Source organism: Sminthopsis crassicaudata, chromosome 1 (genome assembly GCF_048593235.1).
Source record: "Sminthopsis crassicaudata isolate SCR6 chromosome 1, ASM4859323v1, whole genome shotgun sequence".
Taxonomy (NCBI): domain Eukaryota; kingdom Metazoa; phylum Chordata; class Mammalia; order Dasyuromorphia; family Dasyuridae; genus Sminthopsis; species Sminthopsis crassicaudata.
Window position 1 is genome coordinate 352966395 of NC_133617.1, and position 144179 is coordinate 353110573.

The 144179-nt window shown below is 36.0% G+C and overlaps 2 protein-coding genes across 2 annotated transcripts in view; both read left to right on the forward strand.

The window, feature by feature from the left end:
* Positions 1 to 10140: 10140 nt before the first annotated feature.
* Positions 10141 to 118763, forward strand: MOCOS (molybdenum cofactor sulfurase). The gene is made up of 15 exons (XM_074279225.1): positions 10141 to 10443; positions 28518 to 28607; positions 33565 to 33631; positions 36744 to 37385; positions 40773 to 40849; positions 41015 to 41214; positions 44241 to 44357; positions 53226 to 53681; positions 55287 to 55449; positions 65114 to 65195; positions 71051 to 71175; positions 77401 to 77506; positions 83684 to 83822; positions 91034 to 91138; positions 113159 to 118763. The coding sequence occupies exons 1-15, from the start codon at positions 10287 to 10289 to the stop codon at positions 113279 to 113281; spliced, it is 2649 nt and encodes an 882-aa protein (XP_074135326.1). The 5' UTR covers positions 10141 to 10286; the 3' UTR covers positions 113282 to 118763.
* Positions 118764 to 141785: 23022 nt separating this feature from the next.
* FHOD3 (formin homology 2 domain containing 3) overlaps positions 141786 to 144179 on the forward strand; it is a 630786-nt gene continuing 628392 nt past the window's right edge. Inside the window, 1 exon segment of the mRNA XM_074279229.1 lies at positions 141786 to 144179. This exon segment is cut by the window's right edge and continues 167 nt beyond it. The gene's annotated coding sequence lies outside the window, so the exon portion shown is untranslated.

Sequence of the window (144179 nt, forward strand, 5' to 3'; positions counted from 1 at the left end):
ATAAGCCTAGAAAGACTAAGTGGATCCAGGTTGTCCATTTCAACTGAGCAGTAAGGTCAAAGAATTGAGTGGTTGAAGCAAGTGGTTGAGAACTGAGAGGGGAAAGGAGGTGGAGGGCAGCTAGGTGACTAAGTGGGTAGAGTGCCAGGTCTGGAGTCAGGAAGCCAAATAAGGTTCAGACACTAGCTGTGTAACTTGGGTAAGTCACTTTGCTTCAGTTTTCTCATCTGTAAAACGAGTTGAGGAAGGAAATGACAAACTACTCTGGTATCTTTGCCAAGAAAACCCCAAATGGGGCCATGAAGACTCAGTTGTTGACTGTACAACAAAGAGGATGTGGAGACAATTGTTGTAGATACCATTTTCTAGGAGCATGGCCATGAAAAATGAATATTCTCAAGACTAACCCCTCTACTTGTTCTTATATCCATCTTTTTCCAACTCTTCTGGAAGCTTGTTATTCTCTCCCTTTCCATCTCAGATCTCCCTTTCCATAGGGTTCTTCCCTGATAATAACTAACATTTAAGTAGCACCAACTATGTGCCAAGTATTATGTTTTACAATTATTATCTCCTTTAACTCTTACAACAACTTAGGGAGGTAAGTGCTATTATTATCTCCATTTTACTGGTAAGAATGAGATGAACACCTAAATAACTTGCCTAGAGTCACCCAGTTATAAAGTGCCAGAGGTCAGATTCAAACTCTTCCCCCCCCCCCCCCAGGCTGGGGTTAAATGACTTGCCCAGGGTCACACAGCTAGGCAGTGTTAAGTGTCTGAGACCAGATTTGAACTTGGGTCTTCCTGAATTCAAGGCTGGTGCTCTATCCACTGCGCCACCTAGCTGCCCCAAGATTCAAACTCAATCTAATTGTTCCTTTTACAATAGGCAAATATACCCAGGTATTCTTCATAATTAAAAACTTTCACTTGATCTTCCCTTCTCTTCAAAATATCTTCTTAGATCTCTTCTTTCTTTCACTGCCTAGTTCCTATGAAGTTTTCTATTCTCACTTCCTCTATTTTCTTCATTATCCATTCATTTTATAGCCCTTTGCAATCTGTTCTTAGACCCTTCCACCCAACTGAAATAGATATTTTTAACATCTTTTAAAAAAAAAAGTTTTGAGTTTCAAATTCTATGTGTTCCTCCATCTTTACCTTTCCCTCTCACTATGATTGTAAGCAATCAATCAAATATAGGTTATACATGTGCAAAGATGTAAAACATTTCCATATTAGAACTCTTTCTCTGGGGGCAGTTGCCTTTGGGATTGTCCTTAATCATCGTATTACTGAGAATAGTGAGTTCATTCACTAGTCTCATAAAACAATATTGCTATTATTGTGCACAAAATTCTCCTGGTTGTGTTCACTTCAGTGTGCATCTGTTCATTTAAGTTTTCCCGGGTTTCTGAAATCATCCTGCTTGTCATATTCCATTACAATCACATATCACAGTTTGTTATTTCTCAATTGATCAATATCCCTTTAATTTCCAATTCTCAACCACCACAAAAAAGAGCTACTACAAGTATTTTTGTACAAATAATTCTTTCCCCTTTTTTGATGTTTTTAGAATGACATAGATGGATCAAAGGGTATACATAGTTTTATAGCCCTTTTATAGTTCCAAATCGCTCTCCAGAATGATTAGATCAGTTCACAACTCCATTTACAGTACATTAGTGTCCCAGTTCTCTCACATCCCTTCCAATATCCATCAGTTTCCTTTTAAAATCTTATTAATCAAGCTGATAGGTGTGAGTCAGTACCTCAGAGTTGCTTTAATGTGAATTTCTCTAATCAATGGTGATTTAGAACATTTTCCATATAATTTAAATAGCTTTGATTTCTTTGAAAACTTCTGTTCATATCTTTGACCATTTATCAATTGGGGAATGACTGATTGGGTTTTTTTGTTTGTTTGTTTTGTTTTGTTTTCTATATATTTGAGAAATGAGGCCTTAATCAGAGATTCTTATAGTAAAAATTTTCCCCCTACTTTTCTGCTTCCTCATAATTTTGCTTGCATGGTTTTGTTTGTGTAAATACTTTTAAACTGTATATAATCAAAATAAACTATCTACATTTTGTTAGGCTCTCTTCCTCATTTGGTCATAATTCTTTCCTTATCCATAGATCTGACACATAAATGGAATGAGTATACGTAAACTTTATTTTGGAGATTTTTCCTAAAATTATTACAGTTTAAGGAAAATAAATCAAAAACAGATAGAGAAAAAAGCCTGCTTGTCATTTCCCAATCAAAGTCCATATAAGTGTAGAGACTACCTTTTCTTGGCTATCTTGGGTCATGAATAATATAGATAGTTGTCAAATGTACATTTCCAACTCTCATCCTTATCCTGAGCCTGTAATCTCAGATTGCTAACTTTCATTGCATATTTCTCCCTGGTTATTCCATAGACATCTCAAATTCAACATGTCCAAAACAAAACTCATTATTGTATCCTCAAAATCTTCCCCTTTCCCTAACTTTCCAATTCCCATCAATGGTATGACTATTCTTCTAGTCTTCCAGGTTTATTACCTAAGAATCCCAGTCTCTTTCACTCAACATAGCCAATCAGTTGCCAAGTATTTTTTGATTCTATACCTCCATAATATTTCTTGTATCCACCTCCTTGTCTCTTTTTCAACAGTTACCATCTTGGTTTAATGACTCTCCCTCTCACCTGTATCATTGCAATAGCCTCCTAATTGCTCTTCCCATTGACATGGCAAGTCTCTTCCATCACTAGTCCATCTTTCACATAGTTGCCAGCCTGATAGCAAGTCTCAACAAGAAGCTTTGGAATAGATCCAGAAATTTCTTCTAGGAAAATATCCTCTAAGATAAAAATACAAACATCTTTGGTTTTTAAAGTCTTTCGTAATCTGGCTTCAAAATATCTTAACTTAGACTGATTTCACATTACCTTCACCACTCCTCTGTATTGTAACCAGACTGACCCTACTTGATCTTTCCTATGCATGGGATTCTATGTCCCTGCTTGACATTAGCTTAGAATGTCCTCTCTTCCTCTCTAGCTTCTTTTAAAAGACAGCTTGGGTGGGGCTAGGAGAGAAAGACTTTTTTGATATCCCTAATTATTAGTGTTCCCCTGGAAATTACATTAAGTTTATTATGTTTCCTGTGTGCATATCTGTGTTGCTTTTTTCTCCAGCAGAATAGAAAATTTTTGAAGACTGAGTTTGTTTTGTTTTTTTTCTGGTATATCCAGTGCCTGACATCTAATGTCAGATGCTCATGAAACACATCTGATGTTAGGGCACCAGCTGATAGGACTAAGAGAGTATTGGGACCTGGTCATGTGTTTATTATAACACTAATAACATACTATATATGGTTTTAGTTTGCATTTTCCTCACAAGTGAAGGCAGCCCACATCAGGACTACACAGTAGTGTTTTCCTTTAATCAGATAGTTGTTATTTAAATCCATTATCCAAAGGCAGGGTCCAATATCTGAGGTGACCACTAGGTGGCAATGTGCTCAAGTTACTGGCCAGTCTTACCAGAGTTGCTTTGGATGTTGTTCAGTCCTGTAAGGCTTTTCTTGATCTCATGTGGGGTTTTCTTGGCAAAGATATTGAGTGGTTTGCCATTTCCTTCTACAGATTGTTTTACAGATGAGGAGACTGAGGCAAACGGTGACTCACCTAGAGTCACACAACTTAAAAAATGCCTGAGGTGAGATTTGAACTCAGGAAGATTAGCATCCCTCTGACTTCAGGCCCAACACTAATCACTGCACCACATAGCCATTCTTATGTAACATCTCCATTGACCACCACAGGACTCTTGGCCCATAAATACTCAAAACTACTCCCATCATTGCTGGATTTCTTGAGGAGACAAGAATTGAGTTTTTGATTTAAATTAGGTAATTTAAAATGAAATATTCAAAATTATTCAAATAAAAGTTTATGAATTTTCTTATTGCCCATCTCTGATTCTTATATTATGGACCAATGACCTCTATTTACTATGAGGATGTGTTCATTCAATTCATTATGGCCAAAAAATTTATTGAACATAACAAAAATGCAAAGAAGATTATTAAATAGTTCTCAGCTGGAGAGCCTCTCCTTCCAAACACATGCTCCAAACCTCCTTCTACCTTTATTTTTGCATTTAATTTTTAATTGGTTTATCTTATTTTATTTACATTTTAAAAACTTATTTATTTTTCGGAGGCAATTGGGGTTAAGTGACTTGTCCAGGGTCATGTAGTTAGGAAGGCTTAAGTTTCTATTAAATTAATAATTTTTATTTACCAGATATATGCATGGGTAATTTTACAACACTGACAATTGCCAAACCCCTTGTTCCAATTTTTCCCCTCCCTTCCCCCCCCCCACCAAGATGGCAGGTTGACAAATACATGTCAAATATGCTAGAGTATGTCTTAAGTTTCTAAGCCACATTTGAAGTCCTCTTGACTTCAGGTCTAGTATTTTATCCACTGTGCCACCTAACTGCCCCTGCATTTTATTTTGAGATTAGACTACTTCATTCTTTGAGATTGGGACAAAAGAGGAAAGGGAAAGTAAAGATGTAGAGAACTTTTGAGATGTAGAATAAGAGAGGCATATGGTCTTAATCTTAATAAGGCAGAAAGCAAGATCTTTTCCTAAGGAATTAGAGAAAGTATTGAGAGTTCCAGAGTAGAGGAAAAGTGTTGTAATTCCCACTGTTAAGAATTAGATATGAATTGCTATAACTTGTTAGTACTAGAGTTATTCCAGAAATTTGATCAAGTATGTGCTATTCTAGATAAACTAGAATGTGAGAAAGGTGTCAGTTCAGCTTTGGGTCTACTTTATATCCCCTTTGATCAGAGGAGTCTTTTGCAAACTTCAAAGGGGATGAAAGATGCTGAACTGCCCTTCTTTTCATTGATGTCCTAGCAGCATTCTTGGCTAAGCTGAGAACAGTATCTACATTGGGAACTGAGATTAGATGGGACATAAATTCATGGCTCCCCAAAGAAACTACATCTGAGAACTTCTTGAGTATCCCACAAATGGAAGAAAAAGACTTCCAGCAATTAGGAGCCATGAGTTGTCCCTATGTCACATGTGTTAGTTATGCTTGAACTCTATTTACTTTCAGGAAAGTGTGGTACCCAGCTAGTAAGCGAGCGTATGTTTTGTAAAAATCTATTCTTTACCATCTTAGTAAATACCCTTTTCTAAAACCTATTTAAGATTGTTTGACTTAATTAATTTTCAACTGACCATCTTAGGGGGAAGTATGCTGGTGGGGGGTTGAGCCAATGGCATTGAAAAATCCCCTCCAATTCCTCAGAGGGTATTTTCAGTACCTGGGCAAATAATCTAAACTTGCTCCAAGAGTTAAGGCTCATCTATGAGCATGTGAGTGGGATAAGGATCATCACTGAATATATAGATGATAAGGATAAATATGGTAAGAAGACATGAAAGGAGAGGCAACTGAATGATGGTCATAGAAAGAAAAAGTGGTAAAGAGGAGCTCAGAGTGTGCTGACTTGTCAGATTTGTTCTGAATTGTAGGATTAGAAGAACAATGGTTAGGAATTTGCTCAACAAGGGTCATGGGAATATCAAGTATGGACAAGCTTGAAGATTAAATTCTAATTAATTCTAAATTCTAATTAACATGTTAGTATAAAGGAGGACTCAGCCAATGGTGTCTTCCAAAAGGATTCATTTCTTTTAACTGATTGAAGAGATCAAAAGATTTGTGAGGGATGTAAAAGACCCTTACCCAAAATAACTACTCAGAGATCACTCAGTAGAAGGCAGAAAAGTTGTTTATTGAAAACCTCCAGAGGATAAGCCGTCCCATCATGAGATAAGAAAGAGAAAGCTCAAGGTAGGAGGGCTAATGAAGTAGTAAAGATACACAGCTTTTATACAAGAAATTACATCACAAGTAAGAGAGAATTGAGAAGGGGAGGGGGAGGCATCTAATTGGTTGTTGCTATTCAGAGAAATTGGAATGGAAGGTTTCTGTTTCCCCAAAATCTCCTGATTTCTAGGAAACAGAAAATTAGGCCTTCAGGCTTAATCAAGCAGATAGTGGTCCAGCTAGTAGACTAAATATCGATAAATGTCACATACTGATAAATATCTGCACATTTTATACAGGTCATAGGGGAAACACAGAAATGATGAAAATAAAATACAGAAAAAGGATTCACATATTCTTGTAAGTTCTTCACCTTATTTTGTTTTATTCTCCACAGATTTATCTCAGAAGGAATCTTAAAAATCATACTAGTAGAGGGTGAATGATTTGCTTGAGATTCAAAATTATGTCTTCTAATTATAGGTTTTGGGCTTTCTCCCCTACATCAATCACTAGGAAGAGGATTAGAGAGCAGAGAGACTGTGAGTAATTTAAATAGGGGAGGAGTTAACACAGGAGAGATGGACAAAGAAATACGACCTTGGGGACAAACTTCACTAACTTCACAATTTTGTCAAAGGTCAGCCCTGTTTGTATTCAATAGCCTAGACAAATAAAAGTCATGCTTAAGAGATTTTTGGTCTGGAAAGCTGAGCCACATGACAGGTATAGGTCAATTTCACTAGATGCAGGCTGTTCTTAGGAGTTATTTAAAAAATTTTTTTTTTATTATTATAGCTTTTTATTTACAAGATGGGTAATTTTTCATCATTGACCCTTGAAAAACCTTCTTTTCCAACTTTTCCTCTCCTTCCCCTTAGACTCTCCCCTAGATGGCAGGTAGATCTATACGTGTTAAATATGTTAAAGTATATGTTAAATACAATATATGTATACATATCCATGCAGTTATTTTGATGCACAAGAAAAATCAGACTTAGACATAAGGTAAAAATAACCTGAAAAGGAAATCAAAAATGCAGATGGACAAAAACAGGGAGTGGAAATGCTATGTTGTGGTTCATACTCATTTCTCATAGTTCTTTCATTGGGTGTAGCTGGTTCTCTTCATTATTGAACTGTTCTTAGGAGTTCTGATTCAATCGAAAGTCTCTGTTGGCTGTAAAGAGAAAGTACTCAGTGGATGCTAGTCTCTCTATTAATACTTTTAGTTCCTCACCTTCAGAACTCAATAGATTATTAGGCATTGATAAACAATACATTTAATTAATATTTATTATATTTATTAATATATGTTATTGATATATTTTGTTTTTTTACATCATTATATTTCTCCCTAATATTTTTCCTCCTCTTCTTTCCAAGATAGTCATCTTATATAAAATATCATTTTTAGACAAAAAAAGAAAAAATGAACATAACTGATCAATATATCAGAAAGAGTTTGAAGATGGCAGAGCTCTTATGGCCCTCCCACCTTTGCAAAAGGAAGAGATGGGGATAGCTCTCTCCTTTTCAGCAATGATTCTCCTTTATATTTTTGAAAAATTCACTTGTGTGTGTGTGTATGGTTGTTCTTTCATTCGTGTGTATGTGTATTGTCTTCTAGGATCTGCTTGACATCAGGTCACATAGCTTTTCCTATAAATCTCTGTAATCATCATATTCATTATTTCTTATAACATAATAATATTCCATTACATTTTTGTATCACAATGTGTTTAACCATTTCCAACTAATGACTATATTTAATGAGCATTCTTTGTTATCACACACAAAAATGCTGCTATAAATATTTTGGTATACAAAAAGATTTCTTCTTGTCAATGACATCTGTGAAATATCTGGGTCAAAGTTATTTTATTTATTTTTATTTTATTTTTTCAATTTACTTGTAGCACTTTTATTTTTCCTTACACAGTGACTTTTTTGGGACATTACAATTCTCAACTCTTAGGATGACTTAAAAATTTGGGTATTCTACTGTCGTGTGAGAACATTAAAGCAATGCACAAAAATGTACATAAATTAACTAGATGCACAAATTTACGATTTATTTACAAGCTTCTTTTGCAACTCAAAGTTGAGTAACTTAGCCCCATGACATTGGGGGAAACAGTGGCTTAAGAAGACTTGGATACGGTATATATTACTGCTAGGAGGGTGGCAAGATATAATACACATTTAATAAACTCTTGCCAGCCTTAGGAGAGAAATTCTGCAAGTCATCTCTTTCAGATGCTGGGACTCCAACCTTTAGATACCCTGCACAGATCTGATGCTTTACAGAACTTAACTGTACAGCTGCTGAGTATCAACCAGTCAGATACCATATTGCCATGTTATCAGGTCAATTCTGTAGAAGTTAATTCTGTCTTATCTGTCAAAATGAAGTGACTTGTATCAGGCCTTAGATCAGAGCTTTGTACAACGTTTGCTGTTTAAGCTAATTTAGTAGCCTAGTTCTGAATTATACAGTGATAAAATTGAACATGGTCAATCAGTTTCTTTTGCTTATAATTCAATATCCAAGAGAGCTGCTTTTGATCACTGATTTAGTTTTCCAGATGCCTGGTAGTAAGAAATAGTTAACAAGAAATTAATTTCTCTCCCACCTTCATCCTCCAACTGAAAAAAAAAAATCAGACCAACAATTGATATCAAATATGCATGGTCAATTACATGAATTGATGCTGAGTGAAATGAGCAGAACCAGGAGATCATTATACACTTCAACAACAATTCTGTATGAGGACGTATTCTGATGGAAGTGGATATCTTTGACAAAGAGAAGATCTAATTCAGTTCCAATTGATCAATGATGGACAGAATCAGCTATACTCAGAGAAGGAACACTGGGAAATGAGTATAAACTGTTGGCATTTTTTGTCTTTCTACCCAGGTTATTTTTACCTTTCAAATCCAATTCTTCCTGTGCAACAAGAAATTCAGTTCTGCACACATATATTGTAGCTAGGATATTACTATAACATATTTAACATGTATGGGACTGCCTGCCATCCAGGGGAAGGAGTGGAGGGCAGGAGAGGAAAATTCGGAACAGAAGTGAGTGCAAGGGACAATGTTGTAAAAAATTATCCATGCGTATGTACTATCAAAAAAAGTTATAATTATAAAATTAATTTTTAAAAAGTATTAAAAAATATGCATGGTCAAAAAACAAATTTCCCAAACTACTTCCCCGAGATAGCTATTTGATTCAATCCACCCATATCTTCAAATTTCATGAATACGCTCCCTTTCTCCTATAAATAGAGCTGACATGAGTTTAGGCACCAGGAGCTGATTTCCATTATTTCTATTAATAAAAATCAGAATCCAAATAACCCTTTAATGTTTTTTGAAGCACTTTATACACATGATTTAATGTGCCCAGTCCCAAATTTACCCATGCACGCACACAAAACAGGTCCCAGCCAACAACTTTTTCTTTGCCTGCAGAAATAGTACGGGTGCTCAGAAAAGGCTTTGCTGTTGTTAGGCCCTCCCGGAGTAACCGAGAAGTAATTTAATAATCGGGAGAGGAGAGACTAGAGCCACCCTTCTTTCGGAACTTGGAGCAATAGCCACAGAGCACCCGGGGCTCTGCCAATAGGAAGAAGAGTTTGTCTCTGTGGGCGGGGCTTCGCATTCCGGCCCTCCGATCGCACGCCGAGTCCCTGCTAGGGGCGGTGCTTGGTAACTTTAGCCCTAGTTTGCCCACTCCCCTGTTTCCCAATCTCTTTTTCCGTTTGTTGGGAAGGACGCTTTTACTCAACTCGTTCTCTGAAGTAGCCGCCGCGCCCAGCCCCTTCGTGAACTAAGGCAAACCTCGGGAGCCTTACCAAGACTGCACTTCTCTCGCTGGCTCGGGCCTCCGGTCCATCGTTCCGTTCCAGCTGTCGGCAGCTGTGCAGCCTCAGCGGGGGAGTGCGCCGCTTTAACAACAACAACAAATTCCCCCGCTCCTCTGGAGAAAAATAAATTTAACGGGTTATTCGGAAAACAAACACGATACAGGAACACTTCCTGAGTCTGAGTCAGGGCTGGTTTCTGAGTAGTGGAGGAAGAGAGAAAGTGTAGAAAAGCCAGTGGAGTGAGGGAGAGGATGAGGGTGAATGGCAGGTGGTCTTTCCTCTCATACTCTTCATGGCTAGTCCCTTTTCCTTTTTTCCGCCAAGAAAACTAGATCATCTCAATCTTCCTGTAAAGATCGCCAGATGAAAGAGAAAGTAGTTAGAAGTAAGGACTAGAGAGTCCCGACTTTCTCACAGTGGGAGGAGTCCGAGGGCCCGGCTGACTTAACTAGTGAGGGCACTTCCTGCTGGGCAGCCCAGCTGGTTAACTTTTATTTAATGAAGGTTTACGGGACAGTCTCTCCCTCTGTCTCTCACCTTGCCTATGGCTGGAAGAAGGCTCCGGCAGCAGCAGCAGCAGCAATGGGACGAACTGCTCACCTTCCAGCATTTCCAGACCACTTCTCTCTCCGGGCACAATTATGGGTATGACCAAGGCGGCATGAGAGCACTGATAGAGGGTGAATTCGGCAGACTGAGAGGTAACTAACGCCGCCCCGAGGGGGTCTGTGGGGGCTGGGGAGAGGCGCAGGTGAGCGTACAGGTGGAAAAAGCTGTGGAGAAGCTGGTAGCTGGCACCCATGTGTTTAAATTTAAGAATGAAATGCTGTATTTAATGTTTGCAGATTATGATCCTGACCAGTAAGTGATGTTTGGGATCTGAAGTCAGAGGAACTAAGTTTGAGTTTTTATTTTGAGCAAGTCTCTCAGACGCAGTTTTCTCCTCATAAAATGAGAGAGGTTCGAGCCATAATCTCTTTAACATCCTAGGAACCTTTGAGTTCTATTGGTGATGGTTTTTGCAAGGAGCAAAATGTCAGTGAGCCTTGAAGCCTTGAATTTCATGGAAATTATCTGTTCTTTTGGAAAAACTGCCACTGGGGGGAAAAAACCTCCAAATCTCGCAATAAATATGCAAAGTCAGACAAAAAAAATGTCTTCACTGAACACTTCAGAACATACATAGAGAGCTCTGTCTGCTTCCTGAGTCTGTCACCTCTCTGTGGGGAAGAGAATAAAATGGGAAGGTAGTTGTATAATGCTTATACCGCATCACAGCCAAAGACATCTTGTCAATGCCCTGTTTTTGTTCTGGTAGCCAAAGTACATCAGGGACTCTTTGTACCTCTTTGGAAAGGTCAGGCTGGTAAATCTACATTTTCATGACACAGAATTGAGGCACATTACACTAAATCAGACTTACCCTATTCTGACACATGTTTCAACCTATACCATTGTAAGCTTTTGCTTTTTACTGAACAACGTAAGCCTCCAAGACAGAACTTTCTGGTTTGATTAAGTAGTAAAGTGCAAAAAGAGTCCATGTCAGCAATTATAAGCTTGGTCTAGTTAACTTAGGTGGCTCTAATGAAGCTGATTAACTTCCTACAGAAAATCTCTATATAGTTTTAGCCATTTCACAAGCTCTCAGAGGATTAGGAGAAAATATACTAAACTTCTGTAGGAACATATTGGAAAAGCCACCCCAGGTTATATGATCCTTACTAGTAGCTATCAAGAGAGTGAGTTCTGAATTCAGGAAGACCCGAGTTCAAATCCAGCCTCAGACACTTAACACTTCCTAGCTGTGTGACCCTGGGCAAATCACTTAACCCCAGCCTCAGGGAAAAAAAAAAAAAAAAAAAAAAAGAGAGTGAGTTCTGGAAAATGAATGTTAAGTGACTAAATGGCTCTGAAATCTTGTCTAATCTTTCCCAGACTATGTGATTCCTGTCTTCTTAAAGTTTTTTGAGCCTTAATTTCTCACTTGTTAAAAAAAAAAAAAAAAAAAAAAAAAAAGGTGAATACTTTCTAGTTAGCTAATCCAGTGGGAAAGTTTAGAGAAATGAAAATGAGTTCTAAGTCCAAGATGACATTATGCCTAATTGAAAAGCAGTTAAGGAGAGAAGCTCAAGACTTCTGCCTCACCCATTACTTTTGACCTTTCTAGATGAAGGGTTCTCTGTGACACTAAAATGGAGTTCAAAATTAGTTCTTAGCTGGGGATCTATGCCACAATTATACTAAATTGTTGGGAATAGGACAGCTTCCTGCCTAGGCCAAGAATGGCCCCATTATAGCCTCCTCAACCCTCTGAATCCAGCCTGGCTTACAGGAGAACCAATTTATGATTGCTCACATCTTTTCCCCATCCCCCCAGCCATAGACATTTTAAAATGTACCTTGAACTCTTGTGATTTTTTTTTTTCCCCCAGGGGAGGAAGGGAGACTTAATAGAAGTCTAACTTTATCATTTACTCCAGAATCCAAATATGCACCTATAATTTAATTTAATTAAACAGACATGTAATGGTGTACAATAGAGTATTGTATTTAGTCACCCAGGGATGTTTGGAGATCAGATCAGACTTAGGGCCTGACCAAATCTTCCTTCCAGTACAGTAAGAGGAGAGGGTAATAATATCTCTGTTCCCATTTAGCTTTCTTCACTTTTCTACATTTTTTCAGTCTCCAGTCTTTTCTCTCATCCTTTTGGTCTCCTCTATGACCTTTGTGGTCTCCTCTTTTTCTTTCCCAGTCCTCTCAGGAATGCTCCTCCCAGTATCCTCAACCTTTCTAGATAGCCCTTTGTATCCAAAGTGAGAAAGAGAAGGGGGGGCAAGAAGAGGGAGGAGGAGGAAAAAGGAGAGAGAGGGAGGAGAGACAGGAGGAAGGAGAGAGAAAGGAGGGGAAGCAAGAAGAAAGAGGAGGAGGAAGGAGAGAGAGAAGGAGAGGAAACAGGAGGAAGAAGGAAAAGGAAGGAGAGAGAGGGAGGGAGAGGAGGCAAAAAGAGGGAGGAGGAAGGAGAGAAAGAGAGAGGGAGGGGAGGCAAAAGAGGGAGGAGGAAGGAGAGAAAGAGGGGTGGCAGGAAGAGGCAGGAGGAGGGAGAGAGAGAATGAGACAGACATGTAGAAGGCCAGAACTCTGGAGAAGTATATTTGAAACAAGGATACTTACAAGGTGTTAACTCAGTGGAATTGATGAGATGTTTATTCTCTAGTTCACATATATACTTAATACTTAGCATGGTGATGTAATGGATATCTAGTTCACACATACTGAGTATGCTATAATGATGTAATTGTATTGAGGTATTTAAGGGCTGAGAAGGACTGGAAATGAGACATTCCATTTTTGACCATCCTTCTGGTGGCTCTCCTGCCTTCATCACTTCTTCACCTAAAGACCAAGGCCCATCTGAAAGATCTCCAGAATGCTACCCTGGACATTACACAGACAGACAGAGAATGAGAGAGAATGTAAGAGAGAATGTGAGAGAGAGAATGTGAGAGAGAGAGAGAGAGAGAGAGAGAGAGAGAGACAGACAGAGAGAGAGAGAGAGAGAGAGAGAGAGAGAGAGAGAGAGAGAGAGAGAGAGAACACATACAGAGTATGGATATTTGTATATGAATATGTATTAAATTACTGAGGAACACAAAGGTTCAAGCTTCTGAGCATATCCATTTATTTTTATGTTTTTTATTTTTTTTTATTAAAGCTTTTTATTTTCAAAAGTATGTAAGGGTTTAAATTTTCACCGTTGATCCTTGCATGTGTTCCCATTCCCTTCCTCCCCATCCCCTAGGTAGCAAGTAATCCAATATATGTTAAACATGCTAAAAAAAATAAGTATATCAATTTATCAATGCATGCCAATTGCATAACATATCAGGCCTTGGCCTTTTTAGCTTGGCCTTGGACCTTCAAGATGGGGGAGATAGATTTTTATGCATTAGAACACAATAACAGGCTATAAATCGGGATATAAAATTAGATAATCTGATTTCTAACTGGAGGAAAGAAGAAAGATTTTCTGAGTTTGGAGAGCAAACAAGTAATTTAATCAAATGAATATGGAAACGAAATTATTGACCAATATGGGATCAGTTTTCAGATAAGATGGCATGGGATACTTGAGATGTGTGATTGGAAGACAATTCCTTGTATTAGTACTTGGATCTTGTAATGTTCTCTTTGGTTCAGTTTCTTTGGGGGTCTCTGGGAGCAGCCTTCATTTCAGTTTAGTAATCACCACAAGTGCAGCCAGGTGTTAAAGTCCAAATCCTTTATTGTCTCCTTGCCTGGGACTGGTTAGCTTTCTTAGAGGCCTTCCTCTTTCCTTGGTTCCAAGGGCTTGAGCTCCCACCTCTCTTCTCTGCCCTCTGAATCTCTCTGAATCCAAAAATTTGTGCTTTAGCCTCCAGCCACCACAAAGGTGGACGATGGAATGAATCTGTCTCAGCCTCCGAGAGCTTCTAGTGTACTTGTCTTCTCTGCCTCTAAAAGCTTCTCCTCTGTGGCTCTCAGTCCCTGCTTATATGCTCCACACTGAGTATAAACCAATCATTATATCACAAGGAAACTATTATTTGTTGTACATTAAATCAATTATACTGAGCCATGCTATATTAGATTGTCTCATCAATTCTACTTAGTACCTCGTAAGCATGCTTTGTTTCAGGTCCATTGTCTCATCAATTCTACTTAGTACCTTGTAAGCATGCTTTGTTTCAGGTCCAGAGTTCTGGCCCAAACAGGATCTGACCGAGTTTCTGGGCAGCATAACTTAGGCTCTTAGTTAAAGGTCTCTAAACAGCTGGTAGAGGTGGTCCAGTTTCCCACCAACATAGGGCTAAGTTCAAACAATGAAATAGTTTTCTCATAATTCACTCAATTGAATAAAGTTTTCTAAAAAGCTAGAAATTGGACTAGACCTATAATTGATTAGAAAAGGAACTGAACTAGTTCCAGAATTGAATTGCAAGATGGAGTCAATGTGGTTCACTCAATTCCCACAAATGTAATGTGTTTAGTCTTTCCTTTTGCCTCTCTTTCTCTATTCCTTTACACCCTTTTTTTCCTTCCTCCTTCCCTTTCTTCCTTCTTTTTTCTCTTCCTCCCTTCCTACCCTCCACACTTTCTTCTTTCCTCCTTCCTTCCTTCCCTCCCCTCCTTCCTTTCCTCCTTCCCTCCTTCCTTTCCTTCCTTCCTTCTCTCCCTCCTTCCTTCCTTCCTTTTCATCCTCCCTCCCTCCTTTTCTCCCTCTCTTCCTCTCTCCCTTCCTCCCTCCCTTCCTTCCTCCCTCCCTTCCTTCCTCCCTCCCTTCCTTCTTCCCTTCTTTTCTCCCTTTCTTCCCTCCTTTTTCTCCCTACCTCCCATCTTCCCTCTATTTCTTCCTTCCTTCCTTCTCTCCTTTTGTACATACAGGGAATCATTATCTTATCTACAGGTGTTCTGTCCAAAGATACCTTGGGGTTTAAGGGCTAGATTTCTTTCTTAATGACCATACCTTAAACCCAAATCATTCTGACTCTCATTGATTGGCCAACAAGGGGTCCCCACTTGGTCATTGGACCCTGATTGGCTCAGAGTGAATGTAGATAGCAGTTGTTTCTCTTTTGAGAAATCTTGAGGGTTCCAATGTATTGTTGTTTTTGACTAGGTAAAAGAGTCCATTTTCTGCTTCATGTCTTAGCTACCTTCAATCACTAATTGGGCATTGCTTCAGTCAAAGACTTGTTAAAGACCTAATTTAGCTGAAAAAGGCCAAGGTCTCCCAGGGTCATCTCCAGTCATCCTGATCTATATCTTGCAACTGGACCCAGATGGCTCTGAAGGGGAATGTGAGATTTGTGACTTTACACAGTTCTCTCTCATTTAAATCCAGTTCACTTGCATGTCATAGCATCATCTTCCTGGTGTCATGGTGGTTTTCCAGAATGGACAAATAACAACAGTCTGCTTTGAGTAGCTCCAATATAAATTTAAAGGGCATGGATGACTCTTGTAGTGAATAAAGTTACCTATTTAATAATAATAGTTAATTAACTTAGGAAGCTACCAAACAGAAGGTTGGGTGAACTCCAAACCCATGTGGTAGATGCAATTTATGGTACTTATACTTTTTTTTTTTAATTATAGTTTTACCAGAGATATGCATGGGTAATTTTACAGCATTGACAATTTCCAAAATCTTTTGTTCCAACTTTTCCCCTCCTTCCCCCCACCCTTTTCTCCAGATGGCAGGTTGACCAATACATGTTAAATATGTTAAAGTATAAATTGAATACAATATATACACATCCAAACAGTTGTTTTGCTGTACAAAAAGAATCAGACTTTGAAATAGTGTACAATTAGCCTATGAAGGAAATCCAAAATGCAGGCGGACAAAATTAGAGGGATTGGAAATTATATGTAGTGGTTCGTAGTCATCTCCCAGAGTTCTTTCGCTGGGTGTAGCTGGTTCAGTTCATTACTGCTCTATTGGAACTGATTTGGTTCATCTCATTGTTGAAGAAGACCTTGTCCATCAGAATTGATCATCATATAGTATTGTTGTTGAAGTATATAATGATCTCCTGGTCCTGCTCATTTCACTCAGCATCAGTTCATGTAAGTCTCTCAAGGCCTTTTTGAAATCATTCTGTTGGTCATTTCTTACAGAACAATAATAATCCATAATATTCATATTATGGTACTTATTCTGAGCATAAAAGTTCCTAGTTACATATGTACTCCTTCATGCCTATTAAATTTTCTGAGGCCATTGTGTATATCATCATGGTGTAGTGAAAGGAACACAAGCCTAGAATCAAAAAGCCTTGGTTTTATGTCCTAGTTTATGAGACTAATAAGGTATGTAATATAAGGCAAGTCATTTAACTTGCTCGGGCTTCAGTTTTCCCATCTATATGTAGCTGAATTTTATTGTCAATGATTATCATATGTAGTGTAGATTGGGTAGTTATCCCTCTCCTAATTATTCATTCTTTTGATTTTGTTTGATCAATTTTTGATGTGTCATAGACTCATTAACTTCCATTTGCCCAATTCAAATTTTTAAGAAATTATTTTCTTTGGTTAACTTTTTTATCTGTTTTTCCATTTAACCAATTCTGCACTTAAAAGAGTAGTTTTCTTCAGGGGATTTTTTTTCTTCTTTGGCCAAATCTAGTTTTTAAGGATTTGGGTTTTTTTTAGTTTTTTTGTTGGCTTTTTAAAAATTTATTTTCCTCAGTTATACATAAAAACTCCATTTAAAAAAATTATACATGTACATTCATTTAAAAAGCCACATTTCTTTCCCCCCCCCCTTTTTTTTTTAAAAAAAAGCTTTTTATTCACAAAACACATGTATGGGCAATTTTTCAACAATGACCTTTGCAAAATCTTGTGTTCCAAATTTTCCCTTCCTTCCCCATATCACCTCCCTATATGGCAGGTGGTCCAATACATGCTAAATAAAAAACATATTTCTTTATAAATCCTGTTACAAGAGAAAAATCAGAACAACAGGGGAAAATCATGTGAGGAAAAAAAAAACATAAGAAAAACATTGAACATAGCAGGTAACTAATTTACATTCATTTTCCATATTTCTTTCCCTGGATGTAGATAGCATTTTCCATCCAAAGTTTAGGGAGATTTGCCTTGGATCAAGAGAGCCAAGTCTGTTGTTGTGGTTCATTGCACAATCTTGCTAGTATTATGTATGATGTATTTTTGCTTCTGCTTGTTTTGCTCAGCATCAGTTCATGTAAATCTTTCCAGGCCTTTCTAAAATTGGCTTGTTCATCATTTTTTAATAGAACCATAATATTTCATTAGTTTCATATATTAAAATGTAATGACCGCATTAGCACCCTGGATACCTTAGAATCAGCTGGAGTTAGGATAAGCAAAAGTCCTTGATCTTTATTCTTGGTTTTTTGGGGTAGCAGTCAAGGGAATGGACATAGGGATCTCCACACCTTCTTTCTCTCTCCCCACTGCCAAAATGTCACTCTCACTTGTCCTACTCCACCCTCTGATACCTTTCACAATTCTCTGTCTTCACACACAGTTTGAGCTGGCACAGAATAGTTGGGCAGGGCCATTCTCCAAGCATATGTTAATAGAGTATTGTCCAATTGGTAATTAGCCTTAAGTGCTCAATTATCCAAGTGTATCTGCTCAGTTTCAGCCCTTTACATCTCCCACTTTCTTTTGTTTTAAAACACAGGTGGTTACACCATCCCTGAGGGATGTGAGAACCCCCCCAAAAAGGTTATCATGCCCTCCTTAACTTCTCAGGGAGAAGAAAAGCATCAAAGGGAAGTGGGGATTGCTGGCGGGTTTCTGGGCTGAAGAGTCTTATTAGAAACAGGTATGCATCATCATGGGAGGTATTATATAAGCACATAGCAATAATGCACAGGCTATTAGTGATGACTCTCTCCACAGCCAGTGCAGGCTCAATGTAGTGTAATAAACATGAATTGTATATGCAAGTAGTGATATAACAAACAATATAAATCAACATGGTTTTGTAAAAGATTTCCAGAAGTCCTATAAGGAGGGTATGTAAACAACAATCATGCATATACCTCCTTCAGCAACCAAGAGATTGTCCAAAATAATCTATTGTCCATTGCTTCACATGTCAGGGAATCCAATGATCCCCACAAGTTTTTGAAATCCTGCAACAGTCTTTTTATATGTTAGGGAATCCAATGATTCCTACAGATTTTGAAATCCTGCAACAGTCTTATTATTTCTCAGAAAATCCAATGATTCCTGAGGGTTTCAAGTCCTACAACAGTCTTATCATATCTCAGAGAATCCAATGATTCCTGAGGGCTTTGAAGTCCTATAACAGTCTTATCATGTCTCAGAGAATCCAATGATTCCTGAGGGTTTTGAAGTCCTACAACAGTCTTATCATGTCTCAGAGAATCCAATGATTCCTGAGGGTTTTGAAGTCAACAATTTTGAGTCAAACACCATAACTGCCAAGCTCTTTCAGTGGTGGGCGTAATCAGTGAACTACCCAATGTTTCTTGGGTCTTCTCCTTCATTTCAAAGGTCTGCTCCATCTCTCTCTGATGGACAAAGCAAATACAACTCATTGGCACCCATCTGATTCCTTCTCCATCTGTAGAGATACAAGCAAACTCTCTCCCCCAAGCAGTTAACCTATCTGGTCCCTTCCATTCACCACTTTCTGGGTCTCTCCACATCACCTGGCGATTATCTAAAGATAGTGGAACTGCTCACACTGGACATTGCCCTTCCAGTGGGTTATAAAACCTGTCTGCCCGGAGCCAGTGCATCTTTATCAAAGATTAAGAAGTTAATAGTATAAAGGGCTAGATTTAGAAGTTCTCTAGGATTACCTGTGGTTCCCCCTTTCTTTTGTTTTTGGAGGAGCGTCTTAATGTCTCTATTTCTCCTCTCTACTATTGCTTGTCCTAGAGGATTAAAGGGTATGCCAGTGGTGTGCAAAATCTTATACTGTGCACAAAAGTGTGCAAAATGTTTAGAAGTATATGCAGATCCATTGACTGTTTTTATCGCTTGTGGCACACCCATAATTGCAAATGCTTATATAAGGAATTCAGTGACCACTCAGGCTCTTCCTTTTGCTGCTGGTATTGCAAAACTGAATCCTGAAAAGGTGTCTACCACAACATGGATAAAAGACAGACAACCAAAAGATTTATAATGGGTCAATCCATTTGCCAAATTTCATAGGGTCTCAAACCATGAGGGCTCTTTCCTGGAGGGAGTGTAGGAGGGTGGAAAGGAAGGCAAGCTGGACAGGCTTTTATTATGCTCCTAGGTTCCTCTCTTGTTATTCCAAATTGTAAACATAAAGCTATATTAGCCTGATAATATTTAGAATGAGATTCTTGGGTTTCCTAAAATAAAGGAATATTGGCTAATATGTTGAGAAGGTGTTCTGCCTTTGAATTTCCATCAAAAATAGGATCTGGAAGTCCACTATGAGAGTGGATATGCAAGATATAAATCTTACCTGGATGCTTTTTCACTCGCTCTTGAAGTTCCTTAAAAAGCTGATATATATTGGAGGCTACAAATTTTATTTGGGCTGTGGCAATTCTTTGTACCATACCTACTTAATAGGCTGAATCAGATATTATATTTACATCTCCTGGATAATAAGTAAGAGTTAGAATGATTGCATACAATTCATTCTGCTGAGTGGACTGAAAAGGAGTTCTTACTAACACCTGCCCCATTTCAGCTAGAAAAGGCTAATAGTTTAGCCCTTGACAAAGTAAGTTCCCTGTTTGTCTATTAAACATTTAAACTACTCACATAATTTCCTGCTCACCAGGGAACTTCAGTGAAAGTAAGGGCTTTGGTCCACACCTTGGGCGCCAAATGTAAAGACCGCATTAGCACCCTGGGTACCTTAGAATCAGCCAGAGTTAGGATAAGTAAAGTCTTTGGTTTTTATTCTTGGTCTTTTGGGATAGCAATCAGGGGAAATGGACATAGGAATCTCCACACCTTCTTTCTCTCTCCCCACTGCCAAAATGTCACTCTCACTTGTCTTACTCCACCCTCTGATCCCTCACACAATTTTCTGTCTACACCCACAGATCAAGCCTGTACAGTTTAGTGGGCAGGGCCGTTCTTCAAGCTTATGCTAATAGAGTATTGTCCAACTGGTAATTAGCCTTAAATGCTTGGTTATCCAAGTACATTTGCTCAGAGATTCAGCCCTTTACATTAAAACTTATTTACCAACTCCCCAATTGATAAGCATCTACTCATTTTCCAATTCTTTGCCATTACAAAAAGAGCTGCTACAAACATTTTTACACATGTGAGTTCTTTCCCCTCTTTTATGATTTCTCCAGGATACAGAACCACCAGTGCTGAATCAAAGGATATACCCCTTTGGGCATAGTTCCAAATTGCTCTCCAAAATGGTTAGATTACTTCACAACAAGGAGTTTTTTTCTATAATCAAGTTTTGCTCTTCCTTTTCTAAGCTATTGACCCCTTTTTCTTAATTCTCTTGGATATTTCTCATTTCTTTTCCAAATTTTTTTCTCATTTGATTTTTTAAATTCTATTTGAGCTTTTCCAGATGTACTTTTTGGGTTTGAGATGAATTTATTTTCTCTCTTAGGTTTGCCTTTGTTATCCTCTTCTGAGTTTGTGTTCTGATCTTCCCTGTTGCCATAGTAGCTTTCTATAGTTGAGGTTCTTCCTTTTTTTTTTTTTTTTTTTTTTTTGCTAATTTTTAAAAGTTGAGATCTGCCCCTAGGGCATAGATCCCAAGCTTCTTTTGCTGGAAGACAGGGGTATTGTCACTGGCTTTCTGCACCAGGCCTCAGGCACTGGTGGTTTGCTTACTCTGCTGGGATCTGACCTAGTCACATCTGTTGCACTGGGGCTTCAGGGCTCACAATTGCTTTCTGTGCTGAGAGTAGAAACCTTGCTGCTGGCCTGCTGAGCTAAGACAGAGGGATCTCAGTTGCTGATTTGTGCTGTGGCTAGGAGCTTCCTACTAGATTGCCCTATAGTGCTTGTGCTGTGCTATGTTCTGCTTTGACTCAGCTGAGACCTTTCCCTCAAGTCCAATCAAGTGATCTTAAGTAGGAAAACTCTTTCAATCCACCTTTTTGTAGGTTATGTCACTCCAGAATTCATTTAGAGACTTGATTTAGCATGTTTTGAAAGCTCAGGTAATTTTTTAGCTTTTCTTTGCCATCTTGGCTCTGCCCTAGTCATCCCTCTAGTCATCCCTCTCTTTAACTACTCTCATCTCCTTTTACTCATTCTCATTCTAGTTCTAGGGCAACAAAGATGTATGTTCTTGTATTATGCATCTTGTATGCATTAATAATTAACTTTGAGCCCCTATCTCAGTTTTTCATGACTAGAGCCAAAAAAACCTTTCTTCTCAAGCTTTTTCTGTCCTTTTTATTAAACCCCCTAACCTTGTTGGCTTAAAAAAACCAGTGTTACCAAATAATCAATTTATTAATAGTGTAACAAACCATATGAAGATGTTTAAATGTTTCAACAGTGTATTACAATGAGAAAGCTAACAAATCACTAATCATTTATCTTTCTCAGGATGACAGTAAAAATTTCTTGTTAAGAATTCTCGTTATAATATTCCTTCTCAAACTAAGAGGCCTTATTGAGTCTCCCAGGAAAGCATTTCTCTTTGTCCTTTAACTCTAGGTTCAACAATTTCTCTCCAAATCTAACAGTTAACAGTCTATCCAGAATGACTGTTAGGCTGCCAATTCTTTCAGAGTCTCCATAGATGACAGCTAAATTGTAGCTCTTGAACATGCTGTTCACTCTTACTGTAATGGGCATACATAATCTGTGTGGGAGAGGGCTATATATTTCAGACTGCACTATTCTTTCCTGGCTCTGAATTATTTTTACCAAGTCCTTTCATGTAACAGTCTGAGTTCTTAGAAATGAAAGTTGCAGAGGTAGCAGAGAGGGGCAAAAACTTGATTTGAAAAATAAATGGAAAAACCTCATATAATGCAGTTAACTTTCCATTTTCTGTGTTGGAGTGAAAAGGTCATCTAGACAAGGGAAAAATAGTACATTAATTATGCTATTCTATGGACTTCCATGAAAAGGACAACTCTGGGATTCACTGAGAAGTATTCTGTAGAAAGCAACTATTTTCTGGGTAATTAATAATATTGATCATCTAGCTATATGTAATTTGTGGGGATTAAAACTATCCCATCTACATCTACATCAAAAGAAACAGGAGCAGAGTGCTGAGTCAATGGCCCTTTATTAAAGGATTCTTGGTCTTCCCTGATGAAGTAAACCTCAGATCTTTCTCATAATCTGAGGTGTCTTCTTCCCTTAGCGCTATACTTTCATAGAGTTAGAGTTACACAAATTATAGAATAGTGATTCCATTGGTTAACATGTTGATTGTTGTCTTTGCACTCAAAGAGGACCAGAATGATGTTACTATGACCATGGCTGATCAAACCAGAGCAGGCCTGGAATGCTCTGCCACAGATTGGACACAAACAGTTCTGTGAACATTTGGGATGGACTCTAACTTTGTGCATCTCATATTTCTTCTGAGTTAATTCAATTCTGCTTTGTTCATAGAGCACAGCCCCTTCTCTGATGTAATACCTAGGCTAAAATATAAATATTTTATATCTATCATCTATCTCTCTATCTCTCTATCTATCTATCTATCTATCCATCTATCATATAAATACCAGCAGGATCACAAATTGGATGAAGCTATCACAATCAGTGATCTAAGTGGTCATAAGATGGTTAGTGGCTATAAGGTGCCCAACCTGCTCCTACTGGATGAGTGATTGGTCCAGTGCTACAAAAGACTTTCCATGTAGTTGTGATCTCTGCCAGGTTGGGATTGGTCACCTTGACAAGTCATGGAGAGCCTTTAATTAGCTTTCTGTAGTAAAGAAAGTGAACTTAGAATCTGTAGCTCATAGTCCTTAGGCCTTATATACAGATCCATGATATGATTTTATCAAATTGATTAATACTGATTAGAATAGAGTAGGGGTTCAAATGAATTATTTCTCTCAAATTGGTAGTTAGTTATAAAGTGATGCCTACAATTGATGAAATAGATATATTCTAAACTGACACTTTATTTTTTTATTTTTATTAAAGTTTTTTTTATTTACAAAACATATGCATGGGTAATTTTTTAACATTGACCCTTGCAAAACCTTGTCTTCCAAATTATCCCCTCCTTCCCCCATTCCCTTCCCTAGATGGCAGGTAATCCAATACATGTTAAATATGTTAAAATATATGTAAAGTCTATAGGTATACATACAATATGTATACATATTTATAGAGTTACCTTATTGTACAAGAAAAATTGGATCAAGAAGGAAAAAAACCAGAAAGAAACAAATGCAAGCAAATAACAAGAGTAAAAATGCTATGTTATGAACCATACTCAGCTCCCACAGTCCTCTCTCTGGGTGTAGAGGGGTCTTTGTTTCTTTCTTTCTTTTTCTTTTTTCTTTTTTTTTTTTTTTGCTGAGGCATTTGGGGTTAAGTGACTTGCTCAGGGTCACACAGCTAAGAAGTGTTAGGTGTCTGAGACCAGTAGAGGGCTCTTTCATCACAAGATTATTGGAACTAATCTGAATCATTTTATTGTTGGAAAGAGCCAAAACTGATACTTTATTAGAAACATTTTTATGGGAAGTAGAATTGGAAATTTTTTAAGGACATCAATTGTTAGGATTACAAGGTGAGAACTCAGGCTGTCTGGACAGTTCTCTGATGTTAGGTGAGAACTCAGGTTGTCTGGACAGTTCTCTGGCTCAGATTCATACCTTTGGTTCAGGCCTTTGAAAGGAGTTTACACCTTTGATCTTCTGAGGTAGAGTTTACATGTTTAAAAGAAGTTTGCACCTTTAAGAAGCCTGGGTTAAAGAAGCCTTTAAGCCCCTGAGTTCTCACATGCCCCTTTAAAAGGAGCAAGTTCATTGGTTGAAGTATTTTCTCATAAGCCCCATTGAGTTCTCACTACAATCTTTGGGAGGATAAAAGAGACAACATTGGGCCCGGAGAAGGAGTCTACTCTAGGTCAGAGTTGGGAGGGCTCTCTACAGGAAGAAGAGTCTGGTGGGGAGATTGAGTTGAGACAGCAGATCTCCTCCCAGAGAGCGATTGCAGTTTCTGGAGACAAAGCTCTCAACTTCCTGATTGCTCTCTGAAAAGGGGCAAACCCAAACTTTGTGGCTCATTGATTGGATTATCTAAGGATTTTCAAAGTGATTTGTGGGAATGTGGAATGACATTAGAATCACACAATGTTAGCTTTGAATGGGACTTTAGAGATCTCAAACAGTATTATGATTTTATAGATAGTCAATTGCTTATATTTTCATCTACCGGTGCTAAGTCTATCATTCATAAATGATCCTATCTAGCTACTAGATATGCTGTGAAGGGCTTTCTGCTTCAAGATTAGATGATCTTTCAATCCCAAAAGACTCATGATGAAAAATTCTATCAGAGAAAGAACTTATGTTGTCTGAAAACAAACTAAAGCATACTATTTTTCTTTTTTTCTCTTCTTCCCTCCCTCCCTTCTTTCCTTCCTCCCTCTTTCCCTCCTTCTCTCCCTCCCTTCCTTTCCTTTTTTCTTTTTCCTCCCTCCTTTTATCCCTCCTTCCTTCCTTCCCTTCATCCTTCCCTCTCTCCCTTTCTCCTTTCTTTCCTTCCTTCCTTTTTCCAGTCTTCTTGCATAAAATGTGTTTTGCATGATAGTACATGTGTAACTTATATCAGATTGTTTATCTCAAGGAGGAGGAAAGGAAGAAGAGAATTTGGAACTCAAAAAAACAGTAAATGTTAAAAATTGTTTTTACATGTAATTGGGGAAAATACACACATATATATATTATATATTTAAAAAGACTAGATGAACTTTGAAGTTCCTTTTAAATTTGAGATGTTTGGATTCTTTGATTTTTAACATTTTTTGTTTGTGCTATGATTTCAGTTGGTCAGGACATACCTTAGGGATTCTAATGGTTTTGGCTCGACACTTCTTATTTCTAGGTATTCTCATCATATTACAATCTTTTCTAACTCTCAAGCTGAATGCTTGATCTATGACTATAAAACTGAGAATTTTTGAATGTGGTAACACTTCACTATCCACAGGTTGTGTGGAATAGAGAGATAAGGTGAAGAACTTACAAGAATGTGTGAATCCTTTTTCTGTATTTTATTTTAATTATTTCTGTCTTTCCCCTATGACCTGTATAATATGTACAGGCCCATATTTACTTGAGCCTTGGTCAGTTACAAACATATTTATGTAACCTAAGCTGATGACATTTATCAATATTTAGTCTATTAGCTTGACCACTGTCTGCTTAATTATCTGAAGCCTGAAGGCCTGATTTTCTATTTCCTAGAAATCAGGTGATTTCAGGGAAACAGAAACCTTCCATTCCAACAACCAATTAGATGCCTCCCCCCCATGCTCTCTTGTGACGTAATCTCTTGTATAAAAGCTGTGTATCTTTACTACTTCTTTAGCCCTCCTACCATGAGCTTTCTCTTTCTTATCTCATGATGGGACGGCTTATCCTCTGGAGATTTAATAAACAACCTTTCTGCTTTCTATTTTGAGTGATCTCTGAGTAGTCATTTTGGATAAGGCTCTTCTACATCCCACATAGGCTAAGCTAATTGTATTAAAGATCGATACTCTAATTATCAACCCAGATTGAATTTTATTTTATTATTTTTTGGCAAGGCAGTAGAGATTAAGTGATTTGTGTACCGTCACATAACTAGTAAATGTTAAATGCTGGAACTCAGGTCCTCTTGACTTCAGGGCTGGTACTCTATCCAGTAAGCCATCTAGCTGCCCCCTATTATATTTTAAAAGGAAGGAGGATATCCTCCTTATAAAAGATCTTCCTTCCTAGGTGACTGGCTAACCATTTTACTGCTACATAAAATGAAATTATGCTATTTATTCATATGAAAATTAAGTCTCTGTATATAGCTATGAATGCATACTAGAGATGTATGTAGATGAGAGTAGTTTGGTATGATGATAAGCACATCTCTGTTAATCAGCATAGGTTTCCTGGAGAAGGAGGGATTGTAAACCAAATTGTTAATGATTGTAGTGGGAGTTGGACTGCTCTGAACGAAAAAGTCATTGGAAGTAATAGAGGATTGAAAATGGGGATGAGTAATGGATTTGCTTGGCTGAAATGGAAAAGTAGCATAAATTTACAGAACTACAAATAGTATATAACAATTAAGAACCAAAAACATTCAGAAAGCTTTCTCATGAAAACCTAAATAGAAGAGGGTTGCCAGGAGAAGAGAACAATCAAAGCGTCAAGCTTCCAAGAGGGCAAGAAGGACTGAAAAAAAAGGTGATTGGATCTGGTAACTTCGGAGAGAGAAATTTTAGTTGAAGGAAGGAAGACTATAAAAAGTTTAGGAGAGTTAGTGGGATCTATCTGAAATTACTTTCTCAAGGAGGTTAGCTGCAAAAAAAAGGAGAGCAATATAGGATGTTGTCCAACAGGAGAGGGGATCAGTTTGGGCTATACATTTAGATTAGATCAAATGAGGGTTTTTAAGGATATGGGAGAAATGGGTTTGCTCCTAGAGAGTAAGGAAGCAGCCATTAGACAGCGAGAGGTAAAAGATAAATGAAAAGAGTAATCTTGCTGGAGAAGAGATGAAATGTAATCATTTGTGCATGAAGAAGGATTTGTCTTTGCAAGAAAAAGGAGTACCTCTTCTTGTGAGGGAGAAATGACGAAGAGATCAGGAAGAGGATTTCGAGTGACATAAGATGAAGAGGGGAACAGCTTTGTGTGAATTGATTAGGCAGGTATAAAAAGTTTGTTTTCCTGCAGTGAGAACACACTTGAGATTATGTAACATAAAATTGTACTGGCACCACTCAGCACTGTTTCATGATTACCTCCAGTTTCATTCAAGGGCATCTGAATAGGAACAAAGGCAGCAGATGGTGGGAGTAATCCAATCAAAATAATCAAATGTTATTGCTTAGCAAGGCATGGTTGTTAATAGGATTAAAGGCCAGGGACTCCAGTAGAGAGAATAGTGGAGGCTGGAACTGGTTCACCCAGAGTGAAGGAGGGAAAGTGTAGCTGGTGATTGAGTCATAGCCTGGGGAGTAAAACAAGGAGTGGAAAGATTGGAGGTCCTGGTGAACTCAAAAACCAAGCCAAACCAAAACCAAAAAATCACCACCACAGGATCAAGTGTCATGAGAGTAGGAAAATTGGAGTGATAAAATATTATGATCAGATGTAGGATTTTGAGAGTTTATGAACATGGAAGTGAAATACTTATGGGTGACAACAAAATCATCAATGTTGGAAGGACAAAATAAAGCTGGAGGGATGGTGGAAGACCTTGAATGGCAGGCAAAAGAATTAGAACTACATTTGAGACTTATTGTCCCTCTGCTTTCCTACTTCTCCCTATAGGATATTGGAATAAAAATAGATTAGAGACCAAGGAAGAATGATGATGAATTACTTTTCTACATTCTTCTTCCTTCCATTCCTTCTAGCAAGTAGGAGGAGGAAGTATTTCTATTGTTTACTCTTGGTTGGGGAGGCCTTCTTTTCTTGCTTTTGAAGTTGTCAGATTGTAAGAAGGTGACTTTTACCTTTGGGGCAGCTAGGTGACGCAGTGGATAGATCACCAGCCTTGAATTCAGGAGGACCTGAGTTCAAATCTGATCTCAGACACTTAATACTTCCTAGCTGTGTGACCCTGGGCAAGTCACTTAACCCCAGCCTCAGGAAAAAAAATAAATAAATAAAGTAATTACTTCTCCAAGAAAAAGGGGATTTGTGAGATTCATACTTCATCAGGTATCCATGATATTTCCAGCTTTAATACCTAAAAGAGCATTGAACAAACTTCATTATTTTAAAAATAATTTAACGTACAATGTTGGCTTTGACACCAACATTTTAAAATTTATCTAGAAAAATGGAATGTTACAAATAAATTCCCTAAGATCTTTCCCTAAGATTCTGTGAAATTAAATTTAGAGGACTCAGTTCCAATTTCAAAGAAAATTAATGTAAGGTATAGAATTCTGGTGAGTGTGAAATCAAATGTAGAAAGATCAAGAAGATACATGATGAAATAGTATGTGCTGGGTTGCTGAACTCTGAATTTGATATCCAGAAAGGTAACTTTTGTGATTTTTTTTTTTTTTTTTTTTTAATAGGAATTACATACCTTGACCATGCAGGAACCACCTTGTTTCCACAAAGTCTGCTTACAAGCTTTATGGATGATCTAACTAAAAATATTTATGGTAAATACCAAGAATCTTTCTTTTGTTCTTTTGTTTAAAATTTAGCCAAATTAACTGTCATAGGGCCTAACACAATTCTGAGAACATAGTGAATATGCATTATATATTTGATGAGTTAATAAAATTGAAAGTTGACTTGAGGGGCAGCTAGGTGGCACAGTGGATAGAGCACCAGCCCTGAATGCAGGAGGACCCGAGTTCAAATCTGGTCTTAGACACTTAACACTGCCTAGCTGTGTGACCCTGGCAAGTCACTTAACCCCAGCCTCAGGGGAAAAAAAAAAAAAAAGTTGACTTGAAGTAAGATTTAGATAAACACCTGGAAGAAGATTGGGAGAGATGCCAGTTTTTTGAGTATCCTTAATTAACTATTGATAATAATAATAAAAAAATTACTTTTACAAATAAAATTCAATACAGTATTGGCTTTTACACAGATGGGTTTGAGGAAGAATCTTAAGAATCAGAAATTATAAGGGGACATGATTGTTATTTTCAATAACTGAATTAATAATTTAATAATCAGCAAATAAACATTTGTTAAATGCTTACTATGTCCCAGGCATTGTGTTAAGCACTAGGGATACAAAAGAGATAAAAGGAAATTTTTGCCCTTAAGGAGCTTTTAGTTTAATGAGAGACAACATGCACAAATGTATACAAACTAAGCTATGTATAGAATAAATAGGAGATAATTAAAACAGAGAAAGCATTGGTTTAAAACCAGTGAGGATGAGGAGGGCTTCTTGTGGAAGACTGGATTTTAGTTGGGACTTAAAAGAAATTAACGAGGTCAGTAGACAGAGTTGGGAAGAGCTGGGAGACAACCAGAGAGAAAGATGGTACAGCACTTCAATGCTGTATGAGGATGTATTCTGATGGAAGTGGAAATCTTCAACATAAAGAAGATCCAACTCACTTCCAGTTGATCAATGATGGACAGAAATAACTACACCCAGAGAAGGAACACTGGGAAGTGAATGTAAATTGTTAGCACTACTGTCTATCTACCCAGGTTACTTATACCTTCGGAATCTAATGATTATTGTGCAACAGGAAAATGGTATTTACACACATATATTGTATCTAGGTTTTATTGCAACACATGTAAAATGTATGGGATTGCCTGTCATCGGGGGGAGTGGAGGGAGGGGGGGATAATTTGGAAAAATGAATACAAGGGATAATATTATAAAAAAAAAGATTATTGTATAAATATGCTTATATATATTGAATATTGTATAGCATATATTGGATTGCTTACTATCTAGGAGAGAGGGTGGGGGGAGGAGGGGAAAATTTGGAACACAAGGCTATGCAACTGTCAATGTTAAAAAATAATGCATGCATATTTTTTGAAAATAAAAAGTTTAAAAAAAAAAAAAAAGAAAGATGGTACAGAAAGATGGAGTGTCTGATTCATGGGATACTCAGTAGGCCAGTGTCATTGGATTGAGGAGCACTTACGTTTGAGGACAAAATGTATAAGACCCAGGAAGATGGGGGAGGGGCTGGGTTTTGAATGCCAAACAGAACATTTTAGATTTGATCCTAAAGGCAACTAGGAAACTCTTGGAGTTTAGTGAGTAGGATATGACACAATCAGAGTTACACTTTTTGAAAATTACTTTAGTGGCTAAATGGATGATGAATTGGAATGAGGAGATGCTTGAGACAGACCCATTAGTAGGCTATTGCAATAATGGAGGCTGCTCTAAGAAAGTGGTGGTGTCCAAGGAGAGATGGGGGTATATTTGAGAGACGTTACAAGAGTGAAATCATCAGGCCTTGGCAACAGATTGGATATGGGGAGGGGGACAGGATGAGATATATTGAAGAATCCAGGATGGCTGCTAAATTGCAGACCTGAGGGATTGGGAGGATGGTGATGTCCTCTGTATTACTAGGGAGAGTGGAGGAGGAGGGAAGGTTTGTTTTTGTTTTTGTTTTTGTTTTTGTTTTTTGTGTGTGTGTGTGTGTTTTTTTTTTTTTTAGGAGATCCATTTTGGATATATCATATTTAAGGTATCTACTGGAGATCCAGATGGAGATGTCTGAATAACAGTTGGAAATGCAAGATTAGAAGTCAGCAGAGCAGTAGATTTGAGAATCATCAGTATAGAGATGGTATTAAATCAGTAGGAGCTGATGATATCATCAAGTGAAGCAATATAGAAGGAGAATATGGAGGACCTAGAGCACAAATCTATGAATACTGATGGCTAGAGATGGAAGAGAACCCAGCAGAGGAGAAAAGAGCTGTCGTATAGCAAGGAGTGGAACCAGGAGAGAGTGATGTCCTGTACACCTACAGAGAAAGTGATTAATTGTGTCAAAGGCTGCAAAGTCAAGGAGAGTAAGAACTGAGAAAAATAACTGGATTTGGAAACCAAAAGATCTTTAGTAACTTTGGATTTACCACAGTTCTGTGCAAGTCTGGAATGTGTGTCATTCTGTCTTTGGATCAACTAAACAATAAAAAATTTATTAAATGTCAACTTTGTGCTAGGAACCCTAACTAGGCACAGGAGATATGGCTATAATGGATATAACAATCTCTTTCTTCCTTTCTTCCTTTCTTCCTTTCTTCCTTTCTTTCTTCCTTTCTTCCTTTCTTTCTTTCTTTCTTCCTTTCTTCCTTTCTTTCTTTCTTTCTTTCTTCCTTTCTTCCTTTCTTCCTTTCTTTCTTTCTTTCTTTCTTTCTTTCTTTCTTTCTTTCTTTCTTCCTTCCTTCCTTCCTTCCTTCCTTCCTTCCTTCCTTCCTTCCTTCCTTCCTTCCTTCCTTCCTTCCTTCCTTCCTTCCTTCCTTCCTTCCTTCCTTCCTTCCTTCCTTCCTTCCTTCCTTCCTTCCTTCCTTCCTTCCTTCCTTCCTTCCTTCCTTCCTTTCTTTCTTTCTTTCTTTCTTTCTTTCTTTCTTTCTTTCTTTCTTTCTTTCTTTCTTTCTTTCTTTCTTCTTTCTCTTCTTTCTCTCTCTTTCTCTCTCTTTCTCTCTCTTTCTCTCTCTTTCTCTCTCTTTCTCTCTCTTTCTCTCTCTCTCTCTCTCTTTCTCTCTCTCTCTCTTTCTCTCTCTCTCTCTCTCTCTTTCTTTCTCTCTTTCTTTCTTTCTCTCTTTCTTTCTTTCTTTCTTTCTTTCTTTCTTTCTTTCTTTCTTTCTTTCTTTCTTTCTTTCTTCCTTCCTTCCTTCCTTCCTTCCTTCCTTCCTTCCTTCCTTCCTTCCTTCCTTCCTTCCTTCCTTCCTTCCTTCCTTCCTTCCTTCCTTCCTTCCTTCCTTCCTTCCTTCCTTCCTTCCTTCCTTCCTTCCTTCCTTCCTTCCTTCCTTCCTTCCTTCCTTCCTTCCTTCCTTCCTTCCTTCCTTCCTTTTTTTTTTTTTCTTTCTATTATAGCTTTTTATTTACCAGATATATGCATGGGTAATTTTACAACATTGACAATTGCCAAACTTTTTGTTCTAATTTTCCCCTCCTTCCTTCCCACCCACCAGATGGCAGGTTGCGACAATATGTTAAAGTATAAATTAAATACAATATATGTATACATGTCCAATCAGTTGTTTTGCTGTACAAAAAGAATCAGACTTTGAAATAGTGTACAATTAGCCTGTGAAGGAAATAAAAAAATGCAGGTGGATAAAAACAGAGGGATTGGGGATTCTATGTAGTGGTTCATAGTCATCTCCCAGAATTCTTTCGATGGGTGTAGCTGGTTCAATTCATTACTGCTCTATTGGAATGGATTTGGTTCATCTCATTGTTGAAGAGGCCACATCCATCAGAATTGATCATCATATAGTATTGTTGTTGAAGGATCTCCTGGTCCTGCTCATTTCACTCAGCATCAGTTGATGTAAGTCTCTCCAAGCCTCTCTGTATTCATCCTGCTGGTCATTTCTTACAGAACAATAATATTCCATACTATTCATATACCACAATTTATTCAGCCATTCTCCAGTTGATGGGCATGCTTTCAGTTTCCAGTTTCTGGCCACTACAAAGAGGGCAACAATCTCAAAAAACTTCCAAACTAATAGGGAAACAAGTACATATATAAATACAGCATTCATATAAAGTGACCATCGAGAAACATAAAGAATTAAGTACAAGATAATTTTAAAAGTACAAGATAATTTAAAGATAACTAGTAGTTGGGTGAGGGGAATCAGAAAAGACTTCATATAGAAACAGTTCTTGACCTGCATTTTAAAAGAAGAGAGGGACTCATTAAGGAAAAAGTGAGAAGGGAGAACATTATGGGTTTGTGGGATGGCTATGGCTGGCAAACCATTCTAGTATTTGCCAAAGAAAACTTTGCCAAAATGAGATCATGAAGTCAGACATGAATATAGAACTCAATAATAACAACTCAAAGGAATAGAGATGGCAGATGGAGTTTCAAATGTGAGGACCAGAAAGAAGACCTACATATCTACATTTAAAGAGACATTCTCATTTAATGAGAATTCTGCTGTTTTGAATACTTGCTAGGTTAAAGGGGGCAGTAGATTCATTCACTTTCCTGAGCTAACAAGGACTATCCATGAATCATCCATTAGATATGAGTAAGGAATGGCTAATCTCTGATCTTGAGACTATTATATTTTGAAAATAAATAGAGAAAGAAGTAGACTTGTTAGATCACAGAAAAGTAGGACCAATGGGTAAATGATAGGCAAATTTCAGTTCAACTTAACAAAGAACTTAAATAGAGCTGCCCAATAATGAATAGGATGCCTTATTCCTGGGGAGAGAGGGATATCAGATGAATATCTACTGAAGATGCTAAAGAAGAGTATCTTGGCTTAAGTAAGGATTGAATTGGATGATCTGGAAAATCCTTTCCAATCTCAAAAGTCTACATTTCTCCTTTTTTCCTTTTCTCCAGACAATTAAAGAATTTTATTTTGATGAACCACAAAAGGAGAATATATTTATTTGACATATGTGGTTTTTTTTCCCCCTAGGTAATCCTCACAGCCAGCATATCAGCAGCAAACTTACTTATGACACTATTGAACATGTGCGGTATAGGTAAGAGAAATTTATTACAGATTTCATACATGTTACTATTTATATTTCTCTGATTATGACATTTTGTCTTTGATTAATTTATCTTTTATGTGGGTATTGTATCCACATTTTCTCTAAGTATTCTGAGATTTGAAACACTTTCACCAAACATGAGGTACCATCTGATAATCTGTTTGGCTGGATCTGTAATTTCACCAATGAGGATTGCACATTGAAGTCTTGGAAAGTTGTCCAAAACTCAAGATCACATACCCTGTCAGAGATAGGACTGGATTTAGGACTTCATGACTTTGAAATTGCCTCTCTAACCACTATGCAATATTGCCTATCACAGATGAGGTTCTATCTATTATCCTGTAGATGAAACTGAACACAAAATACTGGTATGAGATGACAAGAAAATCTTTGTTGGAACATGAGAAATCTTAAGAAGAAAAAAATTAACAGCAAGAACAAATCAACTAACTAAAGAAATAATTTGATTTTAATACCAGTATTTGTCAACTTTTGATGCAAAATTAGCAGACTCTCCAATTTGCTACATATACTCTCCCTAGAAGGAAGCAACAGATAGAGATCTGACTTTCAAAGCTATGAAAATCTGGGTTCACGTCTTCTTTCTCGTATATGCTTGGTATGTGATCCTGTGCAACTCACAACTTTTCAGTGCTTTAGGCAATCCTCCAGGACTAAGTTATAGAGAAGGCGACAATTTAAATTTGTTGAGGGACTTTCTTCACCTGAGAGTTCCCTCTTTATCAGTGAAAGCATAGCTTCAGTCCTTAGTCCCTATTTCATCATAGGTCCATGCAGCAGCAGCATCTATCAGTGCTGAGCCCTACAAGTTCATCTTTTCAGTTAAACTAGTATTATGCTCAGTTAACAGGGCAACAGAATAATATTCAGAGGCTGAAACAAATGTCAAGCAGCTTCAAATGTCCCACTGGCCAGAAAAGTCTAGAAGAAAGGATCCAAGCCGCAGTGTACCTTCACCTTTCTTTCATGGTTTATTTTGTCCCTTTCAGTTTTCTTTCATGGCTTATGAATCTATTTAATTTATCTGCATTTGCTCATTTGTCTTTATTTGAACCAGAAATTATTTCGAATTCTTTATTTATATTTAACTTTGGAAATATTATATATATAACAATGTATCCATTAGATCAAACATTTGAAGAAAAACTGCTATGTGACATTAATTTTTTTCAATAACAAAAATATATTTTCTTTCTGTCTAACCTCCTCTCTCCCATTGGAAAAAAAAAAAAGCCAAAATCCTTGTAATAAATAGATGTAGTCAAGCAAAACAAATTCTTGATTTGGTCTCATCCAAGAAAAATATGTCTGTACACTGAAGTCATCACCTCTCTGTCAGGAATTGAGTGGTATGCTTCCTCATCAGTCCTCTGGAGTTGATCATTCATTGAGTTTATCAGAATTTTAAAGTTGCTTTTCAAATTGTTTGTTTTTATAATGTACAGGGAGTTTCCAAAGCAGAACAGAAAAGCAAAAAAATTGGAAAAAAAATCAAAGCGAAAGTACAAGATAACAGGCCATCTTGGCTATTTGATAGTGAAGGTGAACTGGAAAAGCCATTTGTCAAGACCAGATTTGCAATGTCTGCTCTGAATACTACAAAAAATATTTACAAAAATCAGTTAAATGCCAACAATTAAATGTTCAATCAGATGATAGTTCAATCAAGGGTCAATGAAAAATTTCTGTAACATATGGATGATCCAGGAGACCCAGTGATTGTACTCAAGTCAGAAAACCATTTATTCTAGCTAGCCTGGTATCCAAAGATAAGATATTCCAATCAAAAATAAGAAAAACTCTATTTTTAAAAAACATTCATTTAAGACCACTGTATAGGAAACTTCCAAGATATCCAGAAAAGGAACAGATATTTAGTCCAGTCTTCAAACAGAATTATGTAGGAGAAAGAATCGTGCACAACTAGGGAAAAAAAACCCAAAAGTAACCTACAACAATAAAATATAGACCTGCAGAAATATATTCAGCTTATAAGAGAATTCTTCTCCTAAGAGAAAGGTTAAAAGTATTAGAAAGTGGGAGTGATAATTCTGTGTTGGAAAATTGGAGAGTTTTGAAGCAGCAGTGCTAATTTTTCATAAATGATCTCATTTTCATTTTTTAATCAAGCTTTCCCCAAAATCCTGGCTTCTTAACACAGGTTATTTGTAATAATGAACTTTATATACATTGCAGGACATAATAAATAGATAGAAAACATGTCAAATGTGATAATTATTAATAATTCATGTCAAAATTAATATAAAGCATTTAGTTAGTATATTTTTGTTTTTGAAAAAAAGTAAGGCCATGTAGCAGTTTTTCTTGGAATATTTTGGCCTAATGAATGCAGAAATATCTTATGTAGCATTTCCAAAATTAGATATAAAGAATTAAGAATAATTTCTAGTTCAAATGAAGACAAATGAGGAAATCCAGATAAATTAATTAGTTGGATGCAAAGAAAAAAAAGAAGTAAATCCCTGCTCCCAAAGAATTTACATTCTGCTGGATATTGAAATACCGTGCACATATAAACATATACAAAGTAAATTCAAGGTAATTTAGGAGGAAGAGTAAGAGAGACATTAAGTCATGTAGTGACAATTTAATTTTAAGAAATTTAAATTTATTTCCTTATGGCAGAGCTGAAAAAGCAAACATGACATGCAGCCCAGGCAACCTCAAACTGTCTCTGGCCATGCAGGATGATGAGGAAACAGTATGACAGGTTTTTATTTATTTCAACATACAGGCACTTGTTAAATGCCTGTGTAGGATTTTATTTAAATTGATAACCATATACTTGATAACCAATCTCTCCTGCCTCAGATTCATGTGAGATATTTTAAGGCCGGAGAAATTTAAACTTGGTGATAGTTCTGTCAGTTTTACATTGCCCAGGCCCACTCTCTATTTGCTATGTCCCAGCCCTCGGATCATAGCTCATACTAATGGCATTTCCTCCTTACATTAAGGTAGACATTTTAGGACTAGATGACTTGTGATAAGGAGATGCAGATGTTGTTTAAAGTCAAAATGAAAGTCAACCAGCAACCTCCTGCTTTTCTTTCAGGGTCTTGGAACACTTTAATACCACTTCTGAAGACTACAGTGTCATTTTTACCTCAGGAAGCACGGCTGCACTCAGATTAGTGGCAGAGGCTTTCCCGTGGAGGTCAGCCAGCTACGGGAGCCAGGGGAGCAGGTTTTGTTACCTGACGGACAGCCACACGTCAGTGGTGGGCATCAGGAAGGTAACTCAGGCACTGCAAGTGTCATCCATGTCTGTGAAGCCAGAGGACATTTTGTTGTCAGAAAAAAGCAACGGAGCAGTTTATGAACCAGCCTGCAAGACTCCTCACCTCTTCTGCTACCCAGCTCAGAGTAACTTTTCAGGAACTAGGTACCCTCTTTCTTGGATAAAAAGGCTCAAGTCTGGATCTTTGAGCCCTATGACCACACCAGGGGAGTGGTTCGTGTTACTCGATGCAGCCTCCTATGTCAGCACCTCTCCATTAGACCTGGCAGCCCACCCGGCCGACTTCATCCCCATCTCATTTTACAAGATCTTCGGATTTCCCACCGGCTTAGGAGCACTGCTGGTCAATAATCGAGTTACTCACCTCCTCCGGAAAACCTACTTTGGTGGAGGGACTGCTGCTGCATACCTTGCTGGAGAAGATTTTTATGTTCCCAGAGAATCTGTATCGGAAAGGTAATGGTTTATTCTAGAGGACAGGTGGCAAGGGACAAGGCCTGGAAGCAAGGATTGGAGGCCTACCTCTGTGGAGGCATCTGTCCTAGGTTTAATAGCAAGAGAATCAAGGAGCTGCCTGGTCCCTCCTTGGGTGAAGCCAGGGAGCTTGACTAAAGCAGGGAGGATGGGTAAGGGCTGTAGATCCAAGAGTCAATCAGCAAGTGTTTACTAACGTTTACTAAGCACTTTGCTTCCTTGATCAGAGCCTTCCCTCAGGCCTTGCCCATCTCCACTTTAGGAGGAAGAAAAGGATTCACTTTGGCAGGTTAGGGACCTTCTGAATGCATGCTTAGTTCTAGGTTTGAAGCCCACTAAAAGGCGTTTGTCTTTACCACAAGATTGTCATGGGTGTGCAAGTGAATTGGAGGCTGTGCAAGGTCACCTGCCTCACTCTCCCCTCCAGGCCATCTGGGACCAGTGGCCAGGTCTAGATCAACAGATAGAAAGCAGTCATAGTGTATACTCACAAGGTCATGGGGAAGCTTGTGTCAAACAGAGCCTTCAAGATATACTGGTCAGGCCCTCTTTCCACTAAGAACAGAATGAAAGTCCTCTTTCAAATACCTTGTGTTTTATTTGTTATTGTAGAACAGGGCAGGTGATCTCTCTCTCTTTCTGTCTCTCTCTTTCTCTCTTTTTGTCTCTCTCTGTCTCTGTCTGTCTCTTTCTGTTTCTCTTTGTGTCTCTCTGTCTGTCTGTCTCGCTGTTTCTCCTCTCTATAAGCATCCCTTGAGCCCACAGGTACTGATTCCAGCTGGAAAGGGATAAACCTCTACAGGGGATCCTTAAACCCCAGTCCTGGTTTTACCATGGACAGAAATATTAGGAATACTTCACAAAACTCTTCCCTATTTTTCTCTGAGGCTCCATGTTATTAGGGCATTTATCAGGGAAGATCCTTTCTTTCTCTCCATATTGGCCCCTACCCCACCAGGATTTGGGGCTTGATCTGTTGAGTGATAGGACAAATTTTCCAGATCATATCTTAGTCTATTTGATAAAAGATAAATATGTTTCAGCCAGGTTCTGCTAGATAAAATTAATCATTGTAGTAGAAATGGGGCTTATTTAAACAGGTAAGGCATTTCCTAGAATAGTTTGAGGAGGAAGAGAGAGGTAAAACATAGGATAAATTTTAAGAGATTGGAAGCAGATTAGAAGGAAATGGGGGAAATTTTCTGGATGATGAAAATGCATCTGGGGTTTGGCTACTCTGATTTTTTAAAAGGCCCTAACATGTTGGTAATCAAACTTAGCTTTAATTCTTCCAGAAAATAAGAGACCTTAGTCTCCTTGTGATAGGTGATAGTATCCCTGAGCACCTCATACTGCCATGAGTGTATTACAGGCACTTCCCTGCTGGTAAGGACTGATGAAGCTCATTGAGGCTGAATGAAATTCTTAGGATAGCTGCTATTATATTATGCTCTATTTATTAGAATATAGTAGGTACTTACTAAATGCTTGTTGACTTGACTTCACTTGAAGCCATTCATTCTCCTAGTAGTCTAGAAAGCACTTTGGTCCTGCTCAAATCTTATGGTTAATTCTTTTGGTTTAGCCATTATCTAGAAGTAATAGGTGATCATTTCTTACAGTTAACATAATCACAGTAATGATAAGAACTGATGCTATTTTGTTTTAAAGCATTTTGTGTACATTATCTCAGATTCTCAGAACATCTTGTGAGGCAGGTGCTATTTATGGATCTGAATATAAGATTTGCCCAAAATCGAATATCTAGCTAAGGAATGTGGAGCAATAAAACTTAAAAAAAGACATTTTAGCTTCTTTCTTATCTCTCTTTTACAATTTACAAACTTGTAAGCTGATAGCCTGCAGACTGAAGCCTCAAATTTTCAGTAGAATAAGCTCTCCCAAACTTCCTCTAATTTCTGGACTCTTTTAAGAGTTTGGTCTGTCAGCCAGGAAATAAATAAACTCTTTTGTGACTGTAAGAGAATCTCTTTGAATTCTTTCAAACTATGAACCATGATACTCACACACTTCAAAATGACCTTTTTAAAGTCATACAATTATTAAACATCTAAAATGAGGCACTTAAGAAAGTATAATATATCTTTGAAAAGGAGATCTTAAAAAAAGAAGATCTTAAAAAAAAGGAGATCTTAAGAAGGCTTTTCTAAATGGGAAAATGAAGTAGGGTTCATGACCCAAGATGTTCTGAAGAAGGTCAAGTAAATACTTCTTTTTTCCTAAGTCTGTTCTAGGCACTAGGTGGATTGCTTGCCTGGAAAATCCCCAGAATGCTACCCAACTTTCCCTATCACATGATTAAATCTGGGGATAGCCTCCTGCATAATTTTTAGGAAGCTGATTGTGTTTTTAGCTGTCCTATGTGACTCTAGTTTGGAAATTAGTCGCAGAACACTATAGAGCATCCTTGTTCAAGTCAATGGAAGATTACTGATAGTCCCACAGGATCCCATGTACCAACCATGCGTCAGAGTACGAGAATTACAGTGGTTGCATGGAACAGATATCTATTTATTTGTAATGATAAAGCTGATATTTGGTTGATTTGTTCCAGAGCTCCCTGGAAATACCTTAGGTACCTTGTAAATGACTTCATTTGACAAGCCTCTTTAAGGGCCTGGTATGTGCTAGGTAAAATGTTAGATTCTTGGAGATGAAGATGAGAATGAAATGCTTCCTACCCCAAGGAGCTTACATTCCCCTGGGGGTGGGTGGGAACCAATATGTACAACTATAAGTACAAAATGCTGTCAAAGGAAATAGTTCTTAGCAGAACCTTGGATTTATGTGACAGGTTGGTACCGTGGGGGGCACCCACAAGATTACTGAATGTTAGAAGGGGTGCCTTGCCTAGAGCTACCCAAACAGTGTGGGTCTGAGCTTTTGATTTGAAGCCAGATCCCTTTTCACCTCTCAGTGCTGTAGGTAATGCTCTAAGATGACACATTCTGGAGCACTTACTAATCTGCACTGGTGGAGGGATCTTCCTTATTGAGAAATTACTAAAGCAACATTTTAATATTAAAATTTATTTTTGGTTCTATAAGGGCAGAGCTTTGTTCTGATAGGTAAGAAGAGTATTAATTGGTAATTCTGATATTTTAGTTCGTTGCCATCATTATAATCCAATTCTAAAACTGTGGGAAGTTATTCAAAGTAGTAGAAAGAGAAATCAGTGACTGAACAAGGACTAAATTTTCTAACTTAAATTAATATTCTAACATGGAGGACGATGGAAAGCATTCATTGAGATCCCAGACAAGCACAGTCAACAAACTACCCCTGAAACCATTTATTCTTTTAATTTAGGTTTTTTTGTTTTGTTTTAATTTGGTTTGGTTTTTGTAGGTTTGAAGATGGTACAATTTCTTTTCTTGACATTATAGCATTGAAACATGGATTTGATGTGCTAGAAAGACTGACAGGTCAGTGGAAAATTTTTCCTTTCTCTCTATGTGGATTTACTTCTGCTGTATGCATTTTGCTTCTGAGAAATTATTTTAGAAATAAGTTGTATTTAATTATCATTTATATATATGTTCAATTTGTTCACCAACAAGAGAATAACTTAGAAACTTTTTCCTTGCTAGGTGGAATGGAAAACATAAAACAACATACTTTTGCCTTGGTTCACTACACCTACACTGTGCTGGTCTCTCTTCAATACCCAAATGGAGCACCTGTGATTCAGATTTATAGTGATACAGAATTCAACAATCCCGAGACCCAGGGTCCAATCATTAACTTTAATGTGTTGGATGACAATGGAGACATCATTGGTTATTCCCAGGTAGCAAGATTTTTTTTTTTTTTTTTGTTTTGTTTTGTTTTTTTATTTCTCACTTTGCTAATCTTAAAACTATAACACCCTTTCTCCTCACCCCTCCTCCAATATGGAAGGTCACAATTTGATGGCAATTTCAAACCATTCAGAAAACAGTCCCCAAGCCCTTTAATAATAAGACCTTTGAACTGCTGAAATTATGCTCACAAAACTCATTGATAAAATCTATGCAATATATATAGAGGAGCCTTTCCCTCCCCTAGGTTCTCACTTGGCTTATATTTACTTTGAAAAATATTATTTGATTCATTTTTATTTTATTTATATTTATATAAATATAAAATTTATATATTTTATAAATATTTATTTCTGTTAGTATGTATAAGAACTCTGTTTTGTGTGTATATAAACCATTCCTGGTAATAAAGATTAACATTCACTTTTTCAGCAATCAAAACTACCAAAGGGTCAATTTTTAGAGCTTAGAGGAAATAAAAAAAAATTTCAGTGAGAACAGTATATGCAGTATTCTTTATTCACAGTGACTTCAACTCTGCAGTGAAGGGAAAGAGGTACAATTTCTCAGTTCACTGAAGCTATGTTCTAACATTATAATTGTATTGAGATCAATTTCATTCAATTGTAGTTTCCGTTTTCATTGTTGTTGTGCATATTGTTTTTGTTCTGCATAATTCATTCTGCATCAGATCAGAAAATTCTTTTCTGTGTTCACCATTTCTTATGAAACAATAATATTCTATTATATTCACATTCTGCAATTTTATTAGCCATGCTTCAATCTATAGATACCCACCTTGTTTCCAATTCTTTTGAACCACAAAAAGTTCTGCTATGAATATTTTTGTATATTAATTTTTTTAAAAAACAGAAAAAAGTAATTGAATTTATCAGAGTACATGTTTGGTAGTGAGATCTCTGTGTCTAAAGATATGAATATTTTAGTTGCCTTTAAAACATAAATCTGAATTTCTTTCAAGAGGGTTGGATTAATTAACAGGTTCTTTGAACCACAATTATTCATTTGTAACATGAAGGCATTGGACATGATGGTCTCTAATGGTCTCTATGGTCCTATGAAATAGGCATTCTTATGGCTGTAAGTGGTCACAACTACTAGCAAGGAAAAAGAAAAGAAGAAGGAAAGTGATAAAAGCTCACCAGTGCAGCAGGAAATTACCCTAGATATGCCAAAAACTTCTGAGACATTTTCATGGACCCTAACATAGCTCAATGTAATTCAGACAGACCTAAGCAGCTTGTGATACTGACATTTATTTTTAAGTTATTCTTTGAAACTTGGAATTGAGTTTCTGTGCAAAAGTAAAACAGAATTATTAATATTATCAGGATCAACAATGTAGATCACTCCCCTTCCTTTTGTCCATCTGTGCATCTCTTCCCTCACCCCTTTCCCAACACAAACACCCTGATAATCAAGTTCTGTGGTTTTTCCAATGTTAAATTCAAACTGAAGACTGTAAGCAAATGTATAGTTGTTCCAGCTCCAGATTTATGATTCTCTAGAGTCACTTAAAGCAAATCCTGCTTTTTAGAGGTCACTCTGACTTAGTCTCACTTCCCAATTTGAAAAAAAAAAATAATCCCAGTGCTGCCAAATGGATTTTTGAACTTCATAAAGTGAGGCTAAATACTTTCCTTTAATGAAATTCTAAAAGCTGTAGAGTTGTATATATTCCAGATCACCACCTATCTACCACCTAAAAAAAGTAGACACCTGAAGAGGGCTTGGATAGGAGTGCCTTGCACATAGGGCTTTTGAAAATGCATGTTCAACTGAATTGACTTGGAAGAATAAAAACTTTTAATAGAAGTGGCAGCAAAGTATGATTGAGAGGAAGTAATAAGAAGGCAAGACTAAGAAGATGAGTCTGATGGAGTAGGCTTTATGTCTAGACATATTTTTCTGGACATATTATCTATCCTTAATAATCTAAATCAGAAAAATAAAAACCAAAATCATAATGCACTAATAGTTTCTCCTTTAAAAATTGAATTAAAATTTCAGTTAACAATTTTTTTTTCTCTGCACTCCCCATTAAAAAAAACAAAACAAAACAAAAAAAAAACAAAATCCTTATAACAAACATGCATAATCAAGCAAAACAAATTCCCACAGTGACTACATCATGGATGTCTCGTTCTGAACTCTAAGTTTATCACTTCTCTTCAGAAGGTGGGTTACATATAACACACTCATGTTAAAGGGGTTCTACTTCTGGGTCCCTTAATTCAGTATGAAAATTTTAAGGGATAATAGGAGAGTTTAAGAAAGTCTAATCTCATTATGACAAATTTCAAAGAACAGTTTCCACCCCCAACTTTATTGGTACTAGTATTTTGCTATGAATATTATTTAAAACCAGTGGATCATTGGGGTGTGGAAATTTAATTTTGTTATGTTTATGGTAATTTCTTGTCATACAAATTAACTTGTACTAAGCATTTTCACTTTAACTTAATTCAAAGATTATCTTTTAAATGCTTCCCATATACCAAGCACAGTGCTAGCTGCTGGAGATTTCATTTTTGTCTAGACCAATGATTTCATGACTGTAGGGAACTCTCTTATGAGGAATGTAACTTTCCAGTGCAGGATTGCAGTTTTTCCACTGTTTATAATATTTGAAAGTTGCCTGATCACTGAGGTGATTTACTCAAGCCATACAACCAGCATATATCTTTTTGACTCTGAGGTAGGCTCTTTGTTATGCTTTTAGCTAATGCAAAATGCTTAATGCTGCTCCAGATCCTAAAGAATGAAGCAAGACAAGAATTAGTGGCAGAATCATAGATTCTTAGAACTTAGAGCTTGGAAATTGTCAACTCCAACTGAATTTATAGATGAAGAAAATGAGACCCAGAAAGATGAACAATCTTGAATAAAATACATTATTTCAGGCCATTCAAAGTGTAAGACATATATATATATAAAATGTTAAAATGCTGTACTTGTTTCCCTATGCTACTTTCACATTTTATTTAATCCATAGATAGAAAAAATGGCCAGCCTTCACAATATTCATGTTCGGACTGGATGTTTCTGTAATACAGGGGCATGCCAGAGGCACCTGAAAATCAGCAATGAGACCATTAAAAAGAATCTTCAGGTAAGTCCTAAACCCATTTAATGCTGTCCCACATCTTAAAGAAGGAAGTAAGACAAGACCACCATATAGAGACATAAGCATGGAAAAACCACAGTTGTATATTAATTCTATCTTGATTGTTTTCTGAGGGTGAGCATCTGTCTTTATTGATTAATTTTATTTTGATAAATTGCAGGGATATGCATAACAGAGGAAGAGAGGTTTTAAAATTTTTTTTCTTTGTGTTTTTTAAAAGAGTGTGAACTCTAGATCATATAACATATAACATGACATGTAGCATACTGTACACACTAGTATTTTATAATTATAATTAATTTTTTAACTTAATGGTATTTTTTCAATTATATGTAAAGATAGTTTTCAACATTCATCTTTGTAAGATTTTGAGTTCCAAATTTTTCTCTTCCTTCATTCTCTCCCCCTTTCCAAGACAGCAAGTAATCTGAAATAGATTATATATGTACAATCATATTAAACAGATTTCCATATTAGTCAAATTGTGGAGGAAGACTAGAGCAAGAAGGAAAAAAAAACCACAAGAAAGAAAAAACCAAAAAAATCCCCCAAAAGTAAAAATAGTATGATTTGATCTGCATTCAGACTGCATAGTTCTTTTTCCGGATATGGTCAGCATTTTCCATGATGAGTCCCTTGGAATTGTCTTGGATCATTGCATTGCTGAGAATAGCTAAGTTTATCCTAGTTGGTCATCTGCACAATGTTACCTTGTACAATATTCTCCTGGTTTTGCTCACTTCATTCAGCATTGGTTCATGTAAGCTTTTTCCAGCTTTTTCTGAAATCTACCTGTTCATCATTTCTTATGGAACAGTAGTATTCCATTACATTCATATACTATGACCTGTTCAAAGTATCCCCAATTGATGGGCATCCTTTCAATTTTTGATTCTTTGCCAGCACAAAAGGAACTGCTAAAAATATTTTTGTACATGTGGGTTATTTTCCTGGTTTTTTTTTTTTTTTTTTTTTTTTTTAATGACTCTTTGGGATATAACCTAGTAGTGGTGTTGCAGGATCAAAGGGTATGCAGAATTTTATAGCTCTTTGGAGGCAGTTCCAGATTGCTCTCCAGAATGTTTGAATTAATTCTCTGGAAATTTTTTCTTAGGGAATTCATTCATGGTTTTATTCAATTTTTTCCTAAAATTGGATTATTTAAGTTTTTAAAATTTCCTCTTCTGTTAATCTGGACAATTTATATTTTTGTAAATATTTATTCATTTCACATACATTGTTAGATTTATTGGCATACAATTGAGCAAAGTAGTTCCTAATTATTGCTTTAATTTTCCCTTCCTTGGTGATGGCTTCACTTTTTTGATTTTTGATACTAGTAGCTAGGTTTCCCTCTTTCTTTTTTTCTAATCAAATCAAAAGTTTATGTTTTATTCATTTTTCATAAAACCAATGCTTAGTTTTATTTATTAGTTTAATAGTTTTCTTACTTTTAATTTTATTTATCTCTTTTTCAGAATTTCTAATTTGGTATTTAATTGGAGATTTTTACTTTGTTCTTTTTCTAGATTTTTGAATTACGTGCCCAATTCATTGATCTTCTCTTTCTTTATTTTATTAATACAAGTATTATAAAATTTCCCTTAAGAACTGCATTGGTTGAATCCCATAAATTTTGGTATGTTGTCTCATTGTTGTTGTTCTCTTTGGTGAAATTATCGATTATTTCTATGATTTGTTGTTTGACTCACTCTTTTTAGGCTAGCTTTCCATGGCCCTTTATTACATGTAATTTTTATTGAGTCAAGTCCTTAAAAGGACTCATTTACTATTCATACCTTTCTGCATTAGATTGTGAGATTTTTATACTCTGAGACATAGTCAATTTTTGTGTAGGTCTCATCTACAATTTTGTGTAGGTACCTCTGAGAAGAAGGTATATTTCTCTCTATCTCCATTTTTAACAGAAGTTCATCATATCAAAGTTTTCTAAAATTCTTTTCATCTCCTTAACTTCTTTCTTGTTTATTTTTTGATTAGATTTATTTAGTTCTGAGAGGAGGAGGTTGAGGTACCCTACTAGTATAGCTTTGCTGCTTATTTCTTCCTGGAACTCACTTTACTTCTCTAAGAATTTGGTATGGAAAATGTAGAAGAGGGTTATTAGACTGACTATCAAACTGGAGATCTATAGAGCCATTGTGCTGACCTCACTGTTATGTGCCTATGAAACCTGGATGATCTACCAGCCATGTCAGAAAATGGAATCGCTTCCACTTGAATTGTCTTAGGAAGATTCTGAAGATTTCCTGGCAGGATAAGGTACCAGACACTGAGATTCTTTCTTGAACTAGACTGCCAAGCACTCTAACTCCACTGCAGAGAGCTGGCCAACTCCACTGGGCTGGCTGTATTGTACATCACACAGGGCAAGTGCTCACAAGCTGATCAGGAAAAGTAATACAGAGACATTCTCAAGGTTGCTCTTAAGAATCGATTGTATCACATGGGAGACACTGGCACAAGACCACCCAGTATGGCTTGCCCTCATCAGAGAAGTACTATGCTCTATGAGCAAAGCAGAATTGAATTAGCCCAAAGGAAACACAAAATACACAAAATTAGAGAAGCTACCTCAAATGTTTATATGTTCTTATAAATAATAAATAAAAATAAATTTATTTATAAATAAACAAGTGTTTATTTGCGACTGACCTGTGGCAGAGCACTCTAAACTCATATTGGTCTGATCAGCCAAGTTGGACACACTATAACTTAACTCTAACATAGTGTCTCTCTTTTTGGCTCTCTTTGAAATTGAAGGACAATAGCAATTCTTCCAGTGAGGCGTTTTACATTTTCTTCTATCTATTCATTTTTTTATTTTGTTTGATTCTAATTCTAATTTTTAAGGAATTTTCTTCAGTTACTTTTTGTAGTACCCTTTCCATTTGGTAATTCTACTTTTAAAGGAGTTATTTTCTTCCATTATTTATTTATTTATTTATGTTGCTGTGGCAGTTGGAGTTGTGTCTTGCCCAAAGTCTAAGTCACTCAGCTAGGAAGTGTTAAGTGTCTGAGGTCAGATTTGAACTCTGGTCCTCCTCACTTCAGGGCTGGTGCTCCATGCACTGCACCACCTAGCTGCCCCTCTTCAGTCAATTTATGCTTCCTTTTTCAAGCTGTTGACTCTTTTAAAAATTCTCATGCATAAGTCTCTCATTTCTTTTCCAATTTTTCTTCTACCTCTTTTATTTGGCCTCTTCTAAGAGGACCTTTTGGTCTTGAGACCAATTCATCTTCAGGCTTCCCTGAAAGCATTTTGATAGTGTTGCCCTCTTCTGAGTTTATATTTATATTTCCTGTCACCATGGTTACTTTCTATGGGCGAGATCCCTTCTGCTTCTCCCTCATTTTTTAGTCTGTTTCTTGACTTTTAAAGTTGAGCTCTGCTCCTGGGGCCCTCCATGAGGCACCATGGTCCCAAGTTCTTAGGCTGGGAGGCAGGAGTCACTGGTTTTCCATGCCAGGGCTTCAGGTGCTTATGGCTTGCCCACTGTGCTGGGTGGCCTGGCCTGGTTAAGCTCGTTATGCTGGGGTTCTGGGGCTTGAAGCTTACCTTTGTGCTGGGGCTGGGGGCCTCACAGCTGGCCTGCTGTGCCACAGCATGCTGATCCAGGACCAACGGGCCTTGGTTGCTGTCTGTGCTGGGCTGCTCTCACCTTTACCCAAGTGAGACAGACCTTTCCTAAAGTCATTCTAAGTTGTTTTAAGCTGGAAAATCTTTTTTTTTTTTTTTTTTTTTTTTTTTTTTTTTTTTTTGTGGACTTTGTCACTCCAGAATCTGTTTGGAGGCTTAACTTATTGTTTCTGAGAAAAACAGGGAGAGCACAGATAACATCTTAGCTTCTTTCTGCCATGTTTTTGGGCTGTTAATTAGTTTTTTAAGAAAAAGTTGTATATTTGTGGTGGGGAGTAAATAAACCATACAAGTGTGTAAATTTTAGTTTGTTCAGAATGACTGAATGAATAAGGCATTTTCTTTTTTTTTGAGAACTTAACTGTGATCAAAGCTCTTTGCTAAATGCTGAATATAAAAATGAAAAAAAAAAAAGGAGTCCTTGCTCTTAAGGAGATTATATTCTGGTATGAGGGCTTGCAGAGCCTTTTTCAGGGGTACTTATCCACCTTTGATGCTTATCTTCACCCAAGTCCCTGTGGTTGTACAAATGGGTAATCATGTTAAGGATAAGCCCCCTCCACAGTGAGTTAGGGGGCTGTCTACCCCAGCTATGTAAAGACTTCTCCCAGAGGAATGGGCCATGAAGGTGCTGAAGCAGGTGCTGTGAAGTGCTTGGTCAGACATCCATTGTATCCCAGCCATCACCAGTCAGGTAGAGTTTGGTAAGGCTGAGGACGCTGCACAATTCTGCCTCACAAATCCTGTTCATAGGCGTGTGCCAGGACTTCATCCAATGATATCTTTGAAAGGAAAGACCAACAACAATTCTAGTGGGGAAACAATAAATATGCAAGATTTTAGCTCCAAGTCAGAAGGAAAGGTTCTATGGGCTCTAGATGTAACTACAAAATAAGGTCATTTTTATTGATCAAATTCATGAGTCAAGTAACTAGTAACCATAGCAATAACCCAAGTAACACCTAGAACAAAAACTCTTATTTGATTAAGAAAAAAGTGTTTAGAACTGAGAGCATGAAAATTAGCTTTATGGTTTTAAATCTATAGTTCTATGAACACCTAAACATTAAACTAGAAACCAGCACCTTTTACACCTTCTCCAAATGCTGTTCAGCTTGGCCACAGTGGACAGAACCAGGGCTAATGAGTAGAAATTAATGAGAAGCAGACTTCAAGCCCATCCCCCACCCCCCAAAAAGAAAATTTTCCCACTCAAAATTGTCCAAAAAGTAGAATGAATTGTACTGAGTTAGTGAGCCATTACCAAATGTCTTCAAGTAGAAGAAAGATAATTGCTTGTCAGGAATTGAAGAAAGAAATGTCAGTTTTAAAGGTGCTTAGGTAACCTTCCAATCAAATAAGATCTTGTGATTTCTTGGAATCAGAAGAAATGGGTTCATATTCATGCCAGGTCTAATAACTTGTTGCCAGTCTGAACTAGAGCAAATGATTTATACTCCCCTTGTTCAGCCTCTGTTATCAGTCAAGGAACTGGTTAATGTCAGATTTCCTCTGACCCTAAATCTTATGATTCTATGCCAATTGGCCTTTGTTTAAAAAAAAAAAAAAAGCTCATTAACATTTTATTGTGATATAAGGAAGTTTCTACTTCCTGGTCATTCCCATAGCATTAAAGTTCTGTACAAAGCACATGGTGTTGATTAGTCATTTTAGCTGCATCCGCCTCTTTCTCTGGCTCATTTTACAGATGAAAAAATGGGGGTAAATAGTGTTAAGTGACTTGGTTGGGATTATATAGTGGCAGGATTATGTGTGTACACAAACACACACACACACACACACACATACACACACACACACACACACACACACACACACAGACACACACACACTTCCAGGTTACACAGATTTGAATTCAGGAAAATGAGCCTTCCTGATTGATATCAGACCTGGCCCTCTATCTACTACACCGCCTAGTGATTCAAATAACACAAAATCTAAAAGGGATTATAAATTTACTGGTGTCCATGGTGCGATCCAATACTTGAACAATAAAAACTCTGAAAATAGGTAATCCTGTGATAAGAGCTATTCAATATCTGCCCTAATTCTGAAGATAATTAGATAAATTAGAAGATAATTACAAGAGAGGGACATTAAACAAGGAGCTGCTTTTGTTGGTTTTGTTAGGGAGGAAAGAATGTAATGAAACTGGTCTCAGTCTTCTAAGACTTTCATAAATAATGAGGATTTAAACATCTATTCCACTGTTCTCTCAGGAATGTATGGCTCTTAAGAGGGAGAATAAAGGAAAGGCAAAACCTGCTCTAATTTAGGTGTGGACTTTAAAGGCGGTGAATGGGATAAACTGAGTGAAGACCCTCTCATAAGGATGTGGCTTCGACCTATGCATTAATTGTGACTTGAGACTTTGCAATAACAAGTCGAGCTACAGCAAAAAGCTGCAGGTGTTTGATTATTTTAGATAAACATTTCCCTCCTGTCTCCCCACTCTTTTCATTCACTATTATGGTAAAGTGTGTTCTGGGGTCCATATTCAGTCTCTGGGCAAATTCGAACTCTCCAGCAATGGGAGAAAAAGTCAGAGGGCGGGGTGGGGGCTTCTGGTTAGGATCTATATATATAAGCCTGTGTTTGCAGTTTGAACTTTGCATTCCTCCACTGACATCTTGACTCTTGGGAGTCGTCCTTTCTCCCAAGATCTAAATAAATCCCTTTTTTGCTTTTCTCCCTTGAGGATCTCTGATTTTATTTTGGATAAGAGTCACTGTCCCATATAACTAGATAGAAATTTTTGACTAACTGATATCTTATTTCTCCCAGATTAGAAGATAGCAAAACTTTCACTGAATTAAAATATTCCCTACACTTTCTGAGTTAATATTTAGGCAAAGTTTTCATGATATCAAAATGAGGATTTTTCCAGTGCTGGATCTTCAAAAGTAAATAATCTATGTCTGGGAGCAAAGTATAGAGTCACTGTATGTTCTTTTAATATTAATGGAAATTCATATCCTTCAGCATAGACTTTTTGATACATCATTCCTTTGGGAAGTCCTTTAATCATCATAATACTTTGAACATTTTTGTGCATGTTAACTTCATCTGTTTCTCTCTAACTCCTCGGGGAAGATTAACGAAGTATTCTTCAAAAACGTCTCTAGGATTTTCTGCTACTAACTTACTGTATGAGTGGAGTAAGTCAAGGGACTGACTCTCCAGTTAACCTCTTCAGGTCTCTGTTTCTAGCTAGGATTGGACTACCTGATCTTTGAGATGCATTCTAGCTCTAATAACCTAATACTCATCTTTCTACTCCATTTTTACTGGTGACATATTTCCCTGGGTCCTTTTATATTCTGTCATTTTTACTTTAGGCTCCTAATGAGACTCTACACTTAGCACAGAATGGCCAGGTTAATTTTTCTAAAGTGCTGCTTTCCTCATGAGATCATGGTCTTCCAGGTGGAATGAACCTCAAAGATCATTTATTTCAATCCTCATTTTACAAGTGTGGAAACTGAGGGCTAGGAAGGTTCATTGATTTGTTCAGGATCACATAGGGAGTAAATAGTTTCATCCATGATTCAAAATCAAGTTCTCCAAAGACTTCAAGACTCCAAGTTTATTTCTTTCCCAAAATTTTTCAATATTTTTATCTGTCAGGTGTTTTTTGGTTCTGGCATTCCATTGACCAATGTACATTGGCAATTTATAATTTATATTTGTGGAAGTTTCCAGATTAAAGTTGACATCTAGCTTGTATATGTCAGAAGCAAAAAGTGAGCCTAGTCTTCTTGATTCAGAGACTAGTCCTCTAGGCCCATTGAAATGCTGTCTCTCACAGTAGCTCCTTCTTGGCTATTAAATCAAGATGAGACTCTTCAGCTTGATGTTTGAAACCATTGGGACTATGTGTCTACAATTCTATGTAGTCTTGTTTTTCAAGCATACCCAACATAAATTATCTTTGTCATTCAGGCAGAAATAGAAGAGGTAGAAATAAATTAGAAATAAATTTTCCAGGTAGATCCTGGGCTTAGGGAAATTGGGTCCCTCATCATTTAGTATTTTTTTTTTTTTACAAGGCAGTTGAGGTAAATGACTTGCCCAGGTCACACAGTATTAAGTATCTGAGGATGGATTTGAACTCAGATCCTCATGACTTTCCACTGCATACTCTTCCCCATCATTTTTGGAGCAGAATCTGGTCTCTGAGGAGAGATTTTAGTCTCATCAAATGAGTCATCTTCCATTATGACCCATCTCCTTCCTAGAGCAAAGGAAGAGATCTGGACAGCAGGGACCTAGAACCTCCTACCACACATGCTCACCCTAGACATGCTGTTCTCTTTGCACCCTGGCTCCTCCTGGTTCAAAGGCCTTTCATTCTTCAGAGTCCATATTAAATCTCATCTACTTCAGAAGTCTTGCCTGATAACTTAAGCTTCCACTGGCATCTCCTTTCTCTGCTTTAGAGGCCATGATTGCTCACAGATATTTTGAAAACAATCATAAAACTCTGACTTCTGATTGTATGGGGGCATGCCTCTTGAGAGCAGGGAATGTCTTATTTTATTGTCACATTTTCTCAGCCCACTTCCCCTCTTTGAGACTGCTGAGGACATGGTAGAAGCTCAATAAATATAGGATTCCCTCTCCATCTAAGAGGAAGAGGTTGTAGAAAGTCCTTTAAATGGAGACACATTCTAGGATTTGTCTCTGGAATGGAAATTCATCGATACTTCCCACTTTTTGCTCCAAAGCTTTCTTCTTGCCCTTATTCCTTCAGGGTTTCTGATTACATCTGGAAGAAAGTTTTAATTAAATGGTAAATATCTTTTAAACACAATATCATTTCTGATTATCTACATTACAAGTTTTGCATTTTATTTTATTTTATGATTTGGTGAAAATATGTACTCTAAGCCTTACTTGGATTGTCTGGAGGCAGGAGTAGTAGTTGCCATGAAATGTGGAGCTAGGATTAAATGGCATCAATTAAGTACTTGGATTTTTTGTTGGTTTATAAGAAATCTTGATAGAGTCTTGCTTTTCCCTCTTTCTTTCTTTCCTCTCCTCTCCTCTCCTCTCCTTTTCTTTCCTTCCTTCCTTCCTTCAATAATGAATATTAAATAAAAAATATTAAATAAATAAAACAATGAAGAAAGAATATTACTGTGGGCTTATGATTTTCTTTTTATTCCTAGGCTGGCCATATCTGTGGGGATGATATAGATATCATCGACGGTCACCCCACTGGCTCAGTAAGAATATCATTTGGTTACATGTCAACTTTTGAAGATGCTCAGACTTTTCTGAAGTTCATAATAGCAACCAGGTTAGGTAAAGCAGACAGTAGACTTCCCTTCCCAATGACTTCTGGGAAAACTGCTGCCATATCAGTAGAACCTGTGGGACGAGACACAAGGGTCAACAGGAACGAACCTGGGAAATTTCTTCAGGAAGATGTCCTCCTCCAGGCTGGACTGAACAATTCCTCTGTGACTGTGAAAAGCATGGATTTGCATCCTCCTGAGACTGAGCCAGGAGGTGGCCAACACATTGCTCCATTGGTTTCTACAGCAGCACTGGATGGAGGGTTCCCACCACTTACCATCACCAACATCTTTATTTATCCCATCAAATCTTGTGCTGCCTTGGAGGTAAGCGTTTTAAACATGGCCTTGGGAGGGCTTCTATTTTAACATAGTTTTAATCTCCATACAGCAACCTCATTAAAGCAAAGAAAAAATATTGCATACAACATAGTCCTTGAGATAGGGCTAGTGCACTAAAGTGGTAATGCACAAGGTGTTTTGAAAGCTTTGTATCCCCTCTACAAATGTTAGTTATTGTCATTATTATTATTCCTTTGGAATGCTTCTGCCCATTGTGATTATCTTACTTACAATGCTTTACCATTACTTAAAAAACCAAGGGATGACAGAATCTCTTGAGAACTTCTGAAGTTCTTCTGAACTTATACTGAGTCCATTTCTCTCACTTAGAGATATCCTTGCTGTAACTGGAATTTATTTTATGGGTTGTTTTATGTCCACTTTTCCTGGTTCATTTTTCTATCTCTAGAACCTAGCACAGAGCCTGGAGGTGCTTATTGACTGGTTGATTGATAGACAGATATTCTCTCTTGGCAATCCAATCCAACAAATACTTACTAGATGCCCGAAATATGCATGACGCTGTTAGACTCTAAGAGAACAGTGGCATAACAAAACCCAGTTCTTGACATCAAGGGGCTTATATTTTACTGAGTTCAAAACTTACTGAAGGCATTTACTAACAGTGTGACCATGGACAAGTTGTCTAACTTCTCTTTAGTTCAGTTTTCTTGTCTATAAAATTGACCTCTAACATTCCTTACAGCTCTGAATTTTGTGGTCCTACTGCAAACAATTCATTCTGTGTTTAAGATAATAGAATCCTCCCTTTGGAACTAAAAGAAATTTCAGTCCTTGAGGTTTATTTAATACAATTTTCTTTCATTCTATACAACAAAAGTACAAACACATATTATCTAAAATGCTACAAAGACACAAAACTCAACACAGAAATTTCCTAGTATTGACTGAACAATAAAATCCAAAAATGCAATTTACATTTTGCAAAATTAACCTGTTAGCCTCAAAGGAGTGATTCCTTGATGAGGCAACACCTAGGGGCTGGTTTTAACCTGCTTACCAATTTCTGAGAGAGGTGGTCACTAGTGTATGTAAAGAACCATTTGCAGCAATGAGTAAGGAATGAAATGAAAAATCTGTACTACTACTTCTTTTGGTCTTTTGGACCTCAAAATCAGTAGAAAAAAAATTCAAAGTATCTGGCTGACTGTTGGCCTAGCTTTAAAAGGAGATCAAATGGACATGCATGAGCTCATGTTCTCTAAAAAAGGCTTTAAAGAGCATTTAATTTAACACACCCCATTTTACATATGAGGAAATTGAGGCAAACAGGGCAAAATGACTGGCTCAGGGTCACACAGCTGGGAAGTGTCTGAGGCCAGATTTGAATTTAAGAAGATGAAAGTTCCTGACTAAAGTTTATCACTCTATCTACTATGCTACCTAGCTGCCCTTTAATTATAATTAAATAATTGTAATTATATAATATTATGTAATTAAATTATAATCTCTATTTAGGATTCAGTGTGCAAACTATGCTAAAATATTTATGCAATAATTTATGTAAAGGATTCTTGCTGAAAGCGGGTCTGCCTTTTTAATAGTGACTTTTACGGATTCCTTCTTTAGGTTACCAAATGGCCAATTGGAAACCAAGGATTGTTATATGATCGGAACTGGATGGTGGTGAATCACAATGGAATTTGCCTCAGTCAGAAGCAGGAGCCTCGGCTCTGTTTAATTAAACCCTTAATAGACCTGAAGCAAAAGATTATGGTCATCACAGCTGAAGGTAAGAAGCTGTGGCAGCTCATATTCACATTCCTTTCTTGAAGAAGAAGAGTGGTCTAACAGAGAGAGAGCTGGTTGTAGGGCAAAAAGACCTCAGCTCTGCTCTCAGTTGTGCCTCTTTCTCGCCAAGTGCATTAGGTCTTGTGGGTCAAAATGAAAGATCCAGAAACAACACAAATAGAATAAAAAGGCAAAATAATTCATTTATTTGATCCTCAGTTTCTTCTTCTGTAAAATAGGAATAATGGCACATATCAAGCCTCCTGGATAGGGTTGCTGTGAAGACAACGATGAAATGATGGAGGAGGAAAGCACAGGTCTGGCTGTGTTACTCTCCTACTGGACACACAGTCCAGTGCTTCTCTATCACTTCTAGGGTCAAATATGAGCGCCTCTTTTTGGTATTTAAGACCATTCACAACCTGGCTCAAAATTACTCGTCTACTCTTAGGCCCAAAATACTTTGCAGAAGACTCCTCATTAGTGGAGGCTGATTATTTAATGATCTCTTCCCTGTGAATGACAGCTTGAGAGAAGGAAGCTTTAGTCTTTCTGGCTTCCAACTTCTGTGGAGAAGGAATGGGGTTCTAGATTCTCCTTTGGCCCCAGAAGGGAGATAGTGACTTTGGTCAGAAGTCCACATGTAGGCTGTGGGCTATTTATGTTACTCTCCTCCATGAACTGTTTTCTATTCTTCACATGTACCACTCCTACTGCTTAGTACCACCGCCACGTACATGCACCCCTCAAATCTTGTGCTGCGTTGGAGGGATGCATTTAAAAATATGGCTCCTCTTTCAGCAAAGTTGTTTATTGCCATACAGCAACCTTATCTTAAAGCAAAGAAAAAAATTACACACAATATGGTCATTGAGGTAGGCCTGGTGTGCTAATGAGATAAGGTCATTTTGTCTTTGTATACGCTGTCGCGCATGCTTGGAATGTATTTTCTCCTCATAGCTCTGTTTTCTGGAACCTGTAGTTCCCATCAGAGCTGATTCCCCGAGCTTTTGGTGTCATCTCCCCAACCTCAATTACCTTTTATTTAATCTGTATATATTTTGCATCTTATTATTCATGTATATGTTGTTTTCCCCATTAGACTGGAAGCTTTTGAAGGGCAGAGATTGTTTCATTTTTGTTTTTGCATAACTAGTGTCTAGCCCTGTGCTTGGCAGAGAACATGCTCTTAAAATTTTTTTGATTGATTTCAAAGAATATAAATGATGAGGTTGGAAAAACAGTTATTGCTTTGAAAGGTAAGGGACAAAACTTGTGACAAATTAAAAAATTTAGAGCATTTTCCCTGCCAAAAGATATCTTTATTCCCAAGAAAAGGTCACAAAATCCAAAGATTTTGTGACATTGGGAAGGGGTAATTTTTATAGACAAAAGGAAGGAAGGGGGGCAGCTAGGTGGCGCAGTGGATAGAGCACCAGCCTTGAATTCAGGAGGACCAGAGTTCAAATCTGGTCTCAGACACTTAACACTTCCTAGCTGTGTGACCCTGGGCAAGTCACTTAACTACAATTGCCTCAGCAAAAAAAAAAAAAAAGTCTAGAACAAAAGGAAAGGAGAAACGAGGAAAGAAATGGGGAGATAAATGGTATTTGAAGGAATCTGGGAGGAGTTGGGATGATCTGATTAAAGAATTTTGGTCTTAGGGAGAGAACAAGCTGATTTGAGTTCTCATCATAAAGGCATATATTATGGATTACTTTTATTTCACTAGAACACGCATCAGAAATTGCTTACATTTTAAAGAATAGACAATTGAATGTTTTTCCTAACCATTAGAAAGGTCTTTTTGTAATCTTATTAAAGTAAACTGATAGGCCAGTTCCAATGATTGTGTGATGAACAGAGCCGTTTATACCCAGAGAAGGGACAGTGGGAACTGAAAATGGATCACAACATAGCATTTTCACTTCTTTTGTTGTTTTGTGTGAATTTTATTTTCTTTCTAATTTTTTTTCCTTTTTGATCTATTTTTTTTTGTACAGCAAGATAATTGTATAACTATATATGCCTGTATTGGATTTAACATTTATTTTTACCATGTTTAACATATTGGATTACGTGCCATCTAGGGGAGGGGTGAGAGGAAAAACACAAGATTTTGCAAAGGCCAGTGTTGAAAAATTATCCTTGCATATGTTTTGAAAAAAAGTAAAAAAAAAATAAACTGATAGCTTTCACTCTTACTGGTTATAAAAATAATCTGAAATAAACAAAAGAGGAAAAGAGACAAGGTGAGGCTCATTTTTACTACAAGTTTGGTGAGCTGAGGGTCTCTGTGGTGAATCTGGAGTTTTTGGCAGAAAATAAGGAATATGATATTGGAATTCTCTGATGTCACCTTCCCCTGTGGGTCTAATGAATTCCTTTGATTTGCCAAAACTTTCTGCCATAATCTAGTCAATTTTAACTTTTCTGGAATAATTTTTAATGGAAATCCTATCCCAGTTTCTATATTTGACAGTTTTGTTCTCCTTCTTTCTTTGGCTATCCCAGGGAAGTAAAGTAACTTGGATTAAAAAAAAAAAAAAAAAAGACTAAAGGCTAACAATGTGCTGAGGTATTCTCCATGTGGCCAGTGGGTGTTGCTATTACATAACACAATGTAACCTTAACCCTAAATCGGCAGATTTCTGAACATTTTCTTTGCTGGTTTGCATTTGGCAAACCTTTGTTTTCATCTTTTTTTTCTTTTTTTTTTTTTTTTAAACTGTGAACTGTTTAGCTCTAAGGGGAGGGGAGAAGTAGACTCAAGATATTAATGCTACATCTTCCAATCTAGCCTCTTTTACAAAGTCCTTGGGTTGTTTTTCCAAATTTCTTGAATGAAAGAAAGCAAAAGGGAAGGAAAGAAGGGATGCTTCTCTCCTTATTGGTACTAAGGCATGGTTAATACTTTCCTGCACTCAAATGAGTCTATTCATTATATTCTCTATTCACATGAGTATCATTTTCTCTAACAGGATAATCTAAGAATTTTCCAAAGGCCAAATCCCATAGGAGTTTGGTGAGATAATAATAGCTTTGTTATCTTTGGGTTTCCACTACCCTCCCTACTCCAGCATAGTGCATGCAGTACATAAGTATTAATTGGATGAACATAAGTAGCATGTAAAAAAAAGACATGGCTCTTGACCTTGTGAGGTTTACAAATCAGTTGGAGACATAAAACATATACAGAACAGTTACATAACAAAAGGCAGCATATAATTGCCAAAAAATTGGATTTTGATGTAGATAAAAATATCAGAGGATTTCTGAGGAGGAAGTGATCATTGTGCATTGTCATGATGGAAGAATGTTTCCAGATAGAATTTGAACTGGGTTCTTCAAAACTAAGTAGAATTTGGGATAGGACGGCTGAAACATTTGCCTATATTGCACAGAAAAGAGCTGCATAAGAACTGGGGGAAGGCCTGGAGACAGGTAGGAGAAAAGTGTGTCTGAGGATGGGGGCCAGGTTGGTATATCTGTCTACCAGGGAGTATTGGCAGAAATTGGAAAAGTAGATTAGGGTCAGATTAGAAGGGCTTTGAAGGACTAATCTTGAGTCTGGACTTTATCCCACAGGCATGGGGAGCCCTCTAATGTTTTTGAGGAGAACAACACAATTCAAGCAAGACTTTAAGAACATTGACCACAAGATCATTGGTTCTGGGGTTGGTTGGATTTACATTTGCATGTTTGGAGAGTAAATATGAAGGAAGGACTACATAAGTGACTGGTTGAATGAATGAAATGTCTTAATGATGTCTAAGATAATCAAGCAAAGAAGAGCAGAGGGAAACCATCTAGGAAGGCTGTGGTTGTATAGCAGTAATCATGAGTACTCCAGTTTACAATATTTGAAAGTTGTGGGTTTGCTAAGTTTTATACATACATTTATATATATTAACATATTTTGTTCTCACAGCAACTTATGTCTAAGTGCTAGTAGTATTAACATGCAAAAATCAATTAGGAAGGAATTTGGGGATTGGACATGGAAAGTGAGGAAGAAGGGGAAGTCAAAGGTGACACAGATTTCAAGGCTGAGTGATTGGATGCAATATTGTGAGAAATAAGGAAGTCTGGGGTAGAAGATAATAATATGCTTGGTTTTAGATAGACTGTATCTGAAGTGACAGCAGTTAGAGATGGGGAACTACAACTTGGGAGAAGCAAATGGCAGGGAGTCATACTCACAGGGATATGCAGTTTTTGTAGAAGAGGAGTAGGGAAAGACAAGAGGACAGGGCTGACATCATTGTCAAAGGGAACTATTCGTATCCTAGCAATCCCCATTATTTCACAAAGAAGTAAAGACAAAAACAAATATACAATGTATGCTGCTCATAGTGGTAGCAAAGGACTTAGAGACACAAAGGGAGGAGGGAGCTAGGAGAATAAATGAAAAAAATTATGGAATGTGAATGTGATAGGATATATATTAAGATAAGATAAATATAAGATGATTTGTATAAATTGATACAAGCAGAATCAAGAAATTACCATATACCATGACCACAATTATGTAAATGAAATAAAAACACTAAAAAGAAGTTGAATTCTGAGTAAAGAAGAGATAACCATATACATCTTTTTCCATATGAGAGAATACAAGAACTACTAGAATAAAAATATATACTATAATACAGAGTTTCTATATCAGATACTCTTTTATAATGGATTTTTTTTAGCAAAAATGACAGTTTAATCTGATTTGGTGGAATGGGAAATAATCATACTATAGAGACAAAAGATATAAATAAAATAGTTTAAAACATCATATGACAGCTATCCATAATATGTCCTGAATTGGTTCATGCCAATTTTAGAGTAAATCTTCAGTTGAGAAATGGCTTCCCTTCCAACATGTCTTAGGGCATCTGGAACTTGCAACACATTTTACCATAGAAAACAAAATTTTAAGTGGCTAGATTTCAGTTACTATGGAAAAAAAATAGCAAACAATACTTTTCCAGTACTAGTTTAGTAGATGGTTCAAGAGTCGTCAGGGAGAAAAGGAAGCATAGTTTTAAAAAGATCAGAAAAACATATTAAGAAACATGCCAGAGGTGTCCTCAATTCAAGTTGGTGTGAGTATGACTGAAGAGCCTAATAAAGGCCACTTGGACAGTTAGAATATGAGGAAAGCACAGCACCAAAGGAAGTGAGGCTCAAAAATATTTTCTTTGTTATGTTCCATTATCTTTTTGAGAATGACTTAAGATTTTGTACTTGGACTTGGATGCAATTTAAGCCTTGGACAGTTATAGTACCTTCTTATGAATTGATTAATATGGACCAAGAACCTCATTTGGGTTGGTTATTTGCTAATTCTCTGTTCTTCATAAAGTCATAGGTTCATGGGGTCCCATTAAAAGGCTAGGAGAATTCACAGGCTAATTGTACACTATTTCAAAGTCCAATTCTTTTTGTTCAGCAAAACAACTGTTTGGACATGTATACATATATTGTATTTAATTTATACTATAACATATTTAACATGTATTGGTCAACCTGTCATCTGGGAGGGGGAAGGAGGGGAAAAATTAGAACAAAAGGTTTGGCAATTGTCAATGTAAAATTACCCATTTATATATCTGGTAACTAAAAACTATTAAAATAAAAATTAAAAAAAAAGAGGCTATGAAAAGACTTAGGAGACTTTTAGTCTGACACTCATTTTTCAGATGAGGAAATCTAAGTGCAGGGAGGGTAAGTAAGTTCCTTCAGCAAAGGTACCCAAGATAGTAAGCAAGGAAAGCTAAGACTTATACCCAGATGATCTGAATCCAGAGGAAGTTTCTTTCCACTTTATCAGGGCTCTTGCCTGTTTTCCAGTGGCATCAGCAGACTTCCATCTCACTCCTCATGATACTTTAGGAAGGGACCCATAAAAGTGTTTACGACTTTCTTTTTCTCAAAGTCTAAAATTTGAGAAAAAAAGTTTTAATTAGATGCCGAGGAAATGGAGGGAAATATTTTTTGGAGATTATGAAAGAGACATCTGGACTCCCTCAAAGACTTCAGAGAGTTCACTTTTTATGCTTAATTTCATTTCAAAATATAATATTCTCTTTCCTTGTTATAGAAATATGTGTATATGCATATGTGTGTGTGTATGTGTGTTACTTTCTGACTTACCCTCTTGCTGATGGGTATAGCCCTAAGTTTGCAAAGCAACCTCCTACTGAGCTCCTTTTGGGAAAGGGGCACTGAATGAGCATTTGAAGGATTGTTATACTGTATTGTTAATTCATAATGATATTTTTTAGGGGGGAGGAATGTTTTTGAGAGTTAAAGATTTTGAAGAATGTGTTCCATCTTTCATATAAGTCTTTTAGAGTAGTTCATGTAAATTAGTTGGGAATTCCCATTGAAGGGTTTCAGTGATCAGTGGTTGACTCTGTGCTATATAATGTCTTTACTTGCCATGCTGATCAGATTTTCAGATGACACAAATCTGAGAGGGATAGTTAATATACTGAGTGACATAATCAAATAGCTAACCAAATCTTGACAAGTTAGAATATGGATCCTAATTGAAAAAGAATAAATGTAAAATTGATCATTGGGTTAAAAATATCTCTATAACAAGTTTGAAGGCATGGTAAAATAGCAAGCTGTTTTTTAAAAAAGACCCTGGCTAGGGAGTTCAGAATGAAAGCTCCTTTTCTCATCTTTCAAAGGGAGAGTACTCCTTAGCTCATACTCATTAGGTTAGTCCTTTCCCACCAAATAATAGTTACACAAAAGACCTCCGTGAATAGTGAAGAGCAAGTAATACCATGTATCCAAGAAAAATAGGGAATAGAAACTGAAGACGTTCTACAGAATATACCAGAAAATAAATGAATACAGGAACTTTTCACTTGGGAATGAGATAAAATCTCAGCTCAAACAAAAAGAGAAAAAAAATTTCATTAAAGGGAATCCACTCTCTAGGGTTATGGTTACCAGAAGTTCAGGGACTTAATGGAGTCTGTCTTCCCTACTTATCTGTAGCCCTAAAAGCTCTAGTCTATCATTCAAAATCTGTACCTTTTCTCCCTTCTCTCCTGCACTTCTTTTCTCTCTTCCTTCTGTGTCTTGACTGTATCCTCTTTCTCTATTCTTCCACAATCTCTTTTTTTCTCTTAGTTCTCATTCTCTATTCTTTTTTTTCTCTCTCTCTTCTTTCCTTCTTCTCTCTCTTTCTGTCTGTCTCTTTCTCATATCTCTCTTCTTTTTCTCTTTTCCTTCTTCTTTCCTCCCTCCTTTATTCTTCTTCTTTCTACCCTAAAATATGTTAAAACAATCTGTTTTTTTTTTTAGGTCCACAACATTGCATTCAGTATTCTCTCAGCCAATCAGGAATTATATCCCTCCATGTATTCAGCATAAAACACAGAGCTATCTATTTGCCTATTTAAACCGAACAGAAGTGGGACTTATATTTGGGAATATTACTTAAAATCTTCTCAAAATTTCTCCCTTAAAAAGGAGTAATATACTACAACTTTTCTTAACAACTTAATTTCACTATTTCTGCACTATTTCTTTGTGTACCTGCAATCCAGATGTTAGTAGTGGATCCAAAGACCTCACAAATCTTTTTTATTTATCATTTTATTTTTAATTTATGGAACAAAACAAGCATTTCTATAACATAGTATAACAAAAAAAGATGGTCTCATGGAACATCCTCCCAGCCAGAAATGTCTAAAGTTCTAAGTCTCTCAAGAGGTACATGGCTCTCAGGATTAAAACAGATATCATTACTTGCTGAGTTTCAAACTTGGTATAAGTAGGGGTATAGGATACTAGATTTAGATAAAATGGATAGTAGAAATCATGCAATCCAACCTCCTCATTTTTAGATGAGAAAACTAATAGAAGTGATAAAATGTTTTATGTAGATTACAAGGGGAAGTCAGAGGACTTTGAACCAAAGCCTTTTGTTTTCATAGTGAAATTTTTTATTTTTTATTTTTAAAATAATTTTTTATTTTCAAAATACATGTTTTCATAGTTTTTAACATTTACCCTTGCAGAACCTTGTGTTCCAATTTTTTCTCCCTTCCTCTCCCCCATCCCTCTCTCCTAGACAGCAAATAATTCAATATGGGTTAAACATGTGTAATTTTTCTGAATATATTTCCACTTATATTATGCTGCACAAGAAAAATCAGATCAAAAAGGAGAAAAAAGTGTCAAAAAAGCAAGCAAACAACAAAAAAGGTGAAAATATTATGTTGTGATCCACATTCAGTCCCCTCTCTGGGTATAGATTGCTCTCTCCATCATAAGTCTATTAGAATTGCCCTGAATCACCTTGTTGTTGAAAAGAACCAAATCCATCCCAGTTGATCATCACTTGATCTTGTTGCCGTGTACAATGATCTCCTGGTTCTGCTCATTTCACTGAGCATCAGTTCTTGAAAATCTCTCCAGACCTTTCCAAAATCATCCTGCTGATCATTTCCCTCTCCCTCTCCCTCTCCCTCTCCCTCTCCCTCTCCTTCTCCCTCTCCCTCTCCCTCTCCTTCTCCCTCTCCCTCTCCCTCTCCCTCTCCCTCTCCCTCTCCCTCTCCCTCTCCCTCTCCCTCTCCCTCTCCCTCTCCCTCTCCCTCTCCCTCTCCCTCTCCCTCTCCCTCTCCCTCTCCCTCTCCTCTCCCTCTCCCTCTCCCTCTCCCTCTCCCTCTCCTTTTTATTTACAAAGCATATGTTCCACTCTCTATTCCCATGCCATTCCCTCTTTCTGGGTGTAGATAGTTCTCTTCATCACTGCACAAGTGGAACTGGTTTGAATCCTGCTGATCGTTTCTCATAGAACAATAATATTCCATAAAATTCATATATCATAACTTATTCATCCATTCTCCAACTGATGGGCATCCACTCAGTTTCAGTTTCTTGCCCAAAGTGAACATTAAAAAAAAAGATATTCAGTTTTGCTTCATTTCCAGTTCCAAATTCTTTCCCTCTCATTTTCTCTCTGTTTAATATTCTTTCTACTGTTCCATGAAGCTTCTTATTAAAAGCAAAAGGGAGAGCTTATTTGCTGAGAATAATAATAATTCACATGTATATAATACTTTAAAGAGGCAGCATTATCTAATGGGTAGGGAGCCAACCCCAAACCCAGGAGGACTTGAGTTCAAGTCTAAACCAGTGTATTGATTGTATGACTTTGGATACATCACTTATTTTCTCAGTGTTATAGGGGCTTCGGTGCAGAGAATGTGGTGACTTTTATAGTAGGAAGAATTTCTTAATTAAATCACAGTTGCAGCCCCTGTCTCCACAAATACCTTAAGGTTGGCAAACTTTCTTAACAATAGCTCTTTAAAGAAAAGAATCTAAACATTCCTATCTCCATATGCTAAATAAGGAAACTGAAGCTTATAATTCATTTGTGGATGCAGCAAATATAAATTTGAACCTAGAGCAGATGTGTACATCTTCAGTTTGGCGTAATAATAATAAAAAAAAACCCTGGGTATAATGTCAGAGGATCTGTTGAAGAACGGATGAGCAAAAATCTCTATATAGCAAAAAGATCACCACCCACACACACATTCTTTATTCAAACAACTTCAGGTCAATTAAAGACATTTATAATTGCTCAGTTATATATTTTTTTGGCTATAACAATTGTTTTGTATTCTTTATTCACATAGGGATGGAATCTATAGCTGTGCCTCTAGATGAAAATAGTGGAGAAGAGTATCAGATTTGTCAGAGCAAAGTCTGTACAGACAGGTAAGAATTTTAAATGTAAATCTCTGATTTTGATTTGTAAATGTATTATAAGCATGTCGATATCTTACTGGTGCTTAACAAGTTTTGGCCAAAAATTGTTGTGTTTTTTTTAATGGTATTGATAAATTATTTATGCAGTGTTTGAATTGCAGTATTTATGAATTTATTTGTTTTCCCATCATTTACCAGCAAATGGACAATTCTTATACAAACTTATATATCTGAAACCAAATTAATTGAAATGAAAATTTGAGGAGATATTTGGTCTCATGGTACAGGAATGTGATTTCTTTTTGAGAGTTTAGACATTTCTAGTTAGGGTCATGTTCCACAAGACCATCTTTTTTTGTTATAGTATGTTCTAAAAATGCTTGTTTTGTTCCATAAATTAAAAACAAAATGATAAATAAAAAAGATTTGTGAGATTTCTGTCTTTAGGTTCACTACTAATATCTGGATTACAGCTACACAAAGACAGCAATATAATAAAATTTCTGGCATTTCATGTGTAAAGGAGAAACTTCAGCTGCTCACATAGGCTATGAGAATCCTAAACAGTTTCCTGACATCAGTCTTCTTATCTATCTGTCTGTCTGTCTGTCTATCTAATCTATCTGTCTATCTAATCTATCTATCTATTTATTCATTTATCTAACACATTCTTTTATGAACCATGTTGGGAGAGAAAAAAATCAGAGCAAGACATAGCATGTGTTGATTTAGATTCAATCTCCATAGTTCTTTTCCTGGATGTAGATGGCATTTTCTATCCAGAGTCTATTGGGATTGTTCTGGATCACTGAACCATTGAGAAGAACTAAATCTTTCATAGTTAATCATTGCACATTCTTGCTGTTATTGTGTACAGTGTGTTCCTGGTTCTGCTTATTTTGCTCAGCATCAGTTCATGTAAATCTTTCCAGGCCTTTCTAAAATCAACTTGTTCATTTTTTTTTAATAGAACAAAATTTTCCCAATATCTTCATATATCACAACTTATTTATCCTTTCCCCAACTGATGAGTATCAACTTATTTTCCAATTCTTTGCTACCATACAAAAAAAAAGCTGCTACAAACATTTTTGCACATGTAGGTTCTTTTCCCTCCTTTATGATTTCGTTGGCATACAGACCCAGTAATGGTACTGCTGGGTCAAAGAGTATATACAGTTTTATATCCCTTTATATATATGCTCTTTGGGCATAGTTTGATTGCTCTCCAGAATTTTTGGATCATTTCACAATTCCACCAATAATGTATTACTGTCTCAGTTTTCCCACAGCTTCTCATTTTTTAACATTTTAATTTTCTTTTCAGATTTGTACATTAGATTCTTTGAATATTTAAATGGTTGAGGGAAACTTAAAAATGAGGAAAAAAAAGAAAGGTATATGATTCTTCCTGTGACATTCTTATCAGCACATTCCCAAATTCAAGGGTTCCAACCCTCCATACGGATCTTATTTACAGGTATTGCTTCCTCATATTGGAACCTGAAGCTTTTTGGATCAGGTAGAAAATACATGACTAAACTTTCTTGAGCCAGTTTGTATGCTTTTTTGTAGCACAATAAATAGAGTTCCAGACCTGGAGTCAGAAGCACTGAGTTTAAATATGGCCTCAGACACTTTTAAGTTTACACAAACATAAACATAAAGATAGTTTACTATCTTTAGGATCCTAGATAAGTCACTTAACCCTGCTTGTCTCAGTTTTCTCATCTGTAAAATGAGCTGGAAAAGTAAATGGAAACCACTCCAGTATCTTTGACAAGAAAATCCCAAATAGGGTCACAGTAGGTTGGATGCAACTAATTGGCTAAATAATGACATATAGGTAATATTTTACTCAAAGCTTTTCTTTTCATTACTAAATAAATTGAGGGTTTTTTATATCTATAAGATGGATTAACAGCTAAGTATAGAAGGCTAAAAAAGGCATCTGGTACAGTGATGTAAAGGGAAATATCAAAGTAAATTTCTAAAAAAGAAGAATATATGATGGATTTAATTATGATTTTTCAAGATATCTAAAGAGGAAATAATACTAAATGTTTGGGAAAAAGTCAATTGTTATCAAGAAGAAAAAATAAGGATATACAACATAAGCAACTTAAGATATATATCTCTACCTTTCTTTTTATTTCTTTGAAATATTATGACAATGATCTAAAGAATATGAATCTTGATGAGAATATGAGGAAGGAATGGGATAGATTTTTACAGATAATATTCTCTGGCAGACTGTGTCTTCATGATACAAAATTTATTGGAAGATGTTTATTGTTTGCAGATTACAAAAGAACATTTTATTCTTGAAGAATAGTATGCAGTTATGAGGGCTCTTCTCTAAAAAGCTATCTTCCATGTTTGTGCCATATTTATATCAGATTCTTTGATAGATGCAATCACAGAGTTTACTTCATTCAGCTACCCTTTGATCATCAGCATCAAAAGAGGAATAAAACAGGTAAATAAGTAGCCACCCTTGACCCCAAAGACATCATCATAATGCCTTTGGTAGAGTCTAAATCAAGGAGAGATTTCCATAAATAATGAAGCCTTCTTGATAGTCCTTTTCATGGATCATAGAATCATATATTTTTTTTTTCTGAGGCTGGGGTTAAGTGACTTGCCCAGAGTCACACAGAGAATTATATTTTTAAGAGCTTAAAGGAACTTCCAGATTTCCTCAAATAATACCTCGTTGTGAGATCATAAATTTAGCTTTGGAAGGGGCCTTAGAGATAATCTCTGTGGCCCAGCAATGTGAAATAGTTTGCCCAAGGTTTCATAGTGACAGTAACTGGCCAAAGGTGGATTTAGACCCATATCCTCTGGCTCTAGATTCAGGGCTTTTTCCACTGTGCCATGGTGGATGACATTTTATTGATAGAATCAAACTTTATAATAGAATAAATCCTCCTCAATGAAGTCTACAACTATTTTAAAAAATTCAATTTTATGTTATTTTCATGAAAATCTGAATTTTCTTCCTCTCACTTCCCTTAATTGCTCTCACTGAGAAAGCAAGAAAAGCAATATAAACTATAAACACGAATAGTTACATAGAATGAATTCCTGTATTAGTCATATCCCTCCCAAAAAGTCTCAGTTTTGCTCTCTGAAGTCCATTATTTATCTGTCGGAGCATAAATAGCTTGTTTCATCATCAGTTCTCTAGAACTATGGTTAGTGTGGAATTCTAGTTTTCCAAAAATTGTTTTCTATTGTAAATATGATTATTATACTTCATTATAATATATATTATAACTGTATACATTTTTCTTCTGGTTCTATCCACTTCTCTCTGCTTCACTTCATACAACTCTTTCCAATTTCTTCTGATACTATCCCTTCATCTTTGTTACAGAACAATAGTATTTTATTTTAGATTCACATACTGTAATTTGTTCAGTCTTTTCTCAACTGATGGGTACTCTCTCACTTTCCACTTCTTTGTCATCACAAAAAGAACTGTTATAAATATTTTTGCACATATAGATCCTTTTCCTTTTTTTTTTTTTTAAAAGACATGCACAATCATTGAAGTGAGATTGGACCACAAAGAAAAATATAAATAGATGCTCAAATCCCTCTTGTTCAAGATAGCGTTTTTCCTGAACTCATTTCCAATTATTAAATTTTTTTTCAACAAACTGGATGTCCTATAGATATCTCAAACTCTATGTGTCCAAAACAGAACTCATCTTTTCTTCCACTCTCTCCTTTCAGAACTTTCCTAGTGTTGAGAAGGACATTACCATTTTCCTAGACTTTCTAAAGTTTATGTTATCCTTCACTCCTGGCTATCTCTTGATCTACATATCCAATCCATTGCCATATCTTAATTCTATCTTTACAGCATCTTTTTTGTCCAACCCCTTTCTCTCCCCTCATACAGCCACAATGCTAGTTTAAGCCATCATTACCTCTTGACTAGATTATTGCATGAACTTTCTAATTGGTATCTATTTCAAATCTCTGCCCTCTCAAATCTATCTTTTGCTGAGGTGCTAAAGTAATTTTTCTAGTTAAATTGATCCATGTTGTTATGTATTCTAGTTATTATTCTTTACTTCTCTTTCTGCTGCTCTAGAAAGGATGAATATATAATGAAATATAAAACCTAATCTGTTGGTCATTTAAGACTCTTTATAACCTGTCTCTTGCCTATGTTCCTAATTTTATACTTTGTCCCCTACATACGTTTTCTGATCTCCCTAAACTGGCTTACTAGTTGTTCCTCAAACATGATGCTTCTTTTCCTTTCTCTGTATTTTTACACTGGCTGTGCCCTGTGCTTGGTATGTTCTCCCTCCTTATCTCTTGGTTTCCTGGGCCTCCTTTAAAAAGCTACATTTCTGGAGGAACATTCCTTCGTTCTATAGGAGCTGATTATTTACATGACAATAATATATAAATAATTGATTGTTAAATATAGTTGGATGGGTGGCCCCAATCAGGTAGTCTCTCTGTCTCCCTGTATATGTATGTACCCATATATCTGTGTATATATTTATGTACACACATATATCTATATATGTATGTGTGTGTACATATACACACACATATACAAATCTTAGACAAATATTGCAAATGAATAAGGGACTAGAAGAATTCAGACTAGATTGCATTAGGGAAATTGATCTGTACATTTAATGACTACAAGCTATTTCCCTGTAAGCTATCTATAAAATACTTATTCATATTGCTAAAGATTACTTGTGAGCTAGAAAATAACAAAAAAGATATCTTGTAAAATATTTATGATTGGAGAAGGAGAGGATAATAGACAAGCAGTTCAAATACAGCCTGTTCCTCATGTAATGTTGATAGGTATAGAGGAATGTTTCCATCATGCTGGGCTGGGCAAATAGTTTGTACTATTCTTTGCAGGACAAAGGCAGGACATGGGTGGATTGAAATCTGTGCCATTGGGAGCAGCATTCCCATCAAGGAATTCACAGAGCCACTGGATTTTGTAATATAATTGAACTTTAAAAAATTTCATTATTTTATGAATTGTTGTACTTCTGAACACTTTACAGATTGAGAAATTGGACTGAATATTTTCAGAAGTTATATAGTCACACCTTAGCCACATAGATAAGATGCTCTGTCTAAAAAAAAAAAATCCATCTGTGTAAAAAAAAAATCCAGTTAGTTTGGTGTTATCTTGTATTTGTGACAAAATTAGTTGTCAAAAACCATTTTTATAGGCAATTTCCCAAAACCACACAAGAAAATAAAAGTTACATAATGAGATCTTGTATTTGCCTCACCTTTCTAGAGAAAGAAGTAAAGAAGATTTTTAGGAACACCTGCATTTGTATCTCCCAAAACACAATTAGAACATTGTATAACAAAACTTGACAATGTTTACCTATTTTTGAGAGACTTCAATACATCTTCTCCTTTTTCCTCCTCAAAAGAAAACAAAAAACAGGATCAAGAAACAAGTCAAAACTATGACTTTAGAGCTTTTTCAAATAGCAAAGCTGTAATTCTTATAATGTGTGAAATTCTAAGCTTTGTAGCTTGGGATGTCTATAATTACATATATAATGCTTTTCAGAATGATTTCTAAAGCTTTCTTCTTCCCTTAAAAGGTTCACATAAGCAGCAGCTTTTAAATATCTTATCAAAATTGTTGATTCTCTCAGCCTTTAAAAACTTTATTTTTCCCCTTCCCATTACTCCATATGCTTCTGAGTGTAACTTACAAGTTCCACTGAACCTGAATGTTGGTTAAATAAGATTTTGTTGTCCTTAGATTTGAAAATTAAAAGAAGATTGAGAGTTATTATAAATTATTGCTTAAAGAAAGACTAATCTCTGTTTTTTTCTTTCAGGGTAAATACATATGATTGTGGAGAAAAAATTTCACATTGGTTATCAAAATTTTTTGGCCGACATTGTCGTTTGATCAAACAGAGTTCAGATTTCAACAGAAGTGCAAATAAAAAGCATAGAAAAGGTAAATCAATTTCGCTTGGCTTTTGGAAAATTGGTATCTAGACTCACCTAATGTGTTGGCCTTTGAACACATCAGTATTACATGTGGAGTTAATTTATGGGAAGACATATTCTCATACATAAAACTGAAACTGTGTCATCTTTCATATTACAAAGGGGAAATTATAGTCCTTATACCAGGAAAGGTGACATATTATTGGTTAGTGGATATATAATGGTAGATAGGCTATTTAAAAAGGTTTCAAGAGTTGATCTCAACCTCTCTCTTCCAAGGTTCAGATTTCAGATTTATATATATAGCTTAGTTACAGAAGTTTTTCACTATAATGCAGCAATTTTCTTGTTCAACTAATAAATTATCAAGCATTAGACTACTATCAGAAGTCATAGGTTTGTAGACTTGCCTCTATCCCTTGGCAAAACGTGAAATCTTATCATGTTGAAGTTTTAGTGTTTGGAGACTCAAAGGAGATAGTTTGGGGGAACTCTTTAAAAATAAAAACCATCATTCAAATAAAAGGCATTATTCCTTGCATTGTGACTTTCTTATCCTACAGCCTTCCTTTTATACTTCAATGTGATGTGAAAGTGACCTTAATTCTTAAAAACTTAGGAGGCCAGCAATGCTGGTCTTGTTGATGGTATGTATTATGTATTCATTACTTGAGCACTAGCCTATCTATGTTTGAAGAAGTTCATGCTGTTGTAATTCATGAGGACCATTTACTAAAACATGGAAGAGTTTCCATTTTAATTAGTAGTGAGAAAGCCATACTTATGACATCATGGTTTATTTAAGTATTAAAGTGTCAGTATGAAATGGAGTAATCAGGTCCTGGTACATTGATTTATATTAACCAAATGCCCAAAAATCTGATTTGTTACCCAGAATTCTAGCTTACTGAAAAATTCCATTTATGCATTGATTCAATTCACTAGTAATATTCTTAAATATTATTTTTTCTTAATGTTTATTTTTCCTTTTCTCTTTTTTTCTCAATAGTATTTTATTTTTCCAAATACATATAATTCATTTTTGTAAGATTTTGTGTTCCAGATTTTTTCTCTCTCCTTTTTCTCCCTCCTTCCTGTATGTGCAAACTCTTTAAACATATTTGCATTAACACTTATTTTTACAAGAAATACTATTTGCAAAAAGACCACCTTGGAAATAATTGCACCTTATTTACCAGTATCTCTTGCTGAGGTAGATAAATTCTACAAATAAATCATTTAAAAAACCCTCAAAAATTGCATTAACACAAAATATGATAATAGGTAATTCATACAAAATGTCAAAAATACATTGGAAAATAGAATCAGGAATTGGATCTTGGTTTGTAGTCTACATAGAAATTTTGTTCATAAATTACCAATGAAAAAAATTGGCAAGCCCTAAACTCATTAGTAAAATTTTATGGAGAAGTATAGTAGAAAATTATGAATAGAATCACCTCATAAAACAGTAAGAAACAGCGAAAGAAAAAACAAGTTTAAAGAAAAGTTGGCACAAGACCTACATAAGCAAAGTCAAATTGAAGTAATTTAAGGATGAAAAAGGAAAGAGGGCAACAAACATGAAAAATGGAAAAGAGATGGAAATAATTTTCTGCAAAATTCTTTTTACCACCAAAGACAGTAACTCCATTCCATTTGGACTCAAACATCAGAGTTCTGGACCTGTTTGTGGAGAAAATGGAACTGAAAATGAAGAAAACAAAGATGGGGAAAAAAAAAAAAAACTGCTCAATACAAAGAGTCTGTTCTAAGCCAACATAATTAAGAGGGAATTGTATCTAAAGGAAGGGAAGAGACCAAAAGTGTGTAAAAGAATCTAACTCTTTATCACCCCGAAAAAGCAACTGAAAGAGCACTAATAACTTCAGTTCACTTTCCAATTTATATAAAATGTTAATGAGAATAACCTACATATATATTGGAGCCTTGTAAAACAGTCAAGCCTTTGAAAGCAATATTTCATAGATCACATCTTAACTGTCAATTGACAGAAAATCATAAAAACTGAAAAATACCATTGTGTTTTAACTGTTTTTTTTTTAAAGCTTTGATTTTGTAAAACCAAATGTGACCTTATACCTCTTGTCCAATAAGAGATCTTTTATGCATATGTCAACATCATAAATGATTTTCTGACAGAGGTCACAGAGGTAACTTTGTTCAAACATACGATTATAAATATCAAGCAAAGAAACACATGCTCCTCTAAGACCTTTGCTACTGTCATGGAGGAAACTGAGTGCAGAACCCAAGTTGAGAGGAGAATCCCTCTGGATCAGGGGTGAGAAACATCCCACCTGTGTGCCACAGAAGGCCCGTGAAATTATTTGCTGAGGCAACTGCAGGCAATGAAGAGCTGAAAGATAGGTACAGTAACCTCCCACTCTTTGAGTCCTATAAGGTGATATTTTTGTATAGCTCACAAATGATATTATAAATCCAAAATGGCCCTTGGCAGAAAAAAAGGCTCTCCTTCCCCCCCAGCTGCAGATGTGATGTCTTCCAATGTAGAACAGCACAAATCCTAAAAAATGAGCATAGTCGCTTTAAAGAGGCTGATCTAACTATCCACACAGGAGAAAGAGAATGGATTAATAATAATTACTAGCATTTTTATAGCATTTACTATGTGCGGGCACTGTGCTCAGTGCTTTACAGTTATTATTTCATTTGAGATCAAATGCGCTACCTGTTGTCTGGACTATGATTTTCAGTGCCATGGAGATGGCCCATCGGTACATATAACTTGGAGAGACAGACACATGGATGGATAATAAGTTGAATCCAGAACTGAGCAGCAGGAGGAAAGCAGGCTGGATGGTCTATAGGCTACTAAAAGCGATTTTCTAAAGATAAGCCAGGCCATTCTCTCATGTTCAAGCTGGGGCCTAGTTCACTGTCCACTCTGGTGACTTTCCCAACATACATAAATTGCTGGACTAGTATAGATTGTTCACCTAGACAATAGTTAATTTTCGTCTTCATCTATAATTGTCACATCTTCCCTCCCTCTGTGTATATAATTGATCCACGTTCTTTTGAGTGATTATAGATTTCCTTTAGGAGGTTCTTATAATGATCTGGGACTGGATGGAAATGGGACAATATACTAGTGGAAACATCCTGAGGGACTTCATCTTCCTATTTGCCCTTTGAACTAGATGTCCTTGCTGAAAGTGGAAAACAGCTGTGAAAACCATGTCTAGTTTATGATTCAGTTGGCATTAATATGTGTGTGTGTGTGTGTGTGTGTGTGTGTGTGTGTATTATCAAACAAGTTTGTTGTGACATCTTTCAAGGAATCTTAAATAGTTTTTATATATGCCTATGAAATTACCTTGTTGGTCAAAAACATGTGAGGTGAAACAGCATTTTATTCCACAGAATTGAATACTTTTTATAGTTAATACACAGTAAGTCAAGTAGCATCTTTCATTGTTTACATCTTTCATCAATTGTGACTATAAAGAAATGATTTGTAAAAACTTATTTCTTTCCTCCTCTTATGTTTCCATCAAAGATGCTTTTGATATAAATGAGGATAAGTCTTATGACGATTGTGCAGAGATCAGAGAGTTGCCATATGAGTCAGTTATCAAGACTTTCTCACTTTTTTTTGGAGGATATTTTAATAAAATCCATGTTTTCCCCTGTGTTTAATTTCCTTCTTTAATATATCTTGAATTTCAATCCTCCCCCACAATTTTGTGACCTTCAATGTGAACTTCTCTGTCTATATTTGTTTTAGTCCTTGTTATTTCTAATTTTTTTTCCTTTAGTATCATTGCTGCTTCTTCATGTTGAAAAACAGGGCTATGTTAGTTGATGAAATGGAGTTGTTCCACTGTCATTGATAAAAAAAAGAAATCAGCATATATTTTCTATTTTTCCATGTTATTCTCTTTCCAGCTTATCTGTAAGTGCAAGCTTTTCTTCCTTGGCTTCTTGATATAGGCTAATTCGTGTCCTTTTGCTATCATCTTCCTTAACAATTAAATTTATATACTAGACCAGCAATCATGTTTGCCATAGCTCTCTAAGCAAGGATCATAAGATGATAGACTTAGAGGTAGATGGGATCTAGAGGCACTACTGAGGCTGGACCTTTCATTTTACAGGTGAGGAAACTGAGGCAGAGTGGTTAAGTGACTTACCCAGGGTCACACAACTAATAAGTATCAGAGACAAGGTGACTTTAGGCTTTTTGAGTGCACTCATCATGATAATTAATTTTGATTAAACTTCCTAAGGAAATGATGACAGTCTGAGTTTATTTGTTCTTTTATTTATTTCCTACCTTTTAGCATCAGCAGCTTGGTTAGTTAGATTAGGCTGTGGTTGTCTTAAAATGCCCTGTCCTCTGATTTTCATTTAATCATATAATTTGATATTGATCTTTGCTCCTATAAGTTAATGACCTGGCTAAATACCAAGGGCTAATGAATAATTCACAATTAATTATTAACAATAAATAATAATTTAGAAATTATTCCCACATTTGTTTCCTTGAAGAATATTGGCTCTGCAGTTAGAGCTTGGGTTCATATTCTGATTCTGATATTTATTATCTGTGGGACAATAGACAAATCACTGAATCTTTTCTGGGCTTGGTTATCTCATATATAAAATGAGGGAAATCAGAGGGGTCTGAGGCCTTTTCCACTTCTAGATCTTAGAGCCTTTGTTGATTTTTTTAAAAAAAAATAGCTTTTTATTTTCAAAAAACATGCAAAGATAGTTTTCAATATTCACCTTTGCAAAACCTTGTGTTCCATATTTTTTTCCCTGCCTTTCCCCCATCCCCTCCTCTAGATGGCAAATAATCCAATACACATTAAACATGTGCAATTCTTTTATATATTTCTACATTTATAATGCTGCACAAAAAAATAAGATCAAAAAGGAAAAAAATGAGAAAGAAACAAAAGAAAGCAAACAACAACAAAAAAGTACACATTCAGTCCTCATGATCCTCTCTCTGGGTTCTCTGATGGCTCTCTCCATCACAAGTCTATTGGAATTGGCCTGAATTCTCTTAATGTTGAAAAGAACGAAGTCCATCACAGTTGATCATCGTATAATCTTGTTGCTTGTACAATGATCTCTTGGTTCTTCTCATTTCACTTAGCTTCAGTTCAAGTAAGACTCTCCAGGAGTCTTTGAAATCATCCTGTTGGTTGTTTCTTACAGAACAATAATATTCCATAACATTCATATACTATAATTTATTCAGCCATTCTCCAATTGATGGGCATCCACTCAGTTTCCAGTTTCTAGCCACTACAAAGAGGGCTGCCACAAACACTTTTGCACATACAGGTCCCTTTCCCTTCTTTAAGATCTCTTTGGGATACAAGCTCAGTAGAAACACTCCTGGATCAAAGGGTATGCACAGTTTGATAACTCTTTGGCCTTATGTTTTTCTAACTTATTCTTTGTTATCTTTTTCTTGTCCCCATCTTTGCACTGAAATCAGAAAATTATTTCACATTGCGTGTGTATTAATTTTGTTGGTTTAACTGGATGGTACTATCAGGATCTTAGAATTTCTCTACTTTTTTATCCCCTCCTACTGTTGTTTAAGCTTGCAACTACTTTTATTGCATTTTCTTTTTAGCAATTGTTTATCATGAGCACTGCAAAACAAAAGGATCAAATTTCCCATGAAATCTTTCTTTTTGTGTTTTGGTTCATGATGAAAACAACTCCACCAACTCTTTTATTTGCTGCTTCAAACCTGTAAATCCACCTTGTAAGCAGCTACAACTTCCTTTTGTCTCCAGGCTATATTTCCAGCTGGGTAGAACTAGCCAGAGCTTCAGCTCTGTTGGCACGGCATTCCAGAACCCAAGGCTTCCTCCGCATGATAAGGAAGCACAGACTTAAAAGGGGAGGCAGTGTGGTGCATTGAAGATAGCCATGAATTAGAAGTTCCAGGACCCAAGTTCAAATCCTGGCTCTGCCATTTTAGTATCCATAAGGGAAGATATTTAATTTTTCTGCACCATACTTGTTTTGTACTTGAATGTGTTTGAGTTATGGGTTTCATTCATTTTAAGAGGAATTTTCATAGCATCATTATGACTAGGTCTTCCAATTTTTATTTTTTAGCAGAATGGCTTCCCAAATTTTTTGAATGCAAATTAATATATTTTGCAATTATTTAATAATACTTATGATATTAAAATGCTGAATTGTTTCTATTTAGATCCATCTCATGCCACAACAGCCTCCCTTTCTTTGGTAAATGAAGCACAGTATCTCCTGATAAACCGAGCTAGTGTTTTAGAGCTTCATCAGCTGTTAAATGCAAGGTAAGAAATACTCTCTTAAGATGGGTGAGAGTCATGTAAACCGTTGAACAATGATGGCTATTTTGTAAACAACTGTTTCTTAGCAACTTCTGCTCTCTGGGGTGGTCTTGTTTCTTTCAAAATGTGATTTCCCCCTTGTTGCTAGCCCATAAATTCAACAAATATTTATTAAATGCCTATTATGTGCAAAGCACTGTATTGGTGAATTGGCAGGTCAACAATGTGTTATTTTCCCAATCACTTAGCAGTAGATGTTCTCTAAAGAGGTAACTTTATGGCTGTGGCAGAGAAATGAAAGAGCCCTTGTATCTCATAAAACTTGCGCATCAGAAGCCAAATTTATTGCAGTGAAATTTGAGGGTTCAGTTTGTGCTTGATCATGAATGGGAGTGGGGAAACTTGTATGATGAAATATGGGCCCTTGGAACTTTTCCAGGTAGAACATGTTCCTTCAGACCTGTGAGGGTCTCTGGTTTCAGGCCAGCGCCATTCCCACTAAAATAAGTGCTGACACCTTAAATGAAGGTCTTGTAGACCACGGATGGCATATAGATGACATTTCCTCTCACAGTTTCCCCCTTTTTCATGATCTGTGCCCATGAGGGGTTAAAGAGCAAATTTAAACTATAACTTCATAGCCGTACTTGTGAAGATCTATTCTTATAACCATTCATATACTTAGGATGGGGCTGGGGCAGGTTTTCAGTGAGTCCCCAGCTTTTCCAACAATAGGGCCAAGGACTGGATCACCTATAGGAACTGAAGATCCATGATGAAAAAGAAACCAAATCCACTTCAATTCAACAAACATTTTTAAGCCTGTACAAAATGTAGGACACTGTTAGTTGCTGGAGGTAGGGGAGATTTAAAGGTTAGATAAGATATGGTTCCTTCTCCAAAAGAGCTTACAGTATTGTGAGAGGATTAGATCCAAATATACCACACAGTATTAAAGTGTAAGTAGATTTGACAGGTGTAAAACAAAATGGATATAAAGTCTGAGGTAATCATTAACAATAAGGGGGATCACAAAAGGCTTTAGGGATTTGGAACCAGAGGACCAGGGTTTGAATCTTGGTTCTATTTCTTACATGCAATTTGAGCAAATCTCTTCCTTTCCCTGAGCCTCAGTTATCTCATCTGTAAATTAAGAAGATTGAACGAGAGCAGGACTTCTAAAACTTTTTCCACTTGTGACTTTTTTTTTTTGGCTTGATAAATTTTTACATGACCCCCAGGTGTGTGTGTGTGTGTGTGTGTGTGTGTGTGTGTGTGTGTGTGTGTGTAAATAGATATACAAATCAGAATTTACATTTAAATGACAATTTTTCAACTCCTACGTGGCCTCACATAGGGTAGCTACTCATTTTAAGAAGCTTTAGACTAGATGATCATTAAGCTTACTTTCAGTTGTTAATCTATGATTTTATGGTCAAGATGGTATTTGCTTTAGACTTTGAAGGATGGGTAGGAATGCAGGTCCAAAACATTACTACAGATATTGTGGCATAGATAAACAAATATTTTGTTATCTTTTCATTGACCTTCTTTGGGTTTATGCATAACAGTGGAATCTCTGAATCAAAGGGTATAGACATTTTAGTCACTTTCTTTGAATAATTCCATTTTGTTTTCCAGAAGAACTCCATTAACTCACAGCTCCACTTATAATTAACGTACCCATCTTTCTACATCCCCTTCAGTATTCCCTATTGCCATTTGTTGTCACCTTTGCCAATTTTCTGGGTCTGAGGTAAAACCTTAGGTTTTTTTTTTTTTTTTTACTATTAGGGATTTAGAGCATTCCTTCCTTAGAATATTAATGGTTTATATTTCTTATTTTGAGAAACTTTTGTAAATAATGTAAATGTGTTTTAAACTTGTTAAGTGATAGCTATTGAAGGTTTTATGATTATAATTATTAGATATGATCTTGATACCCTTTATCACACCTTCCTAGCTGACCTTGTCTGGACATTTTATACCCTCGCTATGCCTTTCCTAAAATATGATATCCAGACTAAATATAATGCCCCAAGTTATGGTTTAACTAGAGCAGAGTATGCAGAAACTTTTATACCTCTAACCCTGGGCACTCTACCTCTCTTAAAATAGCTAAAATTACTGTCACCCAAAGAAACAATCTCTAATCTGTGGGTGCCTGGAGCTTAACAAAAGAAGCTAGAGATAGGAGACTCAGGAATTAAATGGAATTATATTTTCAAAGTGAAGAAAATAGGTTTGCAAAACAAAGTCTTGGAAAGAAAACTTGTGGCTTGTAGGGGTGGTAAGGTTTTTATACATGAAAACCACAAAAAGGTGGGACCACAACATAGTCATTCTTGAAAGTAAATAGTTCCTAAAACAATGCAGACATTTTGGGGACAATATGGTGGAAAGCAGTCATTAAGTTGATTGTCAGTTCACTTAGGAGCCTTGAACGTGGGGATTGTTCAGAATGTCAGGTGATTGCTGCAGCACATTGGCTGTTTCTGGCTCTCAAGCCCCTAGGAAACAGGGAAACTCTAATAAATCTAAATAGTTATCGATTAACAGGAAAATCATAAAACTCTCAGAGATCATCTGTCGCTAGTCCAAGCGAGATATTTTGATAGAGGGTAAGATATTTCAGCTCAGGGCATAGCCTGCAGTTCTGAAAAACAGAAGGTCTCTCTTGACATTACATGTAGAGTTGGAGTTTGGGGGGCGGCTATATCCACTGTTAACTCATGTACAGCTTATATTCTACTTAAGCCCTTCTTGAACTGTTGTCTAGCTATAATTACTCATCTTATATGTGTAAAGTTGATTTTTTTGGACACAAGTATAGGACTTTACAGTTATATCTATACAACTTAATATTATTAGAATCCTATTTTATGTTATGTTCTGTCAAAATCTTTTCAAGTTCTGGTTATAGCTTAATTTTACTCTTTATCTTAATTTAAAGAAATAGCAAAAGGAACTTAATTCAATTATTTTCAATTCAATATTCATCATATGTCTATTTTGTACCAGGCGTTCAATTAAAAAGCTTCTGGCAGCATAGCCAAGTGAGTAAACTTGGTATCTTGAGTTTGATTTTTTGCTAGCTTTGTGATCACAGTTCTGTTGTAGGTTGAACTGGGAAAGCAAACTTCAGAGTTCAAAGAAAATATAGGTAGTATACAATGACCTCACATTCTTTAGGGTAAATAAACCCTGTATTTTCCAAAATAAAACTCATAATACAGAGAGCTAGAATTGTGAAGGCCTTCAAATTCATATCCCATGCAGATCACTTGCAAGGACTGGAGGTGTTTGGCCTAAAGAATAAAAAATTTAAAGGGGCTGGATCTTCAAGTATTAAAGGGTTATCATGTGAAAGAGGCATGAGATTATATTACTTGACTACAGAGAGAAGACCTAGGAACACTTAGGAAATTGGAGAGAGACCCTTTTCAATCAAATATTAAGGAAAATCTCCCTACTTAGCAGAGTGATCCAAAATCCTGCTTCAGGCAGATTGGACTCCCACTCATGAGAGGTCTTCTAGCAAAGGTTTCCTCAACACTCATTGGGGGATGTTAAAGAGGAAACTTTTTGTTAGTAAAAGAGATGGATGTGTTTTTAAATTTTTAACCAATCAACAGTTATTAAATATTTGCTGTGTACCAGGCAGAGTGTTAGGTGCTGGGGATTCTAGTACAAAGAACAAAACTAACTACTCAAAAGGAATCCTTTTTCCCCCACACCCCAAGCAATTGTAGCTAAGTGACTTGCCCAGGGTCACACAGCTAGGAAGGGTTAAGTGTCTGAGACCAGATTTGAACTCAGGTTCTTCTGACTTCAGGGCTGGTGCTCTATCCACTGCACCACCTAGCTGCCTCCAGGAATATAGATTCTAATGGAGGAACAAGTACATATATAAATGCTGCATAAATATAAAGATAAAATTGATAAATACAAGGCAGTTAGGGATGAAGGACATTAATGATGGGGAGGTAGGAAAGGCAAGGTCCTTAAATGGATGAGAGAGAGTGGAGGAATCAATAACAGACTCCAAAAGGTTTAAAATAAATGATGTATCGAGTGAGATAGGGAATCATTAAGTAAGGAATAAAAGCTGTAACAATAGCAGCAATAATAGATAATATTTATGTAGTACTTACCAGGCACTGTCCTAAGTGCTTTACAAATAATTTGTTTCATCTTTACAACAACCCTGGGTGGTAAGTGCTATTATTATCTCCATTTTACAGGTAAGAAAACTGAGGCAAATAGCTGTCAAGTGACATAATAGGGTCACACATCTAGTGATGTGGCTGAGGCAGGGTTTGAAGTCAGATCTTCCTGACTCCATGCTGGGCTCTCCATGCCCTGGAATGAAGATCTAGTTGAAGCTGAATAACATGAAATTTTATCTCCTTCATCTCTGTTGCTCATGTGACCAGGAGAAGAAAAGGTGGGTGGGATTGCAGGGCTGAGGTGTGGCGAGAGATGAACAGAAGAAAGATAAAGGAGTGAGGGATCTGAGGGGACAGTGCTGAGTTGTTCAGTTGTGTTCCACCTTTTGTAACTCCATGGGCCATAATGTCCAGGCAGCTTTCCTGACAAAGGAATTTCCTTTACAGCGGATTAGGCAAACATAGTTTAAGAGACTTGCCTTTGCTCTCACAGCTGGTAAATCTGAGGCTGGATTTAAATTCAGGTTTCTTGATTCCAAGCCCAGAACTGAGCTGGCTTGAATTGAAATGACTAACTAAAAGTTGAAAAAGGGAGGAAAGTTGAATTCAGAATAGGGATAATGTCTTGGAAAAGGCCTGAGGGGCGCTTAATGAGGACAAGGAAGGATAGGGAGAGATGGAATGGTAGGACTTTAAGGTTAGATAGAGAAGTATCAGAAAAGTGGAGTACCCGGGATATGACTTGCCTTATATATGATTAAAGTCATTTGGAGGAGCAGGTCATGGGATTCAAGGAGGCTAAAGGATTGGGAGGTTAGGTAGAGGGGAACAGATCATCAATGTGAATATTGTAGTGTGAATATTGAAGCTTCATAAACTGTGGCTTGTGATTCCATATGGGGTCAGGTAACTGGGAAAAATTTGGCAACAGTAAAAGATTTCCAAATACAACGACCAGGAATTAATCCAAAATCACAGGGGTAGTGAATGGGGAGCACTGGCAGTGCTTGCCCATGTCGCATTATGTGACTTCACTTCAGCCTTGTACTTTTTAAATCTGTCTCACAATTGTGCAGCTTTAGAAATAAATAAGGCCATCGTGTGATGAAACTTGTAAGGCAATCTGCTTCTGACATTTGGCTTTAAAAGCCCTTGATAGCAGTATCCTCATTCACCACTAGATGGTGATATTTCCCCACAATCTAGGACATCAGACCAAAAAGGTGTCACTTTCCCTTCTTGAGAAGAAAGAATTAAATTTCTCTAGAAAATAAAGAAGCGCTTCTGCTACCCATCCACAACTATTGGGGAGCAGACTCCACGCTTCCAGTTCAATGATTTTTCCACTGTACTCTGCTCAATATGCATCCTGTCTTCCTGAGACACAGTTGCCGACTCCAACTTCATTCGATGCCTTACTAAGATTTTTGTCAAGCTGCTGATTTTTGATGGTTTTCTCCAGGGTGATATGACAAGTCACTGAAATCTAATTTTTAACTCCTGGTGATATTTTCATGACTTAACGGTAGGTGGTTTTAGGTGATGTGGATGTATTTAGACAACTGGAGCTCCATTTTATTATTTAAAAGATTTCTTCTATTTTATTTTTGGAATATTAATTCTTTTCAGTAATCAACACATAAGTTAATCAGCAATCATTTTTAAAGTGCATATCATTTTTTCCTCAGGTTTCCCAAGCCTTTCATGCCTCTAACAACAGATGATTTAAGAACTATCCAACATTTCAACCTGTGCTTTCTCCCAAGAATTCATACTGTGTCTAATTATAAACTGTAGCTGGGCCACTATTCTCCATTTATAGATTAATCTCTGTTCCCAAAAATCTCGGTAATGAAGTCTTGTAAACGATTTTCCCCTTAATTACCAAAGCCCCACGTATAAGTAAGATGCCAGTAAGTGAACATTAATAGTCATCTATTCAGACAGATAAATAGTGTTTACAGTACAATTAATGTGTTACTTCCAATTTTGGGGGGTTGTGTATCAACAGTGATGAAAACAGAAGAGAAGAATTATTGTCAATGAGAGAGCTAATTCAACGTTTCCGTGCCAACATAGTTATCAATGGAACTAAAGCTTTCGAAGAAGAGAAATGGGATGAGATTTCTATCGGCACCCTGAATTTTCTGGTAAGGAGCAAAAAGTTCTATTATTTGTACCCAGAGGCCCCACATAGATCCAAGTCTTATTAGTACTATAGAGAGAAAACTGATTCTAGAGTCTGGGGACCTTTGTTAATTCTGCCTCTGACCTTTACTGCTTGTGTGACTTTGGGCAAGTACTTAGTCTATGTGTAAACATCCTAAGCCCTCTTTCCCTATCATCTTGTCAACATTTTTAGTCAAGCTAAGAGGACGGTGATCTGAGGAAACTGGTACCGTGTTTTCCTCAATCCTACTTGGTAGATCTCTAGTCTTTCTAGCTTAAATGCTGTTGAGATATGATAGGAGGATCAGCATAATGATGGCTTCTATTGGTGTCTAAATGATGTGATGTATTGAAGTATTTAAAGGACTCTCCAATGGAAGAGATTAGCCTTGTCACACGTCATTTGAAGGATTCCCTTCAGGTATGTTCTGGGCTGTATTGATTGAAGTGAAATTGATTACTGACTATTGTGAGGATTCAGGGATTCTGAAAAGTCTGGCTGTCTTTTTTGGCTGTTTTTTGAAATCAGGCAATCAGCGTCTTTTCCCTAAGTCTGGTCAATTTTGAAAATTCAGGTTTGGAACAGAGTAACCAGTCATCATAAAATTTCAATTCTCTGTCTCTATCATTAATATGAAATGTTATTTTTTTTAAAGACAGCCTGGCAGTGTGAATAGAATGCCAACCTCTACCGCATACTGACCATGTGATCCTAAACAAGTCATTTAGTCATTTCTATGCCCAGGTAATTTTCTAAATGTTCTAAGTTGCAGAACCAATGCCATTATACACTGGAAGAGGGAATTTCCTTAGAGAATTCACAAGTGTGGTATATTCTCTTCTTTCTCTCTCACAGAGATTATAAATTCATTAAGGTACTAATAAAAAAAGAATGCAGGCATTCTTGAGTATGAGATGGTCTCCTCTCATGAAAAATTCACAGAATTCCAGGCCGTCAGACCTTTGCCACTGACCTGATATGGAAGTTAGCTACTTCTCAGTTGCCTTTCATTGCCAATTATGGTTCTGGGTTGACAGCATAGCAAATAACATTTGAATAATGGGGCCAGAATTTTGGATGGAGAAGAAAGATATCAGATGAGTTCCTCTCAACCAGTTCTAATCATTCTTCACTTTAGAATTTTCTATTGCTTTGGGCTTTAAGGAAGTGAAGGAAAGGAGGAGAAAGAAGGGTTTGAAAAGAAGTAAGGCATATAGTGAGGGAGTTTTACTTCTAAGGGAGGATAAAGAGCACATTTGCTTTGGCATTTCTTGATAGAGAAAGTTGACAGAAAGTGGTTGATTATGCTTAGAATTCCAAAGACCTGATAGTCAATGATTTTGATTTCAATTTTCTTACTATCTAAATAATAGAATTCAATAGAGAAATAAAGCATTTATTTGGTGCTTATTATGTGCTATTTATTAATTACTAATGTCATAAACTCATAACCTCTCTCTTTCCTTTTCCCCTTCCCCCCCTCATTTCTTCTCTTTTGCTGATTTTCTGCTTTTTTTTGACCATTTCTTCACCATCTTTTTTGATCTTTCATCCAAAGTTCTGCTTTAGTCTTTTTTTTTGTCTCTCTACACACTTTCCTTCAGAATTCTCCCCACTCCCCTCCACCTCCCCTCATCCTCAATAATCTTACCTATCACCTCTTGGGAATCACTCCAAAATCTGCTCTGAGAGCACTGTCTTTTCACTTGTACCAGTCTCTGTATTCCCACTTGTCTGTTATAAGTTTTACATGGAGATTGTATTAGTGTCAGGAATATCGATGAAAATGAACTACAGACTCAGGAGTCCAGACTAAAGAATCTAAACTAAGACTAGGGGTAGTAGGAGGATGTAGGCCCGAGAATGGGCCTGGCACACATTAGGTTAGGAACCAGGGAGATTATCAGAAATAAGAAAAGGTACAAGTACCCAGGCAGCACAAGTACTGCCAAGCAGTAAGTGAGAATTAGGGCAGGATCCGAGTAATACTAGAAGGTCAAAACACACAACCTCGTCTGGAATTCAGGGACACAGCCTGGTTATGAGCCCTCAGAAACTCAACATTCTGAGCAAGAGGAGTCAGAATCTCCTAAGCAAGGAATCTGGGCATTGAGTGCAAGACACCAGCCCAAAGCAGACCTTGAGACTGCCAGTGCTTTGTTTCATCCAGAGAATTTTATCTACTTAAGGTTGAAACCTTGTTTTCCCTTCAACTGCTCTGTATTTTTGTTCTTCTGAGGTGAAACAATTCATATTTTCCTGTCCCTCTTTTCTGCAATGTTTTAGAAATGAACTTACAATCCAAACTGCTGTTGTTCTTAGCGGGCACATTTCTGCATTTGACAAAGGCATTACTTGTTTGCCTGAGATTTTAGATCTGAGAGAAGGGGATAGTCTTTTAGTGACCTTTTTCTTAATTTCTTTATGTAGATTAAAGTTTTCTGAGAAATAGCAGTAATCAATGTCTTTAGTAAGAGATGGCTGGGCAGAGGTTCAGGCCTCTGATGCCTTTAAGACAGATGGTTAAGGTTTCCATTGCTTCTAGGAATCAAAAGCAACCAAGCATCCACAAACTTAGCGATTAAGGTAGCACCTAAGGCATTATGGAATTCATTTAAAAAAAGGTCTGGCCTGAAGTTTAGAAACCCAGAAGTCAAGACAGAGGTGAAATAATCAAAGTTTTCAATGGCCAGAAATAAATCAATTATCTTAGAACCAGGAGGATGAAAATTGAAATGTAAGGAAAGCATGGCTCCAGCATTCTGGATGACAGGTAGTACAAGATATTACAAGCAACCAAAAACCAAAAGTGAACTTCATTCTAGAGCCCTTTGGTCTATATTATATTTCTTTCTTAGAGTTGTTGGCAATGGTATATGATTGAGGTATATGTAAGAAATAACTGATTATACTATTATAGCAGGCACACTTTCTTTGATCATGGCTAGGTTTTAAAGTATAAAAATCTTGAAATTCATTATATTCTTACTATATCTCTGTACCTCTTTTTAAGGTTTTGGATTTAATTATGATGAATGCAATAGAAATTAAAGAATCTGGCCAGAGTGTACATGTCTAGGATTGAACTTCAGAGTTATCGAATCATTCAATCAATAAACATTTATTAAGCACCTACTATGTGCTCAGAATTGGGGATATAAAAACAAAAAATGAAACAGTACCTGTTCTCAAGGAACTTACATTGTATAGAGGACAATATATATGTATGTATGTAAATATATTTTTAAAATGCAAGGTCACTTGCATGGGAAGGCCCTAGTAACTAGGGAGATAAAGTTAGGTTATATGTGGAAGGTGCTCCTTGGAAAATGAGGGATTCTAAGAAGTGGAGGTGAGGAAGGAGAACATTTCAGGTATATGAGATGGGTGATAGGAGAGAAGAGAGATGCTAAAGTAAGGAGCAGAAAGAAGGTGAGTTTGCCCGTATCATAGAACAAGAGAAGGAGAGTAATACATAATGAAACTGCAAAGGTTGCTTGGGTACAAGTTGTGTAGGACTTTAGAAAGTCAACTAGAATTGTTTCTTTTTCATCATAGAGGCAATAAGGAGCTACTAGAATTTATTGTAAGTGTGATGTGGTCATTTTTGGACTTTAATAGTTTGTGGAGAATGGATTGGAGTGAGGAGACACTTGAGACAGGGAGAGCAATGAAGAGATTAGTCATCTAGTATTTATTGAACCTATCTTGTGTGTAAAGCATTGTGCCAAATGTCCCAGATAAACACTACTAATACTATTGATGATAATAATAACAATAATTCTTAGCCTATAAAATTGTAGAGGTATTTCATTATTCTTTTTGAGTTCATAAGCTACTACTTATGGTTTCATTAGAAAGACTGGAAGATGGAATAGGATGATATATCTGGGATGGGTTGTTTCACAATGCTATAGAGAGAGATTGAGTCTGAAAGTATAATTGTTTTAACTTGTTCTCTTTTGTGCATGGAGTTGATGGTGTCTGGAAAACCATATCCATTCAGAATAACATAATCGAGGCAAGGCTTATCAAGTTCTTTTGATAAATTGTTATCGTAGTGTGATTTTACTCCAGGGACGACCTCAGAGAGGTGCATTTACAATGTCTTCCAGGTCAGTGGCTGTCAGGTACTATAGTTTTGGTTCTATTGTTTTCTTCATTTCTCTGAGTGAAGACTATTTCTAGCACTTCAGCTTGTTACCCATTTGCAATAACACAACAGGATGAGATTGGAGTGTTTTGATCAAAGACATAGGTAGTGTTTTTCCATTCTCACTTAGCAGTGCCTTTCACCTGGGGATTTGAGTGGTGATGGGAATAAATTTGATCCCAAGATGGCAGCATATACCCAAACTTAATTTACAGTACCAGATACTATTGTCTTTTTGTTCAGTGAGGGAGTAAGAAGAGAACAAGTTGGTTTTTAACCTTTATGTCATTCACATGTATAACATAATGCATCATGATGCATACATGCATACATTTTTTCATGAACATAACCAGGATGGAGCAATCAAGGCTTTGTCCAAGCAAAGACAAATTTAAAAGATGACATGTGCATAAGGATTCATGCATTAAAAGGAAGAAGATCACGAATACTTGGGGCTCTTTAGGCAAACTCAGTTCATCCATGACTCTTTCCCTAGGGTGTGAAGAAGTTGGAGCCAGATATCTCCTTTTCCCTCAGGTCAAGATTCAATTCAATTTAATGTAATAAACATGAATTAAGTACCCACTGTGTTCCAAGCACTGAAGGTACAAGGGAAAAATAAAATAGCGCATGCCCTCAAGAAGCTTACATTCTTTTATGGGAGAAACAACAAGGATGTACCCAAGCCAAGTCCAAGATGGGAGAAATGGGGCTGGGAAGGATGGGTGGTCCCAATCTTTAAACCTTTGAACTAAGAACAGCCAAGATTTCTGGTTTCTTTTAAGAGTCAGTTTAAGTACACTCTTACAGGAATTCTTTTCTGGTCTTTCAGACTATAAGTACCTTCTCCTCTAAAGGTTATATTTTATCATTTCTGTGTGTACTTGAATTTCCTGATACGTATACACATATATGTATGCGTGTACACAATACATATTTAATATATATGTATATATCTTCTATCTGTTGTGTCTCATTGGAATGCCCATGTGGACATAGCCCAACTTTTTATTTGCCTTTTTTGGTGATCTCCTTAGTTCCTATGAGTCCATGGTCATTTCTTTTCAGATGCCTCCCAGATCTAGATATCCAACCCTAATTTATCTCCTGAACTCCAGTCCCTTATCTCCAGTTATTTCTTGAACATGTTCAAATGAATATAGTAAAGGCATTCAAATTGTGACTGAAATTCCTTGTTTCTATTGGGCATAGAACCAACCTACCAGTCACCTGAATTTGTGACCTCAACATCAGTCTTGATGTCTCCCTCTTTCTCATCCCCCACCTCTCACCACTGACCTGTCAAATCTTGTTTGTTCTATATCCACACTGTTCTTTTTCACTATATGAATGATATCCTAGTTCAGGTATTCACCACCTCATTTGGATTATTGTAATAGTTACTTAATTGGAATTCTTGGGTTTGACTCTTCCCACTCAAGTCTGTCTTCCACATCACTACCAACAATAATGTTTCTTTTATTTATTTATTTTTATTAAAGCTTTTTATTTACAAAATATATGCATGGGTAATTTTTAAACACTGACCCCTTGAAAACCTTGTGTTCCAAATTTTCCCTTCCTTTCCCTCACCTTCTCCCTTAGATGGCAGGTAATCAATACATGTTAAATATGTTAAAATATATGTTAAATACAATATATGTATACATATTTATACAGCTATCTTACTGCACAAGAAAAATTGCATCAAGAAGGGGAAAAAAACTAAGAAAAAAAATGCAAGCTAACTCCAACAAAAAGAGTGAAAATACTATGTTGTGGTCCACCCTCAGTTCCCACAGTCCTCTCTGTGGTCTAGATGACTCTTCATCACAAGATCATTGGAACTGATTTGAATCATCTCATTGTTGGAAAGAGCCTCGTCCATCAAAATTGGTCATCATATAATCTTGTTCAAACAATAATGTTTCTACAGCACAGTGCTGACCATGTTATTCTCTTGCTCAAGAAGCTTAAATGGGTCCTTACAGTCTCCAGGATAAAATATAAACCCCACAGCTTGCCACTTCAGCTGGAGCATCTGGCAACAGTCTGTCTTTACAGACTTACTGTACACATGAATTTCACAAATCTTTAGTTCAGCTAATTTGACCTACTTTCTGTTCAATGATCTTGGTATTTTATTGCCTGTTTTTATACCTTTGTATAAGCTGTTCTCCATGATTGAAGGGAAATTGACTTCCTTGTCTTTGATGGACTCCTCATCTTTGCTTCTTGGAAGCCTAGCATCTTGAAAAAAACTTACACTTTTGGGTTACCTCCAATACCTTCCTTATTCCCCTAAAACAACACCATATTCTTTCCCTACTCAAATTATCATGTACATATTTATCTATTTACACATGGTATATTCTTTCTATTCAGTTCCCTTTAAGAGTACAACCCCATTTTAATTTTGTTTATGTGCCTCCACTGCCTCTTAGTTTATTGGATTGTGTGGGAAGCTACCACACGATCTAGAGAAGTCAGTTTTTTGCCACCTGAATAGGGGTTTCCTTCCCTGCAGCCCCCACCCCCATCTCCCTAGCGATGAACAACTTTCTTGACTGCTGCAATTTCAGGTTATGTCACTATTCATTTTTCCCTATCTCCCCAATGTTCCAAGAGAAACATTTGCAATTCAAAGTTTTTCTCTTTTCCTCCACAAAAGAAGTGTTCAATACACACACAGTTGTTAATTCATAAACAATTGATGTAAGGGAAAGGAAGAAGCATTTATTAGGTATCCACCAGGTGCCAGTTACAGTGTTTTATAAATATCTCGTTTGATATTAGCTGAATGATTCCCAGGTAGGCACTAGATTGTAAAGGACACTTGGGCCAAGTGTCCTTTTAGTGATAGTGTTTTTAAGCTGTTAAGTGTTATTGAAAAGGTTTGAAGTTAGTAATGTTTAGGCCCATTACAGCCATTCTGATGAAGAAAAGTATCAATTGTGTCTGTCACAGATCTATTTTGCGGTAGTCCCGTAGTGTATAAAAGTCTCTCCCTCTATCTCTTGTCTTTGCTGCTTTTTCAGGTGTTAGGACCATGTCATAGGTGCCAGATGATTTGCATTGATCAACAAACTGGAGAAAGAAACCAAGATGTATTTCAGACACTTTCTTCTACTAGAGAGAGGAAGGTAAGTGGAACTGCAAAGTATTTTTATGCTATATATTTAGATGCTCTGCAAATTATCCGTGGCCATTACTTTATTCATATCTGGTATTAAGAAAGCCTTATAACTGCAATTGGGTATTTTTCTTTGTATTCTAAAATTATAAGGAAAAAAGGATTATGATTTAAGGTTTCTATGGATTTATTTTTAGAAGTAGGAAAGTAAATAGTCATTCATTGATTTACATAATCAACAAGTTTTTGCTATATTGCTAGGGAATGGGGTGTTTCATGAATCCTTGGGGTAGAAGAAGTCATTACATAGAGCCAGTTTGCTGGTGATGAGCATATCTATGCTGTTCTTTGGATAAAATTTGCAGTTTAGTAGAATCTGCTGAGGTTTGCACTCTCCTGATGTGACCTTTAAGAATTCAGGAAAGCATTATAGTACGCATCTGGTTAGTAGGAAGAGACATCTTGTAGAAAGAATGAGAAACAGTAAATGGGGCAATCAAGTATTGTAGTAGTATCTCCCAAATATTAAAAAAGTCCAGAGGAAGACTTCTAAAAGATTTGTGGAATTGGATGAGCAAGAATCACACTGAATGAAGAATTATAGATGGGTTATGATTTGCACTTCTAAAGGTCTTCACTGCTTGGGCATACAATCCACCTTAATTTTGAAGTCATTCTTTCCTGAGCATTATCCTTGTTCTCAGGGAGCTTGCAATAAAGTTGTGGAAACAAAACATAGATGAAGCAAATATATGTAAAAAAATTAAAAACAACAAAATATGAAAGATTATTTTTGCCCATGTATTACTCCCCTCTTATATTCTATACCATATACATTTTCAAAATGTTTTCCTCACATTATTTCCTTTCTACCACTTGGTTACCATTTAAAACATCAATCTGACTCCAAAAAGAGGCTACTCTCAGTATTGGCCTGTATTAGCAGAAGTCAGCTGAAGAGGCAGCCCTGCCAATTCAGAGTGGGATATGGGAGACCTCTTCCTGAGGGATTCTCCTAGAATGCCTTCCTAGTTCTGTTGACTGGGATTGAATTTCCAATTACATCTCAACCTGATGGCTATTAGTTGAACTAGAGGTTGTAGCAATTGCACAGGTTCATTCAAAAGTTTTTGAATCTCTGAAATTGGAATGAAAAGGAAATATCACTGATCACTCACCTCCTTTCCATCCTTTCCACATATATATGGAGCCTTTAGTTCAACTACTCTGAAAAGCATTTTGGTACTATATACCTAAAGTCGTCAAACTGTTTATATCCTTTGATCCTGTAATTCCATTACTAGACACATACTCCAAAGAAATTAGAGAAAAAGGGAAAATACTTACATGTATAAAAATATTCATAATAGCTCTTTTTGTTGTATAAAATAATTGAAAATTAAAGGGCTGCCCATAATTGAACAAATTATGATACATGTATGGACTTAAGTATTATTACACAATTAGAAATTATTAGAGGAATAGATTCAAAGATAATAGGGAAGATTTGTATAAGCTGATCAAGAATAAAATGAGTAGAACCAAAACAAATTAAATGAGGGTTAAAACAATTTTAAAAACCCCTCAGCAATTTAGAAAGACATTAAAACTTGTACTATTGTTTTGTATTATTAATATATTGCTTGGCCAAAGGGATGGAACATTGCATCCATTCTTTCTCCCTAAGAGGTTCCTTTTAACTAGATTCAATTGTAGGGGAATCTTACCATCTCAAACAGTTATTTAATCTGGGGTCTGTGAACTTGCTTTTAAAGCATTTTGATAACTATTTGATTACAATGGGTTTCTTTTGTAATTCTTTGAATTTAATTTTATATAATTAAAAATTATACTGAGAAAAGATCTATGAGCATAATTAGACTGCAAAAAAATGTCCATGATAAGAGAAAGATTAAAAACCTTTAACCTAGAAAAAGCATCAGACTCCTTTTCTCACACTCATCATGTCTTCTACTCTGCTTTTATTATTCAGAGCATAAGTTTTGACTCATGGTTAAAGTCTCCCCAAAGAGAAGTAGAAAAGTACTCATTGTACTACATAAATCAGATGTGGGACAGGAATTTATTTTCTACACACAAAAGGAATGTTAAAGACTTATAGCGTGCATTGACAAAACTTAAGCAATCGGTAATATTTATGATATATTAATACTTAGATGTTAATAAATGTATAACATTTCCAGTTGCCCTGATGTCTCTCTAGCCATTGGCCCCAGATGGCCCTGGAGGGGAAAGTGAGCCGGGTGACCTTGCCCAGCCCTCCCTCCCCTAAATCTGATTCATTTGTATGTCACGGCATCACCTCCCTGATGGCGAGAAAGAAGGGCAAACAACAACATAACTACCATTATAATCTCTCAGGAGAGTGATGCTTGATGGGGCTGCCTGATAGGCACACCACCTTAGTTCTACACTATTGTCCAAAGAACTCCTGGTCCATGTCTCCTGCTAATTATAAGTAGCCAGGGGCACAGTGGGGAGTGTTGGTTCTGGATTGCAGATAACAAGGTCAAAGCTCACCCCAGATAGCTGTGTCTCATCCAGCTTAGCCACGCAACCCTGGGCACTTAAACCCTGTCTTAGTTTCCTCATCTGAGAAAGGGGATGATAATAATAGCACCTGCTTCTCAGGGTTGTCTTGAGGATCAAATGAGATCACTATAAAATGTTTAGAACAGCGTCTGGCACCTAGTAGGTGTTATATAAATGCTACTGTTGTGGTGGTTGTTTATTATTATTATTATTATTATCACTTTCATTAATCTAGGCAAGGGTTGGGTCCCCCATACTGCTTGTGATCATTTTCTTTCATGAACAAACTCCCCCTACGACCCTTTAGTTCTATCCAACGGACCCAGGATTTCTTGAACTCACATGATCACTGCCCCAATTTAAGGATGATGTTTTATTACCTAGTCAAGAAAGAAAAAGCAAAAAACCCAGAATCAGGCTCATCTATGCAGAAAATTGGCTTTAGTTTCCTGCTCATGGCTGCATAGTGACTTGAGTGGGGGGCAGGCAAGCTGTCCTTCCCCACCCCCCTCCTCTGATTTCTCTTGGATGTCTTATGAAAAGCAGCTCCTGCCACAGGAGCTGAAGAATGAATTAGCCAGAAGCTCTCTTTTTTAAAACTGACAAAGTAAACTTCCTCCCCCTAGTACTGCCAAGTTCATCTGGAGCTTATCTTTTCTGACTAAATCTCTAGAATATTTCTTGGGGGAGGGCACCGTCACGTGCCTAGAAGTACTCATTTGCTCATTATCATCAAAAATTCTGTTTGTCATCCACTGTTGGAAGTGATGTCACTTCTACACGTGTACCATGGACACCGCATTAGAGATGCAGTGATCTATCATGATGCTGGACAACCATCATGAAACTTGTTTTTCACTTCTTGACAGAAAGTGATGGGCTGGAGGTGCAGACTGAGACATGTGATTTTGGTTACAGCCAGTATGAGAATCTGCTTTATTTGTACGAAAAGGATTAACTTTACAAAAAATTAGAAGAGGAGAGTATGGATGAGAATGGGGACTGATAGTGAATGCTCCAAAGAAGAAATGAAAAAAGAGTATATGTGAAACATTTTAAAAATATGCAGAAGGGAAGAGAAGGGAATTCAGAAGGAGACATAAATTAGCAAGATGGCTTAGGAACTAACATGTTAAATTTACTATATATTTAAAAAATAAGAGGTACATAATTGAGACTTGTGTTTTTATATAGTCTTCTTTTTCTTATTTGTGTATGGAATTGTTAATATTTGTTGATATTTGTCAAGATCAAAATTAAGAATAATAAAATCTATGGAGCCTAGATTAAAGCAGTTTTTTATATTTAACATTGGGGGAATTGCTGAAGAAGAAAAGTTAGGAGAGCTATATCTTCATTAACATTATTGCCAATCCCTATTCATTTAAATCTCATTTAGCCACTTTAATAAATGAGAATAGGATTTTTTATATATTAAGAAGTATGGTGGCAGACTAGGATTAGGGTGTATATATTATTCTTTGCAATTCTTCTCTACTTTCACTTTAGAGTGAAAATATCATGTGGAAGAAAGGAGAAATTATACTAGTATGTCTGGTATATTCATAAGTGCAGAAGAGTGCAAAGCAAGGGAATAATAAATGTGAACCAAGCTTTGTCAGAAATCACTTAATCCGGGGGCAGCTAGGTGGCGCAGTGGATAGAGCACCAGCCTTGAATTCAGGAGGACCCGAGTTCAAATCTGGTCTCAGACACTTAACACTTCCTAGCTGTGTGACCCTGGGCAAGTCACTTAACCCCAGCCTCAGGGGGGAAAAAAAAAAAAAAAGAAATCACTTAATCCATGGTGGTTGTCCATTCTCAAAAAGAACCAAAATGACATCATTATGTTGGACTCAAAGTACAGTAGCAAAGCTTAGAAGGTTCTACCACAGGTTGCACACAAATAATCCACATGAAAATTTGGAGCTGATCTCCTTAAATTTGTACATCTCACATTTTTTTGGTACTTCTGCAATTTTGTACATAGAACACAGGGCCTTCTTTGATGCAGACACACCAGGTTATCTATTTGATTGCCTATACATCCCATGTCACCCAATTATTCCAAAAATTTTCAGAAAAACCTTGAGTTCTTGTTTTACTTCTTCTGGCTTTCATGTGAACACTTGCCTCATGAGTTATATAAATACATATAGTTTTATGTATCCATGTAGTCTTTTAATATATGTATCATTTTATATATATTATGTATATACAGTATCTTTTAGGCAAATGGATGTTTGGCATTTGAAAATCTTGGCTAACCCATTGGAAGTTTGCTGTGTGTGGTAGAGTTTTAGTGCTAGACAGTTCAACTCAAGAAAGTACCTCAGGGTCCAGGACCTTATCATTCCAGGTAATCTCCATAATCTTCCTAAGATAGTTAAAATGGAAGTATTCCAGTTTTCTAGCATGGCACCAGGTTTCACAGGCATATGGCAATGAGGTCAGCATAATGACTTTATGGACCTTCAGTTTGATAGCAATTTAATACCTCTTCTTTCTCATACTTTTCTTTGAAACCTTCCAAACACTGAATTAGCTCTGGCAATGCATGTAGAAACCTCATCATCTATGTGTATGTCTTTGAAAAGTGTACTGACAGGTAAGTGAAGTATCCTCAGTATTCAATATTTTGCTGTAACTGATGGTTCCATATATGGATGGTGCGGTAGTGAGTGGTGGAGAATCTGGATTTCCTTTTTAATTCTTAGGCCAAAATTAGCAAAAACAATAGAGAATTGATCTATACTTCACTGCATTTCAACTTCAGAGGCTACTCTGAAAACACAGTCATCTGTGAACAAAAAATCATGCATCATTAGTGCGGTAGCTGACTCTGATTTCATTTTCATCCTCATTGAAAGTGTCTGACAACATTGCTGAAAACATTTAAAAGAATGGAATCAAGTCCATTGTTTCACTTCATTGGTGCTACATGGAACACCTGGTGTACAATACTGATGAACTACTCCAGGCAATTTGCCCAGAAAACTTAATCAGTATTGTACTATGGAAAGTGCATTGACTTTGGAGTCTGAAGAAATATGCTGTCTCTCCAAAGTCTATCAGATAGACTTTTTACAACTTCTTACCTTGAACATACATGGTTTATGTTTTCACAAAAAGACCTCATTAGTTTATTTTTTTTCTTGTGCTACAACTCAGTTTTTATTGCTAAAAAAGATATTTTAAAAAATGATTCCTTACTAGTGACATGCTGGAATGCACATTTGCCTTGTGATGGAAAACATTTCTTCTACCTGCTCTTTTTTTTGGAAGTTGAAAAAAAATCCTCAAAGATCACTCCTAACACTTAGAAAGCATTAAAAATCTTTTCCTTGTGTTTCATTTCACTTTTCTACCTGGAGATTTGAAAAACATCCTTGGTTCCAGAGACCACAAAATTTAATTATTTTTCCTCTTTAAGGAACCTATTGATCTACTGACATTCTTATTTGGCTTTTTTGGAGAAAGACGATCACAATCAGTTAGATTTTTCCGCTTCCTTCTTGGATAACTTGGCCATATCTTGCTGGGGAGGAATAGCACTGTTTCTACTGGTTCTACTTAACTTAACTTTCAGATTAACCATTTCTGAAGAAACCTTTGAAGAAACCTACCTGGAGAGCAATGTGGTTGCTTTCATTAACAACTTGCTTCTTTTGATTTGTGACAAATTCAGGGGTTCTTATGTCAATCTTTTCTGGTTTGGGGGAAAATAATGAAGTGCGCTGGCTATCCTTTGACAGCCAAAGTTGCTGTGTAAGATTTCTGAAGTGTGGTGTACCAGTTTTTCATTTGTTGTTACTTGGTCTCTATCTTCTTACAAGCACATTTTTTCTTGTTTTTGCTCATGGCTGGCATCACTTGAAGGAATCTCAATCCTTGTTTTTATGTTTTGTTTTGTTTTCATTCTTTTGGATGTCTGTTTCATCATTCATATTTGACTCTTAGAAGCCATATGCTACTTCTAAGACTTTAGGTCTTGGACCCTTTTTTCTTTTACAGGCTCTCTTTGAGCTGTTTTAAAAAATATTTTATTTTTTCCGAATTCACACAAAGATAGTTTTCAGCATTCGTTTTTGTTCTTTTTTTATAGCTTTTTATTTACAAGATATATACATGGGTAATTTTTCAACATTGACAATTGCAAAACCTTTTGTTTCAACTTTTCCCCTCCTTCCCCCCACCCCTCCTCCAGATGGCAGGTAGACCAGTACATGTTAAATATGTTAAAGTATATGTTAAATACAATATATGTATACATATCTATACCATTATTTTGCTGCACAAGGCAAATTGGACTTTGAAATAACAGCATTAATTTTTGCAAGACTTTGTGTTCCAAATTTTTCTCCATCCTTCCCTTAGTTCCACCTTCTCCCAAACAGCAAGGAATCTGATAGAGGTTAAAGATGTATAATCTTTTAAAACACATTTCCATATTTGTCAGGTTGTGCAAGAAAAATCAGACTAAAAGAGAAAAAAATGATCAAGAAAAAAGCAAATACAAAAAGTTGATTCACAGTCAGTCATCCAGTTCTTTCTCTAGATGTGGATGGCATTTTCTCTCCCAATCTGTTGGAATTGCCTTGAATCGCCACATTGTTGAGAAGACCCAAATCCATCACAGTTGATCATCACATAATCTTGTTTCTTTGTACAATGTTTTCCTGGTTTGAGTTGTTTAGAGTTTTTAAGGGGATAGCTATATCAGACATATCTTATCTCATATGAAACTGAATAATCAGTACTCATATTCTTCCACATTCATGTCCTTTCTCTTTGTAGTTCTTGATGTTTTTCTCAAAAGTCATACCTGCCTCATTGTTCTGCTTTTCACCCCTTTCTCCTTTCTCTCTTTGCAATTTTGATTTTGACAAATGAATCTTTTGCTGAAGCCTGTTCTTGTTCCATGTTTTATGCCATTTTGAGGGAATTTGCCTTCAGCAAGGCTCTGGAACTTTTCTGGAACAAATCTGGAACCAATTTGTAGAGGTGCTTTCTATTAAAAAAAGGAGTGCTTTGCCTGTTGGCCATTTCAAACAGTCTATCAACAATTTCCTCATAGTTAAACTTAAGCCTGATATGTTCCTTGCCATTACTCTTTTGTTTTTCGTTTATCTTTACTTGAAGAGGAATCCTTACTTTTCCTTTCTTTTTCTTTCTAGGTAATTTAAAAATAGAATGTCATCTAATTTAATTTCTAACACTTCACTGTCTTCTTGGTTGGCATTTAATTATCTTATTAAATTTTCAATGGCAAAAGGAGCTTGTTCCAAAATTGCTTCAAAAACACTACTCTACAAAGTAGAATTCTTTGTTCTGGCTGCAATTTTGCAGAATGGAATAACAAACTTCAGATTTTTATTTGCTGTGAGCTCTTCTGCTTCTTCTTTAGTCAGTTCTTCCAAGTATATATCAATAAAGTGAAACTTTACTCCTAAGGTTCAGGATTGTCTGGGTGCAAAACTTATTTCATTAGGATATCCAGAATAAGTTTAACCTGACTTTCCTCCCTCCCATTTCTTTTTTCACCAGTTGAAAGACTTGTTCAGAAGCAGGTATATAGAACTTATCTGAGTGCAATCTGTCTATTCCAATACACTCACATTTCATGGTTTACCAAGAAACCTGAACAAATAGGTGCTGGGTTTCTGGATCCTGAAAAACTTGAATGAACTGGAAAATTGTATTTCCAAGTCCTTTTTGTAGGAGAGATTGTCCTTCAACCATATACAGCAGAAAAGCCCTTTCCATATTTTTAGCAATTCCTTGTGACTGCATGTGAGGTGGCTCCCATTTTGGCGTGGAGGTATCTCCTGAGTTTCCTCACTTCAGTCTCTGATTGTTTTCTCATTGTCAACCAGCTGCTGGCCAGTCACATTTCTGAAGGAAGTTTCAGAACTAGAGACATGATGGCAAATAACTCATGGGATGCTAGGGAGATGGGGCGCAATGAAAGGTCCTCATTGGTTTAAAAGAAGACTGATTAAATGCAGCAATTGCATAGGATTCCAAACGTCTTTACATGGCATTCAAGGCTCATTACATTCTTTCTCTAACTGACATTTCCTGAAAGACATCTCATACTACCTCATACTACATATTTATATTCATACTTTTGATTTCTATGTTAGAATGCAAAGTCTTTGAGGGCAGATATTGTTTCACTTTTGCCTTTGTTCCCTGCTGTTTGGCACTCTATTTATAGTCATGTAACTGAATGTGGGGGTCACAAAATTATGATTTATTATCAGTAAATGTTTGATTTGTATGCCTATTTTATATACCTATTTAGCCAATCATGTAAAATTTTCTTGGGCAAAAAAGGTGTCCAAAGTGGAAAAAGTTTAAGAAATTAAGAGTTCGAGAACTATCCATCAGTAACTTCTTATTCTTACTGTGGGGCTGGTTCAACTTCTTTCTCTTTCTTATTGCCCTTCCTGAGTCATACATCTCTCAGAAGACATTCTTTTGCTCCATTTTTCTTTTTTCATAAGATCCTTTTTATTATGAACTTAATTATCAATGAACACAAACACTGCAATATACAAAAAGGAACAAGAAAAAGGATTTTATTAGAAGCTGTGGACTTCTATTGCATATACTTGTAATGTTTGGAATACTTCATGGAAATACATGAAACAAAGATAAGACATATACACATACAAATGTAAATAATTATATAAGACCATATATGATTAGATGCCAAATGAATGACATAAGCCACATTTTACTATAGCTACTTCCTTTTCTGGATAAGAATCCGAATTTCATTTTAATTTATCTAAACAAAAATGAGCTTAAATATTTGATACAATCATGGTATAACCATAAAAACACATATGCACATACTAAGTTATCTTGAGGTCTGTACTATCTCAAGTAATGGTCTCTAATCTTTCCCAGAGGAATGTGTACTCTTCATTTTCTAGGCTATTGCCACTACAAATCAGGGAGCAAAGGACAGGGAGAAGGATGATGAGTGAGAACCATCAGTGGGAATCAGGTATAAGGAGAAAACCATACATGTGACTCTGCAATGGACTAAATGTGAGTTTGAGTCAAGATCACCCAATTGAGGGAAACTTGCTTTAAGGAAAGACCTCTGCTAGTAATGGAAGGGGAGACTAAGAGAGAAAAATCATTTCAGGTAAAATATAATGTATTCATTTCCACTTATTCTGATTCTCCTTTATTTCTACTAATCTTTTCTATTAATTGATTCAACTCTACTATGATGCTCCCAGGGAGAGTTAATCATAATGGAGGCTGCATCAGTTTTGGTACTCACACCTAATAAGTGCCCTAATAAGTCCCTCTGATCAAAGGTCTAGAGGGAAGAGAAAAAAACCTCCTCCCTCAAACCACCATTAAGAGAGGTCTCAGAGGGCACAACCGTTTCCATCATCACCATGCCCCTGTGTTGGGTACATTTCTCCCTGCCTCCCACTCCTACCTTTCTGCTTCCTTTTGTGTGGTGTTTGAATTGAAATGAGTTAAGCTTATAAACCTGGGAAACTGGGAGAATGGTGATACTATCATCAATAGTATTAAGAGCAGCATATTTGAAAGAAGATCATATTCCTTATGTGCTACATTTCAGCTGCCACTGGGTTGTGCAGGTAGAGATATCCAATAGGAAGGTCCTAATGGAAGACCTGAAATTAAATGGGAGAAGTGAGGACTACATAGCTAAGAGAGTTATATGTAGAAATGAAAATTGAACTCCTAAGAAAGTAGAAGAGAAGAGGATCTTAAATAGAGTGCTGAGGGAAAGACACTTGCTTAGGGATGGGATATAGATGATACCCTAGAAAATGATCCTGAGGAGAGGTGAGACAGGAGAGAGACAGTGAGGAGAGATCAATGTCATAGGGGTAAGGATGGACAAAGTATAAGTGAGTAATGGACACAGTTGTCAAAGGTTGCAAAGTCATTAAAGTGGCTGAAAACTGAAAAGAGGTGCTTTTAAAAGCAGTTAATATATCATTCATAACAAAAAATTTTGAATTAAAATACTAAAGAAATGGACATTTTCATATACATACTAGAATATAAAGAGACTTATACCTGAAATTAGGATCTCTTTAATGCATAGTTTGCTTTTTTTTTTTAAGGTCAACTTTCAAAGCTCTCCTGCTTGTTATTGTTTCTTTCTGGTTTTTCTTCTGTTTTCTGAATTAAAGAAAAAAATGCCTTACTGACCCTTTCTTTTTTCCTCCTTCTTTTCTGTTTCCTCTTTTCCTTTTCTTTCCTCCCTCCATTCTTCTTTTCCTTCCTTCCCTCCCTTCCCATCTCTATATCCACTTTCCATCCATCCTTCTTCGGACAAAAAAGAACAAGATTTTTGTAACCAATATGCATCATGAAGCAAAATAAATGTCTACTTTGGCTATGTCTAGAAATGTATGCTTTATTCTACATCTTGAGTCTATTACCATTCTGTCAAGAGGTGTAGAACATTATCAGTTTTTTGGAATCATCATTGGCAATATAATGGAACACAGTTTTCAAGTCTTTTCCTTGGTTTTTATTTATAATATTCTTAAATAATCTATTCTTATAGTTCTACTCACTCATCTACATCAGTTCATACAGGTCTTCTCTTACTGGTAATTTGATGTAGAAATTTGAAAATTCATTGAGTTCAAATCATTGGATTTGAAGCCAGATGGAAAGAATTAGAAATTCAATGCTTAGTGAAGAAGTAGAAGCAGTGAACTTAGCTTCTAAAAAGAATGAGAGAATGGATATAGTGTAATAGTCTAAAGATTTGGGAGGACCAGATGAAGATCTTTGAAGGATCCACCTTATTATTTTTCTAAGCAGTAGAGAAGGAACCAGGATATATGGAGAGACAGAAGATGAGTGAGGAGGATTGGTGCTCCTGATAAAGATTATTTGGAGAAATCTCATAAGGGATAGGAACAAGGGTCCAAATTCTGCAGTTGGTACTGGCAAGGAAAAGGGCCATTTTGCCCTCAGAGACTAAATCAGAAGTTAGGAGAGAATGGAGGGGATTTTTGAACTGAAGAATAGGGCAAAAGATATAACTCATGATTGATGGCCTTGATTTTCTCAGAATGTAGAAAGCAAGATCTTCTTTTGATAGGGAATGATATAGAAGGATATGGAGAAAAGTAGGGAAAGATTGGAAGCAACTATTGTGCAGAGCATGACAGTCAATTGGAGAAGAATAAAAAGATTACTATGTAGAGAAGGCTCAGTTGAGATTAGATAACATTAATTTTCATTTCCTTGATTCATTTTATCAATGGTACAACAGCTCAACATTCCTTCTCCCCCGCAAAGTTCATTTCCTGAAAATAGTAAAATAAAATCTTTTAGGAGTGTGATTGGGATTGATACACTTTTATAGTTCAGCTATTATTAACAGAAAGGAAGGATGTGTGCCTCTAACTTTGGTAATGAAATATTAATACTCATATTTTACTTGAGTTTTGTTGAAGATGATGATTGAAGACCAAGTGTGTAAGAATGTCCATTTTTCAGACTGACATATAGTTTGAAGGACAAACTCTAAAACTTGTTTATCAGTATATACATATATATTTTTATATATACATCATCTGGACTAGACATGGCAATTCTCAAATTTCTCTCTGAAGTAAAGGCCTATATTCTAAAATCAACTGATGTGAGAAGCTGAAGGACAAAGTGGGAAGTGACTGAAGGATAGAAGGCAGTGAACTGGTCAACTATTACATCAAGTTTATCAAAGCAGAAAAGTGAAACTGGAACGGAGATCATGGAAAGGGCAGGTGTAGAAAGAAGGTGCAGGTGCAAAATAGTTTTGAGGACAAAGAGTAGATTTGGGGAAAAGCTCGAGGTAAAGGGAGTGATGTAATGATTAAGATTGTTAGAAAAAACTCAACGTGTCTGACATAAATCTCTCTTTGAAAATTTCAGATGAGAACTCATTATATCCCAAGGTAGCACATTCATCTCTTCCTATATTAATTAGAAGCAAGTTGCTTCTGTATGACTTTGCAACTCCCACTTAAGTCACTGTAACTTGTCTTTATTGTCTTCTTGTCATTTCTTATTGCTTATCCTAATACTGAATTCCATTATAATAAACTTATAATATCTACCTCAATGATTTTTGTCAGCCGTTTTAGACCTATTGTCTCTTCCATATCCTTGAATTCTAGTTGGACTTTGAGACTTGGTTCCCTTCAAGCTAAATTTGAAGCTTACAAAAATACCCTTTTAACATAGGTTCTGGTAAATCAAATGCCCCAAGGTTCAGACTAAATAAAACGGGTTGATCTTGAATTTGTTCATATTATAGATGCTCATAAATTATAAATGTTAAGTTTTGGAAACTGTAGAAGTTTAAATTTATGTACTATTTTTAGAATGCATATAACACATGGAAAGAAAAAATAACTTCTTCTGATTGGCTACGTTATAGCTTTACTTTTAGCAAAAGAACAATTTAAAATGTTAGGCTTACCTGAGGATAGCAAAACTATTGCAACATTAGATAATAATAGAGAAAACCTAAGGGTTGTTATTTGGGAATATTTTTACCATCTTTCTATCTGCTGGTATTACCTCTATCTATGGACAAGGGCATTATTCAGACTACAAAATATTGTTGCAGAAGAGATTTCATAAGAAATTTGATCCATCTCAACTCCTTTTAAAACATAAAGTATCAATATTTAATGCTGTTTGTACCTAGGATTCTATTAAATATCCAATATTAAGGAGGACTCTCAGGAAATTGTAGCTTGTTGTTATCCTTGCAAAAATATGTTCTTATGATGATGGTGATAAAGAAAAAATTTATAGTGCTGGAGTAAGTTCTTTCCAAAATAAACTAGCTCAGTTTCTTGACATAAAAATAACAATAACTTACATTTATATGGTTGTTTAAGTTTTGCAAAAAGCTTTAACCATATAAAATAATAGTTTGTATTTACAAAGCACTTTAAGGTTTGCAAAAAGCCTTATCTTATTTGATCTTCACAACAATTCTGTAATGTAAGTGCTTTTTCATCCTAGATGAAAACACTGAGGCAGAAAGAGTAGCACCTGGTAAGGGTCATTATCTAGTAAGTTCCTGGGTCAGATTATAAGCCTGCACACTATCTACTATAATACCTTTACCTGACCATGACAAACACTACATTTTAATCAATTAGCAAGCATTTATTAAACACATACTATACTATGCTAGGTGTTGGGGATATAGAGACTAAAAAAATCGAGACAGTTTCTGCTCTGATATTTATAGTCAGTTATGGAGAAGGCATGAATACATCCAAGCAAATGCATTTGTGATGTTAATGAAGAGGAAATTAGGATATCAAAATATAGATAAAGGAAGAATGAGGTGACGCTGACAGTGGAAGTTAATTTGATCCACAGTACCAGTGATGCAGGAAGAAGAATGTTGTCATTGCTGCTGACAAGTCAAAGAATCTTCTTAATAACAGTGAAGAAGATTTACAGGCAATTAGGAAAAGTAATTTGGAAAAATTCACCAACTTTTTCTCAAATCAGTTCCTTCTTGCAAAATACCCTCTCCCCCCATTTTTGCCAGGAGTCTCATTCAATCACATAGCTTTGACACTTAAGAGTCATCTTTGACTTCTCCATCATTATTGTATATATTTTGTCAGCCAACAGGCTACCTTGTCTTTCTAATGTAAAATTACTTGGCCTTGCAAATTTGTGGGAAAAAGAAAGTACATTATGGAAGTGATTGTTACAAATTCTGTCTAAGCATATTATCTATGCTTTTTTAAAAATTTAAACTTTTTATTTTTAAAATATATGCATGGATAATTTTTTATCATTGACCCTAGCAAAATCTTATTCCCAATTTTCCTCCCTTCCCCCCACTCCCTCCCTTAGGTGGCAATGAATCCAATATATGTTAAATCTAATATATATGAATGCATAATTATACAATTACCTTGTTGCACAAGAAAAATCAGGTCAAAAAGGAAAAAAAAATGAGAAAGAAAATAAAATGCAAGCGAATAACAACAAAAAGAATAAAAATTCTATGCTGTGATCCATCCTCAGTTCCTACAGTCCTTTCTCTGGGTGTAGATGGTTCTCTTCATTACAAGATCATTGGAACTGGTCTGAATCACCTCAGTGTTGAAAAGAGCCTTGTCCATCAGAGTTGATCGTTATATAGTCTTGTTGTTGCTATACACAGTGATCTCCTGATTTTGCTCATTTCACTTTGCATCAGTTAATGTAAGTCTCCCCAGACCTCTCTGAAATCATTCTGCTGATCATTTCTTATAGAGCAATAATATTCCATAATATTCATATACCATAATTTATTCAGACATTTTCCAACAGGTGGATATCCACTCAGTTTCTGGCCACTACAAAAAGGGCTGCCACAAACAGTTTTGTACATGTGGGTCTCTTTCCCACATTTATGATCTTTTTGGGATACAGGCCCAGTAGAGACACTGATGGATGAAAGGATATACACAGTTTGATAGCCCTTTGGGCATAGTGCCAAATTGCTTTCCCAGAATGGTTGGGACAGTTCACAATTCCACCAACAATGCATCAGTGTCCCAGTTTTTCCCCATCCCCACCAACACTTGTCATTATTTTTTTCTGTCTTCTTAGCCAATCTGACAGGTATGTAATGATATCTCAGAGTTGTCTTAATTTTATTTCTCTAATCAATAATGATTTGGAGCACCTTTTCATAATGACTAAAAATGGTTTCAGTTTCTTCATCTGAAAATTATCTGTTCGTATCCTTTAACTATTTATCAATTGGAGAATGGCTTGAATTCTTATAAAATTGAGTCAGTTCTCTATATATTTTAGAAATGAGGCTTTGTCAGAATCCTTGAATGTAAAAATGTTTCCCAGTTTATTGCTTCCCTTCTAATCTTGTTTGCATTAGTTTTGTTTGTACAAAACCCTTTTAACTTAATATAATCAAAATTATCTATTTTGTGTTCAATAATGAACTCCAGTTCTTCTTTGGTCACAAATTCCTTTCTTCACATATCTCAGAGGTAAATTATCCTTTGTTCTTCTAATTTGCTTATATCACTCTTTATGTCAACATGTTATCTAAAAGTCTTTGAAAGTAATAAAATATAATACAATTTGTTTTTAATGAAGTGGTAACATTAAAAAAAATCTTGAACATCAATGCAATTAATTAAATTCTCCTAGGAACTTAATTCACAGATGACTGACTGACTTACTACATCTTACTACATCTGGAGGACATATTCCTCTGGTGTTACTGTTTTTCCTAGTGATTTATCTGTTTATGTTCAAGTTTTGAGTTTTTCCCTGAAATTTTTGATAGTTTCGTTCTTTTCTCCTGACCCTCTCCTCCACATTTTCCATATTGCTCACTTTCTGACTCTTATTCTTCTTTTTGTAGTTTCCTTTGGGAAACTGGATCTCGAAGCATCTCAGCTTCCTATGTTAGGTAACAGATTGTACCTACTTAGGCCTTTGCCAAAAGTGACTTCTGACTAGTCAGAACTGGCCCCAACTGGATACTCAGCTCTTTCTTTTAGTCTTGGTAAAGCACTGTATAGTTTCTCACAAAGAAACATGCACAGTGACCTGTCCTGCTCCCTCTATTCTTTAGTTCTTTGGTGTGGCATCTACAGTTCAGAGCTTTGCAGCTCTGGTTATAGGATTATGATACCTTGCAGGTTTTGGCACATAATTTCTGTTCCGCAAAGGTTTGTGAGGTTATGGGGAAATCAGAGAAAATATTTAGTTCTCCATCTTGTTGCTCACATCAGCTACTTACATTTCAATACATAAAGTATATTCATTCATTTCATTTAATAGTTTATTTCCCCCCAGTTACATGCAAAATAATTTTTAACATTTGTTTTTATTTTTAATAGTTTTTATTTACTAGATATATGCATGGGTAATTTTACAACATTGACAATTGCCAAACCTTTTGTTCTAATTTTTCCCCTCCTCCCCTTCCACCCCCAGATGGCAAGTTGACCAATAGATGTTAAATATGTTAAAGTATAAATCAAATACAATATATGTATACATGTCCAAACAGTTGTTTTGCTGCACAAAAAGAATCAGACTTTGAGATAGTGTACAATTAACCTGTGAAGGAAATACAAAATGCAGGCAGACAAAATTAGAGGGACTGGGAATTCTATGTAGCGGTTCATATTCATCTCCTAGAATTCTTTTGCTGGGTGTAGCTGGTTCAATTCATTACTGCTCTATTGGACCTGATTGGGTTCATCTCATTGTTGAAAATGGCCACATCCATCAGAATTGATCATCATATGGTATTGTTGTTGACGTATACAACGCTCTCCTGGTCCTGCTCATTTTACTCAGCATCAATTCATTTAAGTCTCTCCAGGCCTTTCTGAATCATCCTTAACATTTGTTTTTAAAACTCTGGGTTCCAGATTCTGTCCCTTCTTCCCTCCCTTGTCCCCACATTGAAAAGGCATATATGAAGTTATGCAAAACATTTCCATAAAAGTCAGGTTGCAAAAGAAAAAATATATCTCTGTCCTCCCTAAAAAACCCTCAAGAAAAATAAAGTTTAAAAAAGTATGCTTTAATCTGTATTCAGACACATCATTTCTTTTTCTGGGTATGGATAGCATTTTTCATCATAAGTCCCTCAGAGTAGTCTTGGATCATTGTATTACTGAGAATAGCACAGCTGATCACCCCACAATATTGCTATTTCTTTGTACATAGTACATTTCACTTTGCATGAGCTCCTTGAAGACTTTTCAGGTTTTTTGAAAGCATCTTGCTCATCATTTCTTACAGAACAAAGTATTCCATGATAAGTACAACCCACAATTTATCCAGTCATTCCCCAATTGAGGGGCATCCCCTCAATTTTCAATTCTTTGCCCTGAAAAAAGAGTTGCTATAAGTATTTTTTTATATATACAGGTCCTTAAAAAAGCCTCTTTTGAAATACATGCCTAGCAGTGGTATTGTTAGGTTAAAGAGTATACGTGGTTTTATAAGCCTTTGGGCATAGTTCCAAATTGCTTTATGGTAGAATCAGTTCGAAATTACACTAATAATACATTAATGCCTCATTCTTCCCACATTCCCTCCAACATTTGTCATTTTCCTTTTCTGGCCCATTAGCTAATTTAATAGATATGAGGTAGTACTTCAGAATTGTTTTGATTTGCATTTCTCCAATCAATAGTGAGTAGAGTATTTTTTAAAAATATGGATATAAATAGCTTGTTTAGTTCATCTGAAAACTGTTCCTTTCTTTTAATTATTTATCAGTTTGGTAATGCCTCTTTTTTTTCCTTTTTTTTTTTTTTTAATAAATTTGATTCAGTTCTCCATACATTTGAGAAATGAGGCCTTCATCAGAGAAATTTGCTTCAAAATCTGACTACTCTTTACTCCAATATATAGTCCTTTCTTTCACCCTCTCCTCTTCTCATATTCTCTTTCTTTCCTCTTTTCCTGCATGTAGATTTCTATACCCAATTGAGTGTGTATGTTATTTCCTCTTTGAGCAAATTCTGATGAAACTAAGATTCACTTATTCTCCCTATCTTCCCCTATAAAAGCTTTTTCTTGCCATTTTAATAGCAAATTATTTACCCTATTCTATCTTTTCCTTTTCCTTTCCCCCAGTACATCTCTCTCATTCTAATTTTTTAAAAAAATATTATCCATTCATATTCAACTCGGGTCTGTGGCCTCTGTCTTTATATGCTCCTAATAATGAGAAAGTTCTTATGAGTTACAAATATCATTCTCTCATGTAGGAATGTAAACAAATTAATCTTGTTAAGTCTCTTATGAGTTCCTTTTCCTCATTACCCCCTAAAGCTTCTTCTGAGTCAAATTTTCTATTTAGTTTTGGTCTTTGCATCATAAATACTTGAAAATCCTGTTTCACTGAATGTCTACCTTTCCCCCTGAAGGATTATACTCTTTTGCTGCATAGGTAATTCTTGGTTGTAATCCTAACTTCATTGCTCTCTGGAATATCATATTACAAGTCCTCTGACCCTTTAATATAGAAACTGCTAAATTTCATGTTATTCTATATAGGGCTCCACCACACTTAAATTGTTCCTTTCTAGATGCTTGTGATATTTTCTCCCTGACCTGAGTGTTCTGGAATTTGGTTATAATATTTCTGGGGGGTTTCATGGTGGGATATTTTTCAGGAGGTGATGGATGGATTTTTTTCAATTTCTATTTTACCCTCTGGCTCTAGAATATCAGGACAGTTTTTCCTAATAATTTCTTGAAAGATGATGTCCAGACTCTTTTTTTTTTGAACATTGCTTTCAGGTAGACCAATAATTTTAAAATTATTTCTCTTAAATTAATTTTGGTTTTGTTTTATTGTTTCTTGATTTCTCATAAAGTCATTAGCTTCTGTTTGATTCTAATTTTTACAGACTCTCTGAACTTTTTTATCTCCCTTTTCATTTGGCCAATTTTGCTTTTCAAGGTATTCTTCTCAATGCCTTTTTGTACTTCCTTTTGCATTACTCTCATTTCTCTTCCCAATTTTTCTTCTATTTTTCTTACTTGATTTAAAAAAAATCTCTTCTGAGCATTTCTATGACCTGAGACCAATTCTTATTTTTCTTGAGGCAGGAGCTTTGACTTTGTTATCATCTTCTGAGTGTGTGTTTTGTTCTTCCTTGTCACCATAGTAACTTTCTAAGGTCTTTTTTTCTGTTGCCTGCACATTTTCCCTTGATTTTTTTTCATTCTTTGTTAAAGTAGTGCTCTGTTACCAGGGTAGACAATGCAATGGCTCAAGCTTCAAAGGTTTTTGTACACCTATTTTCAGAGATCCTTCTTGGGACCTCTAAGTTTTCAGCTTTTCCAAGGTGATAAGTAAGATGCAAGGAGAGGTGTGTTTACTCCTGGCTTGTGCTCTGGTCTGAGTGACTATAAGCTCTATTTTCTGCCTTGGAATGGTGAGGAAGGTCCCAGCTCCACACTAGCTATAATTATGTTCTAGTGAGCTAGTGTTTCTCCTGGCCCTGAGACTATGAGCCAGATCTTGTCTCGGCTCTAAGTATGGCAAAGCAACAGAGTCTTGCTTCATTGTTGGCAAAGAGATTCCTGTATAGCCTTCTGATCAGATGTTTCTGTCTGTGGGCTAAGAACTCTGAAAGTTCATTACCACTTTTGGTGCTACTGCTGCCCCCCCCCACTCTATTCAGGGACCCCCAAGGCTCAGTTCCTGTGGCCCTCTCAGTGCAGCAAGCCTTTCTGGCCGGTCTTAGTCGACTTTAGTGTCTGTGGGCTGAGAGGTCTGGAAACTGTCATTGCTGTCTCTGCTTCAGAGGCCCCGAGGTCTGCTCCTGGTTTGCTAGGGCTGGGGCTGTGCTGCTATGACCTGGGCCAGATTACTCTTGTCCTGGTGCAACAGACTTTTCTTGCTGACGCCCTTCTAAGTTGTCTCTGACTGGAAAATTGTTTCAGTTTTTTTGTGGGTTCTGATGCCTTAAAATTTATTTAGAGTCATTATTAAAAGATGTTTGGAAGGGTTTAAGGTAGAGCTCCAGAAAGTCCCTGTTTTTACTCCATCATCTTAGCTCTGCCTCCCATAAAGTGTATTCTTAGTTATTCCCTCTAAGATTCCATCACGTTTCTTTCTGTTCTCATAATTGATAGAAAATTCTAAAAATTTTTTTCTCATTTTGTCCATTTTTGGTTTATTCTCTTCTTCCTTCACCCCAACAACAAAGTCACATTATAACATAGATGGGGCAATTTACTAGGAACTTGGAGCATTTTGATCTTCACAGAATGGCTTTCAGTTCTGGAATAGCATAGAAATTCAAGCTACCATGGACAGGAGAAGGGAAAAAAGAGAGGAATGACAGAAGAGGGGACTAACAATTTACAAGAGACAATATCTAGATAATAAAAAGACAGAAGTAAAACTTTTGGTCTTAACATATCTATATATATTTTAATAGCAAATTATTTACCCTATTTTATCTTTTCCTTTTCCTTTCCCCCAGTACATCTCTCTCACTCTAATTTTTAAAAAAATATTATCCATTCATATTCAACTTGGGCCTGTGGCCTCTGTCTATATGCTCCTAATAATGAGAAAGTTCTTATGAGTTACAAATATCATTCTCTCATGTAGGAATGTAAACAAATTAATCTTGTTAAGTCTCTTATATAGATAATGTAATCTATAGCTAATTCAAAGGAATTTATAGATCTTAATTTTTAAAAAAATCAAATTTTACCTTAAAGTTATTGCTAAAATTTTGTGAAATGACATTTGTAACTAGAATATTAGCACTGAGAAGGAAATATCTTGTTCCAAAGGAAGAGGATAGATAAAAAGGGCTGGGACACTAGTCAGCAGTTGTTGTTGTTATTGTTGTTGTTGTTTGTCCTTCATTCTAGAGAAGGACTGTGATACCAGGGAGGTGAATATAAAGAAATTGTGGTTCAGTAGAAGCATGTGTGTAAAGAAGACAAAAAAGACTTGGTTTCAGATGTTGTCTCTGCCATTTACTACTACCTGAATGGCCCTGGACGAAGTTACTTAACTTCTCCCAGCCTCAGCTTCCTTCATTATAAAATGAGGGAATTGGATTAGATAAGTTGTAAATTTATGATCCTTGTTGGGAAGGGATGTCACATAATGAGGTTTTTTTTGGGTAATGAAGCAATGAATCTTCCTCATTTTATGCTAAATTCTACTTTGTATGAAGTAGGGGTATAGAAAAACTCTCATATATTATTTCAAAGAAATTTATTTTATTCTGAACTTAAAAAATAAAACAAGTATTTCTATAACATAAAATAAAAAAAGATAATTGCATACAAAACTACAAATATATAATGTAAAACTTGATATTATTTATAAATGTATATCAAAGTTAAGTAATTTTTTTCTTTTTTTCCCCTGTCCTCTTTCTTCCCCACCCTAGAAATGGATACTATTAGACACACATATGAATAAATGCAATATCATTCTATACATCCTTCTGTTTATTGGGTTCTTTCTCTGGATACAGATAGCATCTTCTTCCATAAGTCCTTTGTAATTAATTTGGGTATTTGTGAAGGTCAGCCTGAGTTATTTGCTCAAATTTGTTCTGAAAACAACATTATTCTTCCTGAATACAATGCTTTCTTGGTTCTGTTCATTCTGCTCTTCATTATTTTATTTATTTATTTATTTTTTGGGAGGCAATTGGGGTTAAGTGACTTGCCCAGGGCTATACAGCAGTAATTGTTAAGTGTCTGAGGTCAGATTTGAACTCAGGTACTCCTGAATTCAAGGGTGGTACTCTATCCACTGCACCACCTAGTTGCCCCTAATTAATAATACTTTAGACATAATTTCAGATTGCTCTCCAAAATGGTTGTTATTAAAGATTATAAGTCACTTTCTTTGAAGTTTGTTATTGTTAATAAAAATAATATTGTTCTTGTTTTCTAGGTTAACTTTGGGATATACTTGATGCATGAACCTTCAGACTCATCTTCAACATATTTCCTCTCAGTGGGATCACAGTTGCTTCCTGTTTCAAAAGATACAAAACTCTCTCTACCAAGCTCTTGATGAGTGGACTGACATCAAAATGATAACATTTGAGGCGACATTGTAGGCACAAATTGAGTCTTTCCTAGCTGACTCCATGACAATTTGTAAATCATCCTCCAAAACATGCTGTTAACTTGGTTCCTCAAGAAGTGCTCTTAAAAAGAAAATGGGTTAGTCTGCACCTACAAGGGATAGGAGCTTTTTCCTCCCCTGAATGACACCCCAGTGATATCCAGAATAAATGCATAGTGTTGTAATAGGGGAATGAGATGGAGAAGACAATTAGGCTAAAAATTCCTTGTAATTTGAGGTTACATATGCAAATATGTACTTCACTATTTTTGAAACAAGCAGAATTAATTTATATTTTTGCTAATATTACACATTGTGGTAGTTTCTTGTTTTATAATTTCAGGGCTCTTTCTTTTACCACTATGTGCTTTCTATCAAAGAGAGTATTTAAGTGTCATCCAGGGTTGAGATGATAGGAAGATTGCTTTGAGACGTGTATCCACTTGAACCAGGGGATGATCAACAGCCAAATTCTTAGCTTCACAGTAACAAGCAGAGAAGTTCAACTCAGAACATTATGTTTTTGTTTAGTCCCCCAGTGAGTCTAGTAAACAAATCAAAGAAGGATTCTTTTATTACTTTCCTTATTCTTTGCTGGATTCCAAACCTAAGTCACATTCCTTTTGTGTCTGTATCCTTGCTGTAGTCATACAAAGGGCTATAAGGTCCTTCACAAAAGAAGAAGAACCATTTTTCTCTCCTTCATATTGACATACAGATTGATTCTACTGACCAGAGAAAATATGGAATTGAAAGGAACCTTGAATAATTTATCTGGTCTAAAATCATCTCTAGTTCAGAAATCCCCTCTATGACATCTCTGGGATATGGCTTATGCAATCTCTACTTAAATATTCACACTTTGCAAGAAAGGAAACTTGTTCCTTTGTAGGACAGGCCTATTATTTAGAAAATTCTTAAGCTGAGTTATGCCTTCTTACACTGAATTCGTATGCTGTCTTCTTATAATTCCTTCCATCAGCGTTAGTCCCTGACCTAAGTTACACAGTCCAAGACAAATTCTTTGTTGACTTATATTGACCATTCATGAACACAATTTAGTCATGCTAGCCTTTCCCATTTCTAAAACATTCTATACCTACTGGATAAATATTCCAAAAACTATTTTCAGCATGCTACTCCCCTCCTCACTTCCTATTATCTATTAAACTCTTCTACTTTTTGGTTTTAAAGAAACTTTTTAATCAGATTTAACAAATTGAAATTTTGAAAATTGTAATTAAATATTTAGCAGACAAAATTACATTCAAATCTTGGCCATATAGAGCCTTTCCTTCTAAGAATACATTTCAGTCTTCTCTCTATATATATCTTATATCTGAGTATAACACTGTATATGTACTTATATATCTTGTATCTAAGTACATAAAAGTTGTCTCCCCACTTTAGAATGGAAATTCCTTAAGGGTACAGACTAGTTTTGCCTTTTAAAAAACATCTTCTGGGGCAGTTAGGTGATGCAGTGAAAAGAGCACCAGTCAGGGGGGGCCTGAGTTCAAATATGCCCTCAGACACTTTACACTTCTTAGCTGGGTGACCTTGGGCAAGTCACTTAATCCCAATTGCCTCAGGAAAAAAAATCCTCAATGTTATAGCATAAAATAAGTGCTTAATAAATGTTTATTGATTAATTCTATTGCAGTGAATATGGATATATCTTTGTCAGATAATTAGCTTGGTCCACTGAAGCCAAAGTCATGGATTTGATTATTAGCCTATTAGTTTTACACAGAGGAAAACCATTCCTTAGTTATGAAGTACCCTCTTCTCCTTGACCAGGTATGTCACAACTATTTGCTAGAATAAGTGAAAAGGGCCTAACCTACAAAAAGTGGGTCAGCAGTTTTATATATTAAAATTTTTAATGTATAATAATAAAAAATTTAAAATTCCCTAAATTTTATACATTAAGAACAACACACTTGTATTTTTCCACATTTATAATGGACATTTCAATTGCCCCCTTTATTGTACTTTTTAAAAGCTTAAATTTTTAAATCTTGCTTGTATAATAATAATAATAATCTTGTATATTCTTTATTGTATAATAAAAGATAATTTCTCCAAAATGTCCATTTTCCCTGTAATGCAGGCTTTTATTGTTCTTTTCAAAAGGGTTTAAGATTAATTTTTTGTCAATTTCGTGAAGTAGACAAAAAATTATATTGGCAGCAAAATAATTGTAATCTCTATAGCTAACAAAGATCTCTCACAATAATGCCATGGGATAGATAATACAAACACTAATACTTCCATCTTAAAGATCAGGAAACTGAGGTACAGAAAAGTTGAGTTTCATTCACAGTTATGATGCCAGTAAATGTTGATCTTACTGAACTTCTAATTTTAAGAAGATTTCCCAAAGTTTACTAGTTAATATTTTTGTGAGTAAGATTTCCTAGGGAGAACTTTACAATAGCCGACCTAGGTCAATACTGTAACTTGTACAAATTAAATCCAATGTCATCTGAAAAACCAAAATTTTAATACATGGAGAACCATTTTTCTTATATGATGAGTTGACTTCTGCCATTTAAGTCTTTCATGCTGAGACCCGGCCTACTTATTGACCAGGGAATGGCAGTAAAGGTGGAGAATTAGAGTATATCAATTAGCATGAACATATTTCTGTTGACAGATTACACAAACAATTTTTTCTTTGGACATTATAAAAGCAAGTGATCTTAGAAATCCAAATTGATAAGAGAGGTCCTAAAGCTTGATCAATGGATCAATACTGAAATCAGGAAGTGATTTGTTCCTGTAATTCAAAATAAGATGTCCAGAAGCCATTAGCCCTAAAATAAGTTACAGAATTACATAATCTTAGAGCTAAAAAGCTACCTCGCTATAGCTGAAAAAAAATCCTCATTACAGCACTCACAAGAAGTACTCTAGCTTTTTTCTAAAAACTTTTAATGGGGGGGGGCGGGGAAGATCCACTGACTCCTAAGTCAACCAATTCCAGTTTTTGAGTACTTTGATTATTAAGTAATTTTTTTCTAACTTCAAGCCTAAATTTGCTTCTTGCAATTCTCATTCATTTCTATTAGTGTGGAACTCTGGTATCAAGCAGAATAAGTCAACTCAGCCCTTTGCTTTTACCTTCCCACCTTCTCCTTCACCTCACTAATATTTCTTCCTTTTCTCCAGTCTTTGATGAAGTGGACCTTCATCACCTTATCTCTATGTACTTGATGCCTTTCAGCAGATTATTCTCTAACTCATCTTCTCTCTCATTCTAAAATTCACTCTCTCTCCATCTACTAGTTCCTTGCCTACTGCCTCCAAATGCACTAAGTATTCCTCTACCCTTAATAAATTCTAATGTGGTCATACCATCCATTTAAGTGGTCCTCACTGTAGCTCTTTTAAATTTCTAGGCTAAGCTCCTTAAAAAAGCTCTTTGCTTTGTTTTCAATTAATATCAGTGAACCTGTCTTCCTTCAAATCTCAGTTTAAATTCCACCTTCTACAGAAATTCTTTCCAAGTCCCTCTTGATTACAGCCTTATCCCCTTTGATTACAATTTATCCCATCTTTAATATAGTTTGTATATTCTTACATCTGCTTGTCCCCCTGTCCCCTTGATTAGATCATTAATTCCTCAAGAGCAGGGAATTGTCTTTTTCTTTTTCTTTTTTTTTTATTGTAGCCATTGTGCTTTTCTCAGTGCCTGGCACACAGTAGGTACTTAAAAATATTTAACTAACTTTGCAAGCTCTCTGAAAACAGGAGCTGTATTACTTTCTGTATATCTCTAGTGAGTAACAAAGTACTTGGCACATAATAAATGCTTTTTTTCCCATATATTTAGTCAATAGTTTGATGTGTCAGAAACAGTACCATGCACGGGGAAAACAAAAAAATTCCAGTCTCTCACATTTCAAGGAACTTATATTCAGTTGGAAAGAGACCACTTATATAGCTATAAGGAAGAGTAGGGATTGATTGTGTCAATTAGCAAAATCAACAATAATTAAGGTTACCAACAAAATACTTTAGCCCTGATCCTTATTCAGGTGAGATGACCATTACCCAATCAATCAAAGGCATTTCAGCTAGGTGAACAATAATTTCAAAAACACATGTTGATATTGGCTGAGAAGAACCCATCCTGCTCTGTATGTAGGTTTACTATAAAATAGCTGAAAACCCAAGCATTCTAGTGTTTGAACAATGAGTCGTGGAAACAATGTTTTCCTTTATAGAGGGCAAAACTAGTCTCTCAGATCATTTTGAGATCCCCTTTACATTTGTCCTTTCTGGACATCTCTTGCTGTCTAGCCTTTCCCCAACTTTCCTGTATCCTTTTATGTGTTTCCTCCTTTAGACTGCAAGCTTATTTAGGGCAAAGATTGTCTTTCTTCTCACAAATTGTATCCCCAGCACTTAGCCCAGTGCTTGCATTGGTTTAGGTGCTTAAATAAATGTTTACTGGATTGGATTAAAACAGCTCTAGTCAAATCCCAGAGAGGGAAAGAGGAGTATACCTTTCCTCCTCTTACCTCCTTGTTTAAAAGACAACCTTGTGAACTTCAATGACACCCTAGAAGTGTCTCTTGGAACAATAATAAGGAGCAGCAGTGTCTGCATTTAAAGCATAGATATGCTGAGGTAATAAAACTTCAATATTCTTAAAGGACCCAAATAGAAAGACAACATTATGTCTAAAGCATGAGGGATCCATGAAGGGAAGAAAGGAACTTTTACCAAAAGAAATAGCCAGAACATGGATTTTTTTCAATAATGAGGTGATTCAGTCCAATTCTAATAGACTTGTGATGGAGCCATCTGCATCCAGAAAGAGGAATAAGGGGACTGATTGTGGATCACAACAGAGTATTTTCACCTTTTTTTTATTGTTGTTTGCTTGTTTTTTTTTCTTTCTCATTTTCTTTTCTTTTTGATCTGATTTTTCTTGTGCAGCATGATAAATATAGAAATATGTATAGAAGAATTGTACATGTTTAACATATGTTGGATTACTTGCTGCCTAAGAGAGGGGGTGGGAGGAAGGGAGGGAGAAAAAATTTGGAACATAAGTTTTTGCAAGGGTAAAGGAAAACTATGCATATATTTTGAAAATAAAAGCATTTTCAAAATAAAGAAAAAACAACTTGTCAGAGTTGTGAGTTACCGATTTGCCAGAGTGCTCTCTAAATTTGAGCCCATTCTCTTTAAAGAATGAAGTGGTCTTAAAAGAATGTGGGTTCTTGATTTCAGACATTTGTGTAATTTGGGTTAATTGTTTTTATCCTCAACTTACAAAACAAATAAAATGGACATTTCAATATGCAAAATTAACAGAGGAAGAGGATTGTATATAAAACTTCAAGTCTCTATCATGTACAGCTTGCTTTTCTTTTAAATATATAATAAATTCAATGTACAACTGTCAAAACTATCCAACTTGTCTATGGTTTTTGCTGGCCTTCTTTCTATTATCTTTATATATTAAAAAGATGCTTCAATGAGTCTTTTTTTTCTTACTTCCCCCCTCTCATGTTCACATTCCCATCTATGATGATCCCACTGGAAAAAGGAAAAAAAAATCCAAGTAAAGCAAATTTCTACATTGGCTACATATGACAATGCATATTTTACTAGGCATTTTGGGTCTGTTACCTCTCTATCAGTAAATGGGTAGTATATTTTAGCATCAGTCCTCTGGAATCCTTCTGGAAGTCTTTCAAAGTTGTTTTTCTTTATAATGTTATTATATCACTTTTCTCCTTGATTCTTCTCATTTCACCCTTTATCATTTTATAAGGTGTATCTTTTCAGGAAATATCCTTTTGTTAAAATTGGTTTTAATTGCTTATCAATGACATTAAAGAGATGTAAACTGGTCAAAATGATATTGAGGCAGTAATCTTTAGTTTGACAGTATTGGGAGGACATTAACTAGGGAGTACATAACTAGGATACTGAGGAGAACACATTGAATCGTGGCTAAAGAATGATTCTAAATACTTTGACTTCTCCGAGGTCCTTCTTGGATTCTGAAGGGAAGGAGAGAGGAAGAGAGAGAGAGAGAGAGACAGAGGGAAAAAGAAAGAGAGAGGGAGAGAGAGAAGGAGGGAAGGAGAGAGGGAGAGAGGGAGAGAGGGAGAGAGAGAAGGAGGGAAGGAGAGAGGGAGGGAGGGAAAGAGAGAGAGGGAGAGGAGGAAAGGGAGAGGGGGAGGGGGAGCCGGTGAGGGGGAGAGCTACATAGAGAGACACAGAGAAAAAAGAGACACAGAGAAGGAACAAATAATAGTACAAATTTAGATCTTACATTATTCTTTCTTTCTGAATCATATGAATGATGATGTTCTATTGCTGACTACTTAGCAACTCAAAATTCTTTCTGGGATGGGAGAGTTAACCCCAGGATAGTACTATAAATCTGTAGGAATGTAAAGATCTCTGGAGAGAGGTACAGCTCACCAGAGGAAGGAGATTTCCTAACTCTTTAGCAAACTCAAGTGATTTCTTCTTGCAAGAGTTCCTTATCCCCAAAATAGTGTTGTAAGTCTCCAGGGATACTTAGGAACCAGTGGAAAGTGGGGTTCAAAAAAAGGGAGGCCTGATTAAATAGCAACCCCAAAATGATTTTCCTTCTGGGTCAGGAAAGTGTCAACCCAAGGATGGTATTATAAGTCTTCAGAATTATATGCAACTTTGTTCGAGGTAAGGCTTATTAGGAAAGGAGGCAGGGCTGTTTTGACTTTTTATAGGATTTTGGGTAAGTCCTTGCATTGTTTTTGTTGGATGAAATGGCCTCTCTTCTATGTATTCTATGACAATATTTTTTTTCTTTTCTCTAGGGACCTAGACACGAGCCAAATTTTAGCGTTCCTTGAGAAGGGGAAGGAGGTTGGGTGGAGGCAAAAAAGAACCAAATTCTGATATTCCTAGAGGAGACCTTGGATCGGGGCAAGAGCCAAAAAAGATGACGAGTGCAAAGCTCCCAAGATTGAACCCCCTCTGTGTAAACTCAGAATTTCTGTTCTGGGCCATGAACTATTTACTATAGATTGTTGCACAAGCCAAAAGAGATGATTAATGAGAAATTCATAAAATTGAACACAGCCCATGAAAACTCAGAGCTTCAGTTCTAGTACACAGGTTATAGCTGGCATATTATCCTGTTTCTAGATGACGTGACGCTCAGAGAGTAGATAGCTAACATGTTGGGTGACAGAGTCAGAATCCAAAAAGTTCTCAACAACATTAGAAGAATGGACTGAATCCAATAAAAGGAAATTCAACGGAGATCAGTGTTATCTTAAACTTGAGTTAAAAATATTAACTTCATGGGAACAATGTGAGAAACATACCATTACACAATAGTTTGTGTGAAAAACACCTGAGAGTTTTGGCAGACCTCAAACTCTATAATAAAATAATAATAACTTTTATATAGCATTAACTATGTGCCAGGTATTGTCCTAAGCATTTTACCCTTATTATCTCATAACAATTTTGGGAGATAGGTTCTATTATTATCCCCTTATTTCCATATGAAGAAACTGAGGCAAACTGAGAGGTTAAAGTGATTTACTTAGAGTCACACAATGACTAAATGACTAAGGTCAGATTTGAATTCAGATCTTCCTGATTTGGTCCCAGTGGGTTTTATCCATTTTGTTACCTACACAGGTATTCACCAATTTGAATTGACCTGATAACAAAGCTAATTAATGGACAATTAGACTTCATTAAACATATCAGCATTCAATATGGAAGGACAGTCCTCCTCTGGTTAGACTACAATGGAGCTCTTTGTTCTATTCCAGGGGCTACATTTAGGCAGGACTGGGATAAGTTGGGTAAGGTTCAGAGAAAGCTGATCAGGCTGATGAGAAGACTGGAAGTCATACTATATGGAGATGGGCTAAAGGGCCTGGAGATGTTTAACCTGAAGAAGAGAAGGCCTGGGGAGGATGATTTAGATATCTTCGAATATTTGAAAGTGATTGTGGAAGAAGGATTGGAGTTGTTTGAGGCACCTAGGTTGCACAGTGATAGAGTGCTGGATCTGGGATCAGATGTCTTAAGTTCAAATTCCATTTCAATAACTAGCTATGGGTCTCTGGGTCGGTCTCTGCAATCGTATGTTCATCTTTTTAAGATCATTTTTAGGATCAAATGAAATAATATTCATAAAACTCTTAGTACAATGTCTGACACATAATAATAAATTCTTGTTTCCTTCTTTCCTTCATTCCTCCTTTGCCCAAGAGATCAGAACTATGTATACTGGGTGGAAGTTGCAGAAAAGAAGATTAAAATTTAAGACAAAAATATTAATAATTAGAACTATCTTAAAAGTGGAATGCGACAAATATATGCAAATAAGTAATTTAGGAAATCATGTCATTGAGGCAAAGGAGTTATCCAAAATGTTCTGGGAAACTTTGAAATAAGGACAGATTAAGGACATAGCCATAACCAAAGCCATAGAAATGCAAATGGTTAGCCTTTTATTGAAGAGGGAAATAGCATTTCAACACATCTTAAATAAATTGATCCAAGGGTTCAGTTACTCAGCTGGAGGGCAACAGCTTGTAATGGGTTCCATAGTTAGGGCAATGCTGGGTTTCACCACTGGAAAGATGATATTATCCTATTCATAAATACAGTCCACTCTTCAAGATCACTGAAGAGATCAGATTGGGGTTCTCCTTAGATCCTAGAGTTGCTTTGGGGTTAGTATATTGTGTAGATCCAAATCATTCCTCTCTCTTCAAAAGGTATACTTCCTCTGATTACTATGGTGCAAATGGCTGCCAGAACCTAGCCTCTGGCTTTCTATTCCTAAATCAACAGCTCCATAGTACCCCACTGTAATCTTGAAGTCATCATATTTGAGACAACAATGACCACAAATGGATAATTTTCAACTGGGATAGGAGGGAAATTAGGAAGACTTCCTGGAAGATAAATTTCAATAGGGACTGATGATAGGTGTGAGTTCTAAGAATAGGACATGGCCTATGCAAATGAACCAAGGTAAGAGAGAATAGAGCAAAATCAGTAGTATATTTTGGTTGGAACAGAGAGAGTGGGTTCATTGAAATCCTTATAGAATTCTATTCTAGTCAAGTCAAAATATCTTTATTAATAGGTGAATATTAGCATGAAGGGAGGTATCTAATGGAGTGTTCTATAGATCTGTGGTTCTTCTCTGCTGCTAGTCAACAAATTGGCCAAGGGCTAGATGGAATGCTTATCAAATCTATATCAGGCACCCAACCTGAACCAAGTAAACAGATCCTGCATGGAACCAGGGCAAAGGAAAATGATCAAGGTCCCAAGAACTGCCATCCTGCATGTGTAAGCTTGAGAGAAGAGATAGTGGTGGCAGTTCATACCCTCATCTTCCCCCTGCTGACCAAAGTCTAAAAAATTTCCTTGCCCACCTTGACTGGTTTCAAGAAAGTGGGGTGGAGATTCCTTAGCTCCTTTCCTCAAAATTAATTCATTGCCAGAACCTGAAATCTATTGCATCTTCCTTTTGATTATTTTCATTCAAATCTTTCTTCTTTAGTCTGAGGTAGAAGACAATGTTTCTCCATAGTCAGTCATGTACTTGAAAAATTGTGTTTTTTATGAACCGTGGTGACCACACAGTAGATAGTGTCATATAGGGTTTCCCACATCTTCTAGGTGAAAACACTGAGCCAGAAATGTGAGAAATCCACAGAATTATATCTTAGCCCTTTTTGTCTTATTTAATCTTCTCTTTAAAAAGTTACATTCTTTTACCTGCAAATTCATACTTGCTAAACACATTTCATTTTGCTTCTGGAAGGGAAAACTTGTAAGAAGGAAGGATCCGGATATATGTGTAAAATGGGCATATTAAACTGCAGTTGCTGTCCAGCTTCATTTCCATGATTCTTGATTGGAATTTCTAAGACTTTCAAGAAGGGGAGAATCCATGGGTGGAGAAGTTAAGTAATAGCAAAGCAAGTTAAGGAACAGAATTAGAGTCAGCCAACATAGGAGAGCTATGTGTATGTGTATAGTGTGTGTGTGTGTGTGGGGGGGGGTGTGTATCTACATATGTATACATAAATATATCCTTTCTTAACTACAGCCTGCTTGGGAGTAGTGGGGGGAAGATGAAAAGAGGAAAAAGAAGTAAAAAAGGTGCACAGCAGAGAACAAAAGAACAATTTACAAGAAAGTAAAGAAAAATGGACACTCATGAATATAATTTCTTCTACTGATAAATATAACATATATATGTGTGTGTGTGTGTGTGTGTGTGTGTGTGTGTGTGTGTGTGTGTGTGTTTTGCTGCGTACATGCCATGGAATTTCTAAGGTTTTGTTTTTCCATGTTTTCCAAGTTTCATACCCACATAGATGTAAACTATCCCACTGTCTGGAATTACCTTGATAATTCTGGGTTTTTTACAGATGGATTTAATACATGTATAGGGAGAAAAAGTAACTTCCTTTATACAGATGGGTTTAATACAGGTATAGGAAGAAAAAGTAACTTCCCACAACTTTTTTATTACTGGATATATAAAATCCTTGCTTTTCTAAAATAGTTGTACTTAAGTTTCTGGGTTTTAAATTAAAAGTTATTCTATTCCTTCCCCAAACATTCCCCCTCCAACTTTGATTTTTTTTTTAAATAATATTGCTTTTCCAATTACATGTCAAGACAACTTTTAGTAATTTTTTTACAAGATTTTTGAGTTCCAAATGTTTCTCTCTCTGAAAATGGCAGGCAATTTGATATATGTTGTATGTGTACTATCATATAAAACATATTTCTATATATTTTTTGCAGTTGTAAAAAAAGAAACATAAAAAAGGGCAAAAAACATGAAAAAAGAATAGAGTAAGTAAAAAAATGCTTCAACCTGCATTCAGAGTTCATCAATTTTTTATCTGGATGTAGATATTATTTTCCTTTGTACTTGCTCTGGATCACTGTGTTCCTGAAAAGATCTGAGTCATTTATAGTTGATCATCGTACAGTGTTGCTGATACTGTGTACAATGTTTTTATTTGATTCTGTTCATTTCACTGTACAGTTTGTACAAGTCTTCCCAGGTTTTTCTGAAATTTGTGTTTATTATTTATTATTGCACAATAATATTCCATTATATATCACAGCTTTTCCAATTTTCCTAATTGATGGACATTCTTTTGGTTTCCAATATTTTGCTACCACAAAAAGAGCTGCTACAAATATTTTTGTGCACTTAGATCCTTTTTCCATTTTTATGATCTCTTTGGAATATAGGAGTAGAGGTATTTATTGGATCAGAGGGTATGCATGGTTTGATTATGAACCTATTCTTCTAACCTAGGAAAATATAAGTAGGTAGTTTGGGGGGATTGTGTATTGGGATTGAATTTTTGGAGGGACTGACTTTTTGGAGGGAAGGGTGGGGTGGAAAAAAAGAAATTAGAAGTCCATGGGAGGAGTCCAGCTGAAACTATAAGTTAGAAGTAGAGGAACTGAAATATCTCATATTCTGGCAATAACTACAAGATCAGTGGAGTACCTTTTGGCAATGGCTATTCAAGAGCAGTAGAATGCTAAGTCTAGGAAAATGTTTATGTCTTTCTAGACCAGTGAGGTTCAGGTCCAGTGAGAGTTCAGTGATAACTGAACTAGATAACTAGAAGATAGTGTAACAATGAAATGTCAGAGGTGTAAGTTAACCTTATGCATGCATCTCAGCCATATGTATTCCTTGCTTATTTGTCCCTTCACTGTTATATACTTTCTATCACTATATTAAAAGGAGAAAAATCTTCTGGAGTCAAATTTGTTTGGGAAATTTTGGGCTATCTTTCTAGGATTCCTCCCAGCTCTAAAATTCTTTGATTTCCAGCATAAATTTGCTGTTTAAATGCTTAGGGATGTTTCTAATTATTATCCTTATTTTTATGACATATTGTTGGTCCTGTGTGGAAGTTACTTATTCATAAGGAAAAAAATGAGTTACTTTACAAAGCTTTGCTTTCTGATGCAACTTCCAAGAATACTTTGTAAGGGTGAAAAACAAAAACAAAAATCTCCCAAATTCCCCAAATCCAAACCAAGGATTGTCTCCACCTGGGTTCTGTTTCATTCTGTTCAAATGTATTCAAAATGTTCAAAGTGGAGGACCAGTAGGATCCTTTAAGAAGGAAAGTCAGCTAAATGCATAGTGTATTCCTATAGTCTCTGTTGCTCAGGAGGCTGAAATTGTTTGATTACTCTAGTTCAGGAATTCTAAACTAGAGTAGGATTACAGTCTACTGTAAATCCAATACCAACATGGTGAGTCTCCAGGAGTAGAGGGCCCCATCAGGCTGTCCAAGGAGGGCAAACCAGCCTAAGAAAGAAAAACAAAGCAGATTTAAGATTTTTTGTTCATCAGTACTAGAATCAAGTGGGTTGGTGCCTAGGTTACATAGAAAGACCTGGTTTCAAAGGGGAAGTTTTGAAAGGAGGGGAAAAAAGGAAGAAAGGGGTAGGGAGAGGGAGAATGGGAAAGAAATAAGATAGAAATACTGATGGAATCCTATATAAGTACTGTGCTCCCCCAACAAAAAAGAGCAATGTCAGGCACACACAAAGAGACCTAAAATCTACCCATAATACATAGCCATCAAACACCTGCTGATGCTTAACTGTTATTTATTTTTTTAATTAAATGATACAACCTTATTTAATTTATGTCACTTTTTTAGCCCCCTTAAAAAGTTAGATTACTGAATCATGCTGAATCATTTATTTAGAGACAGTTTGTGGGGATCTTAATTGAAAACAGTTGAGGCAGATTGCCATTACATACTTTCACTACAAAAAAGGGAGAAGAGAATCAGCAGGAAAGGAAGCCTTCTTCAACTTGCTATAGGGCATGAAGACCTGGGCATTGGTAAGGAGAGAAGTGTTCCAGGAAGAAAGGACAAGGTTAAGCATTTATATTTAAAATATAATTTTATGTATTTAATAGGGTTGGTCTTGACTCACACTTCAGCCCTCTTAAGGTTCACTGACTCTGAGGCTCTTGGAGTTGTCCCTTTTCTCTGCATTTGAGTCAAGTTCCTACCAACTTCATCTCCCTCCCTCTAAGGAATTCAGTGACTAGCATCACAATTCCTTCTAGTATCACAATTCACTTAGTATCAGATTAGTGTTTATAAAGGAACATTTACCTCAAAGACACTGAGAACAAACTTACAAAATGTTTCCTGTTGCTCATCTTTTGCCTTTGAAGAGAACCAGTGACCTTATAGGGCAATGTCTTGACTTGCATGCGAATTGGATTTAAATGATGTAGAGTTGCATAAATTCAGCAACCTCACTTGCTCTTACAGAGCATCAAAGTCCAGTGATAGGACAAAAATCAAGATGACTGGCAATGGCCCAGGATGTAGTGGATGACCTTGACTTTGATGTCTAATTGAGCTCTAAGTGTTCCACAGAAGCTGCTTTAGCTATTTTCATGGCCATTGGAACAAATTGTTCTTCACTTCCCATTCTGTTGGAGAAAGTCTTCACATGCTTGGGGTAGACATCCCCTAACTCAGAAACAGGTTTGGGGTCTATCAGTTTCCTTAAATTTTTGCTGAGTTTTTTTTTAACCAGAGTATGGCCATTGTGCATGCTATAGCTTTTTGGAGTCACGGGTGAGAATTAGGTAACAAACACTAAAGGTGGATGAGTACCCCTGAAAGGTGTTCATCACACTTCTTCCAACTGCACAGTAGTCCAATATAGAATGTCCACACATACTTGAGCCCTTCTGTTGCTAAGAAGTAAGTTCTTGGAGCTATCCATGTGGGATGACTTCATTTTAGGTATCTGGACTTGTGATAGACCTCTATTACAATTAAAATAGCAGAGAACAGGTTGAAAAAAAAGACCATTTTAATATACTTTTGTTTTGTATTTAGTTCTTCTCAAAAAAACAAACAAACAAAAAAAAACCCCAACTATTCCTTTCTACCCAGACATCTTCATATTTGGTGAAATCTGAATACTTATTCCATTTTTTTTACTCTCTATTCACATAATGCTGCTGATAATATTTTAGCTTCATTTTATCTTATAAATAAGTTCATATTCTAAAATGCTGTTGACCCATGTTGCCATATCTATCCAAATGAGACAGCTAGTTGCTGACTTTTCATGAATTGAGATAGCAGGGAAAAAAAGCCTTATCACTGTGTTAGCCAACTGATGCTGTACCTCTGTGATTAGTTAATTGTTCACAGCTGTACTGTCATTCCTTCAAAATTAAGATTTGCTTTACTTGTGAAACGTTTGAGAAATCAGAACCACTTCCACAGAATAAGACTTTGTAGAGATTCCTAACAGCTAGTGACATTCATTTCAATGTGTAATATCAATAATTTAGTCTTTCTCTCTAATCTACCTGTGTTCTCTGATTATTTATTTTCATTCGCTTTTCCCTCCATATCGTTTTAATTAATGTATGTCAATGTAGCACAATTTATTTAACCTTACCTTTATTATTGTATATCTAGTCCTCCTCTTCCTCTTCTTCCTTCTCTTCTTCCTTTTCCTTTTCTTTTTTTCCTCTTCCTCTTCCTCCTCCTTGTACTTTAACTTCCATATACTTTAACTATCCATTGAGGACTAAAAGTTACCACTATGACTTTAGAGTTAATTTTGTATTTAAAGTGTCAAGTTTTTAATCTGTCTTTTTCCATAAATATTTTTCTAAACTATTTCTGCCAGACTTCTTTCTAGTTTTCCCAGCATTTTATATCCCTAGAGGTAACTCATGTTTTCCACTTTATCAAACACTAGATTATTGAGTTCTATTTTTTCTGAATCTCCCTTGTCTAGTCTGTTCCATTGATTTCGCTCTCTATTTTTTAACCAATACCAGATGGTTTTTGATGGCCACTACTTTATAATATAATTTGAAACTGAAAAGTGCTATTATCCTTTTTTCTTCTTTTTATCATTCCCTTGATATTGTAGATCTTTTGTTTTTCCAAATGACTTTTGTTATTATTTTATCAAGCTCTATAAAGCATCCCCTTGGTAATTTGTTGCTAAAGCATTAATTTTATTTGGTAGTATTGTTATTTTCATTATGTTGGCACAGCCTAACCACGACACTGAATATTCCTTCAACTATTTAGATCATTCTTTAATTCTTTAAGGAATGCTTTGTAACTGAATCTATACAAGGTCTTTGGGGTGCTTTGGAGGCTTGCATTTTTGTATTTTGCCTTTTAGAGTAATTTGAAATGGGATTTATCTTTCTATTATCTCTTCTTATGGGTTTTTTTTTTTTTGGATATTAGGTAAAAAAGGTGCTGCTTTTTACAGATTTATTTTGTAGCCTACATCTTTGCCAAAGTTATTAATCTTCTCAATTGATGTCTGCTGATTGCGTGGGAGGGGATTTCCAAATAAATCATCATATCATAAACAAAAAGGGATAGTTTTATTCTCTTTACCTATCTTTATTCCCTTAATTCCTTTCTCTTGTTTATTGCTATTGCTAATATTCCAGTACTATAAGAAACAATAGTGGGAAGAGTAGGCATCCTTGCTTCTTTCCTATATTTGTGGGAAAAGGTTCTATTATATCTCCATTGCAAATGATAATTGCTTTTTTGTTTTAGACAGATTCTTTTTATGATACTAAAAAAGGTCTCTCTATGCCTATATTTTGTAAAGTTTTTTGTTTTGTTTTGTTTGTTTTTTTTTTTTAGCATAAAAGGGTTGAGTACTTCAAAGGCTTTTCCCACATCTGTTTAGATGGTCATGGTATGGAATGTTTTAGATTTTAGATTTTAATATGATTATGTTGATTATGATCTCCAATATATTTTGAATAAATTTCAATTTCTAATTTCTAGTAAATGTCAAATAAAAGTCACATCTTTGCTTTGTACCTACATATAGTGGGGATACTTCTTCTAGTGCTTTTCCATTATATATTATATTGGCAATTTATTTAAAGTGGACACTTTTTAATAAGTTTGGAAAAATCCTTCTATAACTATGTTGTTAATTTTGTTATTTTATCTTTATTATGAATTAATATTGCATGTTAATACATTGGAAAGAATATTGGCTTTAGATTTGTAGAATATGACTTTAAATCCTCCAATTAATACTCTTGTGACCTTGGACATATCAGTCCCTACAGGCCTCAGTTTTCTCATTTGTAAAATTAGTATATTGGAATGGATGACCTCTGAAATATCTTCTTGCTCTAGATCTATGATCCTATAATATAACAAAAAGGTGTTTTTTGTTTGTTTTTAAATTTGAGTATGTTGATAGTTTTACTGGTGTTGAATCAGTTTTTCATCCTTCTTTTTAGTCCTGTGCTATAATAATGAATCATTTGTTCAGTGTATTGTGGGATCCTACTAATTAATATCTTATTTAGAATTTTGGCATTTTTTAAACTACTGAAATTGCTTTATAATTTTCTTGCTTTTAAAAACCTAGTTTTAAAATCCAAGCTCTACATGCCTAATAAAAGGTATTAGATACCTCTGTCTCCTTCTATGAATAATCTCTGCAACAGAATGATTACTTTTTGGAAGTCAAAAAAAATTGTGCTATAAATCTGTCTTGGCCAAATATATATATATATATATATATATATATATATATATATATAAATATTGGTGATATGGTTCTTTGGTTTGTTTCATATTTCTCTCTAAAACCCTAATAGTTAGGATTTTAATTTTCTGTTGTGTTATCTTTGATATTTTATATTTTTATAGATGATTATCTATTTTAAAAATTCTTCAATTTGTTAGAAAATTTGGCTGTGTAATATTCTTATAGTTTTTATTATATTTTGTTGTGATCTCTCTTCTTTCCTTTATAATTCTGCTTGCTTCTGTTTGCTCTCTCCATTAAAAGAAATCAAATTTGCTGGTGGCCTGGCAATTTTATGTCAATAAATTTTGATGAAATAGGGGACTTGTGAGTGTGGGAAAGCTTGATGAATCTGTTGATGAGCCACATAAGATGGAGAACTTTGATTTTTTACTTCTGAGTAAAGTGAGATAATTGGTGGCAGAGTATGTAGAGCTCTGGGTCTGGAATCAGACTAAGTTAATATCCAGTCTTAGACACTCACATACTGTATGATTCTGGGCAAGTCACTTACCCTCAGTTTCCTCAATAGCACAATTATAAAGATTAAATGAGATAATATTTGGGAAAAAAAAGTTTAGCACTGTGCTGAGCATATGGTAGGTGTTATTCCCTTTCCTTCCCCTTTAGAGAATGTAAATTTATGTTCTATCTACTTACCATATGGTGATGAATAGGATATTTTCTAATATCTACTAATCTATAGTTACTAATCTACAGCTAGGTAATCTGGTCTTATGAATTATTATCCCTGGATCATTCCCACCATTTGCTACCTCCTTTCCTGAACAAAGTTGGAGAAAAATTGCAAAACCACATTGTTTCAATCCACTACAAATTTATGTTACATAACCTCAACTGGTCCCTTAACTGCTTCAAGACAATCCTTTTACAGATCCTTAATGCACTATCCCACACACCATAGAGTGACAAACTTTTTCATGCTTTCTCTAACCTCCCATGACTAGCTTTCTCATCACTTCTGAGCTAAGAAATTTGCTTCATATTTTAGGAAAAAAAATCTAAGACAAAAGAGCTCCATATTTTTCCATCTCCTTATCTTGCATCTCCCAAATACTTTCTGGTATTATTTCCACATTCACTCTTAGCCTCACAAGGAAGTAGTATATTGCCTTTCCAAAATTAACTCTTCTACTTGCTCAAGAGATCTCATTCTGTCCTGTCTTCTCCAAGACCTCTATCTCTACTCTTGCTCATTTCTCCCTGTCTACTGACTGCACTCCCCATACATACCTACATGCCCATGTCTCTTTCATCCTCAAAAAACATCATTTGATCTATTTGTCCCTTCTACCTGTCAACTTATATCTCTCCTGCTTTTTGTGGGTAAACTTTTTTAGAATGCTGTCCATGATAGTTACCTCTACTTTATTCTCTCCTCACATTCTCTCCAGTGTGGCTTCCAACCTCATCATTCAACTGAAACTTCTCTTTCCAAAGTTCCTAATTCTTTTTTTAAATTGCCAAATCTATTAGTCTTTCTCTCAATCCTAATCCTATAGACTTGACACTTAAATACTCTCATTTCCCTATACTTTTTTTCTCTAGATTTTCATGAGATTCCTCTTTCCTGATTTTCTTATTAGTTATCTAACTGCTCCTTTAAATACTATATTCTTCTTCTTATTGCTCCTTTGACCATTTCATTGTTTAATACAATATCTGACAATTTTCCATTTCATTTATAATTTTTATTCATGTTATGTAATTGTTTATTCCTAAATCATTTCCCATATTACTTAATTATAATTTCATTAAGTTATGATCAGAAATCAAAGCATCTATACTTTTTGGCTTTTTGAATTTATATACTTTTCCATGACCCATTATGTTATCTGTTTTTTATGACCATTCCATGTATACCTGAAAAGATGTATATTCTTTGCTTCTTCATTTTGCCCTTTTCACCTAGCTACCAATAATTGCTAATAAAAAAATTTTATTTGCCAATCTTTGATTGGGACATATTTAGTTCCCTTACTCAATGTTTTATCTGTTCTTAAATAATAATTTTTCTTTCATGTGGTAAAATGATTTGATTAATTGAAAAATCTATATATAATATACATGTATAATATAGACATATATAATTTATTTTTCCTTTAATTATGTAGGGCCTTTGATTTGTCCTTTTTCATTATTTTCAATTTTAATATTTCCTTTGCATTTTTTTGAACTTCAACTTTTATGATATTTTGCTTTTGAAATTCCTTTCCTAAGCTCCTCCCTTTTTTGTTACTCTTACCTTTTTGTTTTAAATGTTTTTTGAAAATAGTAGATATAATTTTTAGAAACTACTTTATATCCTTTTGTAATGATCATTATGACACAGATTTTAAAATTCTAAACTATTTCATTATTATTATAAAATATTATAAACTTTATTCTTATATCTCTATGTATTACACACACATATTATATATAAGCACTAAAACTTTGACCGGCTCTGTTTCTGTTTTATTTTAAAATAAAAAAAAATGTTGATAAATTGTAGCATATATTGTTTTTCTAAGTAAACTTTGTTTTCAAAGAAAATGATCCTGATGGCAGCACAGTGAATAGAATATTATACTTGAAGTCAAGTTGATTCTAATTCAAATCCTTCTTCAAACACTAGCTATGTGACTCTGGAAAAAAACATTTAACTTTCCTTATCTATAAAAGGGGTAATAAGAGCATCATCTTAAAAGAACTGTTTGTGAGAATAAAATGAGAACATACACAAAGTACTTTGTAAACCTTAAGGGGATATATAAACATTAGCTCTTATTACATGTAATTTTGCCATATAGTTTTATTTTAAAAGTACTCTCATTGATATATTTTTAAAGTCAACTTTAGCTTTTTCCCTTTGTGGTTGAATGGTCCAATATTATCCTACTTGGTACTTCTTTAATTATAACTTTCTTATATGCAAGTTCTTGGCTTTAAATAATTGTATCTAAAATGCATAAGAATAAAGGTATGTTCTTTATTATATATTTCTTTAAGAGAAGTAAGTGTATTTTGCCTGAGCTTTTCTGTATTGATATAAACACATGATTTAAAAAATTTTATTATTAGTATAGTCTATTATGTTTCTAGTTTTCTAATATCAACCTAATCCTGAATTAAATATTAAATAATATATTTTATTTAAAAATTAAATTAATTATTAATTTAAAAAATTATGGAATAAAATTTATGGCATAAAATAAGCATTTCTATAACCCTGTATAATAAAAATAGATGATTGCACATGAAACTGCAAATCTGTTATGAACAATTTTCTATTCTTTTGAAATATATATTAAAGTTATCTTGAAACTTTTTTTTCTTCCCCTTCCCCAAGAGATGACTGTTATATACAAATATATGTATGGATGTAAAAACACACACAACCATTCTATTAATGTTTCTATTTATCAGTTCTTTTTTTTTTTTGGATGCAGATCATGTCTTTCTTCATGTGTCCTTTATAGTTAATCTGGGTATTTATAATAGTCAAAATGACTTTTTTTGCTCAGTAGTTCTTAAAACCTCATTGCTATTACAGTATACAATGTTTTCTTGGTTCTGTGCATTTAACTCTTCATTATTTTGTGTGTCTTTCCATGTTTTTCTAAGGTCACTGAACTTGTCATTTGTCATGGCTAGTTGTACTAATCTTTACCTTGCCTCTTGGCCCAGATGGCTCCACAGGAGAAATGATGACTGATTGCACAGCCCTCCTCACTTAAATCTAATTCACTTGCAAGTCAAAACATCACCTTCCTGAAGTCATGGTCCTTTTTTTTTTTTTTTTTTGTAAACTTCATTTTCCATCTTATTGCATAATAATGTTCCATCATAATTATATACCACAACTCCTTTAGCCATTTCCTAACTGATAGACATCCCTGCAATGTCCAGAACTTTGCCATCACAAAGTTTTCTGCTCTAAACATTTAGAATAGAGATTCTTTCCCCTTTGCCTCAATCATCTTTGTAAATGGATCTAGTATAGTGGTATTGGTAGGTTTAAGAATATAGGCAGTTTAATAACTCTTTGGGCACAATTCCAGATTGCTTATAATCTCAATATTTCTGGTATATATTCAAATGGTCATAGTATTCTCAATATGTTGCTATAGCCTCTTTATGAATATTTTAATCAATATGTTTTATATTATTATTCATTAGAAATAATTGTCTATGGTATCTCTGTCTCTCTGTTTCTCCCCCTCTGCTTTATTTCTCCCTATTGCTGGTAAGATATTTATTACAATTTTTTTTTTTACTCCATAGGTTATAAAAAAGTGTTGCTCTCAAGTTCTTTGTATTGCATACCCAATTTTTTGTTTTTTAATTGTGTTAATTAAGAAACATTTATAGCCACAATCCAATTCACTTAGATACATTTTCTCCTAAGAAAAAAATTAGTTACTCCCCAGAAGTTTGACATATTATTTTTAAAAAATAAATTCATATTTATATGATTTTTTTCTTTGATCAGTATTCTCAAATTTGTTTTATTTTTTAATATATTATATTACTTCTTATTTATTGCATTTTCTGGTGAGAAATTTTTATGCTTTAGCACATTCCCAATTTTTATAAAGATGCTTATCAGAGTTGACATTTTGTATATTGCTTTTGATTCCATTCAGTAATTTATAATGTCTGGCTTTTCTAAAGGCTCCTAATTTCTTTCTTGTTCATCTTTTGTTAATTTTTTAGATCTGAAATGGGCATATTCAGATCTCTAGCTAGTGTATTTTTATTGTTTATAATTTTATGAAAGGCTGTCCTGTGTAGTAGTTAGAATGTTGGACTTGGGAAGATCTGGATTCAAATTCTACCTCAGATACTTACTATGTGACTTAGAGCTTAGCATAATTGCTAGCACATCAGAGCTACTTAATATTTATTCATTAACTTCTCTGTGCCTCAGTTTCCTCATGTATAAAATGATAGAACTGGATTTGATGATCTCTAAGGTACTTTCCAGTTTGAAATTTCTGCTATGAATCTTTAGTACTTAGATATTTTTTCATTCAATGTATATGTGTATACAAATATATATATCTACATATACAGTATATACATATACATGTGAATCTCACAATACATATGTGTGCATTATGTGTTTGTGTGTTATGGTATCACTATCACTTAATTATCTATGGTGCCCAGCAATATGTAATTTCTCTTTGACTATGTCTTTCTTTTTACTATTTCCTCATCTCTGAGATCATGATTGCCTTTTTTTTTTTTTTAATTCAGCTGAGGTATAATAAATACTATTCTAACCTTTAATTTTAATTCTATATAAATCTTTGTTTCAGGTGTATTTCTTTTTTAAAATATTTTATGTTTTCCCAAATACATGTTTAAACAATTTTAAGGACATTTAAAAAAGTTTTCATCTCCAAATTCTATCCCTCCTTCTCCAGTGTATTTCTTGTAAACAACATTATTGGAGTTGGTTTCATAATCAATTCTTGAGATAGTATCTATAAAGCACTTAGAGTATATCACATGGTATCTTCCTCTCCTTTTGGGGAGAGTTTATCTTATTCACATTCTTAGTGATGATTGTGCTTTTTTTCCCCTCTATCTTTATGATTTTTTTTCCTTTATATAGAAGAGAAGAAAAGAAAAACATTGGAGTAAACATGAATAATATATAGTTTAGTTCTGATCCTACTCTTCCACTTTACTCTTTATACAGTCCTGAAATCTATCACTATTTCATATACTTTTTCTTTCCTTTTAATGTCCCCTTTTGTGGGAACATTAAAGATGAAGTTTATTTTGCAATCATTTTTCACCCCTTAAGACTGTCTCTCCTTGCCCTCTCCCCTTAATTGAGTGTAGGGCTTCATCCTGAAGTATAAGTTATGGTTGAGGTGAGACAGGGACTCCTTTCAGGTCAGATATTGTTCAAGAAGCCAGATCCCTGGGATCCATTTTCTGAACTTGTCTTCAGGCCTCTGTCTTCAAATGTGATGAATATAGGACATATGGTGGCAGGTCAGGGAGTAGAAAAGGATGTCCAATATCCCTTATTCCCTGAACTCAATTCAGCTTAGAGATAGAAAGAAGTGTTTTGGACAGGATACAACACACCAAACCTAGGTCAGTGCTGGATCTAAGACTCTATGGCTTCCAGAAAGTGATGTAACCCATTAGGAAACCACTCTAGTTATAATTTCTCTCCAGCTCTAGCTGGACTTCAGCTTTTCTTTTTTTGTGTGTGTGTTTCTAGCCTTGTTCCTTCTCTCTTTGTTCTTGGTAAGATGAAGGTGAGTGGTTTAAGGAGAGACATTTGCACTCTTGAAGACAAGACCAAAACCTTCAAGAGTGAGTTATGAAAAAGGCTGATAAAAGCAGAGGAGTGTAGGAATGGGATAAAAGCAGAAGAATGAGATCAAGAGTTTTAGTTTTAGAGAAGATGAGATATTCTTTCTCAATCTAGAACAAAGAATGAGTTAATTGATTTGGAGTCAGTGGCATGTTGAATTGAAGAGGGTTTGAATTAGCTTTGTAAACATGGGACCTGAGTTCAAATCTCAGCAATGCTACTTATTACTTATGCGTCCTTGGGAAGACAGCAAGAGGTAATCCTGGATTAGAGATTATCTCAGTGGAATAATGAAAGGTTTGAGGAGGTATAAAGTGTAGGAGAGAGAGAAGCAATGAAGGAATTACCATGGTGTCCAGAGTTGAGCCCAGTGTGTAGGTAAGAAGAAGGACAAAATATAGCTGATGTGTTTTAAGGTTCTGGGTGTATAGAATTGGAAGGTATAATGTTAAAAGAAAGTGTCAGTTTTTAAATCTCAGAGGGATGAGCATGGCCCTGTTTGTGGATAATGTTGAAAAGAAATAATTAACTAGGGAGGGAAGGCACAACTATGAGTTCAGGGTATCTTTAGAGTCAACAATATGGGTACTCAGGTTGCTGAAGATGATTAGGAATGGGATAGAGAGGAAAATACTCAAATAGATCTGTGATATTATCAATGTGGACCTCCCCTCCATTTACATAGATTAAAATCTGTCCATGCTTACATATTCTGTAAGACTTTTCCACAAGTTCACCACAGGGGATGTACTTAATATGTCCTCCTTTTTCAATTTTTATATTGCAGGAATACCAATGGATCATTCATTAGTCATCCATCACTTTTGACACATGACTAATCTACTCTTTCATGCATTTCTTTAATGATCTCCTTTCCTTCATGCTTCCTTTGTCATTCTTTGTTACACGTGGCAGCCACTCAAGATCACAGCTCACCATCCCATTGACTTCTGAATTAAACAAATTTAAATTGTAGTTCTTCAGAGACTTTAATATTCCATGACTTTAGAACAATCCAATAATTCTGGTAAAATACTATAATTATATGAAGTAGGTCTTCAAGGAGAAGCTTGGGTTAATTATTTTCAGTCCAATTCATTGTCCAATGCAGTGTCTATCCAAAATAGATATAAACTGTAGATAAAATGTAGTATGATTATCCAAATATTTATAGATATACAAATATACTATTGATAGTATAGATGCACAAATTGTCCTTTGTTCTCAAAAAGGATCAGTGACATCATGGGGTGATGTCTTGATTTGCACATGAATTGGATTTAAGTGAGGCAGAGTTGCAAAAATTAATTAATCTCACTTTCTCTTACAGAGTCCTCAAACTCCAGTGATAGGACAAAAATCAAGATGACTGGTGATGGCCTAGGATGCAGCAGATCCTTGACTTTAATATCTGACCAAGGCACATGTTGCTGAAAGTAGGTGAACAGTTAAGAAAAGTGTTCAGCAATCCCTCACTCTGGAGCTGCTAGTGCTTCTAGATACCCTATAGACTCTAGATATACAAGTAGACATATACTGAAGGATAAACACTATAGGTGAATCACTCAACTGCAAAGCATTGTTTTGATAATATGGATTTCTCATTTTTTTTTCCTGTGTGCGTAGTTAGACCAAAATCTTAGGCATATGTGTGTGTGTGTGTGTATACGTACATATGTATATATATGTGTGTATATATATATAATTTCCAGGATATTATGCACTGTTCCAAATCTATCTATCTATCTATCTATCTATCTATCTATCTATCTATCTATCTATCTATCTACCTATGTATCTATCTCCTTTCTAGGATATTATGCAATGTTTCAAATCTATCTGTCTATTGGTCTACCTATCTGTTTGTATGTCTATCTATCTATTTCCTTTTTAGGATATTATAAAGTGTTCCAAATCTATCTATTTATCTATCTATCTGTCTGTCCATCTATCTATCTCCTTTCTAGGATATTATGTAGTGTTTCAAATCTCTGTCTCTGTCTCTGTCTCTCTCTGTCTCTGTCTCTCTCTATCTCTCTGTCTCTCTCTTTCTTTCTAGGATATTATACAGTGTTCCTACACTTGATAGAATTACCACAATGTTATCAGTAAATAGGAATGTTTAGAAAACATCACTATTTATAATGACTTTTCTACGTGGATTTCACTGGATTTCCTCCATGACAAACAGCTTTAAGAATCATGTTTCCCTTGTATTATGTCTCACTTGATATTACTAGTTGGGGACCATCAAACAAGATTCTCTCTGTTGTTTTATCTTTCAAGGAATCATGTATAATTTAAACATGTATTAGAGAGACCTTGTTTAACAAACATAGCAGATTAAAGGAGATTATGGAAGTCTGTGACTAAGTGCATATGTTTCAATCAAGGAGTTTGGCAGCAAAAGGAGAGGAAAAGAGAAGAACTATAAGAGAGAGCTACACTATTTTTTTCTTTTCCTCTCCTTTTTTGTAAAGAGAAGGTTAGTGACCAAGTGTGTGATCCTGATTATAGCTTTTTAGTCCTTAAATGCTTTTTTCCCCTTTTATAGGAATTCTGGATTTAGCAAAACTGGGGAGAGTATTAGATTAAGGTTTTTTGTTTTCATATTTTTAAGGATAGTACAATGAACATTAGTCTTGTCTTTTTGATCCAATACATTGCCTGAACTGAGTCCTTGCCCCAAACCACCTATCACACAAGGTCTAATTAAGAAGAGACAGGTTTAAGAAGAAAGAAATAGCTACAAACAAATTAAATTTCATCTTTGGATGGCAGCTCATAAAAGGGGGAATTAAAAAGACAGAACAATGGAAAAAAACTGATTTCAAGGCTGTGTGAAAAATAGAGGAGCAAAAGAGAAAGATCAGAACACTTATATTTTTTACCTTATTTCTTTTCTTTTCCTCTCTTCTTTGTAAAGAGGGAGTTAGTAAATAAATAATGTGATTCTGATTGTAGCTTCTCAGTCCTTAAATTCTCTCTTTCTTTTTTTTCTTTCACCTAGAAATTCTGGATTTTGAAAAACTGGGGAATTTTCATTTGGGAATTTCTTTCACAGAGTGACAATCACTTTCTTTCTATTACATTTGTACTTTGCCCTATGATTCCAGGAGATTCAGTTTTCTTTAAATATTTTTAAAAACATGATGTTTGGGCTCTTTTTATTTTGTTATAACTTTCATGTAGACCAATGTTTCTTAAATTTTTTTCTCCTCAATCTGTTTTTTAGGATGTTGTTTTTTGTTTGTTTGTTTGTTTTTTGTTTTTTTTTTTTTTTGCTATGATACCTTATATTTTGTACTCCTTCTCCTTCTCCTCCTCCTCCTTCTTCTTTTTAAATATTTGGACTTCGTTTTAGTGTTTTTTGTTTCATGGAATCATTGGCTTCTATTTGATCCATTCTAATTTTCAGGGAATTTGTGGATTGGGCAAGCTCTTATACCTTTTGTGCCAAGCAGCTAATTCCCTTTCCAAATCTTTCTTTCATAGCTATCATTTCTTTTTCCAATTTTCTTCTAGTATTCTCATTTCATTTTATAAAAACCCTTTAAACTTTTAAAAAACACTCTTACTTCCAAGAATTCTAATTAAATTTATGTACAAGTATTTTTCCTTCTGATGCTTTCTCATTCTAGATGTTTTGATGTCATCTTCTGAGTTTGTCTTAAATGTCCCTGTCATCATAATAGTTTTTTTTGTTCGTTTGCTTACTTATTCTAGTAACCTACTTACTGACTTTGGACTTTGGTAGAGTTGGATTCCTTACAATTCTGCAGGGAAGGTCTGGACTGGTACTGTTGCTGCTTTCTTGGGGGTATTGAATGTTATATTATTGCAGGTTTTCAGGGATAGCTCAAGGTAAGGACCACCGAGCTTTCAGTGTTCTCAAAGTAGTGTGATTCCAAAGCAAAATCTAATTGCTTACCCCCTTACTCTGAGCTCTGCAAGTTATTGCTTGATTTGGATGATGGACTCAGTCACTATTTGCCAGGTGGGAAACTCTGCTGGATTCACGACAAAACTGTAGGCTTCCCTTTGATATGATATCCATGTCTTTATTATTCATTTGTAGTTTGTGAATGGGCTAAAAGTTGGAACTGAGACCAAGCTCTGCTCCGGAGGTGGAGTGGGATCTGAGCCACTCTGCTGCTATTTGCTTTTTAATTTGTTCTCTCTATGCAGAATCCAGGACTTGGAGCTCCTCCATAATGTTAACCCTAGACATGGTCTTCTCTTTAGCCCATTCTGTATTTATAATCTAGTCCTGGGTACTGAGTGACAAAGCTGCTATTGGGTATCTTACCTGAGATTATAATGCCTTCTACAGGTCTGGGACTTCCTCTTGTCCTGGTGCACTTTTTTTTGGCGTAGACTTCTTTTAGTCCCTGAGTGCTAGAATGCTGAGTTTTAGGCAGTTTTACTTTAATATTTCTTGAAATATGATGTTTAAAACTTTTGGGGGGGATGTGTGTGCCATGATTTTTAAGCAGTTGTGATTTTTTTTTCCCTTTTCAATCTGTTTTTCTGGTCTGTTGTTTGTGCTTTGAGACATATTACATTTCTTTTTATACTTTCAGTCTTTCTATATATATATATACATATATATACATATATGTATATATACATATATGTATATATATGTATATATATTGTTGCATGAAATCCTTAGCTTCTCTTTGTTCCTTTCTAATTTTGAGGGAATTCTCATTGTCCAAAGAACATCCTCTCTCTTTCCTTTTGATGACCTGAGCTGGATTATGACTCACTGTGATTTTTCTTTGGATTTCCCCATTAACATTCTACTGGTATATTTTCTAGATCTGTTTTGAGGAGTTAGGGATGGGGAAGCTCTTTGTTCTCCTTGCTACTTTCTTTCCAATTCATTGTTATCACCTTTGTCTTTTTTATGACTTTGTATTCAAATCATTTATTTTGTTTATCAGAAATAAACAAAGCATGTTTATTTACTTTGGAGGATTTTTACTGAGCACTTAAAATTTCCCTATATCTTTGTAATAGAGATTGTTGGATAAACTGCAATTATTTCATGGTGACTTTTTTGGGGGGGAGGGGAGGCAAATATTTATCACAAATATTGCAAAAAGAGATACAAAAAGTCTCCTGGAATGCTTTATGTTGATTTTTGTATGTACAATAAAATCAACACTACTGATTTCTTTTTTGCTTCACATCCAACTAAATTAATATATGTAGATTATCTAAAACTATACTTTTTTCCCCACTCTACCACTGTCATTCAAGAAGTTGAAGACTGCATATGAGGGCCTTTTTGTGTCTTGCTTTTGTTATATATTGCCATGACCAAATAATTCATCACCAAGTGTTCTTCCTGCTGTTAGAGAGGAATAAGATGAAGCAGAACAAGATCTTTTGGGGAGATGAGAATGACTTTTTTTAAAAGTAGAGGAAAATTATAACCAACAACTATGCCAATTTGAATAAATTTTATTTTTGTTAAATATGTGTGATTCTTCTATACATATTTCAACATTTATCATGTTGCTGAGAAAAATCAGATCAAAGAGAAAAAAATGAGAGAAAACAAAAAGCAAACAAACAATAGAAAAGGTGGAAATACTATGTTGTGATCCACATTTAGTCCCCACAGTCTTCTTTCAGGATGCAGATGGCTCCATCACCAGTCTATTGAAATTGGCTCAAATCATCGCAATGAGTGAGCCAAAAGAGTTGATCATCACATAATCTTGCTGTTGTTGTGTACAATGTTCTCTTTTGGTTCTACTCACTTCACTTAGTATCAATTCATGTAAGTCTCTTCAGGCCTCTCTGAAATCATCCTGCTGATTGTTTCTTATAGAACAAGGGTATTCCATAACATTCATATATTATAAGTTATTCAGTCATTTCCCAGTTCCTTGCTACTGCAAAAAGGGCTACTATAAACTTGAATAAAATTTGAATGCTGAGAACCTCAGATGTGGGTTAATGGGGAACAAAGAGAAGTTCAATCCCTCTCTTATACTGTGTTATGGGGAATGGGAAAAATGGAGACTTCTGTGGAAGAAAGAAACAGGGATGTGGATAGCTTTTAGGCAAGAAGTAAGACATCTCAAATAGAGCCAGTTTTCTGCTTAAATGGAGAGAGGAGAAGGTGGGAAGAAAAATGGGTTTAAAATGGAGGAGATACTACTATCCCTCCATGGAGACCACAACATTGATAAGGGAACAGAGCAAAAAAAAAAAAAATTAGCGTGGGTATGGTGGTGGATATGAGCTAAATAAGAAAATAAGAATAGATGGTTACTAGAGAGGTTAGTCGTTTGAGCTACAAAAGCTGAACAAAATCTAGCTATTAAAATGGAAATATCTCTGAAAATGCCATTAATCATTATTACCTAATCTTAAGAAAGGTTTGACAGTTAAGAGTGGGGACCTGAGGGACAGGGTACAGAATAGATCTTCCCCTCCCTCCCCAGGTGAGATCACTGAAGAAAAGGACAAATCGGTGGAATATACTTTGCTTTAGTAAGGATGTGAAGGGAAAGATCCATTTTTCAGGTAAAAAGGAACCACTTGTTACAGTAAAGGAAAAGAGAACAGGATGACTGAATGCTGCTTCTCCATGATGAGGGAGTGGCCCAGTCACACTGGGGAGATCAGGGTGACAGTAAATCGATATAAAAGTAGACAGGCATAAAGGCTGACTCTGAAATGAAATGTTCTCAGAGCATCTTTCCTACAATCCCTCTCCCCCATTTCAGGTTCCCCAGTATCCCTTTCCTACAGGAAAGAAGGGAGTTTCACCTTCCCATCGTCCTCCGTTCGGTTCCTACCTGAGGCGGATGACCTCCTTTAAATTGTCTCTGCCCTTCCTCTCAAGTCCCATGTCTACTGCCTCTCACCTGGAAGCAGCCCCTCCCTGCTCCCTCCAGTAGCCCGGGAGACGTTTGCAGTCCGGAGTTTATCAACCTGGAACGAACGGACTGCCAATTTGCAGATTTCTAACTGGGTTTCTTCTCCGCTAATCCCAGATCCTCTTCAGGACGGTGCAAGCGGATCCTAGAGTGCTTGGACTGTGAAGCTCTCACGGACAAAGCTTTAGCCGGTCCCTAGCGCTTGCTTTGTGTCCCACTTAAGCCTCGGCGCGTAGTAGGCGCTCAGGCCCCACTTGCTGGCTTGCTTAGCTAGCCGAGGGCCCAGGCGGGCTGTCCGGCTGGCGGGCAGCCAGGCGGGCTCCGCGGGCCCACTGGAGGGCGTCGGCGAGCCTGTCTTTGGAGCTCGGGCTCCCTGGGACCGGCTCCAGCCAGGCTTGGGGCTTTTCTTTCACCAGCCAGCCTGGTCAGAGCTTGGGTTTCCCATTTTGGTGCAGTGGATTGCGGGCTCGCCGCCGCCCCCGCTGCTGCTCCGGCCGCTGCTCTTTCTCTCTTCTCCTTTCTTCTGCTCCTCTAACCCACGGCAGGACCAGCCCGTGCACCCCACACCGGATCAGCCGCTGCCGCCGCCGCCGCCTTTTCGGGTGCCCCGAGAGAGAAAAGGGCAGCTTGCCCCTCCCCCGCTCCCGCCCCCAGTCCTGGACTCGTGGAGTCTGGAGCGGCGGCAGGAGCTGGCGGGAGGAGGGGACTCCTCCACCAGTCCGTGCCTTTCTTTTTGCGCTGCGAGTCCGACTCCTGCTGCGGCGGCTGCAGAGCCCAAGCCTCAGCCCAGGCGGGAAGGGGGGGAAGGCGGCGGCACATCCCCGAACTGCCCGCCGAGCGCTGGGGACTTTGGGGCAGCGCTGGGGGCCTGGACGGACTGACTCTGTGCCCTCGGGGCTATTCTAACTTCGGGGGGCTTGCCTCCTCCTGGCCCGGCTCAGCTTCTTGCATGGATACA

Coding starts and splice junctions, on each gene's coding strand:
- MOCOS (XM_074279225.1), top strand. CDS start 10,287: ATGGCTGGAAGAAGGCTCCGGCAGCAGCAGCAGCAGCAATGGGACGAA. Junction 28,608..33,564: donor TCTAACTAAAAATATTTATG/GTAAATACCAAG, acceptor TTTTCCCCCTAG/GTAATCCTCACAGCCAGCAT. Junction 65,196..71,050: donor AGCAAAGTCTGTACAGACAG/GTAAGAATTTTA, acceptor TTTTTCTTTCAG/GGTAAATACATATGATTGTG.